The 144,179-nt window shown below is 38.4% G+C and overlaps 2 protein-coding genes across 4 annotated transcripts; both read left to right on the forward strand.

The window, feature by feature from the left end:
* The first annotated feature begins 21,777 nt into the window (after positions 1 to 21,777).
* CAV2 (caveolin 2) lies at positions 21,778 to 29,725 on the forward strand. 2 transcript variants are annotated; one of them, XM_044246420.1, is made up of 3 exons: positions 21,828 to 22,038; positions 22,357 to 22,544; positions 27,504 to 29,725. In XM_044246420.1, the coding sequence occupies exons 1-3, from the start codon at positions 21,889 to 21,891 to the stop codon at positions 27,652 to 27,654; spliced, it is 489 nt and encodes a 162-aa protein (XP_044102355.1). In that variant the 5' UTR covers positions 21,828 to 21,888; the 3' UTR covers positions 27,655 to 29,725. The 2 variants fall into 2 exon arrangements, with proteins under 2 accessions (XP_044102356.1, XP_044102355.1); XM_044246421.1 differs by lacking the exon at positions 22,357 to 22,544 and having other exon boundaries at positions 21,778 to 22,038.
* A 16,457-nt stretch (positions 29,726 to 46,182) lies between these two features.
* On the forward strand, positions 46,183 to 82,087 carry CAV1 (caveolin 1). Of its 2 annotated transcripts, none has more exons than XM_044246422.1 (3): positions 46,183 to 46,383; positions 47,809 to 47,973; positions 79,858 to 82,087. In XM_044246422.1, the coding sequence occupies exons 1-3, from the start codon at positions 46,354 to 46,356 to the stop codon at positions 80,197 to 80,199; spliced, it is 537 nt and encodes a 178-aa protein (XP_044102357.1). In that variant the 5' UTR covers positions 46,183 to 46,353; the 3' UTR covers positions 80,200 to 82,087. The 2 variants fall into 2 exon arrangements, with proteins under 2 accessions (XP_044102357.1, XP_044102358.1); XM_044246423.1 differs by lacking the exon at positions 46,183 to 46,383 and adding an exon at positions 46,898 to 47,095.
* Positions 82,088 to 144,179: the final 62,092 nt, after the last annotated feature.

Raw genomic sequence — 144,179 nt, forward strand, 5'->3', positions numbered from 1 at the left:
CACTATCAGATGGCTTCTGGGTTCTGGTCAGTAACCCTTTCTTCCCACCCTTCAGGGCTGTTTGGCAATGGCACCCACTGTTGGTAAGGTTCCCCTTCCTCACCTCATACCCTTGAAAACAGTCTCTTAAAATTCGTACAGATTACCTATCTCCTTTCTCCATTTTATCAAAGATCCCTTCCTATTAGCCTAATTTCTCATGAGCTTGGACCTCAGAGGGAGCATGGTTAAGTGCCAAACTACGAGAAGTTTAAAGGCAGGAAAAACCCATTCTGCAACATGGAGAAGTTGTATGAGTGATAAATCCAAGTCACACTATAAACAGAAACCTATATATGGATGGACATTGTCAAGAGTAAAAAATTGACCATATTTGGCTTGAAAAGAGAAAATCTTACCTTCAGTTAACACTGTACTTCTCACTGCCAAATCAAACACTGCAATACACTTACCAACTTGTAACCCTCTTATAATATTTAAATGTAACCACTTTTCTGAATTTTTATCTACTATAATTTAGATATAACTAGGTTTTTCTTTTAACCTGACAGTATTTTTAAATTCTTTCAATATATTGATCACAAACCAACCAAACAAACAAAATCCTAATCTTAAAAATCCTAATCCAAATCCTAAAAAATGATAACCACTCTGAGGGGAAAGATCAAAGGCCTTCTGTGAAGGTCTTGAAAAGCAGGCTTGGTTCACATCTCACTGGAATCATTCAGGAGCATCTTCTGGGATGAATTCCAGAAGCAGAATGTGCTCAGAGACTGGACAGCTGCTGTTCATTTGCTTTCCCACCATCCCCCAACACCAGATTTTTCAGATAAAATCAGAATCAAAATTAATCTAATGGATAGCATCAGAGAGGAAAGTCAGTTACAAAAGCAAAGCCTGTGCAATTGGAAAATATCCTTCCTTGGTCCATAGCAATGTTCTTCACTTCATTATTTTTTTCTACAATATCCCCTGAAAAAGTTTGAAAAAAGTATGCACCCTTTTGAACATTTCCAGGCTGATATATAAAATAACCTCCCTACCACTGTTTAACTCCAAAGAATGTAATTTCCAGAATATTATAAATATTAACATTACTGTTTTAAATATAGCCAATGGAATAGAAATATCACATCAATTTGATACCATCATGTTATTTTTTTAATGTATGAGCAAATACATTTTAATGTATTAGCAATTTTAATGTATGAGCAAATACAAACTTCTCTTTAATTGTCAAAAATCTGACTTAGTCCTTTATCTTCTTGAAACAATTATTCCAAGTGACTTCCACTATACTATCTACAGAATAAGATTTTGAGGTAATTTTTTGCTTTTTCGTTTTTTATGCTGTCTATGAACCATGAAGACTTCACCAAACACTGAATCTGCTGGTACCATGATCCTGGATTTCCCAGCCTCTGGAACTGTGAGAAATAAATGTTTGTTTTTAAAAGCCACCCCATTTGATGGTATTTTTTTTATACTTTCCCAAATGAGATACCACTTACCATCACTCACATGACTATATTCAAAAAGATAACTAATAACAAGCAATGATGAGAATGTGGAAAACTGGAACCCTCATAAACTGCTGGTAGAAGTATAAAATGGTGCAATCACTTTAGGATACATTTTGGAAGCTCCTCAAAAGACTAAACATAGAAATACAAAATGACCCAGCAATTCCACCTCTAGGATTCAAGAGAAATGAAAACATGTCTCTATAAAGACCTACAGACAAATGTTCACAGGAGCATTATTCACCAAAACCAAAAAGTAGAAACAACCCAAAAGTCCAACTACTAAAGTTCGAGAAATAACATTATTAAAAGGAAATATTACTCATCCACCAAAGGAATGAAGTACTGATTCATAATGCAATACTGATAACCTTAGAAGTATTGTGCTGACCTGAAAAAATACTTCACGTCACTTGCCATCAGGGAAATACAAATCAAAACCACAATGAGATACCACCTCACACCAGTTAGAATGGCTAAAATTAACAAGACAGGGAACAACAAATGTTGGCAAAGATGTGGAGAAAGGGGAAGCCTCTTACACTGTTGGTGGGAATGCAAGCTGGTGCAGCTACTCTGTAAAGCAGTATGGAGGTTCCTCAAGAAATTAAAAATAGAGCTATAGCTTAGCAATTGCACTACTGGGTATCTACCCAAAGATACAGATGTAGTGAAAGGAAGGGGAACATGCACCACAGTGTTCAGAGCAGCAATGTCCACGAGAGCCAAACTGTGGAAGGAGCCAAGATGTCCATCAACAGATGAATGGATAAAGAAGATGTTGTTCATATACACAATGGAATATTACTCAGTCATCAGAAAGGATGAATACCTACCATTTACATTAACACATATGGAACTGGAGGGTATTATGCTAAGTGAAATAAGTCAATCAGAGAAAAACAATTATCACATGATTTCATTCATGTGTGAAATATAAGTAATAGCCCAAAGGATCATAAGGGAAGGGAGGGAAAACTGAATGGGAAGAAATCAGAGAAGGAGATAAACCATGAGAGGCTCTCAATTTTGGGAAACACACTGAGGGTTGCAGAAGGGAGGTGGGTGGGAGGATGGGTAATTGGGTGATGGGCATTAAAGAGGGCAAGTGATGTGATGAGCACTGAGTGTTATATGAAACTAACGAATCATTGAACACTAGGTCAAAAACTAATGATGTAATATACACTGGTTACTTGAATTTAAATAAAAAATAAAATAAAATTTAATAATTTAAGAAGTATATGAAAAAAGAAATAGTGTACTGACAGAAGCAATCACAAAAGACGAGATATTGCATGCATTCATTTATATGAAATGCTCAGGATAGGCAAATCTACAGAGATAAAAAATAGATCAGTGGTTGCCTGGGGAAGTGGGGTGGGGGGAATGGAGAGATTAAGAGATAATAGCTAATGTGTAGTTTCTTTTGAGGGTGATGAAAATGTTCTAAAATTGATTGTGGAGATGACTGCATGTTCTGTGAATACACCAAAAACCAATGAATTGTGCATTTAAAATTTGTAAATTGTATGGTATGTGAATTATAGCTCAGTAAAGCTCTTGTTTAAAAAAAAAAAAAGAAACCCAAAAATAACCTGAATTTTTTCCCGTATGGTTCCATCTTCCACTTAGACCATTCTTCCAAAGACAGCAAAGTACACACATTTCTCTCTACTCTTTTAGTGCAGTGCTTTCTGATGTACTTCAGAGCTATTAGGGACCAAACCAGCAGCCATGTGGGTGGCCCCTTCCCTTGCCAGTGCTCAGGGTCAGTCCACTGGCTCATCCCCCTTTGGAAAGGCATGAGCCACTCCCATTGACTTGGAACATTGTCCACCTGCTTTCCCTTCTTTCCTTTGTTGTTGAAGAACTAGCAAAGCCCTAACTTTTAAGCTCCAAATGTTTTAGGATTAGTTCTAGTTCCCTCATGCTATTAATCAAAGAAGGCAGTGGAAAATAATTCTCAATAATAGTTGGCCCATGATTAACTTTTAATTTGCCTTCAAAATAATTTATGTGCTTTTTTCACAAACTGAAATTATCTATTTCATTTTGGATATACTATCAGCACTCCCAGAACATAATGCTCTCATTGAATAAGGAGTTTAAGGAAAGCTATCTGAGGCATTTCTAGCATTCAGGGAAAAGCCACTGCAGAATTAAACCTTTGTTTTAGAATAACCAAAAACTATATAATACATATGCAGATTATGAGGTTAGTGATTTTATTCTTTAGCTGATTCCAGAACTATAATTGATACTTGTATCAAAAAAATAATGAGGGGCGCCTGGGTGGCTCAGTGGGTTAAAGCCTCTGCCTTCAGCTCAGGTCATGATCCCAGGGTCCTGGGAGCCCGCATTGGGCTCTCTGCTCAGCAGGAAGCCTGCTTCCTCCCTCTCCTCTCTGCCTGCCTCTCTGCCTACTTGTGATCTCTGGCTGTCAAATAAATAAATAAAATCTTTTAAAAAAATAAATAATGAGCATATTCTACAAACAAACACACCTTAAATGTTTTACTGAAAGGTTTTTTCCAAACCAATGTAATATCTATCTCAAGTCTAAGGCCAAAGTTAATCAATTCTCCACCCATTTCCTTGAAAAAGGCAGGAAGAACGTGGACATGCTAGAAAAAGTCCTGGACCAAAACTGAAGAAACAAGTTTATGTCCTGGACCTAACATTTAATAACAGTGGAAACTCTCAACTCTAGATACTTCGAACCTCAGTTTCTTCGTCTCTAATAATAATTGGTTTGCCTAACTCACAGGACAGTTCTTTTTTTTTTTTAATATTTATTTATTTATTTTTATTTATTAGAGAGATTGAGAGAGAGCACAAGTAGGCAGAGAGGCAGACAAGGAGAGAGGGGGAAGCAGCCTCCCTGCTGAGCAGAGACCCCGATGCGGGGCTTGATCCCAGGACCCTGAGATCATGACCAGAGCCGAAGGCAGAGGCTCAACCCACTGAGCCACCCAGGCGCCCCTCAGTTCTTTTTTTTTTTTTTTTTCAATTTATTTATTTTCAGAAAAACAGTATTCATTATTTTTTCACCACACCCAGTGCTCCTTGCAAGCCGTGCCCTCTATAATACCCACCACCTGGTACCCCAACCTCCCACCCCCCCGCCACTTCAAACCCCTCAGATTGTTTTTCAGAGTCCATAGTCTCTCATGGTTCATCTCCCCTTCCAATTTACCCAAAAGCACATACCCTCCCCAATGTCCATAACCCTACCCCCCTTCTCCCAACCCCCCTGCCCCCAGCAACCCACAGTTTGTTTCGTGAGATTAAGAGTCACTTATGGTTTGTCTCCCTCCCTATCCCATCTTGTTTCATGGATTCTTCTCCTACCCACTTAAGCCCCCATGTTGCATCACCACTCCCTCATATCAGGGAGATCATATGATAGTTGTCTTTCTCCGCTTGACTTATTTCGCTAAGCATGATACGCTCTAGTTCCATCCATGTTGTCGCAAATGGCAAGATTTCGTTTCTTTTGATGGCTGCATAGTATTCCATTGTGTATATATACCACATCTTCTTGATCCATTCATCTGTTGATGGACATCTAGGTTCTTTCCATAGTTTGGCTATTGTGGACATTGCTGCTATAAACATTCGGGTGCACGTGCCCCTTTGGATCACTACGTTTGTATCTTTAGGGTAAATTCCCAGTAGTGCAATTGCTGGGTCATAGGGCAGTTCTATTTTCAACATTTTGAGGAACCTCCATGCTGTTTTCCAGAGGGGTTGCACCAGCTTGCATTCCCACCAACAGTGTAGGAGGGTTCCCCTTTCTCCGCATCCTCGCCAGCATCTGTCATTTCCTGACTTGTTGATTTTAGCCATTCTGACTGGTGTGAGGTGATATCTCATTGTGGTTTTGATTTGTATTTCCCTGATGCCGAGTGATATGGAGCACTTTTTCATGTGTCTGTTGGCCATCTGGATGTCTTCTTTGCAGAAACGTCTGTTCATGTCCTCTGCCCATTTCTTGATTGGATTATTTGTTCTTGGGTGTTGAGTTTGTTAAGTTCTTTATAGATTTTGGACACTAGTCCTTTATCTGATATGTCGTTTGCAAATATCTTCTCCCATTCTGTCAGTTGTCTTTTGGTTTTGTTAACTGTTTCCTTTGCTGTGCAAAAGCTTTTGATTTTGATGAAATCCCAAAAGTTCATTTTTGCCCTTGCTTCCCTTGCCTTTGGCGATGTTCCTAGGAAGATGTTGCTGCGGCTGAGGTCGAAGAGGTTGCTGCCTGTGTTCTCCTCAAGGATTTTGATGGATTCCTTTCTCACATTGAGGTCCTTAATCCATTTTGAATCTATTTTTGTGTGTGGTGTAAGGAAATGGTCCAATTTCACTTTTCTGCACGTGGCTGTCCAATTTTCCCAACACCATTTATTGAAGAGGCTGTCTTTTTTCCATTGGACATTCTTTCCTGCTTTGTCGAAGATTAGTTGACCATAGAGTTGAGGGTCTATTTCTGGGCTCTCTATTCTGTTCCATTGGTCTATGTGTCTGTTTTTGTGCCAGTACCATGCTGTCTTGATGATGACAGCTTTGTAATAAAGCTTGAAGTCCGGAATTGTGATGCCACCAACTTTGGCTTTGTTTTTCAATATCCCTTTGGCTATTCGAGGTCTTTTCTGGTTCCATATAAATTTTAAAATTATTTGTTCCATTTCTTTGAAAAAGATGGATGGTACTTTGATAGGAACCGCATTAAATGTGTAGATTGCTTTAGGTAGCATAGACATTTTCACGATATTTATTCTTCCAATCCAGGAGCATGGAACATTTTTCCATATCTTTGTGTCTTCCTCAATTTCTTTCATGAGTACTTTATAGTTTTCTGAGTATAGATTCTTAGCCTCTTTGGTTAGGTTTATTCCTAGGTATCTTATGGTCTGGGGTGCAATTGTAAATGGGATTGACTCCTTAATTTCTCTTTCTTCTGTCTTGTTGTTGGTGTAGAGAAATGCAACTGATTTCTGTGCATTGATCTTATATCCTGACACTTTACTGAATTCCTGTATAAGTTCTAGCAGTTTTGGAGTGGAGTCTTTTGGGTTTTCCACATAGAGTATCATATCATCTGCGAAGAGTGATAATTTGACTTCTTCTTTGCCGATTTGGATGCCTTTAATTTCCTTTTGTTGTCTGATTGCTGAGGCTAGGACTTCTAGTACTATGTTGAATAGCAGTGGTGATAATGGACATCCCTGCCGTGTTCCTGACCTTAGTGGAAAAGCTTTCAGTTTTTCTCCATTGAGAATGATATTTGCAGTGGGTTTTTCATAGATGGCTTTGATGATATTGAGGTATGTGCCCTCTATCCCTACACTTTGAAGGGTTTTGATCAGGAAGGGATGCTGTACTTTGTCAAATGCTTTTTCAGCATCTATTGAGAGTATCATATGGTTCTTGTTCTTTCTTTTATTGATGTGTTGTATCACATTGACTGATTTGCGGATGTTGAACCAACCTTGCAGCCCTGGGATAAATCCCACTTGGTCGTGGTGAATAATCCTTTTAATGTACTGTTGAATCCTGTTGGCTAGTATTTTGGTGAGAATTTTTGCATCTGTGTTCATCAAGGATATTGGTCTATAGCTCTCTTTTTTGATGGGATCCTTGTCTGGTTTTGGGATCAAGGTGATGCTGGCCTCATAAAATGAGTTTGGGAGTTTTCCTTCCATTTCTATTTTTTGGAACAGTTTTAGGAGAATAGGAATTAGTTCTTCTTTAAATGTTTGGTAGAATTCCCCCGGGAAGCCATCTGGCCCTGGGCTTTTGTTTGTTTGGTGATTTTTAATGACTGTTTCCATCTCCTTACTGGTTATGGGTCTGTTCAGGCTTTCTATTTCTTTCTGGTTCAATTTTGGTAGTTTATATGTTTCTAGGAATGCATCCATTTCTTCCAGATTGTCAAATTTGTTGGCGTAGAGTTGCTCATAGTATGTTCTTATAATAGTTTGTATTTCTTTGGTGTTAGTGGTGATCTCTCCTCTTTCGTTCATGATTTTATTTATTTGGGTCCTTTCTCTTTTCTTTTTGATAAGTCTGGCCAAGGGTTTATCAATTTTATTAATTCTTTCAAAGAACCAGCTCCTAGTTTGGTTGATTTGTTCTATTGTTTTTTTGGTTTCTATTTCATTGATTTCTGCTCTGATCTTTATGATTTCTCTTCTCCTGCTGGGCTTAGGGTTTCTTTCTTGTTCTTTCTCCAGCTCCTGTAGGTGTAGGGTTAGGTTGTGTACCTGAGACCTTTCTTGTTTCTTGAGAAAAGCTTGTACGGCTATATATTTTCCTCTCAGGACTGCCTTTGTTGTGTCCCATAGATTTTGAACCGTTGTATTTTCATTATCATTTGTTTCCATGATTTTTTTCAATTCTTCTTTAATTTCCCGGTTGACCCATTCATTCTTTAGAAGGATGCTGTTTAGTTTCCATGTATTTGTGTTCTTTCCAAACTTCCTCTTGTGGTTGAGTTCTAGCTTCAGAGCATTGTGGTCTGAAAATATGCAGGGAATGATCCCAATCTTTTGATACCGGTTGAGTCCTGATTTAGGACCGAGGATGTGATCTATTCTGGAGAATGTTCCATGTGCACTAGAGAAGAATGTGTATTCTGTTGCTTTGGGATGAAATGTTCTGAATATATCTGTGATGTCCATCTCATCCAGTGTATCGTTTAAGGCCTTTATTTCCCTGTTGATCTTTTGCTTGGATGATCTGTCCATTTCCGTGAGGGGAGTGTTAAAGTCCCCTACTATTATTGTATTATTGTTGAGGTGTTTCTTTGATTTTGTTATTAATTGGTTTATATAGTTTGCTGCGCCCACGTTGGGGGCATAGATATTTAAAATTGTTAGATCTTCTTGTTGGACAGACCCTTTGAGTATGATATAGTGTCCTTCCTCATCTCTTGTTATACTCTTTGGCTTAACATCTAATTGATCTGATATAAGGATTGCCACTCCTGCTTTTTTCTGATGTCCATTAGGATGGTAAATTCTTTTCCACCCCCTCACTTTAAGTCTGGAGGTGTCTTCGGGTTTAAAATGAGTTTCTTGGAGGCAACATATAGATGGGTTTTGTTTTTTTATCCATTCTGATACCCTGTGTCTTTTGATTGGGGCATTTAGCCCATTAACATTCAGGGTAACTATTGAGAGATATGATTTTAGTGCCATTGTATTGCCTGTAAGGTGACTGTTACTGTATATTGTCTCTGTTCCTTTCTGATCTACCACTTGTAAGCTCTCTCTTTGCTTAGAGGACCCCTTTCAGTATTTCCTGTAGAGCTGGTTTGGTGTTTGCAGATTCTTTCAGTTTTTGTTTGTCCTGGAAGCTTTTAATCTCTCCTTCTATTTTCAATGATAGCCTCGCTGGATATAGTATTCTTGGCTGCATGTTTTTCTCGTTTAGTGCTCTGAAAATGTCATGCCAGCTCTTTCTGGCCTGCCAGGTCTCTGTGGATAAGTCAGCTGCCAATCTAATACTTTTACCATTGTATGTTACAGACTTCTTTTCCTGGGCTGCTTTCAGGATTTTCTCTTTGTCACTAAGGCTTGTAAATTTTACTATTAGGTGACGGGGTGTGGGCCTATTCTTTTGATTTTGAGGGGCGTTCTCTGAACCTCCTGAATTTTGATGCTCATTCCCTTTGCCATATTGGGGAAATTCTCCCCAATAATTCTCTCCAGTATACCTTCTGCTCCCCTCTCTCTTTCTTCTTCTTCTGGAATCCCAATTATTCTAATGTTGTTTTGTCTTATGGTGTCACTTATCTCTCGAATTCTCCCCTCGTGGTCCAGTAGCTGTTTGTCCCTCTTTTGCTCAGCTTCTTTATTCTCTGTCATTTGGTCTTCTATATCGCTAATTCTTTCTTCTGCCTCATTTATCCTAGCAGTGAGAGCCTCCATTTTTTATTGAACTTCATTAATAGCTTTTTTGATTTCAACTTGGTTAGATTTTAGTTCTTTTATTTCTCCAGAAAGGGCTTTTATATCTCTGGAGAGGGTTTCTCTAATATCTTCCATGCCTTTTTCAAGCCCGGCTATAACCTTGAGAATTGTCATTTTGAACTCTAGATCTGACATATTACTAATGTCTGTATTGATTAGGTCCCTAGCCTTCGGTACTGCCTCTTGTTCTTTTTTTTGTTGTGAATTTTTCCGCCTTGTCATTTTGTCCAGCTAAGAGTATATGAAGGAGCAAGTAAAATACTAAAAGGGTGGCAACAATCCCAGGAAAATATGCTTTAACCAAATCAGAGGAGATCCCAAATCGTGAGGGGGGATTTCTCCCCCCTCACGATTGGGTGAGGGATCTCCTCTGATTGGGATCTCCTTTGATTGGGATCTCCCAATCTCTTCTGATTGGGATCTCCCAATCTCTTCTGATTGGGATCTCTTCTGATTTGGGGATAAAAAGAGGTTCAAAAAGAAAGAAAGAAAAAAAAGAAAAAAATAATTAAAAAAAAGAGATTGAATTAAAAATTCAATCAAGAATTTTAAAAAGAATTAAGAAAAAAAGATTGAAGAGATTAGGATCTCTTCTGATTTGGGGATAAAAAGCGGTTCAAAAAAGAAAGAAAGAAAAAAAAGAAAAAAAAAGAATTAAAAAAAAAGAAAATGAATAAACAAAAGTATAAAAAAGAAAAAAATATATATATTAGATAATCTAGTTAAAAAACGTTAAAAAAGAAAAGGGTAAAAGTTATAAAAAATTTTAGCAGAAGAAGAGAAAAAAAATGAAAAAGAAAAAATTTAAATTAACTGCAAGACTAAAAAATCACAGGCAGAAAGCCATGAGTTCCGTGGTTTGTTTTCTCCTCCTCTGGAATTCTGCTGCTCTCTCCTTGGTATTGAAACTGCACTCCTTGGTAGGTGAACTTGGTCTTGCCTGGATTTCTTGTTGATCTTCTGGGGGAGGGGCCTGGTGTAGTGATTCTCAAGTGTCTTTGCCCCAGGCGGAATTACACCGCCCTTACCAGGGGCCGAGCGCCCCTCAGTTCTTAGCAGCAAATGTAAAATGTATTTGGAGAAAAATGTAAACCACACACACAATATTAAGAATAATGAGTTGGGTGAGCGAATTAAACTTATTCAGTATGAAGTCACCTCCCCTCCCTTTGGTTACCTTGTTTTCTGCAAGCATTGACCCTCTGAAGAGACTAAAATGTATTAAGTAGCATTTCTGGTATGGCAGAATTTAACACTTCCTGAGGCATTTTGTTTCATGCTTATGTCATTACCATTTTACAATGAAGAACCCAAGAATAAGAGAGGTCAAGTAACAACCAAAGTTATACAACTAATGATTTTTAGGAAAGGAATTAAAAACTTAACCTTAAACTTGTGTTTTTTTCTACTACATGATACTTTCAGGAAAAATTCTCTTTTCCCCAACTTCTTGAATAGCTCTAATCAACTTTAAGGCATCCCAAATTACAAATTACCCCATCCATAGTCCTGGAAATGGAGAAAGATGGTCTGAAGACTGTTGTCAAGCTCAGTGACAATAGGTTTTAATTTCCCTGGAACAGTCTCTGTCTACACTGGTTATCCTAATGTAATTATCAACAGTGCCCTAGTTGTACTCCCAGAAATGTTTTAGTTTGGACCTGAGATGTTAACATTGGCTTTATACCATGAAGGTTAATCAGAATCATCAAGGAAATAGATCAGTACTTCTCAACTGTCATCACTAGATATCAAAATTATAGATCTTTAATGTATTAAAAATAAATATATATATATATTTCAAGTTGTATGCAGTTAAAAGGGACAGAAAAGATAAGAGAAAAAGAGAAGTAATCAGCATATAAAAGAAGAACTGCCATACTGAATATATCATCATATTCAGAAAAAAAAATTCACTCATTCCTAATCAGATATTTTAAAAGACAGCTTGTAGAGCAAGATGTAACCTGTAACACTTGATATATCCATTCCCAGAAAGCAAGCAGAATGAATAAGAATGTATTTTCTACTCTCTGAAGAGCTAGATTGATTTTGTTGACCATTTCGTGTTCCTATGAGTGTGTCTTCCAGTGATACACCTTTTGGGTAAAATAACAGTCTCAAACCAGTACTCGATTTTCCTTTTCACCCCCCTCCTGAATTTAGAAAGCCAACAGGGGTCTGTCACCTTTCACTCTTGACATTGCCAACCTTAATATTTTCTTATATTCCTATTGAATTAACAAATTCGTGGAAAGGATGTAGAGCAATTAGAATTTTCACTTGCTGCTGTTGAACATGTAAATTAGTAAAATCACTTTATAAAATGGAAATAACTACTATAAGTGAACACACATTTACCCTTTAACTCAGGGAATAATCTCTTAGCTAAAACCCAACAGAAATATGCATATATATGCACCAAAAGACTTATTCAGAAATGTTCATAGCAGTATTATTCATAGAACCCCTCAAAGGAAACAACCACATACTCATCAACATTGGAGTAGATAAATGAATTGTGGTTTATTCATACAATGAAACACCACCCAGCAATGAAGAGATGAAATGAAAATGACAGAACTATTCCTCCCTACAAATGGATGTATCTCACAGTCATGTTTAATGAGATGAATTTGACTTTTAAAAAGTATTATGTATTATGCCTTTTATATGAAATTTATAACAAGCAAGTCTAACTAATATATTATGTTAGCATTCAGAATCATAATTACTTTGGGGGAGGAGATGAGGGTGATACAGAGACTGGCATGTGACAGATTTCTGAGGTCTGGTAATCTATTTATTGATCTGAGTAGAAGTTATAGGGTGTGTTTTCCTTGTGATAAGTTGAGCTGATGCTTATAATTTGTTCACTTTGATATGTTTGATACACATATATGACATATGTGTATATATACATATATATACATATATATGTATATATATAATATAACACTTTAACAAAAATATATATATTCTTTGGCTTTGTGTGGAGAAAATAATTTTGGGGAGAAGAACGGAAGCAGAGTCAAACATGGAGCCTACTGAGATGATTCATGTTGAGATGTTAATTTAGACCAAGGAGAGGAAATAAAAATGAAAGAAGGTGAAAGCACTGGGTTTGGAGGTAGAACTAACCAGTTTGATTGGGAAAGAAGCAATGAGGGAAATGGAAGAATTCAAGTTGACTCTTAGGCTTTGAGTTTGACCAACTATGTGATGAGAATGACCAGTGGTAGAAATCAAGAGCTAAGTTTTAGACATAAAAAGTTTAAGATGTCTAAGTTATGAGCAGGACATATAAACTTGAAGTTTAGGAACAGGCTTCCAATCATCAGCATATAGACAATATTGATAGCCATTACACTGAAATGCCTTACAACTAACTCAGTTCTCAACATGCCTTATTCAAAATTCTACCAGTGACTATGAGTAAAGATCTAAACAAAAACACAGACTAACAATAAAGCAATAGATTGAAAAATGTCAAAAACAAGAAAAGAAACTCAAAGCCTGATAAATTTTAATAGGAATAATATAGTCATTCTGTTAAGGTCAAATAATCATCTACTTCATATGAGCAGATGACCTAACCAAAATACAAAGGAATACAAAGGACTTAGAAAGTTTACTATCCAATGGTATTAGTCTGAATCAGCAACAGGATACAGCACTCAAAGAATCAGTCTAGAGATCAATACACAGAAGGCAATATAGCATGCTTTCTTTACCACATACCGCTGAGACCCCAGACCAAGTGTTACGCTTTATGTGTGATTCTGAGATAAGAAACAGGATCAGAAAAAATATACAATGGAAAAAAGACAGACTCTTCAATAAATGGTGCTGGGAAAACTGGACAGCTATATGTAGAAAAATGAAACTCGACCATTCTCTTACACCGTACACAAAGATAAACTCGAAATGGATAAAAGACCTCAACGTGACACAGGAATCCATCAGAATCCTAGAGCAGAACATAGGCAGTAACCTCTTCGATATCAGCCACAGCAACTTCTTTCAAGATATGTCTCCAAAGGCAAAGGAAACAAAAGTGAAAATAAACTTTTGGGACTTCATCAAAATCAAAAGCTTCTGCACAGCAAAGGAAACAGTCAACAAAACAAAGAGGCAACCCACGGAATGGGAGAAGATATTTGCAAATGACAGTACAGACAAAAGGCTGATATCCAGGATCTATAAAGAGCTCCTCAAACTCAACACACACAAAACAGATAATCATATCAAAAAATGGGCAGAAGACATGAACAGACGCTTCTCCAATGAAGACATACAAATGCCTATCAGACACATGAAAAAATGTTCACCATCACTAGCCCTCAGGGAGATTCAAATTAAAACCACATTAAGATACCACCTTACACCAGTTAAAAGGGCCAAAATTAGCAAGACAGGAAACAACATGTGTTGGAGAGGATGTGGAGAAAGGGGAACCCTCTTACACGGTTGGTGGGAATGCAAGTTGGTGCAGCCACCTTGGAGAACAGTGTGGAGATTCCTCAAGAAATTAAAAATAGAGCTTCCCTATGACCCTGCAATTGCACTCCTGGGTATTTACCCCAAAGATACAGATGTCGTGAAAAGTAGGGCCATCTGTACCCCAATGTTTATAGCAGCAATGGCCACGGTCGCCAAACTGTGGAAAGAACCAAGATGCCTTTCAACAGACGAATGGATAAGGAAGATGTGGTCCATATACACTATGGAGTATTATGCCTCCATCAGAAAGGATGAATACCCAACTTTTGTAGCAACATGGACGGGACTGGAAGAGATTATGCTGAGTGAAATAAGTCAAGCAGAGAGGGTCAATTATCATATGGTTTCACTTATTTGTGGAGCATAACAAATACCATGGAGGACATGGGGAGATGGAGAGGAGAAGGGAGTTGAGGGAAATTAGAAGGGGAGGTGAACCATGAGAGACTATGGACTCTGAAAAACACTCTTAGAGTTTTGAAGGGGCAAGGGGTGGGACATTGGGGGAGCCAGGTGGTGGGTATTATGGAGGGCACATATGGCATGGAGCACTGGGTGTGGTGCATAAACAATGAATACTGTTACGCTGAAAAGAAATTAATTAAAAAAAAAGAAAGAAAGAAAGAAAAGAAACAGGATCAGAGAAAAATAATTAAAAGAAACATTTGGGAACAGTGACACGTAAAGAACAATTGCAGGAAGTGAATCTGTTCACTTAGAAAGGGGATTTAATAGCAACAGGGGCTGGTGTTTAAAAACTACTTTCAAACACTTCAAGAGCTGACATTTCTTACTATTGTTTTAACTGTAGAAGGCAGAAAATGATATGGTTGGATGGACAGTTGGAAGGAAGGAGAAAGATAAGTAGAAAAGAAGGAAGAATTTCAGATAAATGATTCTGGAACAAATAATGAAGAATTTTATAGCAACCATATTTAGCACCATTGCTGACAATCTGTAAGATCAATTATGAAGATTCATTGATAGGTGAACATTGGTCTAGAACCTATAAATTTTTTCCAACACTGAGATTAATGAGCAAGACTGTGTGACTGGGGAAAATAACATTTTGGAAAAGAAGAGAGCAAGAAAGCAAGAAAGAGAGGAGGAAAAAAGAAACAGTTCCATCATGGAAACACTTTCTCTGGTAGGAAAAAACAAACCAACAAAAAAACACCAAAGAAACTTAGAAGAAGGTAAGATCCATGGCACAAGTATAGGCCTCTAAAGGACGTTCTAATATCCTTAAACATCTCCCTACACCTAAAAGGAACTTCCCTGCATTTTATTCTGCCCCTAACAGATAGTTGAACTCTGATAGATAATCAGAATCCTATAATTATAAACAATTTAAACTTAGCATTCATTTGTCACCTTTTGTGTCTTGTATTATGCTTTTTATTTTTTTAATTAAAAAGACTTACAATACATACATGGTGAACTTGGATAAGCTTTTCCAAAGTGATAAAATAATAACTCCATTTTTTGGCCCAAACATTTAGCTATTTGTGTTCTACTCCTTCAGAAAATACTTTGCTTTCACAGTAAGAGTCTCCAGAACCAAGTAATTTGAGTAACATGCCCTTTACAGCAACATTCTGGAAATTCTACTATTTCCAAATAAAGTAGTGTGCAGTTTTTCAGGGCCACAGTGTTTTACTATCTAAGTTTATTTTCAGTGACATGTTTATCCAAGAGCTTCCAATGACCACGATAATTTTTAAAAAGGAAAAGGCATACTTGTTAGTAAAATGTGTAATTATGTGAATGTATGTACACTGATAAGTGACAAGCAGAATCTTACATTCGTTCACTATTATTAAAGAGAAAATGTCTCGTTATCAGGTACCAAAAGTGAGATGGTGACATAAATACAGATGTTATTGGAAACAGTGCATATTTCAATGAAAAGTTTTATTGTTTCTCTTGAGATTAGCATGATGAGAATGTTCTGAACGCTCTGAAGGATTCCTATCTTTTTAAGAAAATGCAAACATCCATTAAAATTGCTTTTGAAATCAGACATTTATTCACTTACTAATTGTTTAACTAGAGAAAAATTACCTTATTCAGACACACAAGAATGCCAATGGTCCTATATATGATGTATTTAGTAGAGTAGCTTCTTTAAAAAATAAATAAATAAAGTAACTTCTTTAATATCTACCTTTAAATGCAGTCCTCTCACTGCTCTAAACAAGGAACCTAGAAGTTAAAAAGCAATTGGCAGACAGAAGGTCTGTCTGGGCTTCAGCAGCCCAGAGAGAGTGGAAAAAGATACCTAAATTGCTTAATTTATTTTGTGCCTTTAAGGAGTATAAAAATCTGCCTTATAGTTTTGTGTAACCATAGAACAGAAATAGACATATTATTTTAGTAAACTCTGTAGAAACAAAATTCTTCCCACATATTTGATAGAAAAATATAATCTAAAAATTCTCCTGCCCAACCCCTTGGCAGCCTGCCAGTCTTCCATCTGTACCATGCTGTTGGATTCCCCTTGCTCTTGATTCCCAGATGACTCTCGCACTCATTAAAGGTCACCTTGCAGACACTAAAATGTTACTTTACAAGAATCAGGTAAAAGGTATTCTGTGTTTTGGCTTTATTCTTATATTGGAAATATGCAAAATATGAAACAAAACAAAAATTTCCATCCTTTTTTCTCTTGACTAATGTAGATAAGCTATATTTTTAAATTGGCATTTACTCTAAATGAAAATGAAATAACATTTGGAAAAAGAATTAGAGAAGAAAACAAAGTCTTCAAATTAAGCTATACTTTCTCTGTCTAAAATAAAACCCCAAATCAAGAAAACAACCTCCAGATCTGTTGTTTTAATAATCAGTATTTCAATTCTTACTGTACACTTTGGAAAACATGTAACCATTCATCTTTACAGAAATACGTTCCCATTTGAATATAGAGGAAGCTGTATTTATTAAGAGGTTAACTTGAAAGTTAGTGCTCACCAAAAGCTAATTAGCACCTATTTCATGTTCTAGAAAGATAAAATATCAAAGTCCTATGCACATGTCTTATTTATGTATACAGTATTCCAGAAATGAATGGGATACTTAAAAAATTAAACAGGAACATCCTTTACTTATGGAAAACAGGATAAAATAAATCTGAAATTAATTGTCATACATTGTTTTGAATAAGAACAGAATGACCTATCCTCTCAGCTCTAATCATGGATATAGACTTTTTAAGAGTGCACTTTTCCCTATGTCTAATAGTTAAGTATTTCCAAACAAAAGTTAATTCTGGAAATTCTTGTGTCTGAAGAGAGGTTTTTGGCCAGAGGAGGTACTATTTGAAACAGACAGATTAAGTTGGCACTAATTACAAACAAATGACTATGTCTTAATACTAAACTAAAATTTCCCTGGTTTGCTGGTACAAGGCTAATTTTACTCAGAATGTAGACATAAAGACAAGTGATAGGTAAGAAAAAAAATTTAACAAGATTTCATTAAATGCCATACAACTACCTGGCACCACCCCACAAGTTACTGAATAACTTTAACAACAGGTATTTTTTTAATCTGTTCCTTTAAATTGTTTTGTGGGAGGCTGTCCTATGTATTGAGGAGGGAATAACTGGAGGGTGGGGAATGGAGAGAGGAGAAGATGAAAAGATACACTGATGAAGAAGGTCTGGGGAACAGGGAGCTAGGCCAGAAAGAGTTTATGGGAAGGCCACTATCTACAGAGAGAAAAGGTCGTACGGGACTCTGGAGATCTTTCCAAATTCTCAGGCTCAGTCTTCGCGGTTAGTAAGCAAGGCTGGTTAGAGATGCTTAAGCAATTGTCTGGCTATTCACTAACAGATCCATGGACTTCTCTGTTAAGGTCATATAAAATTTGAAAAGCTATCCAGTTGCTGAAAAGCCTCAAAAATTACTAAATCTTACCAGCTGAGGGAATCAAGAAGTCCCAAATTTCCATTTATCTAGCTATAATTATTAAAACCATTCTGGCCCATATGAGGGAAGGGCAGGAGTTTGCAAGGTTGACAGGGCTTAGCAGTTGCTTCTTGTTGGTCTCTAAATGAGGTGTAGGTATCCCTCAAATACTACCAGCATTGTATTGAAAATCTGTAACTAAACAATGACAAGGGGTTATTCTGAAAACTTAAGAGAGCAAACAAGTATCCTTAAGTTTAATTTCAAAAATCCCTGGAATTTCTGATAATTGGTGTTACAGTTCTGAGATTTATCCTCACCGTGGGTTTGTAAATGGACAGCTGGAGCTTAATTTTTCCTATTCACATGAAGAACTGTTTCAACAATGTCCTATCTAAGGGTTCTCAGCCTGGGAAAGGAGGGGAAAGATGATGTTGGCCCCCAAGGGACATTTGGCAATGTCTGGAAATGTTTTTGGTTGTCATAACTGGGGAGTGCTATTGGCAACTAGTGGACAGAGGGCAGAGATACTGCTAAACATCCAGCAAAGCACAAGACAGCTCCTTACAACAAAGAAGGATCCAACCCGAAATGCCAATACTGTTGAGGTTGAGAAAACCTGGTCTACTCCAAATGTTTTAAATATTATTAACTCATAATACTATATGGTGAGTTTAAGGAGTCTTTATTATTTTCATTAGGAACCAATTTCACCATGGCACTTTGAAAAACAGACCCTGCCCTAAAGTTATACGTAAGCTATACAGAAGGAAAAGATGACGCCTTTGTGATTTGTGAGAGAAAGAAAGAGAAATAAAGAGGGAGGGAGGGAGGGAGGGAGTGAGAGAGGAAAGAAAGGGAAAGGAAAGGAAGTAAAGGAAAGAAAGGGGGGGGGGAATAGCTATTTTTATTCATAAAGATATTCAGATACAATTTTCAATGAACCAGAAAAATTATCTTTCTTAGACAATACACTGAGAAAAGTAAGGAACAAAATAATTATAAACTATCCTACTAATTAATTATCAAGTTACTCATAAAAATTAATCAACTACCAATTCATTATTCCTTAACTATATTAATATGCCATCTGAAAATCAGCTCTCTACTAATCAATTATCAAGTTACTCATAAAAATTAATCAATTACCAATTCATTATTCCTTAAATATATTAATATGCCATCTGAAAATCAGCTCTCTTATCAGAAGCTATAACAGCTAGGAGAGGAGTATAACAGTATGTATTTATTATGAAATTTTTTAGTTCCCTTGGTTATACGGCAATTAAAAAAAAAAAAAAGAAAGAAAGCTATGGAAGGAGTAACCCTGTGATCTGGGAGATACTAGAGTGTGCTCAGCCATTTAGCTCTAACCCACTTCTTGTCTTCTCCCTTTCCTGTTAGATTTCCCTTCCAGTTAGTAGGGACCATTTGCCTTGGTAATCACTCGCTTAAAGTCCTTGAGAACAGTAGCTAACATTTCCTAAGTATCTACTAATAAGATAAGCAAAATCATTTTTATAGCTCCTCTCAAAAAATCTTTGGTATTAAAATGATGAAATGAGCCAGAATTTCATCAACATAAGAACCTCACACAGATCAAACCATGGGGGAGGTGCTCAATAAAAATCTGTTAGCAAATGGGTGAGTGAATCCTTCTTTTTTAAAGCTCTATGGGAAATACAACAAACCTAGATGGATTTCTTTTAGCTTAGGTTTCAGAGTAACATTTTCATAAATACCTATCATTTTACAAATGAATTTATAATCTAAGTTGTCCCATTAAGACAATGTTAATTTCTTCTGCCTTTTGGCCTCCTGGCCCTGCTGCCTGAAAAATGAGTCAATTACTTTTGATAACTATTGCAAATGTCTTACTGGCAATGTAAACGTGATCAGAGGACAAAGAAAGGAAAGAAGCTTAGCCAGATTTTCAGTCACTGCTTTAACTCACTCCAGCACTATGGGAATGACTTTCGTCTTCAGCAATATCTTAAACTCTGGGATTATTTTAAGGAAAATAAACTTTTACAAAATGCTATTTAGCTGTAAACGCATTTCTTTTCTGCTTCCTGGTAATCATTATTATGAATTTTATGAGGTATTAATGTCTTCTATTCCATTCACTATTTCACTTTGAAAAATGGTTTTGGGGCAACAACTCTAGGAGAACCCCAAGACTCTCTAGAAGAGAATCAGTCTGTTTAGGTGAAAGGAGGAGGTAAAGAAGGATAGAAAAAGCAGTAAGCAAAATGTCTAAGTCATCACTTTGGAATGACTAAACATAAATAAAATGGGGAAAGTAAAGTCAGAAAAGAAGAGAATAGGCAAGCAGGACCACCTGCTTGGCGGGAAGGCACACGATGAGAGGCATGAGATTCAACCAGGGGGTTACAACACTGACATCCATTTAATTATTAGAAATACTGAGTTTTGGCTCCAAAATATTTTTCCTATTCAGATCCTGCTCTTTGTATGTAATTTTTATTGTTTCAAAAGTCATCTTTTTTTTTTCTTTTTCAGAAAAAGCAATTCTTCACATCCAGTTCCCACACCAGGATTTGAATGCAGCAAGTTCCAAATACACTGTAGTTCAGCAGTACTTAAGTCTGTTCCTTCTGCATCTCAGGCCCTGAGCAAGCAGTAGGCACTCCCAGTTTCGCTTTTGGCAAATTTTCACTAAGTACTTGCCCTCCCCAAACATGTATCTAAATCCACCAGACTTTTAAACCTTTATAAACATGCAAACCCCTCCCTTCTGAAAGCTTTTGAGTGAGCGCTCTGCAGTCTGGCTCTTCTCCTGCAGAGTGGCTTTAGGGTAGGGGTCTGTTCACATGTTTGCTACAGGTAGTTGCGGCTGTGACTGTATCTTGCAGATAGATACCTGACATCTTGGAGATACCTGACATCTTTCAACAGGGCTTGATTCAAAGGCAAATCGAAATTTTAATTTAGAAAGGAAAAAAAGAGAGAGACCTCCTTTCTGCTCTGAGAGTGCAGACTCCTGGGCAGGGAGCTCACCAAACCGACTCTATTTCCTCACCTTGCCTCCAACAGGCTCCCACATCTGTGGGCGCTGAGACAGCTGAAGCGCTGACGTGCTTCCTGGATCCTCAAGCACTTGTGGGATTGCCTGGCAGTCAGGTATGTCCTAACTGTGTGTTAAGACCACGTTAAGAGTTTTACAGGAATTTAATTCTCAAGCGACAACTCTGTGAAGCAGGAACAATTGCTCCGATTCTTTAAAAAGACTTTTATGTATTTATTTGGGGGGAGACGGGAGAGAGTGAGTGCAGGAACAGGGGTTAGGGGCAGAGAACGTAGCAGGCTCTCTGCTGAGCAGAACCCTGGAATCATGACCAGAGCCACCCAGGCGTTCCCAGTTGCTCCCATTTTACACGGAGGTAGCTGAGGTCCTGAGCACACAAGTCAACGGTACAGCAGGGAGGTTAAGGCTAAACGTTGTGATTCTATACCTGCGCCCCTAAACACCTAGCTGCGTCCCTGCACTAAGTCCATCATCCCTGGGCAGCTCTTAAAAGTCTCAGTTCTGAGCATCAAGCGATAAGACCCAGGGGGCTCTCCGGCTCCTCAGTGGCTCCGGGAAACGGGTCCTCGTCCCCAGGGCACGCTTCGCCCCCCTGTGCAGGGCCGGAACGTGCCTGCTGGGATGATTCCCGATCGGGAGGCAGACGTGGAGCAGGCCGAAACGCGGCGGCGGGACTCTGGGTGGGAGCCACCTCTCCGGCTGCGTCCTGTTCCCGCCCCTCAGCCGGGGCAGCGAGGCGGGGCTCGGGTCGGGTTGGGCCCCCACCGGGAGTGGTAGCCCGCGGCGGGAAACAGCCGCCGCCCGGGCCGCGAAAGTAGAGGCGAGGCGGGGCGGAGCCGGGCGCGACGGGAAGGGGAGGCAGCGCAGGCCGGGTTGCAGCCGCCGCCGCCGCCGCCGCCGCCGCCGCCGCGCACTGAGCGCCGCGATGGGGCTGGAGACCGAGAAAGCAGACGTCCAGCTCTTCATGGACGACGATGCCTACAGCCGCCATAGCGGCGTCGACTACGCGGACCTGGATAAGTTCGCGGACTCGGGCTCCGATCGGGATCCCCACCGGCTCAACTCGCATCTGAAGGTGAAGAAGCCTGGGGCGGGCCGTAACCTGGGCCCCGCCAAGGCTTGGGGGCACGGGTGCCCCCTTTACCCCTGCCCGGACCCCAACCCCCACCCTCAACACTGGGTCAGCCCCGCGGGGTCAGAGACCCGGAATTCACAGGCCTTGGGGCCGCCTGTGTAACTTGGAATTCTTAGCCAAATTCTTGTGTGTCCAACCTCACCCTAAGAGAAGGTAGGCGACCCAGCCAGCTCCTTCCTTCTCGCTTCTTCTATCCGAGCACTCCTGGTTCCCGGGGCTGCGGGTTGGGTGACAGTAAGGTGTTCCTGTGTCTTGCAGGTGGGCTTCGAGGATGTGATTGCAGAGCCGGTGTCTACACACTCCTTTGACAAAGTGTGGATTTGCAGCCATGCCCTCTTTGAAATCAGCAAATACGTGATCTACAAGTTCCTGACATTTTTCCTGGCTATCCCCATGGCCTTCGCTGCAGGAATTCTCTTTGCCATCCTCAGCTGTCTGCACATCTGGTGAGAAGGGCACACGGGGTGGACCGACTTTCTGAAACGTAGAAATGTTCTTTGCCACCTGCCCCCTGCACTCCCCTTCTCCCAAGGCCTGCTTGCAAGAAGAACACGCATCAGCTCGCCACAGTAGCAAGAAATGGGAGCAAGAAATGGGAGGCCTTGAAGGGCAGGTTAGGTTAGGAGTTGAAACAGAAGTAACGTCCCTCTTCCCTTGGGTGTGATTTTCCTTCTGATGTTAATAAGGCCCCGGCTGACTGTGGAGGTGGAGACCTGGAGGCCATGCTTCCTGCCACAGACTGTTCTCTTATAGGACAAGTTAGGACTTGTGCCAGTGGTTCTGGGCTAGGCTCTTAACTTCTATCATCACCATTTATTCAGTCACCACCTGTGCTTGGGCTAAACAGAAGTGATCTCTGAGCAGAATGCCAGTGACAGTATAATTGAACAGGGGTATCAGGCCTGATTAAGAAATGGTATGGAGGGGCTGTCCAATCCTGACAGTAGCAGATGGCAAGAATGTGACCCTGTGTGTGTGCTATTAAGGTGAGGGGCCCCCCAGCAGAAATGAATGAAAAGTCAAGCCGCAGGATAATGAAATGAGAAGGCCTCCAAATTACTTTTTCACCTATGAGACAACATAGGGAGTGGCATCAACTTGAAGTACGTATGAAACCTTCTGGGCATTAATAGGCTGTTTTGAGTAACTTTATTCACACTCAAAGTGCATCATAAAACTTTGGAGAACAGTTTAAGCATTAAAAATTTTTAAAGGAAAATGTTACATTGTTTTAAAAGATATCCACCTTGTCTTGAGAGGGAAAGAACATTCTGATCATCCCCTGTATTGCAACAGTTGTCAAGATTGTGCTTTAGGGCAGTCCTGGCAAAATGTATAATCCTCAATGCCTCCATGTCTTTCTTAGTCACTTCTTATGGTATTGCCACACCCTAACACATGTTGTGTTCATTGTTAGAAGTTACAGAATTATTCTCAATTCCCCTTTACCTTATAAATCAATTCAATTTCTTTTAGTTACTTAGCTAGTTAGCTCAACCCGATAAATTTATTGAGTGCTTAGTTTGTGCTGGGCACTGGGCCAAGGATGAGTAAGATGTAGAATCTGCCTTCAGTTTATTCAGCATATCAGGGTAGCAGGCTAGGTACAGAAGTAGATGGTGAGGAAAACTCTGCTAAATCTATTATGGAAGAGGGAGGCACTAGGAAGCCTTCATAGAGAAAAAGGAATCTAAAAAATCTCATAAAGGATAAATAAAAATTCTGGGTGCCTGTGTGGCTCAGTTGGTTAAGTGACCAACTGTTGATTTCAGCTCAGGCCATGATCTCAGGGTCAAGAGATCAAACCTTGCATCAGCCTTGGCACTCAGCATAGAGTCTGCTTGAGGATTCTTTCTCTACCTCTTCTTTTGTCCTTTCCCCTGCTCATAGGCTGTCTCTCAAAAATAAATAAATAAATCTTAAAAAAAAAAAAAGATAAAAATTCAAATAAGTAAAGGACAACACCAATTTAATTTGGTCACTAAAGATGGAAACAGCTAAAATATATTGAAAGTGTCAATAGACTGTTGGAGGAATGAAAATCTTTGCCTTTATACATAAGCAAATTCACTAAGGCCAGATGTATAGTTTGCTTATAATCTGACATTATTAGCACATGGATTTTTTTAAAAGAGGCACAAGCCAGCATATAAAATTTTGGATTCCTAATTAACCAAAACCAATCATGTAACCTCTTTCAAAAGTGTGAAGAACTGAGTGACCACATAACATGTTGTGAAATGTTGGCTATTAAGCTATTTGGAAATACAGAGTGCTGCATTTATAATCAACAAAGCTGGGCTTCCTAAAGCACTGGCTTAGGAATTAAAGACATAATGGTTTTCATTTACTAAATGGTGGAAAGATACAAGTATAGCTACAATTACCCAATGATGCTTCTCTTAACCTGGGTCGCCTGAAAACAGATGATGTTTTTTGTGTGCAGTGCTTCCAATGGTGAATCATCAAACCATTTCTTTTTCAGACACATAAAATGTATTATTTAACCTCAGCTTGTTTTTCGGATTACATTCATGTGGGTCATTAATGTTTAACAGTCATCCATTCATCATCAGGCAGCTGTGATTGCAAGTAAAGGAGTTACTTCAAACAAAAAAATGCTCAAAAGTTAGTGTGTATCTTGATAAAATAGATTTATCATTAATGGATTACATTCCCTTGACATGATAAGACCAGATCAAGGAGAGGCCCTGTAAAAATAAAAAACCTATTTGAGTAAACCTTTCTTCCCCATTGTTTCACTTCCCCTTCTTTCTTTTTTTTTTCCCTTTTTGCAGGAAGTAGGGGTTGTTATTACCAGGAGTTTGAGAACCAAAGTATGAAACTATGCAGTAATAGATATTCAACCCACATCACATCATTACAATGGATCTGATTTTAGATTCCTTAAACAAACAAACAAACAACAACAAAACATTCAGAACTCAGTCTGGTGTTATTGGATCCTAGGTCAGAAGTACAGGTCGGTGGATTGTTTTGCTACCATGCCACATTCAGACTGAGATAACCACCATTTGGCAACAGCAGATTATTGGCCATAAGGGGATCATATCAAAGAAATGTGTCTGGAGTACCCTTACCTTTTGTGTTTGCTGGGATGCAATTCAAATAGATAGTCCAACTTAACAGAAATACAGTAGTAGCAATTTCACTTCTAGAAGAAATAGCAAATTGCTATATGACAATGCAACCTATATGACACTAGTTAATACAAAGCTAAGTAAAAGTCTCTGTCCCAAGGGCTTTGTGCAACGGAGGGATGTATAATCTTACAAATTATAAGATTTCTTTAAGAAGTGTTTAGATCCGGCGCTGGGGGCTAAGTGGGTTAAGTGCCTGCCTTCAGCTCAGGTCATGATCCAGGAATCCCTGGACCAAGTTCTGCATCAGGCTCCCTGCTCAGCGGGGAGTCTGCTTCCCCACCTTGTGCTCCCATTCTCTCTCCTTTTCTCTCGCCCTTTCTCTCTCTCTCTCTCAAATAAATATATAAAACCTTAAAAAAAAAAAAAAAAAGAAGAAGCATTTGAGTCATGGATCCTCTGACCCACAGTGAGAGAACAACAACTTAAAGAAAATGAGTTTACCAGTTGACCACATCCTATCAACTGAACTTTCACATGTAAGCATCCACACTTAGCTGCACTGGAAAGTCCACATTTGTCCTGTGCTTCATTCCCTTTTAGGATATAGAAATCTAAGAAATTATGAGAAAGAAAATGTCTCAACCTATGGAAGAGTGGAAAGTATATTATATTCTCAGTGAAGTAGATTTGGTTAGGAAGCTTTCTGATTTAAACTTTAGTCTTAGAGTATATCAGTTTGAGATCATTTTCTTTATACTATATATTCTGACTTCAATTGTTCTACTTATAAATGATGATATCATATATACATTTTAATGACAGCATCATATAGACATTTCAAGGGTGCAAAGTAAGTGTTAGCCTTATAGCCAATCTTACGAACTCCGGTTCTACTTTCATTTGTAGTGATATGCCCAAGGCCACATATCAAGTGAGAAACATAATGTGATAAGAAATCAGAAGCTGTCATCATTCGGGTTTCTATTCAGCTATTTAGCTTTGAAACACCTAGTAATTAATTTTCTTTAAAAATTTCTTTTAAGTCTTTAGTACTTGGAACAAAATATGAGATAAATATAAATGTGTACACAGTCCCTATGAATATTCAGTATTTTGAAAATATCTCAATCAATCAGACAGTTACCTGATCTTCCACTTCCCTTAGCTAAGTACAACAGACCGTTATTTAAGTCACATTTTAATAACAAACCAAGAAAATCAACCTTACTTCTTGTGCCCATCCAGATAATAATAAAAATCCCTTTGAGGCTACCAACAATTCCTGAGAATTCAAAGATACTTCTGTGCTCAAATAGCACTACTACAACAGAGAGCATTATACAGAGGATTATACAGAAAATTAATCAGGCTGAGGATATAAAGATTTGCAGTTATCTTACAAAAAGACAAAAGGAAAAAATAATTTCAGGATAGTCTAGGTTGTTTTGTTTTGTCTAGGAGTTCTGACATAATTCAGGGTTCTTTTAACTCTACCACATAGCTCTTTTCAGTGTATGTAATTACCATGAGAGATTAGTAATATTAAGCATGAAAATGCTAAATTCACTTCCCCCCAAACCTTTAATAAAGGTCAAGATTGTCCTCACTTAAACAGCTTCCACTCTAGGGGCATCTGGGTGGCTCAGTTGATTAAGCGTCTGCCTTCAGTTCTGCTTATGATCTCAGGGTCCTGGGATCAAGCCCTGCATGGGGCTCCCTGCTCACTGGGAGTCTGCTTTACCCTCTCCCTCTGCCCCTCCCCCTGCTCATGCTCTGAAATAAAATCTGTAAAAGGGAGGGGGGCTTTTATGCAAGTAGGAAAGACAGAAATATAGCCCTATATTTATGATACCCCTTGGTAAATTTAAGGGTTAAGAAATTTAGTATTATAGCACAAAAAAGGAGTGTCCAACCCAGCCTGGCCCAAGGGGTGGGGAAGTGGAATGAGGCAACAGGAAAAGGCTACCATCAAGTAGAACTCCAGGGAATTATGAAGAATTAAGCAGGTTAATGTTTAGGGGCAGAGATCAGGTAGATCCATTTACCGTTTTATTTTTTTGTTTTACTGTTTCAGATAGCATGCCATCTATAGAGAGAATACTGGTGTTATCTATATGCCTGGTTATTTTTTTAAGCAACATATCTCTGTGCATCTTATCACTATGTGGGTCACTATTTGTTTCAGATGTTCAGATTTAGGTGAATTAGGCCATTATTATATCTTTTCCTGCATGTACAAGAGTCAATGGCCTTACTTGGCTATACCAATAATCCTTACACAAATCTCTTCCTCCATTCTAGGATTATAATGCCTTTTGTAAAGACCTGCCTAATGGTCCTGCCTTCAGTGCAGACAATATGGAAGACTATAACAGATGTTGTCATTGCCCCATTGTGTACAAGTGTAGGACGCAGCTTCTCTTCTATCAGCTTGCAACTGAGTCACGACTAAACACTTGGACCCCAGGTCTGGAGATTTGGATACTGTAATACTTCTTGACTGTCATAATGTAAAAGCACTACTGTTCTGTTCTAAGCGTTCCCACCTGTTCTAATTAAGAAAATTTTTAATATTGGGCAACCACATGTAGAAATGTTTATTGGCAGATCTTTTCAAATAATGCTTTTCTAATTAATAGTCAAGGGTTTAATATATAACTTTAGAGCCAGAATTATACAGTAGGTTGGCGACACTTAATTTTAAAGGCAGACAGTTTTTACTTTAGTACAAAAGTATACATTTTATAATGATGAATTTATAAAGATCAAGAGACATTTCTCAAACACTTTAATTTTTTGCACAACTGCCCGTAAAAATATGGAATTTCTTATTTTTTTTTACTCTGAAAGTAATACTTTTAAAATTACCTTTGCAGATAAAGTCATGGGAATACTTACAGAAAAAATATACAAAGACCCTAGAAATTATAGTAACAAAAGCATGCAGTGGTGATAGGAGCTATGAAATATAATAGGACAAATAAATGTGAAAATAGATTCATGAACATGTGTACCTTTAAATAAGATATTGTTAACCTACAGATCTATTTAATAAGATGTTTCATTTTACTGTATATTTTGTACTTAATGTAAATTTTGCTCTAATCAGATTACTTTTAAGTACTTTTATTGTATTTGTTACCTTTTTGAACTAATATATAGAATGAGTAAATGTCTCTTTCACGGGGAACTTCATTGGTGAGATTGTACTGTCTTGATAATGTAAGCATATATATCTTGTTTGGGAATAGAATGTAAAAGAGCAATATACAAGGCTTTTCTAACTTTTCCAGGCAAAATCCTGAAATGGTTTATGACTGAACTTTACCTGGCTGTGACCTTAAAAAGAATTCAAATCTAATTGGTATTTCATCTGGGAGATGCTTTTCTCTCTTATAGTTAGAAATTAAACTTGCATTCTGCATTCCTGTTAATGTCTCACTTTACCTTCAAGTAATACTGGTGCTAATTAATAACATTTTACATAAAGGCTATTTCTGACACTCAAGTACTATTTCAACTACAGTGATTCATGGAGATACACTTATAGGAAAGTTGTCAATTTGTTGGGCCCATGCTACTTAGCTACATATATATATGTAAGAGACTAACAGATACAGACTTTCATGATGTCATCTGATATGGGATTTGTTATACAGTATAAAATTATTCTTATCACTTTTGAGTTGTAGAGTCCTATTTCAATGTTATGAGTCACTGTTATTTTAAAAATCTCATTATTCCAAAATGATAGGCATATACGAAAGATGTCTATGATGTAAGTGGTTACTAAAATTTACATATCTTAAGTGCGTAAATGCTCAAATTTTAAGAATTATTATCAGAACCTGATTTAACATTCCTTTGAGTATCTATCTTCGTAGATGAAGGATGATTTAACTGGAATATTATTGGGGGCCAAAGTAAACAAATGATTAAATTATGAAACTCCTATCAGTTTGAAGATAACTACAGAAGAGATTTCAAAATTGCCACTAGGACACTGTAGCATTCTTAGAAAAGATTCTCATGATCATTACCTTAAAACATTACCACTCATTTGACTACATAGATTTTATTATGTTACTTAAAAAGATCAATCTCATTACTTTACAGCTATACTATAAACTATACAACTGTCCCGTTGTATTTAAGGTGTTTTTTAAAATATGTGGATATGCTGATTGACAAAAGTATTTGATTAATAAAATATGCATTTAAATAAGTTATAAGTTTAAATAAATCATATCTTTTCAAATAGCTGTTGATAAGTTTTAAAGCCAAAATATATAGCAAACCTTTTAACTTTTAACAAGTGAGACGTATGATTTCCTTATTTCTGAACTGCATTGATTATTCACCAAAATGAATTTTTATTGAGATTTACCATTAACTATTTTATTTCAAAGACTGAAATTTTGTACCAAGTGGATCCAGGTTTCATTTGCAAATATGTTGGTTCTTTTATTTGGGGGTGGGACAAATAGATGATGAGTATCTATAATAAACTTTCTAAAAACCCATAAACTGTGCTCATTGTTTTTATTACATTAGATATGATATTGATCAATAAAGAACCTTTTTAAACCTTGCTAAAAACCCATAAGAGAAAAAAATACATGAGTTACTGCTCATTCAGGGATGTACTTATGAAAAATTATGGGATTGGTAATTTAATTATTTCTTTTCCCAGCACATAAACAGGTTCCCTGTAAATTTTTCTATCATTTGATGAATAGTATACACAATGAATTGCTCAGAAGCCCATCATACTTCATCTTCCTCATGAAATGAAAGTCTCTTACTGATTCTAAATAAACTGATGTTTCTGTTTTCAATTTTTTAAATAAGAAAGTAAAACAATATAAATCAAATGTACTTGGATACTGGTACCACGAAGCCTGACTAGAGTCCAAAATTATTTTTGGAAAGTGAGTATGTGATGAAAAGTTGCTGATTTTGGCACGGATTTTCCCATCAGCTAATCTGGAAAAATGAACAGCCCCTAATAATAAAGCAGGTGTTTGGCTTTCTAAAATGCTTTTTATAGTTTTGAAGAACTTAAAAATCTCCTCTTTTCAAATAGTCATCTACATCCCATTGATTTACTTAGATGTCTTTCCTGGGAAGCTGTTAGAGTGCAGTGAAAAGGGCCCTGCCCTCCTGATTAGGCATCTGGATTCCAGTCTCAGATCTGTCATTACTGTGTCACCTGCAAGGGGTTTAATCTCAGGGTCTCAGTTTTCTTACCCCTTTAATGAAAGAATTGAACTAAAGGATCTCAGGAGCTTGCCATTTAATTGCTTTCTATGACTTCAGTAAGATGAAGACTTGCCTATATATATGCAAGCCAGTCTAGCTGTTCAGACCAAGAATTTTCTAAAAATCACAAACTTTCTATCAATTAGAGGGCCTATGTGCTATAAAGATAATAATGAATGCATTTACTTTTCAATCTTCAGCTGATTGTGAAAATGAGTGATGTGGCTTTGATTCTCCATGACGGGGACTTCAAGGTCTTTAACAATTCTGATTCTTTATTGTTGTTACATTTTCTCTGAAAATAATGTTATTCTATCTTTTTAATTAATTAAAATATATTTTATTTGAAGGTATTTCTACCAAAATCACTGTTGTAAGATTGTTGCCATTTTCATCTTTTGCCTAGCTAGTTGCCACAGCCTCCTAAGGGGCCTCACTTCCAACCTTCAAAGATCTCCAATCCATCTTCCTTTTCAAAAAATAGAGTGATCTTATCAAAACTCTCCTGACATTCTCCTGCATAAAATGATCAATTGTATGTGATTGCCCTTAGACCAAAATCTAAACTCTTGAGCTATGGATACAAGATATTCACTCTCAATCCATTGCTGTCTTCAGCCAGTGTCTATTCTAGCCCTCACTGAAGTGCCATTCTGCTCTTGTGTGCCCCACCCTCTCCTCTGTTCCCATGCCAACATCCCTCTGGGAGGCCTGCCCCACCCCCACTTCTAAAACTCCTCCACATCAAGTACCTCTTCTTGTCTTCAGATAAAATCTTGTGCACACCCCTGTTACCACTTCCCACATGGTAAAACCAACCCTGTTAAACCCCTCTAGACTACTAAATGGTCTTTGAGAACCAAAGACATCATCTTTGTTTCCTAAGATTCTGAAATGGTGCCCAGCAGTCAGTGAGCTCAATCAGTATTTTCTGAATGAATGACAATGTGACTAAATAATTGAAGAAAACTAGGAATGACTGCAGAGCTGAGATGGGAATCACATTTCAACTTCATGATTTTCTTTATTTTCAAGAGATGTTTGAAATGTACTGATTCTAGTAAGATTTCCTTTCTCACCATTTTCTCACTCATGAATCATCAAGTTGGGAAAACAAAAATGTATGTAAAACATATTAGGTGTATTTCATCCTTTGGGATAATGGTTGTCTTTACTCTCAATTCTCTTACCTAAATGAAATGTATTTTCGCATCTCAGGGGTAGGAAATACCAGGACTTAAAAGCTCATCTGGAAACATATTTTCTGGTATGTTTAAAATATTGCTATTTCTTTTACTATCATATTTTCCATTTTGAAATCTATAATACGAAAAGATTGTTTTATGGAGTTTTACATTGTCGAAAACACAATCCCTACTTCGTCTCATTTGAATCCCAGGACAAATTAAATAGCATAGTAGAGAAATCATATAAAATAGTGGCTTAGTTTCTTTAGCTTGCAGCTTTGTCATTTTAGAATGTTTATTTAAGATAACAAGAGCTTAAAGAATGTTAAAAAAAAAAAAAAGCTACACATTAAGAAACCAAAAAAAAAAAAAATGTAGGTAGTGAAAAATTACCACCACTAATGCAATTTATCATAAACCAGGATTTGGTATATTTCTTTCCTTCAAGGTATATCTATGTGTATGGGGAAGGACAAGAGAAAGAATTAAAGGAGGAGGAAGCAGAAGATAAAGATATACTAGATATTCAGGCAATAATTTTTAGGAATAAAAACAATTTAGGTTCCCATAATTTAATCATTCCAGTTTCCTCTCCCTGTTCACCCCCAAAGGGAAAAATGAGCAAAGACCCTTTGTTATATTTTTAAGACATTTTTGTATCTCCTCCTCAGCCTTTTTCTTTGGACTATATCTGAAATACCAACAATGAAACCTTATACTTGGATGTTTGTTTAAGTAAAAGATGCCCTTGGGTGGGGTAACATTTCAATCATGAGCAGTCATCCATTACTTTATGTGAATGAAGGACCTGAGAAGGGGATACTGAAAACTACATAAGGGACCTGAAAGTGAGGACCTTAACCTGAGTTCCAAATGAGAGTACCAAAGAGGAAGTTGGGACAGAAAAAGGGAAAATAGGAGCCTCCTCCAAAGACAATGATCCTCACCCATCACAGCTCTGCTTTTGGACATTCCTGCCCCCAAACCTCTAGTGAAGGGGACAATGGAAAATGAACAGGGATAAAGGAAGTTGAAGTTATCTACAGACTTCTCTTTTTTCCATAAAAAAGTGTTACTTATGTCTTATTGGAGGAAAAGGGTCCTGGAAGGGGGCATGAGGGCTCTGCTACCACCATGTGCCCTAAAGACAATGCTGAAAAGCAAAAGTTGAAGTAAAAATGGAACTATAATTTCTGACTATCTGTCTCTATCCCACCTTGCCTCTCTGTGCTGTTGATTGTTGCCATGTGTCTGTAGCAAAGAAAGAAGACCATGCAGCAGTCAGAGAAATCAGAGGACACCACTTCAACAATTATCCGAAAATAGGACAGAGACACCTATCAGCCTGCACGTGTACGGTTAGGTCACTCAGCTTGGCTGCACGGCTGGAGAAGTGGTTTTTGCCATTATAGGAAAAGGTAGGGGTGGAAAATGATGAGAGAAAGGAAGAGACATGACTCAGAGTGGGAAACAGCACGTAAGCAAGGGCAAATATTTCTCCTAGACATAAATGCATCAGGAAAAGACTGGAGCAAAAGGTCATCTGTGGAGCATTCTTTTCTTTCCCAGCCTCCCAGTAGCTTGTCATCCAGCACCTGCCAGTAACAAAAGGGAAGGGAAGGGCAGTAAGCAGGACCTGCTTCTCTAGCTGAATGGCATACCGGTTCCAACCAGCTGCTGGCTCAGCTAACTGGGACAGTGAAACAAGAAGTCCTTTGGAAAGCTGCAGGGATAAACACACAATTTCCCAGTGAGGCAAGTAGCGAGGATTAACATACTTCTTATACTGAGGGGGAAATTAGTTGGACTCCTTCATGCATAATATCAGCAGGAAAATTCTGATCTCTGGTACAAAACCTAACACTGACATTTGGTGAACATTTATTACCTGTTAGGCATTTATTTAATCTCCATGATAACCCTATGACATGTGTTCTATCATTATCCCCATTTTTCAGAAGAGTAAACTGATGCCCTGCAGTTGAGGGATTTTCCCAAGATCACAATGGGAATCAGGATTTGAACCAAGAGAACCTGACACCAGAGCCTAGGCTCTTAATCACTATAGAGGTGATTTGCTATTTCTAGCATGTGTGCACAGCTATTGTAATGATTTGTTCTCCCTTCCAGACAATTTCATTCGTCATTCAGTCATGCCACATTCCTGCCCTGAGAAGCTGGAGAAGCTACTCCGATCAATGGAGTCAGTTCCAAGTACTCAGTGGTTAGAGCTCCCCTCAAGTTAGTAACTGAGTTCCCTGTACCCTCCTCACTCTGTCCCCTTCTGATCCCTAAGCCCTCCCTGAGCCTCATACCCTACTCTCCCGAGCACACTCTTTCCTTACCTTTATGATCTGTGCTCTAGGCCCTATACTCTAGTTCAGGGCAGAAAAATATTTTTCAAATACCATTATTCCTATCTGTTGTAAATTTTATAAAATTTCACTATCTTTAACATAGACATCCTTAACATATATCAAAAACATGATGATATTTATCTTCAGTACTTGACAGCTTGACATATAAAATATTAATATTTATAGTAATAACTTCTATTGATACTAAGCATGTATTTTTCTAAACAGAGGCCATATTTTGTATCTTTCTCACTTGGTGGGACATTTCTTGTCAGTTTGTACATCTTTTAATATGTTATCCAGTCTGATTAACAATTGTTTAATCTTGGAAATCCCAGGGAAAACCATATCTAGATTTTTCTTTCTCTTATAAGGTAATTTGCTCATGATAACTTTTTCTTTTTTTTAATATTTTATTTATTTATTTGAGAGAGAGAGATAGCAAGAGGGAGAATACAAGTGTGGGGGGGGTGGCAGGTAGGGGAGAAGTAGGCTCCCTGCTGAGCAGGGCACCCAACTGGGACTTGATCCCAGGACCCTGGGATCATGACCTGAGCTGAAAGTAGATGCTTAATGACTGAGCCACCCAGGCGCCCTGCTCATGATAAGTTTTCAAAAGCAGAAAAACTGGATTGAAGTATGCAATCATATTAATGATTAATGGTGTTTGTATATTGTCATACTGCTTTTCAATGGGCTTATACAATTTAAAATTGCAATCACAGTGTGTGACGGCATTTCTATGTTAGTAAAAAGTTATACATATATTTGTAATTTTTACTAAGGTATTAGGTGTTATTGTAGAACAACATTATAGTATTTCATTTTATACATATAAAAATGTAATAAACATTTTTATAGTGATAACCACTATTGTTATCCCCATACTCATTTCTCCTCCCAATTCTTCACCCACATCTAAAATAGTAATGCTATCTGTGCTTTGCAATAGTAATAATAATAATGCTAGACCCTATCATAGGGCTCGGACTTTCTATTTCCCAGTGTTGGCCCAGTGTTGGGCTAGGACTGATCCATCCATTCTCTTCCTTTCTTCTTTCTCCTGCTCCCCTTTTGCAGTCCAATGAACTGAACACTTTAGATGGCTGTGTAGGGTAAAGTATTACAAAGTTTTCTTTTGAGACAAAGAAAAACTAAATACCCACAAAATATAATCTTGATGTCTTCAGAACTCTGTCTTAGATGATCTAACAAAGTTTAATATTCTTTCTGATTAAAACTTTGTAAACTACAATGCACCCAAGTAAAGAAGTTACCAAATGGACATGCCTGCAATGACAAATACTTTTATATACATATTTTCTCACAAAGTGATAGCCACAAACTAATCAATATTAAAATAGGGACCAATATTGAAAATGAGATGTTGCAGCACTGGAATATATAAAATGAAGCATAAGATAAACCAAACCCTCCTCTCCAGTTTAGATATGACCTACTTGAGGCTGTCGCAGGAATAGTCCACATTATTTGGGGTTAAATAATATAAGCAAAATGAAAATCTCCACTGAGTATTTAGCATACTCAATCAATTTCTTTTTTTTTTAAGATTTTATTTATTTATTCGACAGAGAGAGAGAGAGATCACAAGTAGGCAGAGAGAGAGAGGAGGAAGCAGGCTCCCTGCTCAGCAGAGAGCCCCATGTGGGACTCGATCCCAGGACCCTGAGATCATGACCTGAGCTGAAGGCAGCGGCTTAACCCACTGAGCCACCCAGGCGCTGTACTCAATCAATTTCATGGTCTCCTTGTACCAGGGCCATGCAGGGGGTAGAAGGGGGATGAAAGGGGCATAACCAAAGCACTGGAAATAAAACACCAAAATTTCATTTTTTACTGTGTGGAAGAAACAGGTGAGCAATCAACTGAATTATTTATATACATTTTATTTAGATGAGAGGAAGAATCCTATCATAATTAAAAATTTGAAATAGACGAAATAGACCCCTAAAAAAAAAAAAAGAGCCAGTTTTGGTATTATTTATTCTAAAGATGATTGAAGGGCCATGTGAAACATGAAAGATTTTGTACAAAGAAACGATTTTATTAAAACTATTCTTTTTTTCTGAGACGGAGAAGGTCTAAGTGGAATTCTCTTACGTGAAAATTTCATTAGAGTAAATACACACAATAAGATTGTGATCATAAATATATTCAAACAAAAGGAAACGACAAAAAGGAGATTATAGAATATTTTTCCTTGAAGAACTTTGGGAATGATAAGCATTAATCTATCTGGGACAGATTAAATGCAGGCAGGTTCTATGCTGCATATTGAACTAAGGATTCATTTAAAGGTTTTCATGATTTTATAATACTTAGAGTTGAAGAAATATTCAGAATTGTAAAGGAAAATTTCCCCAGCCTTAAAATCTGCAGTGAAGTCTGCCCAGCATGAAACACTACATGGTGCAAGATGGGTTTTGGCTACTTTAAGCAGTCCCTAAAAAAACTGCTCTGTGTTCTTAATAGTTAACAAGCCAGTGGTGTCTCAAATCTTGCTACAGACCAATACTTTTTTGGGTGTGGCTAACGGGATAGTTTAATATAGCTCAGGACCTTTCATACCAAAAAAAAAAAAAAAAAAAAAAAAAAAAAAAAAACCTTGGCAGCTTCCCAGTTTGTAATTCTTGATTTCACATTCCAAGAAGCCTTCAGTTTATAGAAATGAAAAGAACTGCCAGTTCCCTGCAAGCAACTTGGCCAACTTAGCCTGTAGGATTCCCCCTTAAATGATGGTTCCTTCACTTTGTTTACAAATATTTCCTTAATAGTATGTTTGTTACTTCCTCTTGTGGAGTTGGGATTCCCTGTTAAGTCATCCAGGCTTCAGTTCTACTGCTCTTCCTATCATGTAAAGGATCTTTTTGCATGTAATTATATGTGGGGTGGGGGAGGGGGTCTTCATTTATAGTTCTTATATTGGGAAGTAGTATTCGCTGGCATAACTCCTGACTATGAAAATGCTTCAGAAAATGTGCATTCTCAAGTTTCCCCTAGATCACAGCTTCTTAAAGTATAATGTGCATACCAATAACCTAGAGCTCTTGTTAAAGAGCAGATTTGGATTCAGTAAATCAGGCACTGGACCTGAAATTCTGAATTCTAACAAGCTCTCTGGTGATGCTGATGCTGTAGCTCCCTGGACCGCACTTTGAGTAATAAGGCCCTAGTAAAGCTTGAATAGGACATGGAGAGAGATGGCAATGAAGCAGCTGCAGACAGAGAAAAGATGAAACTGACAGATATATTTGTTTGGTCCCATGAAAGGATTCTACCATCTGTCTCATAACCATAATTGGTGATACATGCTTTTAAAACACATTCACATCTCCTCTGATGCAAACTGAATTGATTGAAGGCAAAACCAGGAGTGCAGAATTAAGCCCATCCTCTAGTATCTACAAAAGCTGATGTGGCAATCATCAAATGATTATAAGAAAGCAGAGCTCTCTATAAAGACAAAATCACTTAATAAATTATCAGTATGAACTTACATATATTTTTGAAGAGTGAAGACTAAGCATCATGGCCTTAAAGGGAGTGGTTGTAGAGATAAATTTCTCCAGGTAAAAGCAACTCCTGGTAAATAGTTTATTTACTAGGGAAAGGGCCAAAAGGAAAAGAGAGTTTCCTTTGTTATATAATGGAGCTCTGACTTAAAGCCAGGCTGGTCCGTTACAAAACAAAGAGCTTTTGTAGAGGACTCCTCCCAAATATTTACATTAAGTTAAGAAAAAGGTGGAAGTCTGTATCTCCTCGTAATTTTTGCTGATATTCAGCGGATAATGTTATTTTATTCTTTATCATTTCATTATAGTTAAAATGGAATTTTAAAATTAATTATTTGTTAAGGTGAAAGATGTGATGTTCTAATATGCTGTGTTTTTTTTTCCTAATATCCTGTTAAAACACTCTGCTGGTAAAAAAAAAAAAATCATTCTACTAGCATATTATAAAATGGTAAATATTGCAGATATGTTACATTACATTATATCATACATATGACATTTTGTTGCCCTATTAGGTTTTCTAAGAGTTAGTCATAGTTTGAATAAGACTTACGGAGTTTTCATAGTTCTAAATGTAGTCATAATTTTGTTTTGCTTGGGTAGGAGAAAATGCAGTCATTGTCCACATGTCTATTCTACTTCTCTCAATAAGAAAGATGTGATGTAGTAATCTGGTTCTGAAAATTGCTATGCCCAAGACTTATATTAAATATTTTCAAACTTGGATTAGATAAGACTGTAATTATAACTTCTATTATTGATATAAATTTATCTAGATGATAAAATGAGCCAAACATTTATTTACCTCTCATTTCATGCTTTCTGATTGCACTATCCCTGGGTTATATTATTATGTGGCTCTAAGTTTATTTTAGACTCAGATTTTCTCTATTAAAGAACGCTAGACCAGGGGCTCCTGGATGGGTTAAAGCATCTGACTCTTGATTTCATCTCAGGTCATGATCACAGGGTATGAGATCATGAGATCCAGCTCACCACTGTGCACCCCTCTCAGCTAGGAGTTTGCTTGGGATTCTGTCTCTGTCTTGGGATTCTCTCTCTTTCTGGGCAGGAAAGGAAGGAAGGAAGCAAGGAAGGAAGGAATAAAGGAAGGAAAAGAGAGAGAAAGGAGAGAAGGAAAGAAACCAAATCTACAAATAAATAAATAAAGATGGACCAGTTATTTTGTTAGGGCTATTATAATCTAGTTATTAAAATAATCAAGGTAGGTAGATAACCCAATTTCATAGTAGCTAGTTTGATTTCTTATGTCATCATAATGAGATGATAAATTAAACCTGGAATTTTGCAAGGATCTAAGCACAAATTAAAAAGAACTCAATGTGATTTGTGTTTGCTTCTCGTTGAGCATTTGCTCAATATTTAAGTTTATATAAGATGACAAACCAGACTGTTTTTATAGTTTTTCTTTTAATATAATATGTAAAAGACAGTATCTCAAAGAAAAATTTTATAGGTAAAAAAAAATGTAAAGCCATAAGTTTCGAGCGCCTGCTTTTAGAGACAATATTTTGCTACATTTTCAAAGAAAGCCACAACTTTCATCAGAACAACAATAATAGTAATCCAGAACAATAATCCAGAATAATAATAATGGAGATGACAATGATAAGATAATGGCCTAATGTTTTGAAAGTAAGATAAATTGTCAACTGTTTGGAAAATCACATTCTGCTTTAAAGCAAGAGAGTGCATCTTTTTTTATATGCATTTTTTTAAGGATTTTATTTCTTTTTTTTGTCAGAGAGAGAGAGGGAGAATAAGAGGAGGAATTGCAGGCAGAGGAAGAAGCAGGCACAGGGAGAAGCAGGCTCCTATCTGAGCAAGAATTTCTCCAAGGAAGACTCAATCCCAGGACCCAGGGATCATGACCTGAGCAGAAGGCAAATGCTTAACCACTTAACCACTTAACTGACTGAGCCACCCAGGCATCCCAAGAAAGTGCATCCATCTTATCACCTGTCTAGACCCCTCTTGCTGAAGTCCTCTGTCAAGGATCATATGTGAGAATCTTCATACAGAAGTTGGCATTTAAGATTAAGAGATTTTTTTGTTACCAACTATTTAATGGGAAGATTTTAAATATACTATATAAAGCTTTATGAGAATTAAATAAAAGATAGCAAAAGATTATATCTAACAAACTAGGTTAAAACACAGAAAACTGAAACCAAGAACCAGTCTAACAACTAATGCATTTAATGTATATTTGGGAACTTCACATCTTCCTGTATTCACACTCTGCCCTGGTCTCATCATTGATGAAATTCACTCCGCAACCCTTGACTTTGGCCTAGGTCATGTGACTTGCCTTGGCCCACAGAATGGGGCAGAAGTTAAGTGTGTCATTTCCAGGTCTAGGCTGCCGAGAGCCTATGACATATTTTTTCTCTTCCTTTTTTGTAGCTTCTATTTCTTGTATCATGAAAAGAATCTTCCCCAATAGCTTGCTGGTCCAAGGAAGACAGAGACATGGAACAGAGCCAACACAGACTTGCAGTGAAAAGCAGAGCTGCCCCAGCCATCGTAGCCTACATCAGCCAAGCCCCAGCCCACGTAGTCCATAGAACTGTGTGAACAAATGAGCTACGGAGTTTTGTAGTAGTTTCTTTATGCCAAAATATTATAACAATAACTGATTGATACACCCTAAAATTCAGTTTAAAATGTGCAATGGATAGGGGCACCTGGGTGGCTCAGTGGATTAAGTGGACCTTTGCCTTCGGCTCAGGTCATGATCTCAGGGTCTTGGGATGGAGTCCCACATCACATCGGGCTCTCTGCTCAGCAGGAAGCCTGCTCCCCCCCCCCGCCCCGCCCCGCCTGCCTCTCTGTGTATTTGTGATCTCTGTCAAATAGACAAATAAAATCTTTTTTAAAAAATATGCAATGGATAGATGATGACAAAAGAAGTGTTGGTTCACACCATCTTTCACTTTTAACTAGCTATTGTGATATCACTCAGACATAGCCATAAAGCTTCATCTGCACTGATTTAAGAACATACAACTGTACTTTTACCAAGTTTAGTTAGGACACTGAAAAGAACTGTACTTTTCTACACATGATTTGTATCCAAAATTTTTTCTCAAGAATTAATCTTATTTCAATCATATTAAATAACCAGTCAGATTGCTTTGGTCTTAGTAACAAAATATTTAATAAAAAAATTGTAAAGTAAACTGATATGATAGCTAAAGGCCAGATATATTATTCCACTATCAATATTTTGAGTTATTTAGAAGGATGGAAGCCTTAATGTAAGGCTATCAATGAAATATAAATACTGACAGAAGTTCTCCTATATTTAAAATTTGAATTTAAGGGTTTGTTATCATTCAGAAATACCAGATAGAACTTAAGAAAGATGTTACTGGCAAAACTTGGCAGGATTTGGTTGAAGGGGAAAAAGAAAACTGAATGATGACACTTCTGAAATGTTAACTTCTGTTCTTCTCTAGATGCCCCTGGAGCCCTCCCCTCCCTACCCACCCCCATGCCTAGGGAAGGATCATTACAGGAGAAAAGCAGAGATAAGACTTTTCTTGATTCCAAAAGCCTTGGTGAATGTCCTGGGGGAATTCAAAGCACAGAAAAATTCTTGGGTGATGTATAAGCATGGCTTCCTACACAAGGGAAAAGAAATTGGGGAAATAAGCAAAATGATTTTTGACATATGTGTGTCTTTAGCTGAGGCCCAGATAAATTAAGAGAATCTAATAGCTGAGATATTTGTGCCTCCTGTTTCTGAGTAGGGCTCGTGGAGATGGCAACCCCCTAGAGTATCTCTGTACCATGGCAGGGCATTTCTTCTCTTCTCCAAAGCAGTTTTACCGTGGGTGGATCCGTGCTGCTACGTAAGGCCTGCCCACCCAGATTCAGTAGATATAACTAGAGCCCAAGAAAAAAACAGAAGTAGCAAAAAAGTGCCTCGAGCCTTAAAGGGTATATTAAAGGAACACGAAGGGAAGGAGTAGCAGTGCTCTGAATGGACCAATAACTGAGGATGATGATGTACCTATCAGCAGATCCAAGACGGACAGTCAAGGAAGAGATTCCTCCACAGACCCACCTCGAGATTCCTTGGCAATTCATAAGCCCCTGGAATTTAGGTGCAATCCCGATGACATGGCAGAAACTAGAAATAGACTGACCTGAAGTTTCTGTCACCTGAAAGGGTGGGGTTTGTGAAAGAAATTAAGCTCAGTTACCAAAAGAGAGGAAGTTACACCTCACAAGGCACTTCAGTAATACACGTTTTCCATTTTTAAAAAATCTAAAACAGGGGCACCTGGGTGGTTCAGAGGGTTTAGCCTCTGCCTTCAGCTCAAGTCATGACCTCAGGGTCCTGGGATCAAGCCCTGCATTGGGCTCACTGCTCAGCCGGGAGCCTGCTTCCCTCTGCCCCACTATGCCTGCCTCTCTGCCTACTTGTGATCTCTCTCTGTGTCAAATAAATAAAAATCTTAAAAAAAAAATCTAAAACAAATAAGACAAAATGGTATTATTTGGTCAGGCTTGATAGTGGGAGGTTATTAAACTATTTACTACAACTTGGGGGATTAAACTATTTTACAATAAAAATACTTTAAAATAAATACATTTATTTCAATTCTGAATCTGTAGACTGAAATTTGTCCCTAACCCTAGCATCTGTTATGATTTATCCTTTGTGATTTAAATGCATCACCTCATTAAATGTGTATGGCACCACTATTGGGTAGATGTCAATATGTTTTCCATTTTACAAATAAGCAGAGTGAGGTTAATTTAAAGAAACAATATGAAAAGAATATTTTCTCATCCATTATGATCAGGAAGATTTTTGAATGTAGAAATAGGTGTTTGTTTATTATTTTAAGAAAATAAATAGATGGGGCGCCTGGGTGGCTCAGTTGTTAAGCATCTGCCTTCAGCTCAGGTCATGATCCCAGGGTCCTGGAATCGAGCCCCACATTGGGCTCCCTGCTCAGAGGGGAGCCTGCTTCTCCCTCTCCCACTCCCCTTGCTTGTGTTCCCTCTCTCTCTCTGTCAAATAAATAAAATCTAAAAAAAAAAAAAAGAAAGAAAAAAGAAAATAAACAGAAAAAAAGACATTTAAAATACTCAAGATGGAAAGGCCCACAACAAGGAAGAGTCCAATGTGAGCCTTCAAACCACAAGAGGGATGGAACGGGATCAGATGATGAGGCAGATCTTCATCTAGAAAGCTGTTTCTTTCCATATATAAAATGGAAGTTATAGAACAAGGTAAGGCGGGTGTGGAAAGGCCTGAATGGAATTTAGTGGAAGGTATGTGAGGTGGTGATGCTGAAAAACAGGATAAATATTCAGCTGAACATACAGCTTATAAAAATATTGATATTTATGCATGTAAATAGTCACCCTCTGAAATGTTCCCCCTTCCCCTTCTGAACTTCTCCTAAAGGCCCCTAACGTCCTAGTGAGCCAACAACTAGCCAGCAGGACTCCAAGACATAGCTCCAGAGCTGTGATCCGAGCTGGGAATGACTGCTGGGTAGCTCTGCCTTGCTGGTTATTATTCTTTTTATATCACACCTAGTGATGGCCGCTATTATAATCCAAACTGTAATCACTTTTCTTTTCTTTTCTTTTTTTTTTTTAAAGATTTTATCCATTCATTTGACAGAGAGAGATCATAAGTAGGCAGAGAGGCAGGCAGAGAGAGAGAGGAGGAAGCAGGCTCCCTGCTGAGCAGAGAGCCCGATGCGGGACTCGATCCCAGGACCCTGAGATCATGACCTGAGCTGAAGGCAGCGGCTCAACCCGCTGAGCCACCCAGGCGCCCCCCAAACTGTAATCACTTTTCTGAACTCACTGACAAAATCACATTTGGGCGATCTTGGGCTTCTGAATATTACAAACATTGGAAAGCTGCCTGCTTCTTAAAACCACTGATATCATTGTAAGCAGTCAAACCTTAGACTCCTAATCCTAGAGTGGAAATTAGATGAAGCCAGTTTAGCATAAGAGGATTCTAGGCTGGTGGGGACTGGAGAGGTTGGTGGGGGCAGTTGGTAAGATAAGAGAACACAAAAGGCAACTAACTTCACAATTTTACCATGAGTAGATCCTCGCCAGACTATTTAAGAATCTTATGTCCCAGAAATTGTTAATAGGTCCTCTAGTTATTTATCAACTTTAAAATATTTCGTTACCTGCAAAATTCCTTAAGAACAAATCATTTTTATATATTTAGACATCAATTTCCACATCTCTAATGCAACTATTTAGATGAATGGTATCCCTTTTAGCTCTATATTTTTGTTAACATAAAATGCGTGAGCTGACCTTTAAGGCTGCTTCTTTAAAAAAAAAAAAAAAGGAATGCAAATAAGTTGCCATTTACTCATTTTTTAGTAAATGTTTTGGAGAAATTTATTAACTTGCCTCCAAGCCTAAAGTTATCTGTGGGAGTATCAAAGAAAAAATATATTGCTTTTTATATCATCTGTTCGTTTCAAATCTTATACCCATGCTAACAATGTTCTTCATTTTTATTTCTCATGAAGTTGGAGCCAATAGTTTAATTCAGCTGTTATAACCAGAATACAATCTGTTTCTTTTTGGTTCTAGCTTCTTGTTGAGGCAGGTTAATGAAAACTTTGTGGTTTTTCCTCTCATTAGGAATTCATTTTGGCATTGACAACGGTTCAGTGATCATTATGATTCCCTGTGCTGTGTTGATTTGGCTTCGCCATGGACTTCCCTAGGTTGAGTGCTAGTTAAGCATTCACTCACAGGCCTCCCCAGAAAGTCCATTCCTTGCTGGAATGCAGGACACACACTCTCCCTGTTCCTGTTGACTTTTTTCACAGTCAAGATTACTCATCACAGCTGAAAACTGAATAACAATGGATGGGAAACAGCTTCCACATTTTTCCAGAGACCATAACCACAGCTGCTTTGCAACCAACTTATGAAGGAAGAATTAGATGAAAAGCAACTCTTCAGCAATCCCTTAGAGGTAGACTGGGCACCACACAACACACTGACTCTGACACCACTCTTCCGTAGTATATCATGTTTGTTAAGCCACAATTTGTTCAAAAAATTTAGAAATGGATTTTGGCAGAAATAAAAAATTAAAAACCCAATTTTTAGAAGATCTTTAGTATTCTAGTAATGACTAGCCACCATAATTAATGCCAACACTTGTGACATTTTGCCTGCCATATAATTAAAGCTGATCTTTTTAAAAAATTGTATTGCTCGGGTGCCTGGGTGGCTCAGCGGGTTAAGCCACTGCCTTCGGCTCAGGTCATGATCTCAGGGTCCTGGGATCGAGTCCCGCATCGGGCTCTCTGCTCGGCAGGGAGCCTGCTTCCTCCTCTCTCTCTCTGCCTGCCTCTCTGCCTACTTGTAATCTCTCTCTGTCAAATAAATGAATAAAATCTTTTAAAAAAAATTGTATTGCTCTTTTACTATAAACAATAGCTTGTCCTTTATAGTTCTTTTATATTTTCGTATCTTCTCCCCAACTAGATAATCAACTCCAAGTGTTCCATCCTCTATTCCACCTCTCCTCCCCCTTTTGTGTCCCCACCTCCATGTCAGACTGCCAGTATTTTTTAATGTAATCTATGCCCCTTCATGTATATTCTCATTTTTTTTTTAATTTCAAGTCATAATTTTACTCTTGATTGTATGTGGAACCTTAGGTAAAATGTCCTTTCCGGACAGTGAATTTCTTGACTGATTATATCGCAAATGCAAAATTACTGCTTATTGTTTAATTATCTTGTATTGCTTTATAATAAAAATTCCGAAATTCAGCATCCCCAAATTGAGGAATAGATAAACTATTTTAACTGCAAACAATTTCTTAAACTTCTAATCAATTAGAAAAACCGGGTCTCCTCTAACTCACAGGCGAGTACATTAGAAAAAAACTCGATGACAAACTTGAAGTTCTAATTAAATATTTCTACAACTGTAAATAGTTTACATATTTGTAAATATGACACAACGTGTTGACATGAATTTTCTTTGTTCCAAAAAAGATCAGTAAAATTTAACATTTTCATTTATTTTAAAGCGTTGTGGAGAATTTCAGAATTGGGTGGGAAATGTTAAATTCTACATGTCTGCTTCTTCCAGTTTCCATCCCCATCAACTAGATGTAAAGGAGTGTCACCAAAAGCACACCATACACAGGAACCCACACAAATTCCTTCCCTGTGTTTAAATGTGAAATGCACCTAAAGGTTTTGGGTCATTTTTCCTCCCTTCCTCTGTGAAACTGGAAGATAGCTGTGTCCTGGGCAGCGATGGAACGTGGGCGATGAGAAACGGCTCAGAACAAAGCTGAATTCTTTCTGAAGCTCGGGTGCCCACACGGGGCATCTCTGCTTGAGCGCGGGTCCCTTCACTCCCCACCCCTGTGAGAATGATAACACTTCGAAAACATTCGCTCTCCGCAGGACGCCTCTGAGTGGTTCGTAACTGGGAAAATCTTGCCCCAGGTTTAAAATATTTGCCCAAGCAACTCAGCGCTGGTGAAACGCTTTCTCATTGCTCTTTGCTCCCTGCGGGCGCTCCCCGCCCTCTGCTGCCAGAACCTTGGGGATGTGCCTAGACCCGGCACCGCGCAAGTCCCGGCCAACCGCTGCAGAACAAACCCTTGGAGGACGGCCAGGAGGCTCCCTCCCAGCCACCGCCCCCCGCCAGCGCCTTTTTCTCCCCCTTACAATACAAGATCTTCCTTCCTCAGTTCCCTTAAATAACAGCCCAGGGAAATCTCAGAGCCTTCATCCAGCCACCGGCCAGCATGTCTGGGGGCAAATACGTAGACTCCGAGGTAGGCTTGTGTGGGTACGCGCCGAACCCTGCCGAGCGCAAGGAGTGCCTCCTTCTGCTATCTCCCACTCCAAATATTCCGACTGCTTTCCCTGCCCCAGCCCTCTCTCGACTTCGGAACACTTCTCTCGCGCTGGCATCTCTGCGGAATGGGCCTGGGCAGAGAGGTGAAGAGGAGGCAGGAATGTTTTCTATTTTCCTATTTAGAAAAGGGGCCGGGTGCCCCTAGACTAGAGGGAGGCGGAAAGGAGGGTCGGGTCCTGAAATTAGCACTGAGGACGCATTTCTAGGTGGATCTGGGGTGCTGCTTGCTGCTTTATTTCAGGACTCCCACGGTCCAGCCCGTGCTTGCTGAGAGGCGGCGAGATGGAACGCAGGGTGGGAAGTCATTCACCCGCAATCCTGGGGACAGTCCCCGCGGCTCCCTGCCAGGCTCCTGGACGGGTTGGCTTGGGCGGAGAGCGTCCTGTTTGCACTTTCCAAAGCTCTTGGGCCATCTCAAGAACTCTTCCTGCATCTTGGCGCCTGGTGGGGGTGTTTGGAGAGGGATGGACCTCTCCTCCCCCCAACTACCACCACCCTTTCCAACCACCCCCTCCTGTGCTCGGGCTCCGCCCGGGTGTGGAGACCTCGTTTTCTCAAGCGCGGCCGCGGCTCAGCCACCGGCCGGCAGCCTAAAAGTGACCTGAGGGTGGGTCGAGGGCGCTGTGCAGGTGAGAGATCGTTGTTCTAAGGAGTTTTGGGGGGGGGGGTGACACATGGTTTGCTCCAGAGATGGGAGCTTTCGGCACTGTGACCACCACGGGGGTGGGGAGAGCAATGTAGGGACAAAGAAGGCTGAGAGAGGGTGGGGGACGCGAACAAGTGCGAGGGAGATGTGACCAGAAAGCAATAAAAATGGGGACACTCCGTGGGTCGGGGGCTCAACCTGGATCTGAAAGATAAGCTTGAAGAGCTTATTGAGAGAAGGAATTGGGGCTAGGGGGACAGGAAAAATAAAGCAGGTGAATCATTCGGGGCGAGGAAGGCGTAGCAGCAAGAGTGGTTGGACGGAAGTCAGAGATCGGGTCCCCTCTCCTGCTGGGGTCTCCGCAGGGTACAGTGGGCTGGGTGTGCACCGGGCGGGGGCCTAGGCGGACGCTGCGGGGTTTGCCCTGACCCCTGGCGGCGGGCTGGGGAGACCGGAGCTCCCTGCCTGGTACGGAGGGGTGTGGTGTCCTCTCCTCGATCCTCTTAAAAAGCTTGCGGCGCCAAGGAGTTTACTGTGCGCGGAGCCACCACTGCCGAGGCCGTTAGTTCGATTTTGAAACTCGAGGTTGCCCCGCCACCAGGCTGACTTCTGATCGCTTGTTTTTGTTTTTGTTTTTGAAATTTTCTTCCCATCTCCCCGGTCACCCTCCCCTTCCTGGACGTCTGCCCTGTACAGGGACATCTCTACACTGTTCCCATCCGGGAACAGGGCAACATCTACAAGCCCAACAACAAGGCCATGGCAGAAGAGATGAATGAGAAGCAAGTGTACGACGCGCACACCAAGGAAATCGACCTGGTCAACCGCGACCCCAAGCATCTCAACGACGATGTGGTCAAGGTAAGGGAGGCGGCCAGCGTGTAAAAGCCGCCGCCCCTCCGTGCCCCCTGCCCCAGGGATGCTGTCAGGGTTGGGACATCTCTCTCTGGCAAGCAGTCTGTGTATCCTTTTGTACCTTTGCCACACATACTGTTTTCTCGGCTTGATAATGTGGGAGCTTCCACGGTTGTCAAAAATGTCACATATTCCCTCCCACCTCCTGCTGGTTAGTTCAGGTGGAATTTAGCTAACTTGAGTTTCATATAACTGCACTTTTCTCCTAGCAAATGAACCTCCAGATTTCTGCAACCGATTGACCCGTACTCCTTGGGAGACAGGCAGTTGCCTTGCAGTTCACCCTCTGTGTATTCCCAGGCTTAAAAGCTAGCAAAGGGTGGTGCCCCATTGCACACAAAATTAAAGCAGTAAGGTCATTGTGTAAGGTCTTGTGCTGAGATGAGAAAAGTAATACAGAATGGGCAGGTTCTCCCAGCTCAAATCAAGATAACCCAAAGTTATTTTCTTAAAAATAATAAGGTGGGTAAAATGCTTCAGAGTAAAGACAAAGAGTACATATAACATGTATTTTATATATATATATAAATATAAATATAAATATAAATATAAATATATATATTTATATATATATACAGAGAGAGAGAGAATTTTAACTGGGAAAAAGTGGTACTTGTGCACAACCAAGCTAATTTACACAATCAAAAATAATGCGCACCTCTTGATTTCTCCCATAGACAACTCTAGTTAGGTATATAAAGTTTCTTCTTTAGTGACTGCCTGGGTCAGGCTTCCCTGAGTTAATGGGACACTCAGGTTGGAGTTCTTTTTTATACTTTCAGAATGTGTTTAGTGATTTAAAAATAAATAAATAAATCAATTGAATGAGTTACTGGCCAAACTTAGATTTGAGTCAGTGATCAGTTTTTCATTATCATTATATTATTCAACTTTGACCCTTTTAGCAAATCAAGTTAGAGAAATTTATTGTCTGAACCCATCTGGGTTGGGAAATCATGGGCCTGAGCCATTCTTGGCAGAGGGTTTACTTTGAGGGGTAGGGAGGGCCAAGGAAAATCCTGGCATGGAAGTGTGAAGACCCAGCTCTGTACAACTCCAGAACAGCCAATGGGGCAGATGAGCAATTTCCAGCTACCTAGTCTTCTGTCTGTGGATGGGAGGAGCTATAGTTCAGAGACTGTTCACATTTATGAATAATATATTTCAAAAAGGGAAACAATTTAACCTGTAACTGGAAGGAAAATGTAACTGTCAGAATTGACTCTCTTGGCTTGCTGGTGGAGGAAAAAGGAAAATTGGACCATTAGTGGGTTTTTCTACTAGCTAGATTATGGAATATTTAAAAGCTTCAGCAATAACAGAAGTAGCTTATAAACTGGAAATTAGGGTTACTAGAAACTACTTACTAAAAGTGTTACCTTAAAGTGGGGGGAGGACATTTTTGCTTTTTTCCCTTCTCATGTAGCTATAGACAAGAAGAAGAGATGCCAGGAAAAGAGCCAGATTTCAGAAAGGGCTGGCTTTATTGGAGCCTCCCTGTTGTTCCACTGCAGTGTGAGTGGGGTTCCTGGAGCAAGCAAGCCTCCCAGGATGAGTCAGAGAAGCCAGCAGTGTGGATGTGGGTCTCCACACATAGCATGACTAAGCTGAGAAAGAAAGGCTCCACTGGGAAAAGAGACTTCAACTCAGATGGAAAAAAGGCATAATAGGCTTAAAGGAAATAACAGTTAACAGAATAGCATTTCAAAAAGCAAGTGTGGGGATCCTCATATTAAAAAAAAAAAAAAATTAAAAGGAAGAGTTAGAGCAAGCTCCTCCTGGCCTAAAGAAAACAAACCCCTCCCATTTGCTCCTATGAGCAAAATAAGAGGGAAAAGCCCACCTTGAGAAGAATTTGGTAGACCCACCTGCTCAGATGCCCAGTTGAGAGAGGATTTTAGAGAATGTCACACAGAGGGACACTCAGGCTACAAGTACAAATTCTGCCCAAAGGGTGTCATCTTCCAGTAGCCCAGGAAAAGTGGCCTATACCCTGTGGAGACTCCTATTTTAGAAGTGCTTTTCTTTAAGTCCACGAACAAACATAATGCAGAAACAGGGATGATCCTCTCCATGTTACAAGGCAGTAAATCATAAATTTCTCTAAATTTTACTTTTGACCACATAGACTTTTTTTTCGATTTTTTGGGTTTTGTTTTGTTTTTATAATTTTTTTTATTTTTTTAATAAACATATAATGTATTATTAGCCCCAGGGGTACAGGTCTGTGAATTGCCAGGTTTACACACTTCACAGCACTCACCATAGCACATACCCTCCCCAATGTCCATAACCCCACCACCCTTGCCCTCTCCCCTTCCCACCCCGGCACCCCTCAGTTTGTTTTGTGAGATTAAGAGTCTCTTATGGCTTGTCTCCCTCCCTATCGCATCTTGTTTCATTTATTCTTTTCCTACCCCCCAAACCCCCCATGTTGCATCTCCATTTCCTCATATCAGGGAGATAATATGATAGTTGTCTTTCTTCGATTGACTCATTTCGCTAAGCATAATACCTTCTAGTTCCATCCACGTCGTCACAAATGGCAAGGTTTCATTTCTTTTGATGGCTGCATAGTATTCCATTATATACCTATACCATATCTTCTTTATCCATTGATCTGTTGATGGACAACTAGGTTCTTTCCATAGTTCGACTATTGTGGACATTGCTGCTATAAACATTCCGGTGCATGTGCCCCTTCAGATCACTACATTTGTATCTTTGGGGTAAATACCCAGTAGTGCAACTGCTGGGTCGTAGAGTAGTTCTATTTTCAACTTTTTGAGGAACCTCCATGCTATTTTCCAGAGTGGTTGCACCAGCTTTCATTCCCACCAACAGTGTAGGAGGGTTCCCCTTTCTGCGCATCCTCACCAGCATCTGTCATTTCCTAACTTGTTAATTTTAGCCATTCTGACCCATGTGAGGTGGTATCTCATTGTGGTTTTGATTTGTATTTCCCTGATGCCGACCACATAGACTTCTTAAAATAACAAAAACGCACAAAGTTTTACTGTTAATACATGGTACCTTAAAACTTCATGTGATAATGAAGAAACAGTGGTCAAGTTACCCAATCAGATATGGAAAGTTCTGTTTAAAGGCAAGTAGCTCTGTAAAAGCTGCCTCTGCCAACTCTATAGTCACCAGCCACTTGTGGCTCTTTCCATTTAAATTTCAAGTAATTAACATCAAGTATAATTTAAAATTCAGTTCCTCAGTCAATACTAGCCACATTCTTAACTCTCAATACATGAGGTTACTGGCTCCCAAATTGGACAGCACAGGTATAGATTTCCATCATCATGGAAATTGCTTCTGGACAGTGCCAGACTAGTTCCCTCTGTTTTAAAAAGGCTCTTATACCAAGTTTAGAAAAATAGGTTTGGATGGAGAAGAAATGAAACCCTGATGTACAGTGTGAGGAAAAGCATGGTGTATCTGCACAGTAACCTTTCAGTTTCATAAAACAGCTCCTTAGGGAGGGAAAGACGAATCAGGAAATTAGTCTATACAATTTAGTTCCAATAAAATTGGTTTCTTAATCTTATTAAAGGTTTGCTGTACTATATTACATCCGTGTGGTCATTTATCCCAAAACAGTAGGCTATGAATGCTTTTTAAAATTTCCTCTGATTAAAGTGATCACAACTTCAGACCTTCATCCTTCCTCTGAGATTTCTATGTCTTCTTTTTATGTTCACGTTTTCATTTGTATGTTCACTATGCCCCTATTTGGAATTTCTATATAAATAAAATAGCTTCAAATTTATGAATCTGATAATTATCACCAATTAATTTATTAAACTCAACATATGTTAGACTCCACACTGTGCCACATACTACAAAGGATAATTCCTAAAATAAGTCCTAGCAATCACAAAGATTAGAGTTAGAGAGACAAGATGCATATAGATAAAAAGTTTTTAAAAATACACACACCATATCACAATAGTAAGTCACTGCCAAATGGTAACTAATGGGTTCTTTTTTGCTTTGACTACCAGGAAACATATAGTTAGATTTTAAGTTTCATTAATACAGGTTACTCCTCTCTCCCACTTTTTGTTTTTTATTTTCACTTTCTTTTTTAACTGATATGCTGTTTTATGTGGTCTCTACTGTAAACCTTCTCATCATCATTTTGGAAATAGATCAGATATATACTATAAATAAATCAAAAGTAAGCAGCATTGAGTATTGAATAATACAAAGGTTTTTAAAAAGTGAATGACATTAATTACATTGATCTTGGTAATCAGTAGATGTATATCAGATCATCACATTGTACACTTTGAATACATACAATTATATTTGTCAACTATTCTTCAATAAAGTTTTTTAAAAAGTGAATGGTATTGGGACGCCTGGGTGGCGCAGTTGGTTGGACGACTGCCTTCGGCTCAGGGCGTGATCCTGGAGTCCTGGGATCGAGTCCCACATCAGGCTCCCAGCTCCATGGGGAGTCTGCTTCGCTCTCTGACCTTCTCCTCGCTCATGCTCTCTCTCACTGTCTCTCTCTCTCAAATAAATAAATAAAATCTTTAAAAAATAAATAAATAAAAAGTGAATGGTATTGATATTTAAGTATCAGGGAGACCCTGTGGATGGGGTCAATGTCAGGTATGTCAGGGTAAAGGAAAGAAGATGGATTACAGATAATTTAAAAGAGTAGGGCCTGAGGAGTACAATCTGAGTTGGATCATGAAGGACAAACAGAATGCAAATAGCTGAGAAAAACATAGGAGGGTGTTCTAAACAAGTCAGACATGGAAATGGGAATGTCTCATAGAGGGCATGATGGAAGGTTTAGTAGCCCATTTTGAGTGGGACTAGAGAATCATGTGGCAGAGTGGTAGATCATAAAAATGAACAGACTGATCATGGCCCGATGGCAGAGTACTTTACTTCACCCAGCTCTCATGGTAAATTTGGACTTTATCATCTCAGGAAGACTTGATGTTTGAGTATGGCATGATGACGGTGGGCTTTCTCGAAGATGACTGGTTAAGCTATTGGATGTAATGAAAGATAGTCAGTGTGGTTGAACAGAGAACAGTTAAGATGTAACTGCATCATCGTCTAGACATGAAATGAGAACAGTATGCAGTGGCACTGGGGATAAAATCAGATAGGCATAAGATGACAGATTCTGAGAACTGGAAGAGAACATAATGGTTACCGGCCCAATTTCCAATTCCTTAAGAGAAGCACAAACACTAAAGATGTTTAAAATTTTATCCACGTTTTCAAATGGTTACTGTCCAAAACAGATATTTTAAAATAAGGGAAGAATAGACAAGATTATGTGATTCTTATAGACTGTTGCTATGAGGCGATAAATGACTTGAAGATGATTCTGAGATTAGTCCTGAGAAAAATCAGAACATCTGAGAGAAGGCTTTCGTTGGAAAATAAAAATATACATTTATAACTTTCTATCCAAAAACTTGAATGTAATAATTCTTAAATATGCTCAGACACAAATTTTCTTTAGCAGTCAAAAAAAGTCATAACATGGTAATCAGATTGGTTTTGATTTCAGAATAATGTCCCCATGCCTCCCTAATCCTTTTCAGCTGGAAAGCATTCTAGAGTGATTATTGATTAATCTCAATATAATGGTAATTTCAAATTCTATATTCATTTGATATATTATCAAAGCATAAGATTTAAAAGATCAGATTGTCTCAGAGCACTCAGCACCCTGTTAATATTATCTTCTGTTAGAATTGGTACTGGTTTTGTTTGTTTATTTGTTTAGGAGATAGCTCCACACGATGGTGATTGATATTCTGCCACATATGAGATCATGCACGCAATTCAGAATCTCCAGCTTGTAAAGGAGTGTTATGGTCATTTTTGTTGGGAAATTATTCTCACATCACTGAGCGATACTAAATGGGGGATATTATTCATTCTTAAGCAGCTGAAAACACTTTCAAGTTCAGCCAACAATGATATATATTTTAAATGACTATTAAAAGAAAGTCTTTTTCTCTTCTCCATATCCCATTATCAAAAAATAACTTGTTTTTAGCCAAATAAAATTTCATAATTATTTAAGACCAGATAGACCAAATATCTTTGAATTATGGAAAAGCTCAAGATGTGGCTTATTCTTCCAATTAATAGCAGTGCTGGCTACATTTTAAAAGGGCTTAAAGTAAGAACAGCTGCAATAGTAAGCAGCATCTGGAAAGTCCAGTAATTTGAAGAACCACCTGCTTTATGTGTCCTGTCCACTCAAGTCCATAAAATAATAGACATTTTCATATTTTGAATGAAACTGCTTTTTAGTTTGCCCTACTTTTCAACATAAGATTTCTATGACGAAATGCCCACAAAGAATTAGTCCCTACAAGAATGGGGCTGTGTGCACTGACCTATGGGGTGCTGGGCCCTTTCATGATCCTTCTGACTTGGTTTGTGTGGGGAAAGGGCAAGGCTGCTGTTTTCATACAAAGACGGTTTATGCCAAGAAACACACACCGTTTCTTCTTCCATACTGTGGACCTTGTATATTATCTCCTTTATAGTACCCTAAGGCCATGGAGAAAAAGATTTGCCTACTATACTTCTTTTAAAAGAAATTCCTAAAAAAAAAAAAAAAAAAACCCTCAGCCCCTAGACAAATGCCTGACATATATCCTGATAGAGTGGAAAGAGTATTGTGTCAAGATAAGAAAAAATATTTTTGTAACTTTCTTCTCTAAAAGTTGAATGTAATCTTTCTTCTCTAAAAGTTGAATGTAATCATTCTTAAATACACACGCAAAATTCTTCTTCTTTAACAGTCAGGGGAAAACATGTACATAGTAATCAGATCAGTTTTGGTTTCAACATAATGGCCTATTGCTTTCATGATCTCTTTCAACTAGAAAGCATCTAGTCCCGTTAGTGTGGGACCGAGGAAGGAGTAAAGAATGTCAGAGCCAACCGATTTCTTTCCCTCAGTAGTCCCTAAGAATTAGGTTTATAAATAGGATTGAACTTGTTTGGCTAATAAAAGCTAATAAACACCAACCCTAAAAGTATTGGGGGCAAGCTATTTTGTTTCTATGCTTCAATTTCTCTAACTATAAAGAATGAGAGTCATTCTCATATAATAGCATTCCCTCCAAAAGCCATCCTTCTTTCTATAAGTAATTATTATGCACTATGCCAGTGGCTACCATATGGAATTAGATATGAACACTACTCACATAGAGTTTATAGCTATTTCCTTGCCTCTGTTTATATAGTTTCCTTTGTAAACTTTGCTGGAATTCCTTTACCACATTCCACTGTCTGTTAAAATTTTATAAACTTCAGGGCTTAGTTCAAAAAATGACTCATCTATAATGTCTTAAATTCTGAGCCAGTAAACAAGGCATAAGAAAAATAAGGAATATATATATTTTTAAACAATTTGCCTCTGTTCTTATATAATTAAATTATGGAAAATATTTATGTTCTTTCATATTTCCTCTTCTTGTATTGGCTCTCAACTTCTAATATTCATATTAAAAATTTGAAATTTTTAGCTCTTTAAAAACCCTATAGCCTCTTTACAAACCTAAGAGTGTTTTCAAATATAGCTAGGCATCAGAATCACCAGAGGAATTTTTGAAAACACAGGTGCTTGAACTTACTATAGATCTATTAAATTAGAATATCTAGGGCTAGAGTCTAAGGATCTGTATTTTTCAAAGTTCCCTATATAATTACATTGTGAAGTCAGGTTTAGAAAGGTGGTTTAAAGACATACACTCTGGATGAGTCTATCCTAAGACAATAGGGAACTATTCAGAAACACTACATAATTCTAGATGTTCTCCCTGCCAGAAGAATATTTGAAGGTCAGGCCAGTTTAAACCCTGCCAGAGAGTTTTGAAACACCACGAAGGGCTCCCAGATCAACTTTGCTCAGTGGTTCTCCATCTCTTGAGGCCACTTAGGCTTATGGACAACCATAAGCTTAGCATTGTAGGGTCACCTAGGAGTGGGGTAGCCATATGCTCTAGGTTGTTGCATACAGACAATTTAGTACTGATCAACCCTGAGTAACTATTAATAGTGCCCCTTCCATATTTAGAAGTGTCCTAGCTTGGAAGAAAAATTATAAGGTCACAGATGGATTAGTAATGGCCTATAGCCGATTCCTATAACCTGGAATACATTCGAAACCCCAACACACACTAATTTTTAGCAAAATGGGCAAAATTTTCTTTTTTTTTTTTAAAGATTTTATTTATTTATCAGAGAGAGAGAGAGAGGGAGAGCGAGCACAGGCAGACAGAATGGCAGGCAGAGGCAGAGGGAGAAGCAGGCTCCCCGCTGAGCAAGAAGCCCGATGCTGGACTCGATCCCAGGACGCCAGGATCATGACCTGAGCCGAAGGCAGCTGCTTAACCAACTGAGCCACCCAGGCATCCCTGGGCAAAATTTTCTTATGCCAGTCATGGCATGCCTTTCTTTCCTCTCTGCTCTCCTGCATGACCCCACTCCTGCCCATCATCACAGCCATCGAGCTGCACTATAACTTGAAGGAGGAGCTCTAATGCCAATCTACTCCACCCTCAAACCTTAGTTTCTTTCCCTGCAACATAGGGTTAATGAAACTGACATACTTCCATCACATTTTTTGTCAGCTCCTCCATCAAAGATTAAAATGTTTAAAATAGTTTTAACCATTTTTTCAGTTAGTCCAGGAAACATAAAATGGCATGCTTTCACATGAACCATTGTTTAGGGCAGGGGAAGTGTTTTTAATTTTGTCTTAAAGGAAATCTGCATGATCCATGTACTTTGCAACTACCAGGGGAACTAATTGGTAGAACAGATTTACACCTGCAAGGAATACCTATTTCCTGCCTTTCATGGGAACTATGTTGATGTTTCAGATATAAAATACATCTTGTTTCCTTTATTGAACCTTGAGAAGATGTCCTCTCATTGGTCATGATTTTATGGCAGGGGAAATACATATTCCTAAGGGCACAACCAAGCTTCCCCTTTAGTCATTATCAGCTGTTTAGTTAATTAAGAGCCAGGCATTTTTAATTTGGGGGAGGCTTAAATAAATTGTGATGCTGTGTGTATGTGCTTAATATTCTATCTTATAGCAATTTAAAAGTGAAGTTTTTAAAAATTGTATTCAATTTTCAATTCCTGAACCCAATAAAGACATTACAGTACCAACGGGCATTGATAGAATCTTATGTAAAAAGATAAATTGTGTCTAGAGATTGCACTGCATCATCTCCTGTTTGTTGCAGGTATCAAACACAATTACATTTTTTCATTTATAATGAGTGACTAGAAAAGATGCTGATATCTGGACACAAGTTGTGAGAATGTAGAAGACTGGGAGAAAAAAGAAACAGAGATAAAGAGAACCACATGGCCCCTTCTCCCTGTCCTGCCACCCACTCTGTGCTGGACTGAGCTTTGCACACATCAACTCCAGGATCCCCACATCCATTTCTTTGTGGGGGTCCCCACAATGCTTCCATGTCTGATGACACAGTGTGGCCAGAGCAAGCAGTTCCCAGATCAGCAGGGCCTCCCATGCCCAGCCAAGGTGTTTGTCCCTTTATAGGCCACAGCATTGCACAGAGGCATTATTAGGCCAGGAAGTCAACTCATGAGATACGGCCTTCACTAATAGAAAGGATCAACTTCAAGCAATGGGGCCAACCAAAAAGTGCTGGAGGTGCAGGCGAGAGTAAATAGGCGATGGGAGGCTTCCTCCAACATTCCTACAGGCTAGCTCCGTGGCACAATTCCTCCTCCAATGACTATGGAAGACTATTATTATCACCATCACCTTCAGTTTGCAGATAAGGAAACTCAGGCTTAGCCATTCACTCAGAATGACAAAGGTAAGAAGTAGTCAGAGTTTCAACCTAGACAGTGAGAGACTAGAATCAGGTTGTCACCCAGGACACTCCAGTGCCTTTCTCTCTCTCTCCAGCAATAGATCATAATCCAAGCAGATGGCAGTATCTGCATAGTGCAGAAAGAGATGGCTGTGTTCTTAGAGTGGGTGGGCAGCATTTGGCAAGGGGGATTCCAGAAGTCCTCTGAATTGGGAATATAGGCTTGTAGCTCTAAGGTCAGTCTCTAGATCCTGGCAGGTATGCTGGGGAACGAGGGGCAAGGACCAATGTGAAGACTAATGTAAAACCTCAGACCTCAAGAAATCTGGATGCTGGGTGAGTTCCCAACAAGCGATGGCGGATCAAGTCTCAAAGAACAGATTTGGGGTACAAAGTGGGGGTGTAGTGTCAGTGATTAGAAGTACAGCACATGCCCAGAACCAGACACGCAGCAATGCCGACTTGTGCTGAAATCTCCTGAGTCTTTAAAGCACCTTGACTGCTAAGGGAAGAGCCTGTATGTGGGGAGGAGCAAGTGTGAGAGAATAAAGCAGGTCCTGACAGGCACTCTGAATTTAACAGCTTCATTTAAAGTTCTCGATTTGCCTGTTTGAATTCCAGATACTTATGCTGTTACAGTAATACATTGTGAAAACAGAAACAATTGAGAAAAACCTGAATTGTATGCTAGTGGGAGAAATGCCTCTTTAATCCTGAAAGTAGTTTCTCTGAGACTTCCTCCCTGGTAATTATGTATTTGTTCTCAAAAACAAATGCCAGAAGTAAGGAACAGTCTTCATAGGGCATTTTACAAGGCACCATTAATCTCTCAGAAGAACAACTGAAATGTTCCATCAATCATGGCTCACTTGTTGGCCTTGTCTATACGATTAGCAGTAATAATAGATAGCTGGAAATGGGTATACCAAAATCTGTCAAGGCAGTGGAATTGCATTCTCTGGATTTCACCCCCAATTATTTTGGTTACGTCAACAGATCTCTTCCTCACTCGACCCTGAGCATCATGCTTTTTAGCAGGGAGAGCAACTGTTTGTCTAAAATACTTAATAACCACCAATTCACCAATTTATTTTGAGTAAACCCCTCCACTACTCTAGTTATAATTATAGAATGATTCTCATTCTCAGATATTATGCTCCCTGAGGAAGGTCATTCAACAAATACTTAGGAAGCACCTGCTCCACACCAAGCACAGAGCATGTCATGAGTCCTACTGCATGAGTGTCCACCTGACACACTACAGCCATCTGCCAGGGCTCACCTGAAACACAGGGGCTTCTGTTAGCCTTTGCTGACCACCCTCTTGGAACTGGTCATCTCTTCACTTCGCTTCCACCACATCTTATTTTTATTCTATTTTTGGCATATATCGAAGCCCTCTGAGTATTCTGCTTCTCTATCTCCATCCCTCTCTCCCCAACTTTCCTTCCTATTGCATGCCTGCCTTCAGGGTAGTACAATGGCACCCTGGTGGCCCCAGGACTATGGCTTCCCTGTACCCATCTCGGGGCTCCACACTGAGTCTGTCATCAGCAAGTGGATATCAAATTGAATCTGCTGAAAAAAATCTGAAATTCTTCTTTAAGTAACTGAATGTCTCCTGTGAGTAAAAAGACAATAGGATTACATTTCTGAATGTCTTTCTTTGCCCCTTTCCCCAATGGCAGCCACATTTTAAACCTTCTAAGAAAAAACATATCCAAATAATGAATAAAGAAATCCAGAAACTTTCACTCTATTTACCAAAGTAAAGAAAAAATATGTTCTGTGTATATATTTATTATTAAGAGTTTTATTTTTATCTGTTTGAGGAAGACACAGATGCATCTCTCCTGAGCCTTCAGTAAACAGGCCATGGCACCTGGATGACCTTCTGGGGCCTGGAGGGTAAGGCTAAACTCCTAAGTATCTGTCAGGCAGGACAAGCAAATTCCCAGAATGCCAAGAGATGCTATTGCAAGTGGTTGGCATTGCCCACTGGGACAGAAATTTGAAGACTGACAAGTGGATCTCAGGCCACATGAGAAATTCCTTACAAAGAGAGGGGTGGAAGGACTCCCTGTCAGACCATATGCCAACGGACAATGGCAAACATCAAAGAAATGACTAAGTCAGCAGACAACCCTGAAGAAAAATCCAAACTTTCCATACCTGAGGGAGACAACAGCTATAAGAAACCCAAGCCTCTTTTTCCTTCTCTTTGGCTTTCTTATTTCTAGATTTCTTAAGTACACAGAGCTCAGAGATTTTACTAGCTGGGAAGGGGTGACCATTAATATCCACCATTCCAACAGCATAGAAATTTCTTTGTACCTCGGAAGTGGTCTTTCATAAATCTCAGAACCCTTCTCAGAAGGAAAAAAAAAAAATAGACAAAACACACAGATGTCTCTAGAAAGGATCGGACATCATTTATTTCATTCTTGATGTCTGTACCAAGTGAAACAAATGCTAGCTCCTTTTCCAAATGTGCTCCTTTCTCTCACCTCTTGTGAGAGAAGGTGGATTTACTGTAACATGTAAAAAGTAAGACTTTTCAATTTGACTCCAAATAGTTTCCCTATCAACAAGCTAAATATAGAAAATTAGGATCATTATTCAGTTCAGAATACATAGGACTAGGAAGTAACCATCAAAAAAGGGTGATGATGTGTGATGAGAATTTTAGGTGTGACTGGTATCTAACATACAGCCAGGACCACAGCCCTAGCACATTCAGTATTTTATCAATGACTGGAATGAATAGGTTAAGAGGACTTACAACTTAAAAATGACACCAATCACAATGACCTTGTTAACATCTGTGATAAAAATAACATCAAAGTGATTTTGACAAATACCAATCACCCACAAAAATAAGATTAAGACCTATATACAAAGTGAGATAATGCAAAATGACTAGAAATAATGAACATAGATATTGAGTAGGAAAAAGTGGGTAAATTTATGAAAAATAAGAAAAATACTAGGAAAAGATTATCATTTTTGTGGGAGCTTGTGATATGGAAAACCAAGATGGTTGGTGAGTATAATGGATCAGCTCATAATACCACAGTCCCCACGGGACAAAGATCTCCAGGGTGATAATCACTATTGTAAATGTGCCCTTAAATGAATTTCCCACGCTCCATTCCCCTTGGGCAATAGGGGATAGAAACTAAGGCTACCAGTTGTTCATAAACATTAAACATCTCAATAATTTAATGATAGTTTAAAGGAAATATAATGGGGGTGGATGGCTCAGTCTGGTTAAGTGTCCGCCTTTGGCTCAGGTCATGACCCAAGGGTCCTGGGATTGAGTCCCACATCAGGTTCCCCACTCAGCAGGGAGTCTCCTTCTCCTTCTACTGTCCCCTGCAGCTTGTGAACTCTTTCTCTCTCTCTCTCAAGTTCTCTCTCTTTCTCTCTCTCAATAAATAAATAAAATCTTTTTAAAAATAAAGGAAATATAAAGGATGGAAACAAAAAGATAATGTAATCAGAAGAAATGTCACCTATAAGATTCTCCGCCTCACTTGCTGTTTGTCAGACTTATTAAGAATGGATTCCTCTTTTGATCTTTTGAGGGAAGTAGTGATGCTACAAAGATCCTAAGGAGGAACAAAAGGAAAGAGATAAGGGATGAAGAGATACCCTCAAGTTTGGCTGAGGAGGGACTGCTTTGTCTGGCAAATCTGTTAGAAGAGCTGAAGGAACATGGAATGACAGTCGTCTTTAGGTGTGCCAGGATATTAAGAGACTTACAAGAAAAATACTGCTTGGACACAATCACCATTCAGGACAAGGGAAAAGGGGGAAGGGCTGTACCCTTCGTTTAAAAAAAAAAAAAAAATATATATATATATATATATATATATATATATATATATATATTAGGTTACCTGGGAGAAAGAATTCTTTCTTTCTTGAGTGGTTAATCCGAGGAATGGTTAAGAGTGGTTAATCCGAGGAATGTATCACAGTTGTTTTAAAATGATTGTGTGTTAAATTCCTTGTCTATGTAACTTCTCAAATCCCTCTACCTCTACAATTACAATTAGGTGTATAATAACACTGACATACAATCAATCTCATAATTAAGCGCTAGCATACGTACAAACACTTTCCTCTATTCCAGGATACCTGGTGTATTTGGAGGCAAAGAGGGGTCAGTATGGCATTGTTTTAAACAGTGGTTGAGAATGCAAGTGGTAAACATCTAAAAATAGAACACCGCAAAATGCATGCATTGTCTGTACCAAAAGGTCAGTATGAAACATTATCTTTATGGCAAGCCTGCCCATCCACTCCCTCCTACACATTGTATATTCATACAATTTCTCAGCTTGTATAAAACCCTATTGTGATTTAAACTCATGAGAGAGAATGGCTTCTGCAAAGGGTGTCTGTTTTGTGACTTTTGACCAGAAGTTCTTTACCCAAGCTGTAGATTATCTGGGGAACATTTTGAAATACTGTTGTGTCTATCCCACCCCTAAAAATTCTAATTGAACTGATCATGATGGGACCCAGGCCTATGTACTGTGCTTTGTTTTGTTTTGTTTCATTTCTGAAAGCTCCCCAGGTGATGCTAATGTAAGAGCTGGAATTGAATCTAATTTAGACGCTCAGTTAGAATTTCTTAATAATAAAAACATGTAGTGTGATAAAACTTTCAGGACCATAAGGGCCACAGTGGGGAAATTATTACTTCTTTAGGTCCTCATTTGGGGAGTCTTGGCATTTAATTGGAATATGATATTTTCTCTCAAATTCCTATTATAAACAAATACTTTCTGGAATTCTACTATAGCAACTGCAAAAGACAGACTCTGTATGTGGGATAAAACTCACGTGATTTATGTAATCCAGCCCTATTGTTTCCCCTTTCTTTTGCTTGTTCTTTCTATTATCCCCAAGAGGAAGATCATCTGGTTGGAGTGTCATCCCTATCCCCCCTTTTTCTACATGGGTTCATGGCTCAGACATACTAAGAATGGAGATAATGACATGCACTAGTTTTTCTCCTAATGGTGCAGAGGCCACAGGAAGCTTCAGTGGACCTAGGGACAGGCAGGTCTCCTTCATTTGTCCAGTGCCTGGCACAGAGAAGAGACCTGAAGTCAATAAGAAGTGCTTTACTGATGCCAATCACTCTTCGGAGCAGATGGGGAAACTGAACCTCAAAAGAAATCTGAATTCTAGGCCTCTTTTGGACATTCAGCTCAAGTGGTAACTTGGGTCTCAGAAAAGTCACTTGGACCAATGGACAGCAGCTTCTTCACCTATAGCAATCAAGAAGTGACTAGATGGTCCCTAAATCGCTTCCATTTCTAAAATTCTGTGATCTGTTTAACCATTATTCATTAAAGAGTAGAATCCTGTAAAGATACACGAAGTCCATTCAGAGAGAATGGTGGAAGATCTCTCATCTATACTAGGTTTACTACCTTCTTCCTAGATTTTACCAATGGTCAATCTCATTCTTAATATTCAGGCTGTGGGATTTAGCTGAGTCTGAAATACTGAGCTATCAACGGATAGCATGCAAATGCAAATATACCACAAATAAATATGAAAGAGATCAAGAGCTGGAGTTCATTTCCCCTTCTCAACTGTGCTCAGAACTGTGTGGTACCTTTTATTGCCCTTGCCTCAAAAATGGGATTTTTGTGTTCCAAGATAGACCAGAAAATCATTTCTAAAGTAGGTTACAAACATTCAGGAATCTTTTTTGTAACCAGTAAATTCCTCTTCGTTCACATAACAGAGTGCATCATTACTTACAACTTTAGTTAGAGCAATGGTCTTAAAAAGGTCTAGCTAAATAAAAAATGCTCAGACTGTCCAAGTGCTGACAGTTGTCAAATTGCCGAGTTCATGTAGCTACATTTCTGAAGATCTTTTAACAGCCTATCTCTGAGGAATTTGATCAGATGACTAAGAACTACAGAGCAGAAGCACTATTACTTTGAGTCAGATTCTCCCATTAGCCAACTATAGTTTATTTCTTTCTGATCCATAAAAAATTTCAAATTTAGGGCCCTGTGTGATTTTAATCCCATCACTTAGCACCCAAGCTGTATGATTCCGAAGATAAACATGAAGTTGTCTGAATTCCTGACCACTTGAACATTCTTCAGGAATTCATCAGCTCCCTAAGCAAAGCTATGTCTGCATCTGTAGGCTTGAACCCAAATTTCACGAGAAGCAAAAGCTAAATTGATTTTATTTCACTGTCATTAGTCACCTTTGATCACTCTTTTATCAAAGCTACTGTGACTGGGTTAGAATAAATTAATGCAATTACTAACCCTTGGACAGGATAAGGCATTCAGAACTTCTTTCCTAAAGGAGATTATATCAGATTATTGCTCTTGTAAATAGAAGAAAGAGAGAAATATAACATAGCAAATACCAGCATTCACTAATTCATTAATTAATGGGGTAAATATTAACTTAGTACTTATTATATTCCAGGGATCTTATAGTCTAGTAACAGAAATAACCTCTCCCCACTCTCTCTCTCTCTCTCACACACAAACACACACACACACACACACAAACCATTAAATAAATGTCAGATATGCTGGATGATAAAAACATCTGGGTGAGAAAAGGCATGGGGACCAGAAAGAAGTCTCCAAAGAAAGAACATTTAGGTTAACACATGACCAATAACTTAGAGTTAGTCAGGTGAAAAGTGATGGAAGGAGTTTTCCAAGCAAAACCAACAGCAGGTGGAAAGGCTGTGAAGCAGGGACGGGCTTGGACCATTGTCCTCAAAGAAAGTATTCAAAATTCCAGTGTACACTCAATGATTACTGATTTGGGAAAGGGCAAGAAAATTAGTTCCTCTTCCTCAACAGTTAAGGTAGTGTACCACAGAAGGATAGCACCTCTCCTTCTTAATGATTCCTGAGGAGCTCGAGTAGCCAGACGCCATCTCCATTTCATTTGCACTGCTCCCTTTTCGGTGACCCATAACCAGCTCATCAACCCTATTCTGGCTCTGTTTCCTTGTTTAACTTTTTCCATCCTCAAAAGGTAGGTGCTTCATAAATATTGAACAAATGGATGAACTCACAAGGCCACAGTACTATAAACCAAAAGGTTCCTGCAATAAATACACAAGCATTCTAGCTTATAAATATTTCCAAAATTCGAGCCCTATCTCATCACATCAATTCTGATTTTCTAGAGCAGTGGTTTTCAACCAGGAATAATTCCCCACCCACCCACTGCTAGGGGACATTTGGCAATGTTTGCAGTTATTTTCAGTTGTCACAGCTTAGGGAGTACTACTCTGGCATCTAATGGGTAGAGGACAGGGATACTGATAATCACTCGACAGTGCACAGGACAGCATGTCTACATTCACCCCAACAACAAAGGATTATCCAGTCCAAAACGCCGACAGTGCTCAGAAAAACCCCATAGTAGAGGTCAGGGGTTGTGTCTTGGGAGCCACATATGGGCTATGATTATCCTTGCTTAGACCTGACAAGAACTCTAGTTTAGATCCTTTTCTTCACTTGCCTAGTAATGTTCAAACCTGCAGAGATTTATTTCATCCATTTTCTATTTGTTTAATAAACAGACTCCAAGCACTGGAGGGAAAAATATTCCAGCAGTGAGGTAAGATGAAAGCTATTAGTAACCCTAGTTTGACTTGACTGAATGGTAGGAAAAAACCTCTGCCATCAGGAAGTGAATTAAAGAAACTGAAAAGAAGTTGAGACTGTTTAAAAAGCTCTGGTTCAAACAAATGTCTATGCAAACCAATGGGTAGTTTGAAAATGGTGAAGACATTTCCGTTTCTTATGTCTTTGTTAGAATGGAAAGAGCTTTTGTTTTCTTTAGTGTAGTAATCATTTATATTTGTCCCATGACACACCCAGAAGTTTAAAAAAATAACAAATTCCCAAGTGTAAACACAGAATTTAGTGAGCAAGTGAGGCTTGCTCACTAAAGTGAGTGAATCCTTATAATTGCCTGTTTGGATAGAATAGGATTTCCATGCATTAACCAATGCAAGATTGTTCTATTAGGAAAGAGAACTTCCAACACTTCCAAGGGCTGAAGTTACTTCTCCTAAAGGATGGCACACACACACATACCGCCCCCAAGGTATTACTCTTCCTGTTCAGTCCTGTTTCAATTTCAAGGCTATCACTAGCCCTTGCATGGCCTATTTTTACGCTGTTCACTGTTGCATGTCATTCATTTGGTGACACTCAACATCAACAACTGCCACTAAATCGATACCAGAAGCCTGGAGATTTAAATAAGGAATCAAAAGATATGCAACCTGCTTTGTACTGAGCTATCTGCAGCTAGGCACCTTTTGTGATCATAAAAATGTGAGGCCACGTGGACTGAAGAGATGGTTCTGGGTTCCTGAAGAAGCCTCAAAACCAGCTGGTTGCAGGTACACTGAAGGTGGCTTTAGATTTCTACTTGGGATCTCAGGTAAAAAAAAAAAGGGTGGACAGCCTACTCAAGGAAATATGAAAATGCTCTGGAACCCGGAAATCATCTCATCATGAAGGATAGTTTTTAGCAATTTTTCAAAAGGATGTATAATCATTTCCTGGAGCTACCTTAGCATGTATCACAAACTGGGTGGCTTAAAACAATAGAACTTTATAGTCTCATAGTTCTGGAGGCTAGATGCCCAAAATTAAGATGTCACCAGGGCCATGCTCCCTCTGAAACCTGTATGGGACTCCTCTTTGTCTCTTAGTTTATGGTGGTTTGCTAGTAATCTTTGGCATTCCTTGGCTTGCAGCTGCATCACCCCAATCATGAGGCCTTCTCCCTGTGTGTCTCCTCATTACCATCTTCTTATAAGGATGCTAACCATATTGGATGAAGGGCTCACCCCATTCCAGTATGATCTCATCCTAGTTACATCCATAAGACCCTGTCTCCAAATACGGTCACATTCTGAAGTACTAGGGATTAAAATTTCAACATATCTTTTTGAAGGGACACAATTCAATGCACAACAGGATGTAAACTAGGAGTATATATCTTTGTTATCAAAAAAGGGAAATTTAACTTAAATTTTCAAACTGTAGTACAAACCCTAGGGTAATTCATACTCTCTCCTAAGAACAAAAGATGGAGAAACCTGTTGGTTACTTTCAAATGAATGAAAAAGAAAAAGAAGGCAAAAAGGAATTAATCTAAAGCAAAGAGAGTCCCATTACTTCATGTTGGTGTCACTTTCTGACAAATCCATGAGCTCAGTCAGCTGGGACATTTTTATCCCAAGGGCCTATTTGGTTGCCGTGTGCCTCATGTTTATAATAAACTCTAGAAGGTTGATGCATTTGATAGAGATGACCTACTCCTTCTTGTTTGCATAATGGCAGAATGCAAAATAAGCACTCACCTGCCTGAAATGATTTCAGTAATGCCAAGAGGTTCTCCTTTTCCAATATATCTCCTCCATTCTCCCAACACTATTACTGAAATCCCTGACATTCCCTCTTCTCCTGGTTGGAGTGGCTGGGCCAGAAGCTCCTGGTGTAGCACTCACCATTGCCCAGGAACTGCCCCAAACATTTTGCATAATTTAAATGTTTTAGTACGTGGAACAATCCTGTGAAGTAAGTACTATTTTACCAGCAATTTACAGATGAGAGACTAAGACTGAGCGGCTTAGTAGCTTATGTGAGATAGCATAGCAGAGTTGAGAGTCAAACCAAGCCCTAGTGCTACCAACCAGAGGACAGTGCTGCCTCTCAAAAGTAGGGGGCAACACAGTAACTAAACTACTATTATGTCCACTCAGAAATGAATGTCAGATTTTTCAGAGCCTCTCACCTAGCATAGAATGAAGCCCAAGGCAGCCTTTGTTTCTCAAAGTCTTCTCCCCAGACTACTTGCATCAAAATGGGTGGGGACGGGGTACAGATATCTGAACCCTACCCTTGAACCACCGATTCAGAATCCAAAGGCCCAAGAATCTGCATTTTAACGAGCATCCCCAGAAACTTCTTGAGTGGACTAATGTTGGATAACCACTGGCCCTACAGAAATGGAGTAAGATATAATGTTCTGGTAAATCCAGGAAAACCAGAGAGAGATGACAAGGTAATGGGGACCTGGTAACCAATGGTCAGCCAAATGACCCAGGGATCCTGGCTAGAGAGGAGCTTGGTTGCTGGGGAATGAGAGTAATGCTGAGCATGGAGGATTGACAGCAGGACAGCCACATCCTCTGACTTGGATCACTTGCTCTGTCCTGGTGAACGTCATTACTTGCTGAGTCAGGAAGGCATGTTCTATCAGTCTGGACGGGAAGCATGGGTGCAGGCAAGAAAGAGCAACCAGAGCGTGTGGATTCAGAAATTCCCATGTGACTCCGTCTGAATGAGCAGGGTTGCATAAACAGAATGAGAATTTTGGTGTGAGGTTAAAGAGATGTAATAGAGGGTGAAGTGAATGATGATCTGAGAGACACAAGTCCTGTATTTGGTCCAGTCATGGATTACAACCTCCCTGAGGTTCAGTCTCCTAGTCTGTAAAATAGGGAAGACAACTCCTGCCTTGCCACTCCTCATACACATACAGGATGTGATGTCAACCCAGTGAGGCATATAGTGTTCCAAAACACTATCGTTATTACAAGGTCTCTGTGAAAGTCTGCTGCCTCAGAATATACAGTTGACCCTGCACCCTTGTGCAGTCAAAAATCCATGTTTAACTTTTGTCTCCCCCAAAACTTAACTACTAAGAGCCTACTGTTGACCAGGAGCTTTACCGATAACACAAGTAGTCGATTAACACATATGTTGATTGTTATATGTATTATGTACTATATTCTTAAAATAAAGTAAGCTAGAGAAAAGACAATGCTATTAAGAAAACCATACGGAAGAGAAAACATATTTACAGTACCGTACTGTATTTATCAGAAAAATCTGTGTATAACTGGGCCCACACAATTCAAACCCATGCTGCTGAAGGTCACCTCTATCTACCACCCTACTACTCTGCCTTTTTCTCCACCTCTTCTTATGCTCCCTCCAGGAAAGTAAACGCAGTCAGCTATATTCATTCTGAACTACAAATTACTCGTAAGCCTCCTTTCCTGCACTGGGAAAACACACACACACACACACACACACACACACACACACACACACACACACACACCAGGAAAACGTAGGGGGAAAAAAACAAGTTTATTCCCTCACCCTGTCCATTCCCCACTGGAGTGTTCTGCTGATCCCCTGCTTCCTTTCTGAGAGTTCATCTCACCCTCCTTTTAGGTCAGGTTTACACAATTGTATTCAGATCACTGAGGGCAAAACCCAACCAAGCAAAAGAGTCCTTTAATCAATATTTTCTAAATCAGCTCTCCTTAAAGGTGAAGACTTCTGAGCTTGAATTGCCCCTTTCTGTGGTGCCCAAGTCACTTAAACAATAACCAACCCTCCACTTCATTTTGATCAGAATGGTCATGGCATTGTAGGGCTTTGGTAAATAAGAACATCATTTTGAATGGGATACAAAAAAAAACAGATAAATAAAAATGCACTTGTGATAGCAGGTAGAGAATTCATAGGAGATAATATGATGGTTAGTGAAATGTTATATATATGCCTATATCCTTCTGATGTACATTTATAGCTCCTTTAAAAAAGTATACTTACTGAAGAAATATTTATTTCTAATTAATGTGTGCATAGTACTATTAGGTATCATGGAAGATACCAAGATGGGTGCCACAGACCCAGACCTCCCTTAAGTCCTAGTCTGATCCAGTCATTTATAGTAAAGTGACCTCTTCTTAGTGGGAAAATGAAAGACAATTTTCCATTCTTATTATGAAGATAACCTAGAACGTTACAAGTTTATAAAGAGAAGTAGATGCATGAAGTTGGGCACTCTAAATGTGAAGTATCATTATTCTGAGGCTTCTGTAATGTTTGGAAGACAGAAAGAGGAAGGTCAGTCTAAAGGAAGAGACTCAAGGGTCCCAGCTAGAGGCCCAGGTCAGAGATGACAGATTTCCTCTGAATTCCTCCCCTTGTACCCCAACCCTCTCCTCTCACTCAGAGAGGTAGATAAATACCCCAATTTTATCCTCTTCCAGCTTGAAACCCGCATTAGTAATACAGACATCTATCTCCCCTCCTCCCCCAGGAAGCAAACCTGTGTTCTTATGCAAGGTGAAGTTGCCTAGTACCTCCCACCCCAAGGCAGCCCAAATCACCTCAGTGTTCCCGCTCCAGGTTTACATTTTTCTTAGGGCTACATAAGGATCCTCTGGGAATCCAAGTAATTGCAGGCATTCGCACAATCCAGGCCTCCTCTTTTTAGTTGGTGCTGCAAGAACACTGCAGTCTTTTCCCTCAGTGGTGCTAATTTGGCCCAGTAAACACATGGGTATTGGCCCTTGCCCCTGAGAAAGCACACTGACATTAGGGAAAAGTTCTTGTGCTCTGGTAACATTTAATTGTGCTAGTTCTCAACCCTCTCTACGCCCACACATTCATGCACATTTATTCTGTTGACTTCAAAAGCTACTCAACATGTTGGAAATATGTGTGAGAACAGTGAAGGGAGCTTGCAATTAGTCTAAACCTTCTTTCAGGATGACTGGGTTTAGTACATATGTGAACATTTTAGAAGTACATATTTGATATTTTTAAATATACTTTTGTTTATACTGGGTTTAGAATTGAAAATAAATCAGGATTTCTATTGCCAGTTAGTGTGTTTTCATAATAAATAAGTCATTCATCCTTGTCCAATAATACATATTTAATAGGTTTAAATTAGGAAAAGCTTTTCAGAGGGAATTTCCATTCATTATCCACCAACATCCAGATGCCATCCAGCATATGAGGAGCTTCCAGAGAGAAGCAGGAAGCAAACCAGGGCCTCAAGGCATGGAGGGAAAAGAGTAGCATGGACAAAAAGGAGTTCTTACTAGATCCAAAGGTGCAGGCATAACTCTGATTTAGTCTTTTGCATGAGAAAAGAGGAGAAATCTTGTTAAAAATACAGATTCAGGGCACCTGGGTGGCTCAGTGGGTTAAAGCCTCTGCCTTCAGCTCAGGTCATGATCCCAGGGTCCTGGGATCAAGCCCCGCATCAGGCTCTCTGCTCAGCAGGGAGCCTGCCTCCTCTTCTCTCTCTGCCTGCCTCTCTGTCTACTTGTGATCTCTGTCTGTCAAATAAATAAATAAAATATTTTTAAAAAGTAAAAATAAAAATACAGATTCCCCAGATCCTGTCCCAGAGAATCTGATCTGAGAATAAAATGGGGCTGAGTTTTGCATTTTAACAAGCACCCTCCCCAGCTGATTCCTTTGCCACATGGTCCATTCTGAGAACCCCTAGGAACTGGGACCCCTGTGCTAGTTCACTCATAAGTATTAAGTGTAAGAGTCCATAATTGGTGATGGGCCTTCTATATGGAGCTGGCTCTTAGTCTTTGGTAATATTATAAATCCAAGCCACTTTAAGGTAAATGAATGATTGCACCATAAGTAGCCTAAAACTTTTCTAACATTCTGTTTGACGTGAATTGAAGAAAGTTGAAAATGCTCTTTACTTTTCATATATTTCTGAATTTTGCCCCAAGACTGAAGTCTAGGATATTTATTTGTTGTTGTTGTTGTTTATATAAATTCAATGAATTAACATCTAATGTATTCTTAGTTTTCAAGGTAGAGGTCAGTGATTCATCAGTCTTATATAATACTCAGTGCTCATTACATCACATTCCCTCCTTAATGTCCATCACCCAGTCACCCCATCCCATCACCTACCTCCCCTCCAGCAACCTTCAGTTTGTTTCCTATGATTAAGAGTCTCTTATAGTTTGTCTCCCTCCCTGATTTCATCTTATTTTATTTTTCCCTCCCTTTTCCTATGATCTTGTTTCATTTCTCAAATTCCACATGTGAGATCATAATTGTCTTTCTCTGATTGATTTGTTTCACTTAGCATAACACCCTCTAGTTCCATCCATGTCATTGCAAATGGCAATATTTCATCCTTTTGATGGATGAGTAATATTCCTTTATATACACAACACACCACTTCTTTATCCATTCATCTGTTGATGGACATCTGGGCTCTTTCCTTAGTTTGACTATTGTGGACATTGCTGCTATAAAGTTGGAGTGCACATGCCCCTTCAGATCACTATATTTGTATCTTTGGAGTAAATACCCAGTAGTACAATTGCTGGGTCATAGGGTTGCTCTATTTTCAACTTTTGGAGGAAACTCCATATTGTTTTCCAGAGTGGCTGCATCAGCTTGCATTCCCACCAATTGTATAAGAGGGTTCCACTTTCTCGACATTTTTACCAACATCTGTCATCTGACTGGTGTGAGATAGTATCTCATGGTGATTTTGATTTGTATTTCCCTGATGCTGAGTGATGTTGAGCATTTTTTCATGTGTCTGTTGGCCGTTTGTACGTCTTCTCTGGAGAAATGTCAGTTCATGTCTTCTGACCATTTCTTGATTGGATTATTTGTTCTTTGGGTGTTGAGTTTGATAAGTTCTTTATAGATTTTGGATACTAGCCCTTTATCTGATAAGACATCTGCAAATGTCTTCTCCCATTCTTTTGGTTGTCTTTTGGTTTTGTCAACTGTTTCCTTTGCTGTGAGAAATGAAGTCCCAATAGTTCATTTTTGTTTTTGTTTCCCTTGTCTTTGGAGACATGTCCAACAAGAAGTTGTTGTGGCTGAGGTCACAAAGTTTGCTGGCTGTGTTCTCCTCTAGGATTTTGATGGATTCCTGTCTCACACTGAGGTTTTCATCCATTTTGAGTCTATTTTTGTGTATGATGTAAGGAAATGGTCCAGTTTCATTTTTCTGCATGTGGATGTCCAATTTTCCCAACACCATTTGTTGAAGAAACTATCTTTTTTTCCATTGGATATTCTTTCCTGCTTTGTCAAAGATTACTTGACCATAGATTTGAGGGTCCTATTATGGGTTCTCTATTCTATTCTACTGATCTATGTGTCTGTTTTTGTGCAGTCCTGAGGATTATAGTTTTGTAATAGAGATTGATCAGGATATTTATATACATTCACTGTATATAATTTTCTATAAGCATGAGAATTGAATTATCTAACAGAGAAGAGAAATGAAATAGAACACAAGAAAAAAATACCTTGAAAAATACCTTGAAAAAATACCTTTTTTCAATACCTTGAAAAAAAAAAGAAAATAAGAAATGATAATCAAAATAAAGGTGGTTTGTTTGGGGATTGTTTTAATTATTCCTGGTGGCATTAACAAATCACCCCAAAATTCAGTGTCCTGTAACAACAAACGTTTATTATCTTGTGGTATGTCAGAATTCCAAGTGTGGCTTAGTTTAGTAATTCTGGCTCAGGGCCTCTCAAGGCTGCAACCAAGGTATCAGAGCTAGAATCACTTCAAGACTCAACCGGGAAAGGACCTACTTCTAAGCACACTCACATGGCTGGTAGCAGAATTCAGTTCCTCGCAAGCTGTTGGACTATGGGCCTCAATTTCTCAATGATTGTTGGCCAGTGCCCCCCGTAGCAGGGTAAGCAAACGTGAGAGTAAGAAAGGAAGCAAGGCAGATGCCACACTCTTTTGTAACTTAATTTTGGAAGTGACATCCCATCACTCTTGCCATGTTTTATTATTTAGAACCACATCTCTAACTCCAGCCCACAGTGAAAGGGAATATATTACATGGGGCAAGAATACCAGGAAATAGGGGAGAAGGAATCACTGGGAGCCATCTTAGATGTTACTTATCACAAATATGTTTGTCTCTTTCATAGTTAATTTATCATCCTAGTTATGCTTTACTAAAATTAAATGTTAATGTAAAGCAAACATTTTGTGATACAGGTTAGGAGCATATTCTGGGAATAGAGTCTACTAGTGCTAAACAGATACATTGAGGTTAGAAATTGAACTCAGATCTCTAAATGTGGAGATATACAACTACTATGTCAACCAACAGAAAAGACTACTAGTTACTATATCACTTAGGAATGTTTTCTGCTATAGGTAACTGAAAATTTGAATAGCTGTGGCTTAAAAATAAGTGTATATATGTGTTACCCAAGAAGCCCAGAGATGGCCAGCTACTGGCATTGTTTTTATAGTTTGACAATGGCAAAAGCAATATCTTTTATATTCTTGGCCTTTAAAACATGCATGTCACCTCCTTGTCACATGATGACTTCCCTACATCAAGGCAATATATAATTTAAGCAGGATAAAAGGGAAAAGGGCTACATCAAGCACCTCTGTCTCTTTTCATAAGGAAGATAAAGTTTTCCTGGAAGTCCCACCCAGCCGACTTCCATTTAGGGAGAACTGAGCCACATGTCTTCCTTAAACAAATCTCTTGCCAAGGAGACTAACACTATCCTAGCAAGTCTAAACCAACCTAACTTATCTGTGAGATCAAAGGATTATTTCCATTACCTGAATAAATCAGGATTCTGTGGACGTTGGGCAGACAACACATAAGGTTTCAGTAAACACCTTGTATATTGTTAGTTATGTGTTCTATATATCTAATACTTTCACAATTTCTACTAAGAGTCTAAAAAGATATTTCCACATATAAACAGAATATTCAAGCTTCATATTCTTTGAGATTCTAAATGTACTTTAAATTTTCTACTTCAGAAATAAAACGTCCAGATTTTAGGAAAAAAAAATGACCCTGAAAACAAACAAACAACAACAAAAAAAAAAACAAACAAAAAAATGACACTGTATTTTATTAATACTGTGCACATATAAAAAATGTTTTAAATATGGTTATGGCATACTTTTAACAAGATGAAACCTTAGATTTATTACCTTAGTAAAGTATTATCAAAACACAGGACAGATTGCTTTTCTTGATGTCTGTGGCTAGATTTTTGTTGATTTATGTTTCTGAAATTATAGCATCATAAGTCAATGCTGCATAAAGGAATTTAATGTCATTTATAAAAATCTAGTAATATAAACTGTTGATTCCTTATAAAGCATCTATTAAGACATAGAAATATCACTGAAACATGTTCATGCCTTTGATCTTGAGGTCTGCATAAGGATTCTTGCCAGAAGGGCAACTTGTTCCATGGATTACAGAACAGAAAATCAATTCTTGCAGATGCAGGTCAACCTCCCCTGAGGCATCTTATTTTAAGAAAATAAATGACACCTGCATCTCTTGGTTTTTGTGTTTGTTTTAAATCAAATCTCTAATTCCTCTTCTGCTCCAAATCTAAGTGAGCAGATAAAGTTCCTGTCTAGGTAAGACATACTCATTAAGGAGTAAGAGGAATAAGTTCCTGAAGAAATGGGACTCCAGAGTGATAGTTTTAATGAGGGATAAATCAGCCAATGATGGATGTGAACAATGAACACACTGGGGATTGTCAGAGAGAGGCACCATCACTTACTCAGCAATAGCCCTATGGGACCTCTTGAGAGCAAGATGATGTTCAAGTTCCAGTGTAAACCTCTCTGTCTTTTGCAGCAGCTACAGCAGCTAGACTGACAGGGGATGTGTAGCAGACAGGAGCAAAAGAGCCCAGTAGAGTTCCTAAGCCTGTATTCTAATCCTGTGTCTGCCATACCTGGGAAGGTACCCTTAGATCCAGTCATCTGACAACCTTGGCCAATAATTTCTAAGGATTTCTTTAGCTTTAAACATCTAAGAAAATGCTGAATCAACTGTGCTTTAGGTGATGGAGAATTCTGACCTAATGCTATATGGAATGACTGATTATCTAGCAGAACTCTGTTGAGTTCAGTGCATTACCGATACATATCAAAATATGAAATGAAGATTTTTTTTAGAATATCCCTTCCTGTTTTCTTCACCCCAGGTAGATATTCAGAAATGTTCACGTTCATACTATAAAAAGGACATTTCTTCTAACTTCAAGTAGAAATAACCTTCAAGTCAATGCCTTTGAAGGTAATGAGAGACTTACAGGAGACCTGAAGATATGATTGGGGTAAATGGAGAAGGGATATGGTAAGAAAGATAGAAGTTCCTAAAGATACAGTGTTGAGCACAGAGCTAGACCTAGGCCTGGGAATCAAGAAGTTAGAGTTCTAATTTCAGCTTTTCCACTGGTTCATTTGGGACCTTGAGAATGTCTGGCCCATTTTAAACCTTCTGTGCCTCAGTTTCCTTATCTGCCAGTTAGAGTGAGAGTTCTTGGCTGAGTGCCCAGGGTTGTGAGAACACACTGTGCAGAGCCAAGAAAATACAATCAGTACCAAAAATCCAAAACATCCTAATTACTAGATGTCCTAACTTAAAATGGAAACCCTATCAACAGTAATTCCTTTAATAATCAAAATGGGAATGTTTTAGGAAACATATCTATGTGGGTCAAAATTAAGCAAGTATGACTATTATAGGGGCTTATAACCCCAGGTATACAAAAAAAAAATGAGCTCACACTTCAGGTTGAACAAGTTTCAGCTTTGCCACTTAACATTTGTATAACCTTGAGCAATTTTTTAACTTCAAACACCACCCTCATCTATAAAATAGAAATAATGTCATGCATCTCAGAGAATTGTGGTGAAAATTGTTACAGATGGAAATTAGTTCTTTTGAGCCATTGGTGCTTTGTGGTTGATAGTTTCTATTAAAATTCTCAATTAAAAAGCTTAGTCATCCACAGCAAGGAATTTTTAATGCTACTATTTATTGAGCATTTACTATATTGCAATGCTCTATACCCATGTTAAGCACTTTATATAAATTATGTCCTATACTCTTCATAAAAACCTACTACTATTAGTGTTACAGAAATGGAAGTAGAAAGTAAGCTTTATTTCTGGTTCCAATGTGTTTCCTTTACATGCCTTACTTTCTTTTGCTCAGCTGCATCTAATGGGCTATACTTTTAGTAATCTCTAGCCATCTTAAATTTTCAGGACTAAAACAGCAACCAACTAACTGAATATATTTATGTAACATGTTATTTTCATCATGTTTTGTCCACCCCTAGAGACCTGCTCTAAATTTACTTGAAGGCAGTTAAGAATTTCCAATATGTTCGTTGAAAAAATGCATTTATAGTTATGCTTAAAAAAATAAAGTTGTTATCAAGAAATCTCACCCACATTCATATGTCCACAGATCTTCATTAAGGACCAAATTGTATGTATGATATACATAACCTCATTGCAACATTGTCCTTAGAGACCATGTTTTGAGAATTCTTACTGTTACAAGAAAAGTAAAATTCAGCAAATTCTTTTTTGTTAATATGGTTTTTAATTCTGAAATAGTAAAATTGTCTTGGAGAAAATTTGAAAAATATTTTTCTAAAGTGATGTGGTATTGAAGAAAGAGTCAGTATCTTTCAGACCAGATTCAAAACTCAAATCCACCTCTTATCTATCTGGACAATTTATTAACATTGCTGAATCTTGAATTTTTCCTGTAAAGTGGGAACAATCTATGAAGAGGTGATGTGAGTTAAATGAGAACAGTGTCTGATCATAATAGCAAGTCAACAAATGTTAGTAACTATCCCTCCCTAGGAAATGCATCTCAAGGCAGGCATAATTCATGTTCTGCTTTGTAAAGAGGTAGGAATACCCTAACTCCAATAATGTGCTCCCTGCCCTCCTTTGATAGTAGACTACCTTTATTTTTTAATAAAAGTGAGGTACCCTCTCCCATTGCGCACTCTGAATGTTCCCATTAAAGGGCATTCATGGACCATGACTGCTCTTCTTTTGTCTGCTCCAGTGTATTACTTTTGGCTTCACCAAATATTTTTACAAAATAAGGTCATCTTTAAAAAAAAAAACAAACACTATTGGGTATCTTGAAATTGGATGAAGAAAAACCACAGGCTTTTATTCTTAATAGCTTTGGGAAAATACAGTGTCAGTACAAAACCCCATAGTGGACAATTAAGTAAAGTGCACAGAAATACCATTAAAGGATTGATCTGACTTGCCACATATTTCATGCAACCTTTTAAAACACACAAGTAAATATTTTTCTCTGAGTCTAGATCTAAATAGGCAAAGAAAAGAGTTGGAATGACAATAAATCTGTTTAAAAAATGAAGTTAATTATGTAAATAAAGCATATGTAAATAAAATTACAATCATCATGCAAATGAAACATAATAACAGAAATACCATTTTTTACATATTACCTTATTAAGGCATTGGACAATAGATCAAGAAACAGAATGTTCTAGAAAATAAACTTTTAATTATTAGTAAGCATCATGTACTTTTTCCAAAAGAGGTTTTATTGTGTTGAATCAAAGGTGGCATTCTGGCACTGAGAAGCTCCACAGGCACCCAAGACCTCATCCCCTAATCCTGAGCTTGCCTGGATTCCTGATGATGTTGGCAGTCATCAACTTGTCTGGATTTGAAACTACATTATATCCCTTCATATAGCTGCCTTTGCCAAGCAGATGAGCTGGCTCTGTCCTACTGTTCTATTGGTAATTTTTTTAATCCTGTGCTTCTGTTGAGATTGTATAAATCCTTCTAGAGAGATAAAAGCTCCTGCGAATTCATTGTTTAGGGAGCAGGTACTGCGGAAGAGAATGCTCTAGGGAAATGTGTCAAGTTTGCATTCTGGTCCCATCATTGCTGTTTACTTCCTGTTAGCAAGTCATCTTCACCTCTCTGAACTTCTGTATCTTCTTTTGTAAAGGGATAACAACCCACCTTCTCAGATTGGTTTGAAACCCCAGATCATATAGAGACAATGCATGGAGAAGCACTTGGTTACTGTTAACTGCTTTGTACTGCAAATTCATTTATTTGATTACTTCCTTATGGCCACCCAAAGGGACTACTACAGGATTCACTGGTGTGGACCACTGATACTTGTATCTGTCTTTATTCAAAACTTTATTCTGTTCATTTAATTCAAAAATGAAGCTCTCCTTTAACATGTTTTTTACTGCCTTCCTTTCTAACTTTCTTCTTGCTGTTAATGTCACCTCAGCTTTCCTTAGCTAGCAAATCAGAATCTCAAAGCTCATCTTTGAGCTCATCTCTCTCTAATCTTGAAGTAACCAAATCCTGTGGGGTCTTCCTTTAACATCCCTGAAATTCATTCTTTCATTTTCTTTTTCCTGGCCACAATTCCAGTTTGGGCCCGGCACCAAACCTGGGATATAACAACAGTCTCTTTGCCTTGAGTTTCTTTTCTCCAGCCTATACACTGCTGTCAAATTCATCTTGATAAATGACCACATTGAGTGTGGCTGCATTCCCCCACTCTACTATCTTCAATAGACCTTCCACTGTATGCAAAATAAAATTGAGACTGGCTTCAATCAGTCTTACTAGCTGTGCCCACACAAGTCTCGCTGCCTGTGAGACTCACTGAATCACCCTTCCTTGTTCCTGGGATCTTGCTCACACCATTTTCAAAGTACCCTCTTTCTTCTTCTCCAAATCATACCCCATTTTCCAAGCCCTGCCCAAGTTCCACCACCCCATGAAGACTTCTTGAGTCCTCACAACTCACAGTGATCTAATTTGCTGAAGAAAGTCTACCAATGGAGTGTTCGAAGAGTCAGCAATCAACTATACACTAACTATCCCTCAACACTGTTTATGTAGTTGTGTTGGAATACAGTTAGCTTAGGTCATGTCATTTACATTTCACAGAGCACCTCGTCTATTTATCCATGTTGCCAGGTTTTACTTAAATGCAGGAAGTTTAAAGAAACATGTGGAGAACAAGTTAGAAATTCTCCTGGATTCCACCCCCAGAGATGCTATAAGGAAGGTCCAGGTGACAGCCAAATACCTGTTTCCAGCAAGTTCAGAGTGATGTTGATGCTGCTGAGTACTTTCAAGCATCTCACACAGACCCGTACATTAAAGCTAATATGTATTTATGGATACTCAGTAGTGTTTTTTCCTCTTTTCTTCTATTGTAAGCTCACATTCTGTCTCTTCTTCCCTTTAGATTGATTTTGAAGATGTGATAGCAGAACCAGAAGGAACACACAGTTTTGATGGCATCTGGAAGGCCAGCTTCACCACCTTCACTGTGACAAAATACTGGTTTTACCGCTTGCTGTCTGCCCTCTTTGGCATCCCAATGGCACTCATCTGGGGCATTTACTTTGCCATTCTTTCTTTCCTGCACATCTGGGCAGTTGTACCGTGCATTAAGAGTTTCCTGATTGAGATTCAGTGCGTCAGCCGTGTGTATTCCATCTACGTCCACACCTTCTGTGACCCGTTCTTTGAGGCTGTTGGCAAAATATTCAGCAGTATTCGCATCAACATGCAGAAAGAAATATAAATGACATTTTAAGGATAGAAGTATACCTGATTCTTTTTTTTTTCCTTTTAATTTTCTTGGTGCCAATTTCAAGTTTTAAGTTGCTGGTACAGCAACAGTATATGAATGAATTTTCTTGGTTCAGAACAAAGAAATCACTCAGTTTTCATAACCATTATTTGTGTCTTCTGAGCTATTTCATCTATTTTTTTTTTTTTGGTGGTCTTGATTTTTTAAACCCATTTAAAATTTTTTTCCTTACATTCTTATTTGCATGTGGACCATTGTTTTATTGGCTGAGATGTGGACCTATTATTGAAAGGTAACTTGAGAGAAATATGAAGAACTGAGGAGGAAAAAAAAAAAAAGAACAAACAACCTCAAGTGCCTATTCTAAAATGTTGATCATTTTATGGTAAGGGAAGAATTCCTGGCTAAGGCCATTAAGTGTACAGGTATGTGGGCAGGTTTTAAACAAACTCTTCCCCCACCATCTGAAGCATTAATAGACCATTGCCATTCACTTTAATGATCCAACTGGATCTAGTGATCTTTATCAGGTTAGAAAATATAATCTGCACTCACGTGTTCCAACTAATGCCTTACACTTCTTGAAATTTTAACCTGTGATTCTTTCTGTGCCTGAATATTTGTTATATAGATAATGAAACCTAAGTGCCTTCCTGTTCTTCACATTTTCCTTTTCAAATAGGGTCCAACTCATCAACTTTCATTAGGTCCAGCAGCCTTCCTGAAGACCAAAATTAGAAAGCCCATTCTCCATGCTTCTTTCTAGCTCTCAGAAACAGAGTTGGATGAAGTTCACATCTGCACTTGATCATGCAGCATCTTTATCTATATCAAGTATGGTGTACATCAACCCCATGAAACAAATTAAGGTGGACAAATGGGACTGAGCCCTCTCTGGGCTGGCAGGAGTGGAAGCCAACTTTCCCTGCCTCTCATCAGCTGAATGAGGTCAGCATGTCTATTCAGCTTCGTTTATTTTCAAGAATAATCACGCTTTCCTGACTCCAAACTAATCCATCACTGGGGTGGTTTAGTGGCTGAACATTGTGTTCCCTTTTCAGCTGATCAGTGGGCCTCTGGGGAAGGGCTCATAAAATGGAGGCCATTGTGAGACTGTCAGAGTTGTTGCAAATGTGACCCCCTTCAAAGTAAAGCACTTGTAACTGTCTGTTATGCTGTGACACACAGCCCCTCCCCCTGCCAGGAGCTTTGGACCTAATCCAAGCATCACTTTGCTCAGAAAGAAGATGGGGAGGAGGCAGTAATAAAATATTGAGGTAATTTTGCTGGAATAAATTCAAATTCTTCTGAACTCAAACTGAGGAATTTCACCTGTAAACCTGAGTCATACAGAAAGCTGCCTGGTACATCTAAAAGCTTTTTATTCCTTCTGCTTATATTAAGAGTCTGACCTTGGGGACATTACTTTTAACCTTCAGTTATATGCTTTTATTTTTGTTTTCATACACCTATTGGAACTCTGCTTGATTTTATTTTTCATCTCTTCTAGATTTCCTGACACTTTAATTATCAACCTGTTACCTACGTTTAAGTTTTGCATTTAAAACAGACACTGGCATGGACATAGTTTTACTTTTAAACTGTGTACATAACTGAAAATATAGTATATTTGCATACTTCTTAAGTGTAAAGATATTTTTATCTTTATATGAGGAAAATCACTTGGGAAATTGCTGTGTGATTCAATCTGTAAACTGTGTATCCCAAGACATGTCTGTTCTATTCCCTCATGCAAATCAATTGCTGGTCCAAAAGATTGCTGAAATTTTATATGCTTACTGATATATTTTACACTTTTTTATCTTGCATGTCCTGTAAAGGTTACAACCCTGCACAATAAAAATGTTTAACAGTTCAACAGTCAGCTTCATTATTTTAACCCAGAACTGGTGTGTATGTCAGTGTCTGTGTTTGTGTGTGGTAAGCACGTACATAGTGTGTGCATGTATTTGTAGTATGGTTGTGGGAGATAATGGTCTTACACTTGTCAGTTATTGCGAAGTGGGATTAGGTGTGATCTTTGTTCTAAGGCCATCACCATGCATGTTACCTCAGATAAAAGTTATAATTAATAAGAATTTCTTTAACAGTATACCCAATGCTTTATTTAAGTTTTTACTTAAATTCCAGTAAGTTAATATACAATGTAATTTTAGTTTCAGGTGTATGACACAGTGATTTACACCTGCATATAACACCCAGTGTTAATCACAAGTGCACTCCTTAATCTCCATCATCTATGTAATCTATTTCCCAACCACCCTATGTGTCATCTAATTTGAGCCCCCAACAACTTTGTGTGATGGATATTAATATTCTCATTTGGTAAGGGACACATCCAGGGGCTAATGCTTTGAAATTTGCTATGTCTTAACTGGGATTTTTTTTTTTAAGAGGTGTATTTCAGTCACAGTTTATTTTTGGCCTTGGCTAAGCTTACATTCAGAACTTCTGTATTAGGGTTCTAGAGAGAAGCAGAACCAATAAGAAATATATTGATTCTTCATATCTGAAAATATACTGGTATATATAAAGAATAATATTAAAAGCTATATAAAGACATATACGTATAGATAAGGAGATTTATTTTAAGAAATTGGTTCACATGATTTATGGGGACTAACAAGTCTTGAGATATGCAGGGTGAGTTGACAAGCTGAAGACCCAAGAGAGTGTCAGTGGTGTAATTCCTGTCTTAAAGCTGTTGGCAAGCTCAAGACCCAGGAAAAGCTGATGTTTTAGTTCACGTCCAAAGGCAGTGAAGAAACTAATGTCTCAGTTTGAAGGCAGTCAAACAGGAGGAATTCTGTCTTATGCAGAGAAGGATCAGCCTCTTAGTTTATTCAGTCCCTTCAAATGATTGGATAAGGCCCACCTATACAGGGGAGTGCAGTCTGCTTTACTTGTCTACCAATTTAAGTGAGATTCATAAAAAAAAAAAAACACCCACACAAAACTTCCCAGAATAATGTTTGATGAAATATCTGGGCATCTTATGGCCCAGTCAAATGAACACATAAAATTAACTATCACAGCTTCCAAACAAAAATTTTCAAAGGAGATCCTCTTCTAATCTCTCTGAAATTCCTTTCATGAAGTTTACAGTCTCTCTCTTAGTGGAGCTCTCAAGAAAGCACTGAGGCTATGTATTTAGCAACCCAGTCTGGCATTTGTATTTGCCCAATAAATCTATTTCTAGCATATGAACTAGAAACATGTCTTTAACCATGGTAGTATGTGAAATACTGGCCAAAGTTATGCATGCGATTCAAGCAAAATTCATGATGTTACTTTAAAGAGGGACTATCTTTCTTTTGGCTTTATTATTTGAATTTCTAAATGAATGCATATTAACAAAATCAAGACTTTCCTTATATACATTTTGGTTCAGCCACACACATGAAACAGTTCCATTTCTGGACATACAAATAACTACATGGGTTCAGACAACTTTTATTCCATATTGGGAATAAGCAGCTTCATACTTCACACCTTCAGTAAGTGTTAGTTAAATAATAGTACACTCTAACCTAATAGGGTAGAGCTCTGTCTGAATAGTTGACACATACCTTCTCTAATGTAAGCACTGATATTTATATGTTCCAGTTATAAATGAAAATCCATATTTGTATAACCGGGCAGAAAGTGGAGAGGTAGAGAAAAATACCTGTACCATAACACAAAAAATAAAATCATAGAGTAAAACATCATGGCTGTGAATACATAAAAATGTTAAACTCCTATATATCAAAAACAGTAGAAATAAATTTAAAACAATGATCAAGAGTGTCAAAAGAAAGTATGTGTATCTATATATGTTCATATATATGTAAATTGCAAAGCATTATAGTACACTGAAAGTATAGAGAAATCTCATGTCAAGAAAAAGATGAATATAGTAGAAAATAGGCAAAGATATGAAAAGATAATTCACAAAAAGAAATGCACAACATATCAAAACACTTATACTCATTAGTAATGATATAATAAAAATCAAAGCAATGAGATACTATTTTTGCCTGAGTTTGCAGTGATAAAAATAATAATAATATCCAAGTTGATGAGGGTACAGAGAAGCCAGCACACTCATCCATTGCTTTGGCAAATGTAGTTGATACAAGCTTTTTGGAGAACAATTAAATGTATATATGATTGATCCAACAATTTCACTTATGTAATAAAAATAACAGGGTTGGGGGAGAGGGCAGAAAGCTTGGGTGGCTCAGTCAGTAAGCATCTGCCTTCAGCTCAGGTCATGATCTCTGGATCCTGAGATCAAATGCTGCCCAGTGGTGGGCTCCCTGCTCAGCATGGAGTCTGCTTCTCCCTCTTCCTCTGTTCCCTCTTCCCCTCCCCGTTTGTGTGCTCTCTCTCTTTCTCGCTCATTTTCTTAAATAAATAAAAAATTTTAAAAAATAACGGGGATATACCAAGGGTCAATCACCATAAATATTCATTATTTGATTGTCGATAGTAGAGAATATTGGAAACAACATAAATAATCAGAAATAGGGAAGTGGTTAAGTAAATTATGGTATACATATTTAATAAGCTACTATTAGTTTTTAAATATTCTTATGTAATCAAATATTTAATGACATGGAAATATATTCATGATATAATATTAATTTAAAATGTAAAGTTAAAAATTATATGTAAGATATACTACTTTTTTCTCACTTTAAAAAATGGAGAGGAGGAGTCAAATAATTGTGTCATTTCTGAGTGCTTTATAGGCATTATGTCATTTATACAAGATTTCAAAATGTATTGATGCCCTCATTTTGCAAAAGATTTCATTTAATGAGTCACCAATTCACATAACTAATAAGCATCTCGTTTAATCCAGGTGTCTCTGCCAACCAAAGCCCTGCTCCTTCTACTCCTCTATCTGCACTGTATGGTTTCTGAGCTCTAACCCTTCCTCCTCTTCATAAAGTTTCCTGTTCCTACCGGCTTGCAGAATCACTTCATACATGCTTAAATACATAATAGGCAAATAATATGAGCAGAGTCAGAGTAAACTTTAGCAATAGTTAAGTAATAGTAGTTAAACCTCATAATAATCTCTACATGTCAAACATTGCTCTACACACTTTAAATGTATTAGTTCATTTAATCCCCCCAATAATCCTATGTGGTATGTACTATCATTACTATCTCAGTTTTACAGACTAGGAAATTTAAGCACAAAGGAGCCAAGTAACTTGCTCGAGGTCACAAAACCAGCAAGTGACAGGGTCTGGCTCCAGAGTCTGGAACCTGAACCATGGCACCAAACCATAGAATTAATGATAATGCAAAAATCCAGAAAAGCAAGTTGTGTCTCTACCAAGAGCAAATAATAGTCAACAATATGAATGGCAATCAAAATATTGCTACAACATTATACATCTAAAGTATAAAATTAAAATTACTCTCACAGATTTACCAAATCTTTGATTACAAAACTTAAATACAAGTTTTTACAATATAAAAAATGTTTTGCAATAGTGTATATTTGATGACCTTATAGTTTAGTGACTTTCAAGACTATAAAATCACTAGTGACAAGTTAATGTACAGACTCCAGGATAGAGATTTCAAAGATGGAAAGAAACATAAGCTTTTTGAAATGAACTATAATATTTATGTGTATTCAGAAAATTCAATAACATACTGGAATCTGATAGGATATAAATAACTGACAGACCATTTTACCATTAAGAATTAAAGCACTTTTATTTTTATGTCTCTAGGAATCCTTTCATTTACTTGACTTATATGCATTCTCAGATCTGTCAGTTGCTTGAGCAATAATGAGTTTCTCTAGGTGTTATTCATCACCCAACTTACTAGAACTATCAATACAAATTCTCTCTTCTTCTCACAATGGACAACAAATCTACTTATATTTTCTCCCATTTTCTTTTCTTTTCCTTCTGCTAAAATGGAGAAAAGACAAAAAGCCATTCCCGGGCACCTGGGTGGCTCAGTGGGTTGGGCCGCTGCCTTCGGCTCAGGTCATGATTTCAGGGTCCTGGGATCGAGTCCCGCATCGGGCTCTCTGCTCAGCGGGGATCCTGCTTCCTCCTCTCTCTCTCTGCCTGCCTCTCTGCCTACTTGTGATCTCTCTCTATCAAATAAGTAAATAAATAAAATCTTTAAAAAAAAAAAAAAGCCATTCCCTCCACATGTGTCCTGAATTTCATTCCTTACTATTTTCCCAAGACCTTTGCTCCTTGATTATCAGCTCCATTCCTTTACCATCAATTTCCCCCAGTCTGTATTCTGGATTGTTTCCATCAGCCTACAAACATGACCTACATCTTTCTCACTAAAACAAAACTCTATCCCTTGAAATCAGATCCTCCTCCAATCATCAACAATTTTCTCTTTTACAGTCAAATTTATCAAAAGAATATTTATAGACATCAAACATTATCAAATTATCCTAACTGTAACTCTATTTTTAAACCAAATAGGTTTTTAAAATAATTTGTTACTTCAGGTATCCCAATGTAAGCATAGGCATAACTATAGGCCAATGTCACCATTGGTGTTATGTGGCTCTCTTTATTTGATTTTACTTATTTTGTTGTTTAGTCATCATTAATTAGCATCTGTGAATTCATCTCCTATCAAAGCACAAGGACATGGGAGGTCTGGGTGTCTCAGTCGGTTAAACATCTGACTTCTAGTCAGGTCATGATCTCAGGGTCCTGGGATTGAGCCCCAGGGCAGGCTCCCACTCAGTTAGGAGTCTGCTTCTCCCTCTGTGTCTCTCCCAGCTCCCCATGTTTGTGCTCTCCCTGCTTATGCTCCCCCTGCTTGTGCTCTCTCTGCATCTCTTCATAGGTTTATTGGTTGTGTAGCTTTCCACCGCTGTGAAATGTCCTTCCATGTCATGTAGCAATTTTTTCTAAGGATGGTTTCTCTTGCATCATCAGTTCATAGAATTTTATCAGTTCCATCTTGACTATGAATCTTCCTTTTGAACTCTTACCTCATCTCCACTGTCACTACCTCACACTGAATGATCATCATTAAATCCTGGTCTACCCTAGCTAGTCTTTTTGTTTCCACTCTTGTTCTCCATCTAAATCATTTGGCCATTTTGCTATATGGCAACTCAGACATACGCATACATATGCATGCATACACAGTTAAAACACTCCAGTAACTTCTCACTGTATTCAGTATAAAATCTAGTCTCTTTATCAAGACCTACAAAGTCTTACATGACCAGCCCCGACCTATCTTTCTCATACCTATCTTTCTCCCCGACCTATCTATCTCATACCATCACCTCCTCAATATCTTTGCTCCAGACACACTGATCATTCAGTTCCAAAAACATGTTAAGTTCTATCAGGACACAGGATTTTGCAAAGCTCTTTCCTCTGATCAATGATCTTACACTCTCCTCTCTGCTGCCTCCTTCTTATCCTTTGGGTCTCAGACTCAATGGCTCCTAAGAAAGAGGTCTTCCATGTCTTCCCTACCTGAAGCAAGTTCTCCCTATTAATCTCCATCTTAACCTCTTGCCTTTTCCCTTACTGCCCACATCACATTGAATAATCATTTTATTTTTTTGTTTACAATTTTTTGTTCTTTATCCCCCTTAGGATGTGAACTCCATGAAGGAGAGATTTCACCATAATAAATTAATACTCAATTATTTGTTAAATGCATAAATGGATGGATGAACAGACCTCCTGGAGACTATAGAAGGCATGAGGTACCAAGTTTCTGCTTTACCATTAATAGCATCATGAAGGGGATATCTGGGTGGCTCAGTCAGTTAAGTGTCTGCCTTCAGTTGAGGTCATGATCCCAGGGGTCTGGGATTGAGTCCTGCATCAGGGCCCTGCTAAGCAGAGAGTCTGCTTCTCCCTCTGTCCTTCCCCCTGCTCGTGCACTCGCTCTCCCTCTCTCGCAAACATAAATAAATAAAATCTTTTTTTAAAATAGTGTCATGAATGGGGCACCTGGGTGGCTCAGTGGATTAAAGCCTCTGCTTTCGGCTTAGGTCATGATCCCAGCATCCTGGGATCGAGCCCCACATTGGACTCTATGCTTAGCAGGGAGCCTGCTTCCCCCCCTCTCTCTGCCTGCCTCTCTGCCTACTTGTGATCTCCCTCAAATAAATAAATAAATTATTTTTTAAAAAATAGTGTCATGAAGAAAGTCACTGAACACATTCTGATATAAATTACAACATTACCAACAACATACACATCATTTGTTCTTCTCTTCCACTTTATTTCTCCATGATTTTTTCTTTCCATCAAAACTTTCCCTACTGTACCCATTTATACATTTTGATATGTCAAAATATGAGTTTCACCAAGGAAAATTTTAGCAAAAAACTATCATGGATATTTGAAATATGTATTTTTCTTAATTGAATAATAGCAAACACATGTTGACAGTTACTAAGGAAAAAGTTGACTTTCCAGCAGCTGTTGACTTCATCAACTTCACTATGTGATGAGTCACACAAAATTCCACAGAGCTAGAAAGCTACAAGTGAGGAAGAGGGAGTGTGTGTGTGTGTGTGTGTGTGTGTGTGTGATGAGAGAGGAATAGGGAGACTGAGACATGGGGAAGCAAGTAAAATTAAGTTGTATGAGTGATTTGATGCTACAGGATGTTGAATTGTTTACTGTACACCTAACTAGTACTTCAACAGAACAACTGAAAAACATATGAAAACTAGCATAAAGTATGAGGTGCTTGCAACTGGTAGAAGGCAATCAAAAAAATAAAAATAAAAAAGACGACATCTGCCCACCTGAGCCACTTATGAATGGGCAAGCACATTTTGGAGCGAAATCTACTCTTCTTCATTTTTTTTTAAAGATATTATTTATTTATTTGACAGAGAGACCTCACAAGTAGGCAGAAAAGCAGGCAGAAAGAGAGAGAGAGGGAAGCAGGCTCCCCACTGAGCAGAGAGCCCGATGCGGGACTTGACCCCAGGACCCCGAGATCATGACCTGAGCCTAAGGTAGCAGCTTAACCCACTGAGCCACCCAGGCGCCCCCCTCTTCTTCATTTTTATTAATATCTTGCCAACTATTAATGAGATAGTAACTATTCCAGCCATTAGTCAAAGTCCTTTTTGAGAGTATATTTCTTTAATCCTTCATCGCATTGCATAACCACCTCAAAAAGGTGAGATTTAGTTACCTGCCAACTCTGAATAGAAAGTTCTGTCAACTCTATAACACAAGTGAGCACTGTGAAATGTACAGCACAATGCTCACATTGATGGATGTAATTTGGCTTGATATTGACTTTACATTTTCACAGTGGTTTCTTCTTTGCTTCATTGTTTCTTATATTGACCTCAAAATAAAAATAGCTTCCATATATTGAACATATAAAATATGCCAAGCAATGTACTAAACATTTCACAAATGGTACCTCTACAATAGCCATATGGCTTATGTGCTACAATCTAGGTCAAAAGGATACAATTGCTCTGTCTTTGAGATCAGAATATAGAAGCTCATTGGAGTTAAATAACTTACTCAAGGTTACTCAGCAAGTTTAACACCCATGATATTATTTCCAAAGCTCTTCTTTATGTATAAATCCACTCCATCCTTGGGAGAAATTCGAAAAGTAGAATACCATTTGGCAGTATTACAATAGCATTATGTGTTATTAAGGGGAAAGAAAAAAAAACACTAAATGGTTAGAAGTCATGAAGATAATGTGTTTCCTAACCCACGATTCTATTCACATAATAGTTCACATTGTTCCTTCAATAGGCATTTATGGAACCAACTATTTGGTGAAACAGGGAATAGAAAGATAAGACAAAGAATGGTGAGATGAAGGCCTTTGTCTTCAGGGAATCTCATTAAAAGCAATAATGAAGGAAACTCCAAAATGGAATTAATATTTTGCCATTTTTATGCTAAGAAAATAGCTTTTTGTAAAAATTAAAATTATTGACAATAAACTTAATGGTTTAATATGATGGCTTTGAAACTGTGCTCTATAGAATCTAGAAGTGTTTGACTGGGTTCTCTAAGATGACAGAGGTTAGTGGTAGAGATGAGAAGAATAACATCCACCACTGTCTTCAGACAGGCAAACTCCTCTGTGATTTCTTTTCATATCAGTTTTTAGCATATTTTGTTTGATAAAATAATCCATCACTAAGAAAATTTGAAAACCATTGAATGACTTGTTGATGAAATAATACATTTTTATACAAACTTAGATCTTAAAAGAAATGATGCTTGCTTTTGTGATTATCACTAAATATGTTCTAATAATATTTTTTGAAGATGCAGGCTCAACTGAGGGGTGGACCAGTCAGAAAATGTCTGTCAAAACCATGAGTACAAACCAATTAAATATATGATTGCCTTGCAAACTCTCACACTCTGGTTCTAACAGAAATGAGTAATGATTTGAGTAGGATGACTAGGAAAAAAACTAATAGTGTCATCTATATTCCAGAGGAGAAAATAAATTTAACAGTGAGGTTTTTGGCATTAGAACACATATCTAGGATGATGTCAAATATTGTCCAGGCAATTTACAAATAAAATATTAGTCTTCAGTATCTACACTGGACTAGAACAATTTCTTTAGATTTCCTTATTTCAACCTTAAACAATAATGAATGCAAATAATAAGCCACGCCTGCAACAGAAAAAAACTGAATTTAGAAGCAGGAACCTATAATCAAATCCTCAATCAATCTTAGAACCAGCTGTGAGTATGGATAAGTCTTATAACTGACTCAACTCTCAAGGTAGAAGCTTTGTTGTTTCCTACTTCATTAGACTATCATGCAAATAAAAATGTGAAAATGCCTAAAACAGACCCAGATCTCATGGAAATTAGAAAGTTTCAGGCAACCCCTCATTCTATTACCTTATTTCATTCTTTCTAGTGCCTCAGGGTCATCTACCTGCTTTTCTTAATGCATTTAAGCCATTCTTTTGCCTGTCTTCATACAACCATATCTCTTCTTGTGCTCATCAATATGGACTGAGTCAAAATGCCCAAAGTCTACCTGACCATTTACTTAAAGGATCAATCATCATCTGACTTCCATTTCTGTATCTCTGTAGACTCAAGAGGGGCATCTGATTTGCTCAGACTAGATAATACAATGGCTCCTCCTATATTTGATGTCCACTCTGGCCCAGTCAGGGGTAGCTTGGTTTCAAAGGCTGTCCATTCAAGGAATTGTGGAAGGAAAGAGAAGCTAATCAGCAATAGGGATGTGAATGGCAAACTGGCAAACATGTCCATTATAATGTCAATCTCCATAAAACTCTAATCTTCCAAACTCTTTCACATCTCTGTCTTCCTGTATTCCCATGATATAAGAAAAGAAGTGTACTCATAACCCCATTTTATATATACAAAGAATGAAACACCAAAGATAAATGACTTACCTAGGGTCACTTGGTTAGTGACTGGTGGAGCAAGATATAAATCCAGATTTTCTGAAAGTTCAGGCTGCCAGATCTCTCTTTAGCAATTAAGATTACAAGGATTTCAAAACAAACAGCAAGTACAACAAAAGCTGTATCAGTATCAACTGTAGAGGTAGAAATACAGGCATAGATAAAAAGAAGTACCTACCCAAAGTCACTAAAATAAGGGAATAAATCAGATTGAAATATACTTCTATCTTCACAGCAATGTGCTTACCCTCTCTTCACAACTTTCTCTCTATAAAGTAACATTAATGCCTGTGAAAAAAGAACTTGAGGGTTAAATCCTTGGCGCCAGTCCTGGATGGCAATGAAGAACTTCCCTTCACCCCCTTCCAGAATTCAGCCAATGAATAGATGCCTCTTTCATATGAGTCTTGGAAAATACAGTTAATATTTAGCCACTACCCACAAATTAAATGAGGAGTTATCTTACTGTAAATGACACAACTATTTCATTATTTATGGAATTTAAATAAGACATAAAGGGGGAAGAGACATAAAACAGCTGCTGCTGAAAGTTTCAATAAAAGATCACTGCTGACCACTTAGAACTGTGAGACTATTATTAAATACAAATATCTATTGCACCTGACCCATGGTGATGGGGAGGGAACAGGAGAAGGCAAAAAGTATCACTGGCATGAGGTCTAACTTCCTGCATTACGAATAATGTTGCCAGCAAATTTGGGAGTTGTCATGGTTCCCACTGTATGGTCCAGGCTCATTTGTAGAATAGAGCAAAGAGAGCTCAGTGTTTTGGAATGTCAATGCAAAATTATAATAATTGCTTATTACATAATACAGTTGTTAAAGTATTTTCTGTGTTATTCATCTACATGGATAAGAAAGACAGAAGAAATAAACATAATTGTGTTTTCCTCTCATAACTTTCCCAGGCAGAGAGAGCTGCTCTGGTCCTCAAGGACTTGAGACATTTTACTCATATCTTCACTGAACTGTAAAATACTATGGGGCAGAGACCAATTTTTAGCCACCACTGTGTCCACAGAGTTTAGCATTGTGACTATCACAATAAATATCTGCTCAACTGAACTGACAACTCAGTTTTGGAATTTGCTGTGATATATTCTAAGTTCTGCTATAGGCATATAATTATAAGTTCTTAAAATAGAGGGGCCAAGTCTGATCCCTTTACATCTTTGTAACCATGAAGCAGTGTTGTCCAACAGAACTTTCTGTGATTATAGAAATGTTCTATTTCTATTATAATGAGTGGAAAGCTCTTAAAGAAATATTATTCCTTTAAGAAACTGTATCTGCACTGTCCAGTAACAGCCACCAGCTGTATGTGGCTATTTTGAAATGTGGCTATTGTGACCAGGATCAGAAATTTTTAATTACATTTAATTTCAATTTGAACCACAGGTGGTGGTTTAAATAGTAGTTACAATTTAAATATTTCTGAATGAAACATACCTAAATGAACTCTCCATAAACCTACATTCTTCCAAAAGCTCTCATCTTCAGAATTCCAGGAGCATTTACTACCTCTTGGCTCAGCTGGGTTAAGTATGTGGTGTTAAGAAAGAGAGAATTTAGTCATTCACTGGATTTTGTGAGGAAAGCCTTTTGTGGCTAATTCCAAAGATATGCTTCATTGTCACTGATGCACTCAATACTCCCCAAAGTAATCTACAGACTTAATGCAATCCTTACCGAAATAGCAACAGCCCTTTTCACAGAACTAGAACAAATAATCCTAAAATTTGATTAGAACTACAGAAAAACTCAAATAACCAAATCAATCTTGAAAAAGAACAAAACTGGTGGTATCACGATCCCTGATTTCAAGAAATACTACAAAGCTATAGTAATCAAAACTGTATGGTACTGACACAAAAACAAATGCATAAATCAATAGAGTAGAACAGAGAGCCCAGAAATAAACCCACAATTATATGGTCAATTAATCTTTGACAAAGGAGGCAAGAATATGCAATGGGAAAAAGAGATTCTCTTCAACAAATGATATTGGGAAAACTAGACAGCTACATGCAAAAGAAAGAAAGGAAGGAAGGAAGGAAGGAAGGAAAGAAGGAAGGAAGGAAGGAACTGGAACATAGGCAGTAATTTCTCTGACATCAGTCTTACCAACAATTTTTCTAGATATGTCTCCTGAGGCAACGGAAATAAAACCAAAAATAACTATTGGTATTACATCAAAATAACAAGCTTCTGAACAGCAAAGGAGACAACAAAACAAAAAGGCAACCTACTGAATTGGAGAAGATATTTACAAATGATATATTTGATAAAGGGTTAATAACCAAAATATATTGAAGAACTTACACAACTCAAAATAATCAATTTAAAATTGGGTAAAAGACATGAATAAACATTTCTTCAAAGAACACATAAAGATGGCCAATAGCCACACGAAGAGATGCTTGACATCACTCATCATCCGGGAAATGCAAATCAAAACCACAAAGAGATATCATTTCACACTTGTTAGAATGGAGAAAATAAAAAACACAAGAAACAACAAGTGTTGACAAGGATGTAGAGAAAAAGGAAATCTCATACACTGTTGGTAGGAATGCAAATTGGTGCAGTCACTGTGGAAAACAGTATGGAGGTCCCTCAAAAAATAAAAACAGAATTACCATATGATCCAATAATTCCACTACTGGCTATTTACCCAAAAAATATGAAAACACTAATTCAAAAAGATATATGCACCTCTATGTTTATTGTGTTATCTACAATAGCCAAAATATGGAAGCAACCTGTGTCCATTTTTAGATGAATGGATAAAGAAGATAATACACATATACAATGGAATGTTGCTCAGCCATGAATAAGTCATCTATAAGCCATATTTTTACTCCTAGTTTTATAGCTTAGGGCAGAGTGCTTAAGTAGAAAAGCAATCTACCTCTGTTCTAGTCCTACTCAACTATCTACCAGACTGACTTTGGAGCTCAAGTACCATGGAAACTACTCGACTTTTCTTAGGTACAAAAAAGGGGAATTCCTATCTGTTGTGTCGCCTTCCCAGAATGTGGTTAACAGCAAATGAGATCACATGCATGAAAATATATAATGCTAAGCAAATATAGATTATTATTAAAATATGTTATTCATCTTGAATTAAGTGGTATTTTTTTATTTTTTTAAGATTTTTTTTTTAATTTGTTTATTTGACAGGCAAAGATCACAAGTAGGCAGAGAGGCAGGTGGAGAGAGAGGGAGAAGCAGGCTCCCGGCCAAGCAGAGAGCCCAATGTGGGGCTCGATCCCAGGACTCCGGGATCATGACCTGAGCTGAAGGCAGAGGCTTTAACCCACTGAGCCACCCAGGCAACCCCCGAATTAAGTGGTATTTTAAATAATGATTGTCATAGCTATGATGCTTGTGTTATTAACAAATAATTAAATATACATTTCCTTGCATAGTAAAGATATACATATATGCCCCCCAAAAAAATAAAAAATTACATTCTTCCACTTTTATTTCTACTTTTTCTCTGCTGTTTCATATCTTATAAGGTTATATCTTGCTTCCTGGGTTGATTTAAGTGACGATTCTGTACTTATTCCTCTCATCCATTTTTCAACATTATTGGATGTGGCTCTCAGCACAGTAGGGTTACACTGTAGGATCTAAGTTTGTAGGAAAAACCCTATACTGACATATTATTTCCCAGCCACACTTCCAAGAAGGAGATTTCACACACTGTGTTTTTAAAGGTCCCCTGAAGAATGGCTATATGGGATCCTCTCAGAAATAAAAGGAATAGAAGGAGCTACACCAGAAAGTGATCTAGGGAGTGTCCTTCAAGACTGGGGAGACAGCACAGAAGTGTGTAGGCTCCACAAGCACTGGAAGCCTCTACCCTGACCCTATGCACTGGCCTAAAATGTAACAACCTCAAAGGGCATGGCTGCCTCAGGTTCCTAAGGAGGCTGGATCCTCAGTACTGGGCTCCTAGCCTTGGCAATGATCCCAGTGCCCCAGGAGAGTCCCCATGCTTGAGGAACAGTAGTTCTCTAAACACTACCACATCATCTTTGGGGACCAAATACAAGAGCCCCTTTGGGCATTCACATGATACCAAGAAACATCCCATCATGGCAGAGCTTGGCCTTTCCACCAGTCAGGTCAAATGGGGGACTGGAGCATATTAAATTTATTTACAGGAAGGGAAGAAATTAATATTACTCACATCCTGTGTTTTGAAGAAAAATCATACTGCTACCCACTTTATGACTATGCCTCAAAGAAGCAGGGCTGCCTTCCATTCCACATTTTTTATAGAGGACATAGCGACATGGCTTTTGGATTCATCCTTTGTCACAGCCCCATATCCACAGAACTATGAAGACTGAGCTGGAGACAAATCCAATGACACTTACCAGGCTGTGTTCAAAAACCAGTGTTTTTCTCCAACCCTCAAACAAGCTTCTTAGATCAAATGAATGTATCTAGGGAACTGACGTAAGCTAATTTGGTTGCTCATGAGTTTTAGATTATTCTGGAAGATATCAGTTACTTCCAGTGACTATAAACGAGTGAGAATTATAATTCTTCCCACCCCACAACATTATTACAAAGGGTTTTACTAAAAGTACATTTCAAACCAAAAGAGCCACGTGTTCAAATACTCACAACAAGCAGACCCCAAAACTACTAGATAACCTGAGACAATAAGTACAATGAAGTCCTAAGCAACACCAGATATAAAAGGGTCACTCAAACATGTATCAGTGCTCTGGTGAAGAATTCACCTGAAGTTGTAGTCAGAGGTCAGGCCATAAGATCCTCTGTTGAGATGTTAAGCAAAGCCTGGGTAAAGCCCTGGTCCCAGAAGACCCCTGTGAAGGGGGTAGACAGCCAAGCTCTTTCTAGAGTCTTACTCCCTATTGTTCATACAAGGACAGTGGTGCCTATACAATATTTCTAGCTAATCCACATAATTCGATTACCACTCATTTGACCAATGAAAAAATAGTGTAGCATCCCTTATGGTGGTTAGCAAACTTTCTTGTGCTCATTGGAGATGAAGTTAAAATAGTATTGCTGGTTATATTCTTTCAAGCGCTAGCTGAGCATTCACAAAGTATGAATTTCTTAGCCCAGTATTTCAAAAGTTAACTACCCATCGCTAAGGTAAAAATGTGCACACAGACATGTGCACACACATCCTTCTGTTTGTGCTACAGAATTATAATTTACAGAGAATATAACAATACTGTTCTCCCTTCAGAATTCTTCCCCTGAATGGTTGAGGGGTTTGAACTCTTCCTTCTCCCACTCATAGGGCTTAACCTTCGAGTTCAGTGTTTCCCCTCACTGTCTTTATTCTGAGTCCCCATCCAAATAAGCCTCTGGTAAGTCCATGAAGCTATCTGGAGATAACCACACATGTATAAGATCATAGTGAGCACACAGCTTGCATGTGTCCAGCTGCTGGTTCTTCCATCCAGTCAACGCACTAGAGTCATTCTTTTTTTTTTTTTAAGATTTTATTTATTTATTTGATAGAATGAGAGCGAGAATGACAAGTACAGAAGAAGGTCAGAGGGAGAAGAAGACTCCTCATGGAGCTGGGAGCCCGATGTGGGACTCGATCCTGGGATTCCGGGAGTAAGGCAGTTGCTTAACCAACTAAGCCACCCAGATGCCCCGCTAGAGCCATTCTTAAAAATAAGTGCAAACCCAGTAGTGTTGTTCCAAACCTTCAGGAGCCTCCCAATTTCCTCCCAATATTCAACTGATACTTTCTCCAAACATCTATTTGTTCCATTTGAAACAGAGTATCTTCTCACTCAACTGGGGATTATCTGAAAAAATTTCCACCTCTTGCCAAATAGCCTGGTATCTACAATTTAATTTTTTTCTTTCTTCTAGGGATAGAGGATGTTAATAAACTGTGGGTTCTAATAGCAAAGTTGGCCACATAGTTAACTTAAAGGACAATGAATAATAGCCCGTAAATCCCCTTCTTGAACTTTCTTCCTTTAAGAATACTGTTTTGTGGGACGCCTGGGTGGCTCAGTTGGTTGGACGACTGCCTTCGGCTCAGGGCGTGATCCTGGAGTCCCGGGATCGAGTCCCACATCAGGCTCCCAGCTCCACGGGGAGTCTGCTTCGCTCTCTGACCTTCTCCTCGCTCATGCTCTCTCTCACTGTCTCTCTCTCTCAAATAAATAAATAAAAAATCTTTAAAAAAAAAAAAAGAATACTGTTTTGTCAGTCTCTGTTTTAAAATATATGTCTCCTTCAGCTAGTGTTTCTCAAACTGTGAGTGCTGACCTATTACAGAATTATAAAGTTGTTTTAGTGGGTAATAGCTTTCCTTTTTTAATGAAAATAGAATAAAATCTGATAGGATAGGATGGGATGGATGATGATAGGATAGGATAGAAATATTAAAGTAGATCACAGCAAAAGTAATAGGATGAATTTAGTAAGACTTGGTTTACTTTTATGAACGTGTGTGCAGTGAGTTGCAATATAGAGCACATTTCTTACTGAGGATAATAACAAAAAATTTTAGGCCACTACTGTAACTTATGTGGAGATAAATCTTCTTTGGATCTCAAAAAAGTAAAAGAAAATTCTAATGGGAATCACCTTGTGTCAATCAAGATTACCTAGGGTGGGGGGGAGATACCTAAGGGGAAAGTTTGAGATTAAATTCCAACATGACCTCAAAGTATCTGCCTGGGAAAACATTATTTGAAGTATAGGAATTACCCCTGCATGCAGCCCGGTCTATTTTCTGGAAACTAGAGTCTTTGCATTCTCCCCAAAGCAGACCCTGAGACAAAGATTCACATGCAAATCATTTATTTAAGAAGAACAGGAAATACTAAGTGATACAGGGAAGCAAAGACAGCTGTAAGAGTCAGCTACTGTGGTTAGCTTACACACACATAAAACCAGAGGAACAATGCACATCCAAGGGGCAAGAGAGAAGGCATTTATATCCAGTTCCCAAGTTGACTGAAGCCTGCTGCCAGGGCTCAGGGTGGAAGTGACAGGTGTCAATTCCCTGGTACTTCCAGCCTACCCTATGCCTGGGTAGAGTGAGACAAAGAGGTTTCCCTTACCTGCTCTCTAAAAAAGCCCTTGGACCCTGAGACGCAGATACTGAAAGGCCCAAGCATTGTGGGTAGAGTGGCGCTAACATCTGCTCAGGTGGCCTGATCCTACAGAGACTCACCTGAAAGGCTATGGTAACATGTCATTCTTTTCTACTACACCAACTTGGGGGCATTGCTAGTCCTGAGCTGACCACCATGGCGTAACTGAGGGTGGAAGGCTGTATAAGTAATGTCAAGTCTTGTTTTGGCTCTAGTGTTTGGTAGTAAATGAGGTGTAAGTAAAACCTTTTTGATTGTCCTTTCTACTACTTTTGTGTAGAGAACAAAGCTTGCAGAAACCTAAAAGGAAAGCCCTAGTTCTAGCAGATTTTAAACCACTTATGCTAGCTAGCTTCCTTGGCTCTCAACCATCAGCCACATACTCTAGCTTTGCCTGCTGCAGATCCATCCCTCCAAAAATTAGTATGCAGTCCGAAATTCTGGGCATGAACTCCTCCATGGTTTCTGAAGTAGCCCACTCTTCTGGCTTCATTGTCTCCAGCCACCCGAATGGAGGGTGGTAGGCTACTATAGTACTCAGACTCTTAGCCCATCGCTCCCACTTTTGCCTTAACACTGATGTCCTACTTGTAACAATTCTTCCTGGGCTTCTGGCATACTGAGTGGGAGGGGGATTTGCTAAAATTCTATAGTCACCCAGCTCAGTCACTGAGCTGGAATGGACAGATCCACGGCATCTCCATATCCTGTGCTGGGAAATGCCCCCAGATAAGAGGGGTGTTACTCATAGGTGCAGAGTAGGTCCCGAGGGCTACCAAAGGGACTGGTAATTTCATACTTTCTCATCAATTATGCAACTGCAGATTCACATGGGGGTTCTCGGCTCTGTCAAATAGCCTGGCTAGGAAAATGAATGAAATAACCAAGATGAGTTTAGAGCCGTAGTGAAATAGACCTTGGAGCCTCAACCACAATTTCCACTAAATTCAAAGAGAGAAATGGTGTGTGGAACTACATTCCTCAACCGCAACCAACTGAAGAAATACAAGACCTTTATCCTGCTCACCTCCAGAGTTCATTCCTCTGAGTCTGGAAGAACTCTAAGGAACCCCCCCTCCACCAGATGGTATGGTCTAGAGTTGTATTTTCCATAGCATGCCCAATACATTTGTATCAGGCCCTGAGCACCCTCCCAAAGCCTGGGCTACAACTTCTCCTATTTTGTTGCATTGGCTAAGGAATCATGACTGAGTTTCCATCTTGGGTTTCCTTGAGATCATTCTGATTTCTCCCAGGACTGAAGACTGTCTGGGCCCAGATCATGTGGCTATGGTCTTCCACCATGAAACCCTGTTTGCTTCTTCTAAGCCTTGTCTTCCCATCCCTGAGGGGACTAAACGAAATTCTCCATGTCCCTGCCACTGGCCTCTTCAAAGTAAGCAGACTCTCTTAGATATAGGTATAACTTATCATCTGACTTCAAGACCCTGGCATCACTACCAGCCATGCTGGGAAGTAGGCTTTGGCCTCTGTGACAGAGACTAGTTAGTTGTGCACAAAATTGTTTTGCCTTTTTTCCTGGGCACACAGCTAAACTACATTTCCCAGAACTTCTTGCAAGGCCATGTGACTCAGATCTGGCACTGGATTTGGGGCAGAAATTATGTGCTCTCTTTCTAGGCCTGAGCCATAAAAACCTCCCACGTGTCCTTCCATCTGTAGGCCGGATGTCAAGATCAAGGACATCTATGAAAACCATGTGTTGAAATGGCAGAACATCTCTTCTTTTGGGTCCTCCAAAGACTACATAGAGAAAAATGCCACTCCCCACCCCACCCCTCTTTCCAGCACTAATGGGTTCTTACATGAGTAAAAGCTGAGCTACTGAGATTTCAAGGTTTATCTGGTATAGCAGCTGCACTCAGATTAACCGATACAGTCACCCATGACAAAGGTTAGGCTCACAGCCAAGTTGGTTACCCCAGCTGTCTGCAGCCTGCTCCCTTTACCCTCAGAGTTGTAGAGGTCCCAGCCTTCTTTATCTCTTAAGGAGGCAGTGTTACACATACAGGTTGTGTGGATGGGTAGAGACACTGTCAAGGAGATGTTTCTCAAGGGAAAACTTTGCTTTTCCATGTTTTGTAATCAGAATTTTCCACAGTCACTCAGTGAGTCAGAGGAAAAACAAGGATTCATGTTCTCCTTCTGCTGGGGTATCTCTCCTCCTACAGAATGGGATTTAGGTTCTGTGCTTAGGAACGTGGGGAATCAATCACAAGAAGGTCATGAAATCAGGTTCCTACCTTCTCACATAGAACATTAAGAAGATTTAAGCCAGCCAGCCTCAGACAACTAAGGAAGCTTAAAATCAGCTGGACAATTCCTTTTTGGTTTAAATATAGTAATGTTCACTCCCTCTCCCAAGTGACTCTGTCCTGTTATTATTTTCTTGTCGTTAAAAATGCACATGCCTTTGTTCAATGTGTAAACTATACTGTTTGATTCATAGGTACAAAGAAGCAAATTGAAATCCACACTTAGCTAAGTGTTGCCACTCAAATGCATAGCAAATTAGCTTAAGAACTAGGAAGAAAACATGCTCTAACAGGGTAATTTGAGGGTCCTGACCCTATGCCTGGTCACCATAACCAGCTTGCTTCCTCCAGGAAAGAGTTCATGCAGCTGAAGTTTCGTGTATCCTCAGGGAATTTAGGAACATTTCATCAGCCCTACCCTGAGGAGAAAGATTCCTCAGAGTGGTGCAAAAGACACAGGGTAGAGAAAGGGGGAGGAGGCTTATGACATGTAGCAGACCTCCATCTAAAGCCAAATGGCTTGGCCTGAGAGCGCCTTGCTGAGCCTATATTTAGTTCGTTCAGTGACATCTTTGCACCTCATCGCCATCTCTCACGCTAGCAAAGGCCTGTGAGACCGAACGTTTTTCTCATTGTAGCAGGGTTCTGACTCATGAGTTTAAAAAAATATATGAGAACAATAAGACCCAAGGGGACAAGAGAGTTCCAAAAAATAATAATAAAAAAATAAATAGTTGAGCATTCTTGTAGGCTGAATAAAAAATGATGGTCCTGTAAAACTTTTCCAAGTAGCCTCCAAAAAGTTTTTTTGTTTTTTGGGTTTTTTTGTTGTTGTTGTTGTTGTTAGAGCACAAATCCAAATTGCACCAAGTACTAGTTTATAATTTCCAATGAGTTCTGAAAAACACAAGCGTCTTTTTATAATGGGTGTTTGCAAAATGAAAAACTGTTAGCACCAAATACAGACCAGCATTGCAACCTGACTCCAATCTGCAGAAGTACCATATTTAAGCCAAGAGGGGTCCTGTTTTGGTTTGGTGGTGACCCCTAGAAGAGGTTAGAGACAAAGTGAAAATTTTTAACCAATTCTCCTCTAAATCTGTGAATAACTTACTGCAAAATTTTTCTGGACCAGATAGTATTTTTAACTTTGCAGGACATATGGTCTTTGACACAACTAGTCAATCTTGTCATTCCCACACTTTGGCTGTGTTTCAACAAAACTCCATTTCATTGGACAAAAAGGGGAGCCAGGCTGAATTTGTCTTATGGCCATAGTTTGCTGATCCCTGACTTAGTGGTCAAAGCCAGTGTTAATGAGGCCAGGCTCTCAACCACGACCAGGGCTTCACCCTGTCCAACGGCCAGAAATGTCCCCCTGACCCCCACCCCAGAAGGCATTTCAAAAACCTTTCTGGGCCAAGGAAGACCAAGCAAGGGAGGGTGACTCTATCTCTATGTTTCTATCAGCTCCACAGGATTATCAACTCAAACTCTAACTTTGTAGGCAACAGAAAGTTATGAGAAAATGGAAAATGACTGCATACTCTTTTAGATATGAACCTGAAGGAAAAATGAAGTTTCTGGAAATTCCTGCATCCACCAAAAACAACTGGACACTTAACAAACTTATCTGCAGTTGGGCTTTTGTACAAGCTAGCTTTTGTGATTATAGATTAACCATGTTCTAGGACCATTATACAAGAGTTGATGTCCAGGAACCACTAACACCCAGAAAGTTATGAGTAGTGTTTTTGAGGCTAGGGGCCTGGTAGACCCAATTGATTTATGTCTAAGCACCAATATTAATGGATATCCACCCAAACTGTGAACATTTCTGATTTCATAGTACCTAGAAAAATAACAAAAGAGGGGGGAGGAAAAATGACAAAAAGAATTAAATTAAATTAATTAAATTAAAAATTAAAATAAAAGAATTAAAAAGAATTAAAGAATTGGGCTTATAAATAACTTATTTAGACATGTGTAAGTCATATACTTGCCCCAAAGAAATGGTAAACTCTTACCATACCAAGTGAAATCTCAAAATCTATCTCCTGGTTCTATATCTTTTCCAAGGCAAAAGATGGCCTTGGATGAGAAATGAGGAGGATCCATTTTTTTGTTTGTTTGTTTTGTTTTTAAGTGAGGATAACTTTTATAAGACATGAATTCTGGAAGAAACTAGGACCTCATTTTGATCCAGTCAGTTGTGAAGGGCATGTACCAAGCTGGGCACACCCAGCCTCTAGTGTAAAAAGGACATGACATCAGGGTAAGATGTCAAGAGAATACACAGGACTATGGCACTTGTCTTCACCACCCATGTCTAAGACTGTCTGATTTACCTATCGGCAGGAGCCAACAGAAGGAAGCAACAGCATGTGGCTATGTCTATGGTACCTGCCTGAGAAGTCTTCTCATTACTCCTTCCTAGCTCTCAGTCCAGCTGCCCCAGCTCTGCCCATCTTCTGAAACTTCACCTTCATTAAAGATAGAACTGAGTAGCTATTAGAATACTGGGTTTTAGTGCAGTGGTTCTAAATCCTGGATGTACATCAAAAAGAGAAGTTTGTAAAAACCCCAGTGCTGAGGCCATGCCTCAGACCAACTAAATGAGATTTCTAGGTGTAAAACCAGGTATCAGTTTGTTTTAAAGCTCCCTAGCAACTGGTTTAAAATCGATGGCCTAAGTTCAAAATCTGGCAAAACCAATTACACATTATTCTAAGTCTCAGTTTCCTCATCTGTAAAATGGTAGTAATCAGAGTGTGTGATATAAGGTTATAAGGATTAAATGAATTGATCTGTGTCAAAATCTTAGCACCATTCTGAAACATTAGCTCGTAGCATTTAATTTCCTCTTCTTGGCTTACAAGTTTTGCATTTCAATGCCTTCCAAATATTTAGCTTTTCCTCATCCTCTGTGTCCTCTCGTATCAGGTCATTTTAGGTATGACTCTTAACCCCAGGTTGTATAGTTGGCCTCCAGTTGGCCCATACCTTCACTAAGTGCTACTGGACAAGCACTGGAAGGTCCAACACTGAAGAACATATCAACAGAGGACACTTAGATGTAGAGTGACCACCTGTTCTAGTTTGCTTAGGGCAAAGGAATTTTCCAAGATCAAGGAATTTCAGTGCAAAACCAGGATAGTCTTGGGCAACTCGGCACAGTTGGTCACCCAAGAAATCAATGCAGACAGGAGTCATCTTTAAGGAATTCAGTTAGCAGGAAATCAGAGTCTCAACACTAGGTTCCACTCCTGGACAAGGATGAGGTTTCAGAAGAGATGGAACTATAACAGAGCAAAGCAGGACCCCAATCCTAGAGACATCAACAGGCCAGTACAGGGATGCAAGGACCCAGTTCACAAAACTGGAATTCAAGAAGGCAATAGTATGAGGCCAAGGCCCAACTAGACCATAAGTGGCATGTGTGTTGAGCTAAAAATGCTCAAATTCCTAAGATTTGAACAAATACATGGAGATTTCAGGTCCAAGGAAAAGACAGATATAGATGCTGGCTGAAGCACTCTGCCCTGAACCATCCCACTCTTGACCTCTTCATTTCATTTTGTTTTTTCTTTTTACCTTATTTTTAATTCTGGTAAAATACACATCATATAAAATTTAGCTTCTTCAGTGTTAAGTGTATTCATATTGTTGTACAACCAATCTCTAGAACCTTTTGATCTCATAAAACTGAAATTCTATACCCACTAAACAACAGCTCCTCATATCCACCTCCATCAGCCCTGGCAACCACCATTCTACTTGCTGTTTCTTTGAGTTTGACTACTTGAGATAAGTCATGTAAGTGGAATAATACCGCGTGTTTTTGCAACTGGCTTATTTTACTTACACAATGTCCTCAAGTTTCATCCATGTTGCAGCATGTGTCGGAATTTCCTTCCTTTTTAAGGCTGAATAATGGTCTATTGTTTGTATGTAACACATGTTGCTTATCTGTTCATGCATCAGTGGACATTTGGATCATTTCTACTTTTTGGCTATTATGAATAATGTTGCTATGAACGTAAGTGTACAAATATCTCTTTAAAACCTGCTTTTGATTCTTTTGGATAAATACCCACAAATAGGGGTGCCTGGGTGGCTCAGTGGGTTAAAGCCTTTGCCTTCGGATTGGGTCCTGATCCCAGGGTTCTGGGATCGAGCCCCAGATCAGGCTCTCTGCTCAGTGGGAAGTCTGCTTCTCTCTCTCTCTCTCTCTCTCTCTCTCTCTCTCTCTTTCTCTGCCTGCTTCTCTGCCAACTTGTGATCTCTGTCTGTCAAATAAATAAATAAAATCTTAAAAAAAAAAAATACCCAGAAGTAGAATTGTCTTGAGGTCTTCTTAAGCTCTCGTCCTGACCTTCATATAACCTTATAGTGGACACAGAGAGATTCTCTGGCTTTTTGCAGGGTGGCAAGAACTTGCTACCCTTCCCCCAGAAAAGCTTTCCCCTGCCACCACTACCAGGGTTGTAGTTACTGCATCTTTAGTGCCTTCACTCTCTTAGGCTTAGAATATTTACTTTCATTCATTTACTGAAGTAACACTTACATGAGGTTAAGATGTAAAGAATGAGAAGACAATGGCCTGGTGAAAAGCAAATTCTGAAATTTGCTTCAGAATCAAGCAAATGGCATATGTGAAGACTTATACTTAGTTCATTTCCTCTCGCCTTGCTTGATTTTCTTACTATGTGCTCTTTCTTCAACATTCGGCCCATGTCCCTTGGCTTCCAACAGTCAATGACTCCACCTGGCATATTCCTGATGCTCTCACCAAGAAAGTTCTCTCCTTGACCTTCTTCTGACCTTGACAGTCTCAACACCAGCAGCAGCCACCTCCCTACCTCCAGCAGCCTCACACTTGGCTTATTCCTGACAAATTCACAATGACTGTTCTGAATGCACTGACTCCTGGAAACAATTATTTTTCCTCTTTGCTCTCCAGTGGAGTGGGATAAGTTCTTTATCCTGCCCAAGTCTTTGGAGGTAGGCAAGGGCAAACTCACCGTGGAAACTCCTGTCCCTCAAGAGAAAACGTTCCATTATCATTTTCTATCTCTTTTTTATCCCCCCAAACTTTCCCCTTTGAAAAATCAGACTGGCAGTCTGTACAAAAACCACTTTGTAGTATTTAACATTAATAAAATTTTCTACAATTACCCATAAATTGTGTCTTTCAACAGATAGAGGAAACTTTGTAGAAGAACAAGGAATCATCTTGTATGTTGCCAGACACATTTATAGAGCAGCACATTGGCCAAGACTCACATCCCCCAGTCTGTTCCTCTTTAAAAAATTAAGAAAACTTACTGAAAATTAGCTTATAGACTTCATTATTCCAGTGCTTATAGATATTAATAAATGAATAATTTGTTTTATTATGCCAAATTTTTTCAAGCAAAATGAAAAAGCAGATATGTTTTATTTATAAACTTTAAAGCTAAAAATAAAGATACAGCATGAAATTGACTTTCAACCTCATGTGTCCTGAAATTGACTTTCAACCTTATGTGTGAAACTTCAGCTTCCAAAATGCAGGTTTTAAAAAAACCCTGGTCTTAGAGTTTCAGACGATATCTGTGAATCCTAGTGCATAGACTGCCATCTACTGGATATTTATAATATAAAATTAATTAAGCTGCTCTAGAACTGAGGGTATTTAATAACTGAAGCAGAATCTGAAGAAGAAAAGTACATTACAACTGTTAATTCTTATAACCAAGGTAAGTATCTCGATGGCTGCATGGAATAAGTAAGTAGAACATGTGGTCCCAGCAATATTCTGTGTTGAAATATTACTAAGGAATTTTCATTTCTATCTACATTGTAATGTTTGTTTGCCACTCTGGTGAACACAGAATCACTGCATTCATGATAATAAAATGATTTTCAAATTGTGCTTCCTTGAAATGGCTACAGAACAGAAGTAACTCATACTATGCTTCATATGGTAGAGTAAAAGTAGGTATGCGGAAATTCCTTTCTTTCTAAGATTATTGCCGAATAGGACATTCTGTCTAATTTATTTTATTCTGTCTAATCACACATTCTGAAAACACACATTACAAGTGCATATACAGGGACGCCTGGGTGGCTCAGTTGCTTGGACGACTGCCTTCAGCTCAGGTCATGATCCCGGAGTCCCGAGACTGAGTCCGGCATTGGGCTCCCAGCTCCACGGGGAGTCGGCTTCTCTCTGACCTTCTCCTCACTCATGCTCTCTCTCACTGTCTCTCTCTCAAATAAATAAATAAAATCTTTAAAAAAAAAAAAACAAGTGCATATATAATTATGTACATTTAAAGTAGACCAATTTTTAAGGAATTGAACTAGATCACATTCACAATGGTGACCTTCTCATAAAGTTCAATCTTCATTTCAGAAAGCAGTTCGGTTTTGTAGGGCCTTGTGGTCATTATTGAAAACATCAATTATTTTCTTATAATATCGTAAAAAATACACTTAGTTGAACTTTGATCTGTTGCTACTTTGGATAGATAAATGCTATCCTTTGATTGTATGGCCAAAATAAATAAATAAATAAATACATGGGTTTAGCATTTTATTTATTTGACAGAGAGAGGTCACAAGTAGGCAGAGAGGCAGGCAGAGAGAGAGGAGGAAGCAGGCTCCCTGCTGAGCAGAGAGCTCGATGCGGGGCTTGATCCCAGCACCCTGAGATCCTGACCTGAGCCGAAGGCAGCGGCTTAACCCACTGAGCCACCCAGGCACCCAGGTTTAGCATTTTAAAAAGTACAAAGTAACTAGTTTGGATATTTGACATACATGTTGGAATTATAAGGATATTTTTTCATAGTAAATTTATTATAAAGCAAATATTTGGGCCAGGAAAAGCTTAGGTGTGGAAGAGACAAAAATCATAATAGATATCAGAATCAATCCTTATGAGTCATATGTCATTTTTCTATTAATCTTAGTCCAGACCTCCCACACATATGCACCTTGTCAGCAAGGCTCTTTCAACAACATATAATAAATTGCTCCCAGTCACTATAAATCTGAAAAGATGTATGTGTATTTGTGTGTGTGAATGTGTATGTGTGTGAGGTAAAAATATGTATGTATAATTTATGTCTATGTGTATGTGTGTGTGTATGCTGTTGTTGGAGGAGTTGTTTATCTGGCAGTAGGGATTAAATTAAAGTGTTTTCTATGATGCCAATAACAGAAATCAAGGCTGATTACAGTTGAATCTTGCATGACACAGGCATTTAGGGATACCAACTCGCTCCACAGTTGAGAATCCACATATAACTTAATTCCCCCCAAAACTTAACTACTAATAGTCTGCTGTTAACAGGAAACCTTACCAACAACATAGTCAATTCACAAAGATTTTGCATATGTAATATATACTGTATTCTTAGAATAAAGTAAGTTAGAAAACAGAAAATGTTATTAAGAAAATGATAAGGAAAAGAAAATACACTTACAGTACTGTACGTTATTTATCAAAAACAATTGGCCTATAGGTGGACATACACAGTTCAAATCCATGTTGCTCAACGGTCAACTGTATAGCTAATGAAATGGATAGAAGAGTGGATTCAATTATAACTGAAAGAGCACAAAAGAAAGTATACCTAATGATAAATAATCTGCAATGAGTAAAAATGGGATGAAGTTTCTATTCAAAATCTTTGAGTGTTTGCAGGATAGATTTTTTAAAAAGGTAAAATTTAAGTTAAATAAAATTTTTTAAAGTTGTCTAAGTATTTATCTATTTCTAGAGATATAATAAGTAGAATATAATAAATAGAACAATAGAAAATAGTATATTTTGACATTGCTAGCTTTTTTTTCCCAGTGTTCCAAGACTCGTTGTTGCTAGCTTTTTTTTAAAACCTGAATTCTCAAATCCAGCTTAAAAAATGGTTATAGGGGTTTGGCTTTGAAACTTACCCTTACTAAGCATTACAAAGTGGTTCTCCATGTTCTTGCATGTTTTAATCCTTTATGAACCAGAAAAAAAATCTTTGTTTTACCTAAATTTAATTAAACCAGAGTACATAACTGAAACCAAGAGAGAAAACACAATTATGGAATAAATCCTAAAGCACTTGTATGGTAAAGTGTCATGAATGTGGAATAGTAAGAATAATATAGGGCCAATCAGCACAGAAAGCACACGAGTATATTGGTGAATACAACCCTAAATTCATCAAGAAATTCCCGTGTTTCCATACACCACAGATCTGTATTGTTCATGATGATAGCCACTGACCACATGTGGCTATTTAAATTTGAATCAATATTACATCAAATAAAATTAAAATTTAATTCTTTAGAGGTGCCTGGGTGACTCAGTCGGTTAAGCCTCTGCCTTCAGCTCAGGTCATGATCCTGGGGTCCTGGAGTCCTGCAGTGGGCTCCCTGCTCAGTGGGAACCCTGGTTTCCCCTCTCCCCCTGGCCTATTATGCTCTTGCTCGCTCGCTCTCTCTCAAATAAATAAATAAAATAATTAATTAATTAATTAAGTTCCTTAGTCTTACTGGCTACATTTCAAGTGCCACAATACTGGACTATGCAGATATAGAACATTTCCATCATCCAGAAGCTCTCCTACACAGTGGTACTATAAATCATTAAAATCCTACTTTGGTTCTTTGTTATAAAATTTTTTTAGCAAAAGAATAACTATACTGCTCCAATTAACAACTGTTTTATTTGCTAGTTTACTGTGTGACCATATTCCAAGTTTCAAAAAAAGAGTTGGTGTATATATCCATGCTTTAAAAAGATATCTCATAAGATGCTAGAGTTAGGAAGAAACTAGAGATAAACAAGATACTCTATGACTCTCATTTTACCAATGAGGGCACTCCGACGGACTCTGAGAGGAAAATTACTTGCACAAGGTCACAGGAGCTAGTCAGCTCAAATACTAGACCCCAGCTTCATGACTTCAAGTCCTATTTTATAATCTGAATACCAAAGAGTAAACTCTATCTACCTTGCATCGGTGTGGTAACCCGAATAAATCCTACAAGGTATGTAAAAAAACTAACTATACTTGTGAAATATTTAGCAGTACTCAAAATTAACACTAGGTGTCAGATCATCAGATTTGAAAAAGTTAAGCCTGATGAACAGAATTTTTATGTATATGATCAAAACTTACCTATCTTCCCAAATTCATTACAAAATTCTATAGGATGGTAAAATAGCTTTGCTTGATTTGGTTATCCCTGAAGAATGGAGCAATATAGTCAGTCACTCCCTGCTTCTGATCTTTGTTCTAAGAAGAGAATGATAATACTTACATTTCATAAGTCTAAAATGCTTTCTGTTAATTATTCAGGTACATTTTAATTGTTCTTCTCTGTGTTTGAGAAGAAATCAGAATATTCAATGCTTAACAATAAAGAGACTTAAAGTGGCACTGTACTTCATCATTATGATATGTACTTAATACCTGAAAGGTAACATAGCTACAATGCAAATGTAAAAGTCTTTCCTTCAGATAAGTTAAGAAAACAACACAAATGTAAGGCAAGAAACAGAGTTAATCCCTTTGACAGAAGAAAATATAGCAGGTTGAAGACTAGGGACCTACAGGAAGGATCTCGGCAGAGGAAGGGGAGAGTTCATGGTAAAGCAGATTAGAAGATGGGTTCTAACATGAGGGGCATGTGGCAGAAGAGGCTCTGAGTCCAAAGCCAGCTCAGGGAGTGAAGGGCAGAGTAAAGAGGGAAGTTTGACAAGAGAAGGGAACAGGAAGGAGTGTGGGTAGAGATAACGGCTATAATCTAGCTAGCCATGACTCTGCCCGTCCCTCGGAAGATGAGAATTTGTTATAAGGGAAACGAGGGACAATGTGGGGTATTAGAATTAGAAGTGAGAGAATTAGAAGACCTTGAAAGGAAAGTGAACCCACTATAATTCTGGGGAAAATGGGAAGGGTGAGATTAAAGAAATCAGAGTTCAGAGCACAAGAGAAATTCAAATGAAAATATTCAACCCAAAATTTGTGCTTATGACCTCACTTTGGCATGTGAAAAGAAAAGGATTCCACAACCAGTGATAAAGGCAGTTTGGTTTGGTAAATTTTGTGACAGATCCTATTCTCTGATTTATGGACTCCCTAGAAACATCAGGGTTGCTTCAAGCATGTCCCACAAGATACCTGGACTTCTGTTCCAGGTCCCTGACAACCTACATGATCCTCCTAAGGCCATTTTCAGGTACTACAGGGAATAGGCCAGACAGCCCAAAAGAATAAGTGGACAAAACTTGCCCTTGACGAGTTATCCTTTTAAAGCCTGTTCACATTTTTTAGGAGCCCATCCAATGATCTATTGATCATATAAACTTGCCTTTCCATAGCTTCTACCCTCCACAGATTACAACATTCCACCAAATCTTATTCTCAGGGTATTATATCTAACAACTAGAACAAAAAGTTAACATGAAAGGTTTGGGGTGCTTTACAACATGTAAAACTTATGAATACACATAGGGCTGGGCATATATCCCAAAAGAAAACTCACAATTCCATTAAGAACATTTACAAAGTGAGGAAACTCACTATTTCCTATGTTCATTTCTTCTTGTGTTTATAGGAATCACATTTCCAATGTTCTCAAACTGATCCCTTTGGCACGAATTTCAAAAACAATCACGTAAAACTGAGGGAAACCCTGCTGTTTTATGTCTGTATTTTAGATTGAGGAAAAGCAAAATAATGGTTCAAAGAATACAGTCATAGCATGGGCAGAAAAGACTATTTTCCAGAGCTTTTTAAAGTTATAGGGTGCCACAGAGGTGCCTTAGAATTTTTTATGGGAGAAAGACATGCTCAGTCAAGGGAGAAGCTAGGTAGATGTGGTTTAAAGCTTCAATCCCTTAGCTTCATTCTTCTTTTATCTATGTTATATACTGGAGAGTTCATATTTTTTAAAAAAATTAATGGTTCTACTGGTAAATGTTTAACAACCAGCTCTCCAGAGCATGCAAAAAGCCCTGACTTGCAGTGTTTGCCAGTTGCCATAATGTAAGTACTCCCACTATGGCCAGTTTCAAACTGCCAACATGAAGTCTCTGAATACAAAAGCTGGGAAGAAATGATACAGTCAACTCTCACAAGCTGGTGTGAGCTGATTCCGGCACACTTCTGCACAGCTCATTAGCAGCTAGACCAAAACTGGATCATCAAAATACAGTCCCACCACTCATTTCAAACTACTAACAATCTTGGGCTAAATTACCCAGATTAGTATTTAAATCTCACATACAAAAAACCTGAGTTTAGACCCTTCTTTATCATGATGATTCAAATGCTTTATAACAAATGAATGTTCCAATTAGACATGGAAATCACGTACTCAGGATTTCCAGCTTCACTAGGAACTTAGAGGTTATTAGTCCAACCACGCTTCTTATGCCTAAATACCTACTGTAATTGATCTTTCAACTTATAAGTAAATGTCCCAATGACAGAATTTACTACCTTTCAGATCACCTGTTACATCTTTAGTTATGAAATACCCTTTCTTAGAGTAAACTATCTATCACCTTGACACTATATCTATTTTTCATCATCAACCACATGAAACCAAGCAGAACAAATCAAACTAAATTCACATTAACAGCCTCTTGGCTGGGACATTAACATTTCCATGAGTTTTCTCTTTCCAGTCCAAACACTCCTAGCTTCCTTGAGTATTCTCCTGACATGATTTCAAAGCCCTATCACCATCCTAGTCCCTCTCTTCTGAGCCTGCTTCAACTTGCTTGTCTCTCTGCTTCTCCAAGCTTGCAATGAGTGTCCTAGGCATCATGTGACTAGTTCAGAGTAAATCAGGAACAACCTCCTCTGCTTACTTACTTCCTAATGGCCGCTACAGTGTCAACTTTGTGACAAAAAAGACTTTCTCATACATGCCATTGTTAAAACATGCCTAACTGAAATAATCCCCTTAAAATCAAAGGGGAATCTTGAACCCAAACACAGATTTTTGTATTTATCATCATCTCCTTTAATCTTGTGAAATTATTCCTCTCCTTCAGTACCTTTTTGAGCCTTAATTCTCCCATCCAATATATCCCTATTTGCTTTCTTGAGATCCAGACAAAAGACCAAGTCATGTGGCACCCACTGCCTAAAAAACTATTCTTCCAGGTGATATCAATCTATTTATCAACATCATTTGTGTGTCATTATTCCAATTCCCCTTTGGAAAGTTAAAAATGACGATTCAATTTAGTCCTCACTGTGAGCTCCTAAACGTCCTTCAGGTGATCATTATTACTAGCACATGAGTGATCCAGAATAACCCACAAAAGGGTCTGACCTCAAAGCATGGGCCTTTGTCTTCCTGTATTCCTAGTGGGACCCTCTTCTTGCATTCCTAGTGTCAGAAAAAGAAAGGACTGTGAAGAGTAGACAGGTTTCCTGCGGTCTGGTTTTTGTTTAAGGTTGTGTGTATGTGAGTGGGTGTGGGTGTGGGTGTGTTTTTAAACTGTTCTTTCTGGTACTTGAGCTCTGTAATTATAAGAGAATTCTAGATAATAGCCCCCAAATAATGAAATCCTCTGTTCACAAGGCAAGGCAGTATCTGTCACAACCGTGTCATTCTAACATATTTCCTGCACCACAACCTTTCACTGGAATACTTAAAAGACTCTTCTTTGGGATCAACACCAAAATAAAAGACAGAGTAACTGTTAGGGAAGTCAGCAATTTGTACTATCTCAGGGGAGTCACATCTGGACAGGAGCTAGAAAATGGCAGCAGCTGAATTCCCAGTAGTATCGATACACACTATCTAACAAATCTGGTCCTGTGATAAGGTAGCTATGAAAGGTCTACAACGGCCTATTTTCAGAGAGAAAATTCAAAAGATTGAGTGGATTTTCTACTATTATGAGGCACTGATTCTAGACTGGAGTTGTTTTCACTCCATTCCAGGACACCCATGGAAACACTTGCATGCTGGATTTAGAGGCAGTAAACTCTAAGGTTGGCTTCAAGTGCTTTGATTATAGTGAGGTCTTCAGCTCCTGGTCACCCAATATACTGTGACATACGCTGAGAACCTGGGGGCTCCTTGTGGGGCTCCTAATTGTTTTAGTGTCCCCAAAGGTAATAATACTTTGCCATCTAAGTGAGGGGAAATAACAAAAATAAATCAGAAAACCCGCAAGCTTAACCTTGTGGCCTATCTAACTCCTTCAAGGTGGTAGTTGGATGATGAACATGAAGGCCCAAATGGACACATTCCAAAGTTTACAGGAGGTGACCTTGCTCCTGGATAAGGAAAGGAAGTGAGTATGGCCCCTCGGGTGTTCAGTCAGGGAGATTTAGGGAAATTCAGTCTAGCAAACTCGGGTGGTCCCAAAGAAATTCTTGTCAAGGCCAGTGCCAATCAGGAAAGGTAGAGAGGAATGCATTTGAAATTCCCCTGGAAGTTGGAGCTATAAAATAGCCATGAGTTTTTGTTGAGTATGTAGTAAAGAGGAGATAAGAGAAAGATTTGGAAATGAGATGGAAATAACATTTTATTCAGTATTCATAGTTTTATTTATTTTAATTTTATTAAACTTCTGAAATAATTATTTTTGAACCATTTTACTAATGACAAAACTAAGTCTCAGGTTAAGAGACTAGCCCACGGTCACAGCTAGCAAATAAAGGAGTCAAAATTCAAAAGTCAAGTTGTTTGATGCTCAAATCTGTTTTCCCTTCATAAGAAAGAAGAAAAAAATAGAGAAGGATATGAATGAGAAGAAAACATGTTGAATTTCTAACAGACACCAAGTTCTAAGCTAGGCACTTTATATATTTATTTTTGTTTGTCTATCTATCCTATTTATTTATATATATATGTATTTATTTTTATTTTATGTAGTCTTCAAAACACTAGGTACAGTTGCTATTTTTGTTCTACTTTACATCTATAACTGTGATTTCTTGTGTGACTTTGAGGGTCCCACAACCCCTTTTATCCCCACCTATCACTTTTCACCTACTCTAGACTTTTCCTTGATATATTCAAGGTTTTGGGCCAGTATATAAAATACTCAAAGGCCCAGACCTATTAATGTCTCTCGAGCTTCACTCAAAAGAGTGGAGTTAAGGATGAGGAATCTCATAACTGGCATCTGTAGCATTTGCCCTGAAGTACACCAATGCTCACCTCAAAAACGGGAGGCCACAGTATAAATGAGCAGCCTGAAGAGCTTCTCCTCTACCACTAGAGGACATCATTCCTGTTTCGTCCGGGGTTGATTTCCGCCACCACTGTGCTCCACATCCCTGAGCTCTGCCAAGGAAAAGAAGGTATCTGCCCTCCTCTCTCCTACTGCAAAAGTTCAGACACGGAGACTCCAAGCCAAAGTAGCCCAGGCTAACCTTGCAGCCCTTTCAAGTGGTTCACACAGAAATCCCACCAAAGCAAAAGCAAGTTCTCCTTCACTTCTCCCAAACAGTGACTGTGACTAGGTCGGTGGTTCTCCCTTTCTACACTCATCATTATTTAATTTCAGGAGTTCTATCACCTATCCCTGTCCTTGGGCCTTGATCAAGGCAATCCCAGTCCACTCTGGTAGGTTTGCTGACTGAATCACAGAAAGACTGGAATTAAAGGGTCAGTGAATAGTCTTGGCCCCTTCCCTCCCAGAAGTCTTCTGGGCTCCTTATGCAAAATTACAAAATTACTAACTTTATTCCCAAATAGTTAACTATTCATCTCACAGGGGAAGAAAAAAGGTTTGCAGGTTTGCTTCCCACCTTCCAGATTCTCCATAAACAGATAAAGAAATTAAAGCTCAGAAACATAGCAAAGAAAGATGAGAAAGGAGAAAACACACCTAAGTTCTTTAAGCTAGTTAGTGAGACAGCAAAGATTCAAACCCATGTCTAACTCCATGATGCTATGTGCCTCAACATACACACACACACACACACACACAAAAAAAAAAAAAAAACAAAAAAAAAAAACCTCACTGTGATTCAAAATGTGGAATATTCATTATTGGGGTACTCACCCCAGGAACCTAGTCAACATGCTGTGAGAAACCAGTGCCTCACCAGAGAAGCCACTGGTAGGTGCTATAGTCCATAATCACAGCGGAGCCCAAACTCTCTGTCATCCCAACCCAGGTACCCGCATGGACCCTCCAGAGGATTCCGAGTCTTCCAAACTGAGGTCTCAGACATGAAAGAACAAAGATTCCAACCTCCTTGTGCCCTGGCTGAATTCCTGACCACAGAATCAGGAGCAGAACATGAAGGCTGTTGTTTCACCACCTGAGACTTGGTGTGACTTGTTATGCAGGAACAGATAATTCTGGAAATTCCTCAAGAAGGCTAAGAGATCAAATACTCCATAAGCAAAGTTTTTGGCCATCCTAGACAAACAGCCTCAAATGCCAAAAAACACACTCTGTCACATAAGTTATTTAAATGCATGTCTCTCACATAATAATCTTGAGCTGGGGGACTCAATATACACATTACTAGGTTATTGTTAACTGAGTATTGTTCATGTTGGGCCGGGAAAACCTTTACTGGCAACAGTGGAACATTTGGATATGGAATTCACTGCCATGGAAAATATAAAAAACATTCTTTAGTAAAAAACACTGGTCATCTGGAAAAATATTTATCAGTATTTTACTGATGCTTTTCATTTTCTTATGAGACAAAAGCAGTTTCTCTTAAGTCTAGGCTATGTTCCGAACTTTTAAAAAATAGTCCCCTGGTCCCTATTATGTAGATAACAGTGCACAAGAAATGAGAAGTTGTCTAAACTGTGGAAAAGATTAGATAAACCTATGAAGTATAAGACAAAGACTCATAAATATGAGGTTTTCATATTTCTTTAACATGCACAGTGTGTCATATACCATATATGTGTTATGTGTGTGTGTGTGTGTGTGTGTGTATTTGTGGCCATGAAACAACAAAATAAACAATATAAACTTCTAGTAAATCTGTTGGTTGTGTGGAACTAAAACATAAGGATAAAATTTTTGATTGATTTTCAGCATTTTTCTATCATAGTAGCAAGCAGTTAAAGTCAAGAAGAACATATAACCTTATGCATGTATTTACAGAATTGTAACCATATAGTTAACAATACAGGAATTAGGGATGCCAACTCTCTGTACAGCCAAAAATCTGTGTATATAATTTGATTCCCCATAAACTTACTAATAACTTATTGTTGACTGGAAACCTTATCAGTAACATTAATAGTTGATCCACACATATTTTGTATATATATGTATTATATACTATATTTGTATAATTTAGAAAAAGGAAAATGTTATTAAGAGAATCATAAGGAAAATTCATTTAGAGTAATGTACTATATTTATATAAAAAAGGTATAAATGTACTGGCATAGCTCAAACCCAGGCTGTTTAAAGATCAACTATTCATTTGTTTATAAACTATCTTAGTTCAATACCATAAAAAGGGTAGCTTATAACCACAGAAATTATTTCTCACACCTCTGGAGGCTGGGAAGTCGAAGACCAAGGCTCCAACAGATTTGGTAACTGCTGAAGCCCACTTCCCAGTTTATAGATGGCCATCTTTTCATTGTGTCCTCTCACGATGTAAGAAGCAAGGGAGTCTGGGGGGTCACTTTTATAAGAGCACTAATCCTATTCCTGAGGTTCACACTAATGATCTATTTAGATTCTCCACAGGCCCCAACTCCAAATAGCTTCACATTGGGGTTTAGGTTTCATCATATGAATTTTGGGGATATACATTTAGTCTACAGCATAAACTGTCTATTGCCCATAGTCAAACATTTATTCATACATTTATTTATTGAAAAAATATCTATTAAACACCAACTATGTGTCAGACATGGTTCTAGGTACTGGAAATAACAATGGTGGAAAAAAGAAACAAGACCCCTCCCCTCTTAAACTTACATTCTGTGGGGGAAAGAGTTAAATGATAAACAAGTAAATAAATAAGAAGATCTATGGTCTCTGAGGATTCAAGAAAAAAACAGTTTGAAACAATGATCTTTTGAAATATGGGCTTACACAGCAAAGAAGTGAAGTAGAAGTTTGTTCTTCAACTGTCCAAAATAGTATACCTCCTTTTCCTTGAATAGCTTGGTCTCCCTTTAAGTAAAATCTCTTGATAAAGGTAATATCACACTCCCATAATGCAAACGAAGGAGTAAGAACCTCCCTTTCCTCACCCTGCTATAGTGGTAGACGGGCATATGACTGAGATGTGACCAAACAGAACTTTGATTTTTTTTTAAAGATTTTTTTTTTTCACAAGTAGGCAGAGAAGCAGGCAGAGAGAGAGGAGGAAGCAGGCTCCCCGCCGAGTGGAGAGCCCAATGCGGGGCTCGATCCCAGATCCCTGGGATCATGACCCCAGCCGAAGACAGAGGCTTTAACCCACTGAGCCACCCCGGGCGCCCCAGGACTTTGATTCTTAATCGCCAGATTCTTCACACCTCTCAGTGGTAGCAGGCTAATCTGGCCTACCTAAAAAGAGGATCTTGCATGCATAATTTAATTTATAGGTCAACTTATCTAGGCTATGGTAACCAAATATTGGTTCAAACATTATTTTAGATATTTCTGTGAAGGTATTTTAAGATGACATTAATATTTAAATTAATAGACGGAGTAAAGCAGATTACCCTCTATAATATGGGATGTGCCTCATGCAATCAGTGGAAGACCTTAAGAAAAAAGACTGACCTCCCCCTAAGAGGGAATTCTGCCAGCAAACTGCCTTTAGACTCAAGCTGCAGCATCAGCTCCTCCTAGAGCAATCACACAGATTAGCATCATAAAAGCACAAATTACATTTTACAAAATCCACCCATTTCGACTTATACATCAGTCCAACAAACTTCCTTCTGCTCCTAATGGACAGAGGAGACTGCAAGGATGCATGCTAGCAGACACAGGAAAGCTGTAGTCTTTGAAACCTGTGGTATCTTCTATATCTTTTGCCTAATATCTTTTGCCTTTTCTTCCCTGTAACTTGTCCCAGTCTCTTCCTGCCTCCAGTAAATCACATACCTACTGAGGACATTTTTGGCATCCTCACATTAATTCTGGTTTGATTTATGTGTTATAATTAAAGCTTTCCTTATCTCCCTAGCTAGGTCCTTCAGAGCAGAAATCATGCTTCACACTCTCTCCTACCATCCACAGTGGCCCATTAAAGCCCTGTGGTCTCTTGATGTGCTGGAAGTGCCTCAGTGAAAGACCAACTTTCAGTCTGAGAATTTTGTTACCTGTAGTAGCAGTAGTGACTAATTTGATTTATAGACCATCCTTCTTCCAATGAATAGTAAACGTTTGAGCATATTATTTTACGCATGCAAGATACTTTTTTTTTTTTTAGATTTTATTTATTTATTTGAGAGAGAGAGTGCAGAGTGGGGAGAGGGGCAGAGGAAAAGGGAGAAGCAGACTCCCTACTGAGCCCCACTCAGGGCTTAGTCAAGGACCCTCAGGATCTAGGATCATGACCTGAGCTGAAGGCTGACGCAGAAGAGACTGAGCTGCCCAGGTGCCCCACAAGACAAACTTCTGACAATTATTTATAAATAGAAGTCCAACAAAGACAAAACATTACAGTGGTTTTTCCATAGAGTCAGTTGAAGGTAACCTGAGAAAAAGGCTACAACTGTCTTTATTTTCAGTAAGTTGTGTTTTTATTTTGCCTGTCTGTGTGGTTGACCTATAGTCTTTTTTCTCTAATTGAAAAAAAACATTTGTTGATATTTGAGGTGAAACTGGAATGTTGACTGGAATATCCCGCATATCCCAGACTGACAGAGAAAGAGGATAAAGAAAGGGTAAAAAGCCCGGATGTGGGAGGGGCATTCAAAGCTGCTCATATCTATATAGGTCAGGAGCCAGAATCAAGGCAACCAGAAGGAGACTGGGTACATCACTCCAGCTCCTGTATTGTTGCGCATTAAAGAAATCGGGCAAAGGACTGTGGCAACGAGTAAAGGTTTATGGGCTGAACACAGCTAAGATGTGACAGCACATTAATAAGGAAGACCTCTTTTTCAGTTCCTCTTAAGCAGAATGTTTCCTTTAAAGCATTTCTCATCAGACAAAAATGTTTCTAAGGCAGTTCCCATTTTTCAGTACTTCTCATGAGCTTGAAGGTAAGTTTAAAAATCACAAGATCAGAGGTTGCAGATATGAGCATCTCTCTTAACTTGAATTTTTATATTTTGAAGTTTAGAAGTTAGTAAGGGGAAGCAGCAAAAAAATAAGAAACAAAGCTTACAGATTTCAAATTATTAAATATAAATTGCTATTTGCTATCAGCTATCTGCTATAGATAGCTATCTGCTATCACAATTCAAATTATAACTAATAAATTACACTTTACATTACACAGAATTACACAGAAAGATCATGTTGGTGAAAACTGCTAGTACAGAGCCTAAGTAATAATGGCATGATGGTCTTATGTAGACACAAGAAAGGAAAATTCAGCCCCTATTGTTTTAAACTCTCTTCTTTGAATTTACTACAGAGGCCATTAACTGCCAAGCTCAGATGCAAAAGGCAATGAGACAATAAAGGTAAAATTTAAAGCAGCTGAAAGGGAACTTGGCTTCCAGTGTAACTTTCCCATTAAATTACTATCATCACAGACTCATTTCCACCACAGTCCAAGTTACTGGCTTTTACGACAAGCCATCTAATAGGCAATGCAGGAAAATTCTTGTTCCGCTACAGAGCTCCAAACATGGTGACTACGCTACTTCAATGCCTCATACACACCACGAGCAGCCATAAAACCCCATTACGAACAGCACTCTGCAGGTGGTGCCTCGTAAACGCTACACAGCATTAAGTTTCTGTAGCCATTTGAATATGGCCAAAATGAGGCCCTCAAATGAAATCCAGCTCTTAAAAGAGCCACTTCCAATTCTTACCTAGGAAGTAGAGTTTATACCTGGGCTCCAGGTACAGAAAGGCCACGGGGGCCTGGCATAAATCACTTAACTTCTGAGCTTCAGTGTTCTCATGTGTGAAGTGAGGACAATAATAATGATAGTAATAACAAAAAAGATAATAATAGCCAACAACTAGGCAGCCTTCACTACTTACCAGGAACTATTCTCAGCAATTAGGACAATCCTGTGAGACAGGTACAGGTATCAGCTGCCCTTCTTTCTGTGGCCTTAGGTGTCAGGCCAGCTTAACCTCACCTCTTATAGATTATGGAGCTGATCTCAAGTGGTGCCAGCTAAGGGAAGAGGCCTTAAAACCTAAGACAGAAAACAGCACCAGGACACTACAAGCAGGATGTATATATGTGGCATTAAACAAACAAACAAACAAACAAAAAACACCACACCATATAATTTTGAGTTTGCCCCTGGTTTCTGGCAAAGCTCCCAAAACCCTTGGAATTTCCTGAGTGATAGGAGTGTCTTTTGTTATTCATAGCCAGCCCCTTTCTACCATAGGAGTTGGTAATGGGGTGACTCATGGTGAGGCCCTTAGAGGAAGTCCAAGCACATGATTAGAGGGTTGGAACTTGGCCTCACCATTCAATCTCAGGGGAAGGGACTGGGGGCTGGGGATTGAGTGTAACTGCCATGGCCAATGATTTAATCAATCACGTTTACACAATGAAACTTCATTTAAAAAAACTCTTGAACATGAGATTTGGGGTGCTTCCTGAGTGGTGAACACATCAAGGTGTTGCGAGGGTGGCACACCCAAAGAGGGTGTGGAAGCTCTACCCAGATACCTGGCCCTGGGCATTGCTTCCATTCAACAGTTTCTGCACTGTAGCTTTGAAAACAGAACTATAAGTATAGCATTTTCCTGAGTTCCGTGAGTAGTTCTAGCCAACTTAAACCTGAGGGGCAATTATGAGAACCACTGACGATGCAGTTGACCAGGCAGAAATGTGGGTAGTCTGGTGACCCCATTTGTAGCTGGTATTTGAACTAAGGGCAATCTTGTGGGACTGAGCCCTTAAGTTTCGGGGTTCACTAACTTCACATAGTTGATGTAAAAACTGAATTGAATTCCAGAACACCCAGCTGGCATTAGGGAATTGAAGATTTGGTTGTTTTGGTGGGGGGAGAATATTCCCAATGGCTAATTAATTGGCTAAATCAAGCTCAGGGGCAGAGATGGGTATTTCTAAAATGGAGTGGTATAATTTACTCTGTAAATTGCAAAGTAACCTGTATTTCTAGAAATTAGAAAAAAGAAACAGAAAATTCTTACTTATTACATAATATTAAAATTTCCCCAATCTCTAAGGTCATCTGACCCTACTCTGAATGGGAAGATATATTTATAATAAAAGCCATATCTGAAATTTTCCATGAGGAATCTGTATCTTTTGAAAAGTTTACTTAAAGACTCTTTCCTCAGGAGAAAACAGATACATATATATCAGGGAGAGGTGGGTTATAAAAGATTTCATATAATCATAAAAATTTATTATAATATTTCTTTTTAAAATGCCCACTGAAATACTTAGCATTCTAAATATCTAGTGAAAGATAAGGGATACCTGGCCTTAAGTCACTACTTCTGTAATCTAAATCACTTTGGCAAAAGGAGGAAATAGATGAAGGATTGGAGAAAAGAAGACAGAGACAAGAAAGGTGGGAGAGAGGCAGGGAAGGAGGGGGAGGAGAATGTCTGCCTTCCCCCACATTAATCTGCAGTCATTCTTTTTGTCAGGTATTAATGTGATCTAATGAAACATCAGCCTCTATTTTGATCTGTTGCTGCTGCAGAACCCTCAATTTATTAGGTACTTGCTTGCATTTCAAAACACAACAATGCTTTGAAGGATGGTTGGCCTCCTCTGATCAAAGCAAATTTCATTAGCTGAAATAGCTTGACTTCTAGCCGGCCTATAATACAGAATTGGAAAAAAATTTTAATGTCTCTATAAAAATACCTGCCAAAGGCCTTTCAATAATGTTTATTTTTCTTCAAAAGACAAAAGGAAGATTGTGTAGCTAAATAATTTCTTATCCAATTGAAAAGCCTAGTGCCCAGAAACCATTCAAAAATTTTTCATATAAATTAAAATTAAAAACTTTGAAATGCTACCACATGAACTGTAAAATCTTACTTAACAGAACTGAAAGTGATTTAGAAAAGCTAGCAGACTACATAGCTAATTCTTTTAAAGCTCCTGACTGATAGGATGTAAGTGTACCCAATTCTTGGTGATTTAGAAATTGATAATCCAAATCATAGGTTTTCTATGAACCCTGTTTTTCCAGAATATTCTTTCCCTGGCTGCATTTTGGGCATTTAATTGCTTTCCGTCTCAGCCACTGCATTTGGTAAGGAGTGAAAGAGAAGGTCTAGCCCAAATTTCCAACCCAGTCTTTATCTGATAACTTGGTTACTTGACCGGAAAATTTCAAACCATGGATTAACATGGGTTTCTTCTGCTACTGTTTGTTAAGAAAAAAAAAAATGTTAAAGTTATTTGTAATAATTTTACAGTGGAAAATCTTAGATATTTTCCTATTAAGACAAAATGAATGAAAGTGCCTATCAAACAGCCAATCAAGTTAAGTTAAAAAGAAACACATTCATCAATACAAATGCTATTCCACCTTAAATATTCTAGTACTTGCATTTTTCTGTAATTTTGTCTAAGTTTTATATTTTATTTTACCTATGTAAATACAACATCCACCGTAAGACTTTTTAGGGTTTTTCTCATTTTTAATAACTTTGGCTACATGCACTATAAATCATCAATAATTGGGAAAGTCAGATGACATTCGCATTCAAGCCACTTAGTATAATTGTATAAAGAGCGAATTTGGGAATTTATCACTGGTAAATTCATTTAAGATTTCCCACTGCTCTCAATAATTATATTTAACTCAAATTTTAGACCATTAAGAACTCTGAGACTGAAGAAAAAATTCTGTCCATGGACTTCAGCAACAGCTCCTGCCTGAGAATTTCCAGACTGCTCTTCCTGAGGGTCTGCCTTACTGATGTGGGGCTTAGTCAGCTAGGCCCCACAATTGCATAGGTCAATTCCTTGTGTATCTCCTACTGGTTCTGTTTCTCTAGTAGAACTCTGACTGAAACACTCTTCAACACTCTTGCCAACCTCCCCAGAAAAGTCTCCTTTTTCGGAGACTCCTCTCCAAAAAGTCTTGCCTTATATCCCATCCACCCACCTCTCCTGGCACCATAAAGGTAGACATATCATAGAGAGAGAAAGAAATCCATTACTAACAAGAAACTATAAACCACAAGGCATTTTAAACTTTTCTACCTGTCTTCCTCCTACCCAACATTTCATTAAAAAAATTTTAAACTATAGAAAATTTGAAAACTTTTATAGTAAACACTGTACAACCTAGATTCTGCCATTAACTTTTTATTACACTTACTTATATGTTATCTACCCATCCACGTATCTCTTTACTCATCCATCAAATAAGTTGCAGACAATAATATCCTTCTTCCTAAGTGCTTCAACATGCATATCATTAATTCGAATTTAATATTTGTTCAAAACTCTTTTTTAAGGAAAATTTCATACAATGAAATGCCCAAATATTAAGTGTACCATTGCGTAAGTTTTTGTTTTGTTGTTGTTATTACTGTTGCTTCTTAAGACTTCATTTTTTAGAGCAGTTTAAGGTCACAGAAAAATGGAGAGAAAGGTAAGGGATTTCCCATACACCCCCTGCCCTCACACATGCATAGCCTCCCCCATTGTCAACATCCCTCACCAGAATGGTATATTTGTTACAAATTGATGAATTTACATTAATACATCATAATCACCCAAATTCAACAGTTTACATTATGGTTCACTCTTGGTGTTGTGCATTCTTTGGGTCCAGACAAATGTTTAATGACAAGCATCCATCATTACAGTATCATACATGGTATTATCACTGCCCTAAAATCTTCTCTGCTCTGTCCCTTGATCTCTCTCCCCTCCCCAACCCACAGAAACCACTGATCTTTTTACTCTCGCTACAGGTTTGTCTTCCATTCAATGAGTTTTGACAAATGCATACATGTGACGCAGAATTTATCAACAGCACATTTACATTAACCAGAGTTCTCCTATGTTTCTTCCCAATCTTTGTCTCATCCCACCAGAAGCAACCACTAGTAAGATTTATTTTCCTCCAAAAATTAGTTTTGCTTCTTCAAGAAATTCCTAAATAGGGAATCATAGAGTATATACTCTTTTGTATATGGCGTGTTTTCTCAGCATGTTTTTGAGATTCATTCATGTTGTTGAGCATATCACTTGTCCTGTTTTGCTATTAAGAAGCAACTACTTGTATGAAAAAACCATAAACTGTTTATACATTCTCCTACTGATAGATATCTGGGTTGTGTTCAGCTATTATAAGTAAAGCTGCTGTGGACATTCTAGATCAAAAATCAATCAATTGATCAATCAATCAATAAAAAGAAATCCAAGCAACAGTGATCAGACAACAAAGAGAAATAAAAGGTATCCTAATTGGCAATGAAGAAGTCAAACTCTCTCTCTTCGCAGATGACAGGATTCTTTATATGGAAAACCCAAAAGACTCCACCCCCAAACTACTAGAACTCATACAGCAATTCAGCAACGTGGCAGGATACAAAGTCAATGTACAGAAATCAGTGGCTTTTTTATATACTAACAATGAAAATACAGAAAGGGGAAATTAGAGAATCGATTCCATTTACTATAGCACCAAGAACCATAAGATACCTGGGAATAAACCTAACCAAAGAGGTAAAGGATCTGTACTCGAGGAACTACACAACACTCATGAAAGATACTGAAGAAGACACAAAAAGATGGAAGACTATTCCATGCACTTGGATCGGAAGAATAAACATTGTTAAAATGTCTACACTGCCTAGAGCAATCTATACTTTTAATGCCATTCCAATCAAAATTCCGCTGGTATTTTTCAAAGAGCTGGAGCAAATAATCCTAAAATTTGTATGGAATCAGAAGAGACCCCGAATTGCTAAGGAAATGTTGAAAACAAAAATAAAACTGGCGGCATCACGTTACCTGATTTCAAGCTTTACTACAAAGCTGTGATCACCAAGACAGCATGGCACTGGCATAAAAACAGACACATAGACCAGTGGAACAGAGTAAAGAGCCCACATATGGACCCTCAACTCTATGGTCAAATAATCTTCGACAAAGAGGAAAAAATTTACAGTGGGAAAAAGACAGTCTCTTCAATAAATGGCGCTGGGAAAACTGGAAAGCTATATGTAGAAGAATGAAATTCGACCATTCTCTTACACCGTACACAAAGATAAACTCGAAATGGATGAAAGACCTCAACGTGAGACAGGAATCCATCAGAATCCTAGAGGAGAACATAGGCAGTAACCTCTTCAATATCAGCCACAGCAACTTCTTTCAAGATATGTCTCCAAAGGCAAAGGAAACAAAAGCAAAAATGAACTTTTAGGACTTCATCAAGATCAAAAGCTTCTGCACAGCAAAGGAAACTGTCAACAAAACAAAGAGGCAACCCACGGAATGAAAGAAGATATTTGCAAATGACAGTACAGACAAAAGGCTGATATCCAGGATCTATAAAGAACTCCTCAAACTCAACACACACAAAACAGATAATCATATCAAAAAATGGGCAGAAGATATGAACAGACACTTCTCCAATGAAGACATACAAATGGCTATCAGACACATGAAAATATGTTCATCATCACTAGCCATCAGGGAGATTCAAATTAAAACCACATTGAGATACCACCTTACACCAGTTAGAATGGCCAAAATTAGCAAGACAGGAAACAACATGTGTTGGAGAGGATGTGGAGAAAGGGGAACCCTCTTACATGATTGGTGGGAATGCAAGTTGGTGCAGCCACCTTGGAGAACAGTGTGGAGATTCCTCAAGAAATTAAAAATAGTGCTTCCTCTGAAAAACAATCTGAGGGGTTTGAAGTGGCGGGGGGATGGGAGGTTGGGGTACCAGGTGGTGGGTATTATAGAGGGCACAGCTTGCATGGAGCATGGGTGTGGTGAAAAAATAATGAATAATGTTTTTCTGAAAATAAATAAATTGGAAAAAAAAATAGTGCTTCCCTATGACCCTGCAATTGTACTATTGGGTATTTACCCCAAAGATACAGATTAGCAAACAGTAGGGCCATCTGTACCCCAATGTTTATAGCAGCAATGGCCACGGTTGCCAAACTGGTCGCCAAGATGCCCTTCAATGGACGAATGGATAAGGAAGATGTGATCCATATACACTATGGAGTATTTTATTATGCCTCCATCAGAAAGGATGAATACCCAACTTTTGTAGCAAAATGGACAAGACGGGAAAAGATTATGCTGAGTGAAATAAGTAAAGCAGAGAGAGTCAATTATCATATGGTTTCACTTATTTGTGGAGCATAACAAATACCATGGAGGACATGGGGAGATGGAGAGGAGAAGGGAGTTGAGGGAAACTGGAAGGAGAGGTGAACCATGACAGACTATGGACTCTGAAAAACAACCTGAGGGTTTTGAAGGGGCAGGGGGTGGGAGTTTGGGGGAACCAGGTGGTGGGTATTGGGAGGGCACGTATTGCATGGAGCACTGGTATGGTGCAAAAACAATGAATACTGTTACACTGAAATTTTAAAAAATAATAATAATCACACACACACACACACACACACACACACACAAGAAATCCAAAACTATATTGCAAGTTGCATTCCTCATATGATTATTTATTATACATTTACTATATGCAAAGCACTACTTTAAACACTGATGTCAAGAAGCTTAAAACCCAGTGGTAGAACAAAACATGAACATAAATTATTACTCTAAAAAGTAAAGGTGTCACAAGAATAATGTGAAATTGAGTGTATCTGGAGAGGTTTCAGGAGAAAGTCTACAAAAGTGTGTTTGGACTATACTTCAGAGAAATTTTCATGGGAAGATTGTTCTATTGACTTCAGCAAATAGTGAAAGGGAAGTTGCTGAAGGGTTTTGAGTAGGAACGTGATGATCAGAACTATGTTTTCACTAGATCCTTCCAGAGTTTGTGACAGATTGAAGAGAGGATAGCCTGGAATTAAGATTCTAATTAAAAGGCCACTAAACCCAAAGGAGGTCATGGAGAAACTGCCTAAAGGTTGGGTCAGTGAAAATGTAAGGAGGGAATAGGTTTGTTACAAATGGACCTACAGAACTTGGCTTCCAACTACTATTTTATGCACCCTTTGGTTACTTTGTAATTCAACACAGATACATATGCATAAATAACTGAAACAGAAGTTTCACAAAAATATGCCCTTACTATGTGTAATGCACACTATTATTTTCTATTATTTATTCTCTTTCTTTTTTTACTTAAAAGCAGAGAATAAACCACTAAACTGATTCCGTAATCTGTTGGGTCGTGAACTATGGTTGAAAAAACACTACATTAAATGATAGTAATGAAGGTAACTCAGATTCAAATGCAGCCAATTGGGAGAAGGGTGGTTTTGTGCACTTGAAAATACCTTATTGAGAAGTCTCAACTTGTTGGAGAATAAACATAAGACAAATTAATTTTTTCCAGTAATGGCCTTCAGCTATGCTCCATTGCTCACCTTATCCCCACCTGGCTTCACAACTTTTCTATGTATTTTTCTAATGGATTTTAGGACTATAACATTGGCTAAAGCATAGTGTTTTGCTCATTACATACTATCATCATTCATGGCCCCCTTTTTACTTATGTATTAAGTACTTATTAATGATATAATCAATACCCACAAATCACTCAGCCAACTGGAGAATTAGAACAATGACAAAAACTTATATCTACTTATGTTCACTATCTTATTCTATCTCTTGCCTATTCTTATCTAATATGACCATTATACTAAATTGTGTTTATCATTTTTTAGAAGTTTTTTAAAGATTTTATTTATACATTTGAGAGAGAGAGAGAGAGACAGCATGAGCAGGGGGAGAGGCAGAGGGAGAGGGAGAACAAGACTACCCACCAAGCAGGGAGTCTGATGTGGAACTCAGCCCCAGGACCCCAGGATTATGATATGAGTTGAAGGCAGACACTTAACTGACTGAGCTACCCAGGTACCCCTCATTTCCCTGATTTTTGAAAAATAATTTTCTATAAATACGGGTTAGAACAAAGTGGTAAAGCTTTATAATATTGGAGGGCTGCCTGGGGTTTTTTTTTTTTTTTCACTCAACATTATACTATTAGAATTCATCCCCATTTTTGAATAGAGCTATAATTTATTTTAACTGTTGTATAATATTCCATCATGTAAACAACTGTCATTTATCTTTTTTTAATGCTTTTTTGTTTTTGCCATGAACATTTTAGTTGTCCAAAGATTTTTGTCTGTTTCTGTTACTATGAACAGTGGTGCTATATTTTTTTTTCTTTTTTAAGTAGGCTTCACCCAATGTGGGGCTTGTACTCACAACTCTGAGATCAAGACCTGAGCTGAGATCAAGAGTCAGACCCTTAAACTAAGTCACCCACGCGCCCCACTAGCAATATTTTTGTATCTGTGTCCTGGTGCACATATTCATGAGTTTATCTTAGAGACATACCTGGAAGTAGAATTAGTGGGTCATGGGGTATTTATATCTTTAACATCGTAAGATAATTCCCAGGTTAATTTGACAACTTATCTCCCTCTAGTTGAGATATTGGAGATATTATTGCTTCATATTCTAACACTTGGTATCATCTCTACCTCTCTATACTTTTTATTCTACTTCTCTAAATTAAGTCCTGGTAATTTAGAAACCTCAACATCGTATGGATTTACAGCTCTTCTTTGAACACTCTTTTCCCATCATGCCATGTTAGACCTGCAGCTCAGGGTGGAGGTTGAGGCATGGACTCTTTCACATACATCCCTCACTGCTCAAACCACCCCCCGCCCCCCCCCGCAGCATTACCCATCCTTCTCTGCTCTTAGTATAGGAAGAAAGGACAAAGATGGAAGAAGTATCTTCACTTGATAACTCCAGACCAAATTTTACAATTTCCTGTTGCTGCTAGGGGAAGGATGGAGAAAGAGGTTAGAGAGAGATGGAAGCGGTAAAATACTGAGTAGTCAGAGAGGCCTAGCTAGGTACACAGCAGACTCTGAAAAAACCATTCATCAAGCACTGAGGGAAAATGCCTGATTTCTACAACAGTATAGTCTCTGCATTTAGAATGCAGACTATTTAGAATCTTCTATTTCTAACTTTGGGCCTTAGTCACAGTTTTGAGCTAAGTCCCACTCAGCATCTAAAACAACCTATTACAAAGAAGTAGCAGTGGGTTGAAGGGAGATAAAATTCACCGTCAGAACACTGAGTATAAATTGCTAATGAGGCATCCAAGTAGAGATTCCTAGTAAGCAGTTGGTAACAGGGTTCTGGACCTCAAGAGGATGCTGTGGGCTAGAGATGAGAATTTGGAAATTAGCCACATTGCTGAAGTCATTAAAAGATAGATATTATAATATATTTTTACTAATTTTAAAAAAACCTAAAGGTCACCTGATATAAATAATTTACCCAAGATCCTATAGCTGGCCAGCTACATATATATAGCTATATATCTTATAGTCTCCCAACTAGCAGAGACCATATCTGTCTCTGAAATTTCATGACTGCAAAAATCTAAGCTCCTTTGACCACACAATAACATTGCATGAGGGACTAAACAAAGAAAGAAGGGAAGGAGGCACCTATGACAATCATTATTTCCTTTGGGAATCATAGAGATAAGATAGCAAATGAGAGTTTTATAAATTGAATCAATGATCCTTGATACAATCTGCTTTTAATAACTCAGAGGATAAAGGGATTCTCATATCTATTAAGATATGACTGTACTCTAAAGAAAGACCATTCATAAAGAATATGTGAAGAGAACATAAAGTGGGACATGGTATGATGAAAATTAGCTAATGAAGCAAAGATGAAAGAGGAGCACAGAACACTGCTCATCCCAACTCCAAGTACTACCCACAGGGAGAAAGAACACTGATCCATGAACTCATCCTTTCCAAATCCAGATCAAGAACATCCCCATTGTGAAGATCAATTACATAATCTGCTCCTCATTTTCCTTCCCCACATTCACCGTGCAACCCTGATGATGGTAACTTGGCTTCCTTACACTTTTCCTTAAAAAAAGAATGCAGTGGGGCGCCTGGGTGGCTCAGTGGGTTAAGCCGCTGCCTTCGGCTCAGGTCATGATCTCGGGGTCCTGGGATCGAGTCCCGCGTGGGGCTCTCTGCTCAGCAGGGGGCCTGCTTCCTCCTCTCTCTCTCTGCCTGCCTCTCTGCCTACTTGTGATCTCTCTCTGTCAAATAAAGAAATAAAAATCTTAAAAAAAAAAAAAAAAAGAATGCAGTGACCAGAAGACAGGAGCACCCAGCCCCTCAGCCCTTCCCTATCTCACTGTAGCCTAATTTAATAGAGTTTTTAAGCATCAACTTCTGGTAACATTTTCTATGAGATAAGGTTTGCTAAGTCAATTTTGAAAGCTGGCTCTCAGCAATGGTCTCTCCACCATGGTAAAGATTTGGTAAGGCTCCATGTCTATCCAGTGCCTTCCATCCCACTGCCCAACTCTGCTCTAGGCTTCTGCAACAAGAAAGTTAGCGCTGTAGATAGCCAAAATACTTTAATAAAGGAAGAGTAAGTACAAAGCCAAGAATGGTATGGCCACAGGACAGAGAATATCATAGTTTAATGAGCAGAGGGTAAATGTTCACTGTGCCAAATAGTACCAAGGTAGTAGGACCCACACAAGAGAAAAGACTTGAACCATTTTCTATATTAAGTATACTGCAATGACTAAAAGTCATATCAAAGAGAAAAAGCTAGGGGCTAACAATTGAAGAACTGCTTCTGCATGAAGATGTTAAATTTAGGGGAAAATATTATTTATAAGTTTTGAAAAAAAGAGTAAGTGCTTTGACTTTTTTAAAGTATAGGTTATTAATCCATTCAATTATAAACAGCCTGGGCTTGTACATTTGAGAATATCAGCATAAAACCTGTTCTACAAAAGGAAGAAAGACTGAGATGGTCTCCTGAAAGTTTGCTGTATAGAAACCCTTCATGTTAAGTCATGATATTCTTGATAAAATTGCACACATTGATCATAAATGTGAATGGATGGGGTAAAATAATTTTTATTTTCAAATTACTGATTTCAGAATCACAAATTACTTTCCCCTAAATAGCTGTTAAAAAGAAAGAAAAGCCTGCCCTTCTTCTTTACAGCTTCAAATCTTTCAAAATAATAGTATCTCAAATGCAACTAAAAACATAAGCCAGAATACCCTTGATAAATAATAATGCATCTGATGGGACAGATGCCATTATTCTTTCTGTGTCCAGTAATTGAATTCAAGCTCAAATTATTTGTAAGGTTTGGATGAGAATTTAACTTTAAACCCTGGTTTCCCTTCCCTCTATATTTGTGATTCTCTCAGATTATCTTTATTTGGGGTGATAAGAATATGAAAAAGGAATACCTAGAAGTCCCAATTAAATAAGAAAATCATAGAGGCACCTATGAAGCTCAATCAGTTCAGAGTCTGCCTTTGGTTCAGGTCATGGTCTCAGGGATCCTGGGGTTGAGCCCCACATCACATCAGGCTCCGTGCTCAGTAGGGAGTCTGCTTCTCCATTTCCCTCTGCCCTTCCCCTCACACCAGTGTATAAGTGAACGTTCTCTCTCTCTCTCAAATAAAAGCTTTTTTAAAAAAAGAAAAAAAAATTTTGGTTTGTTTGTTCATTTGTTTTAAAGATTTTATTTATTTATCTGACAGAGAGAGAGATCACAAGTAGGCAGAGAAACAGGCAGAGAGAGAGGGGGAACCACGCTCCCCACCTAGCAGAGAGCCTGATGCAGGGCTTGACCCCAGGACCCTGAGACCATGACCTGAGCCAAAGGCAGAGGCTTAACCTACTGAGCCACCCAGGTGCCCCTAAAAATAAAAAATTGTGTAAGGCCATATTTCATTTGCCTAAACATGTGGTTTAGACCTATCACATTGCCCAGGCTTTGTGGCAAAGCTGTGAATCCTTGGCTGCCAGTTAGTAACAAATGAACAGGGAAAGGCTATGGTCCTCCCCTCAGCTGAGGTTGCAGGTGTACAAACCACTAACTAAGGGCAAGCAGGGAGCAGAATAGCAGGAGAGTGTCCTAGGTGAGCCCTGTTTTCCCTCTGTGCCCAGACAGGACTGTTAGGAGTGTCCTCTAGGATCTTCATAGACTAAGAATAAATATATATATTAAGATATTGAAGGGAGTGTCAAAGAATTTAGCTTATTCATAATTGGAAAGAACTCAATTCTGAACCTAACAAATGCATGGACAGTTCATTTAAGGAGGATCCATGCGTATATAAAAAAGAAATCTCTGTGATGTCATATTCTCTGGTGTCTGAGACCTACACAACAAGACAAGTCAAAATGTTGGCAACCTCAGTAGTGTTTCCTTAATTTGATGTAAATGTTGTACTCTCAGTATTGATGTCTGTACTTTATCTTGACTTTTTTTTATTGGCATGGCCTTCCTGAGGACCTAGTTGTCTAGGTGATGAATACTGCATACCATAATAAAATAAAGTACAGTAATTAATGCATTTGCTTTGTAAGTTTAACCTTTCCCCTGATGGGGGAATGGGAGTAGGGATAGCTTCCTTGTCAATAGTCAGGAGGTTTGGTGTTAATTCACCTGTGTCTTTGTTCATCCTTGATGGGCTGCAATTTATCCACATTATGAAAATACTTTAAGTAAGCTTGATTTGAAAAAAAGAAAAGAATGTTACCTAATTTCTTGCCAATCATTATATCATGTGTATAAACTATTATTTCTTTACAATTCTTTTCATAACTTACTGAATTCGCATTCCAAGAATTTCCTGGAAGTATATATGCAGTTAGGTTTCACTTTTAGCACAAGTTTTGGTCTTGCCCCAACCTGAGCCCTAACATACCAGTTCTCAATTATCAGCAATTCCATCAAGTTCACATAAAGGGTTCTCTCAGTTATAGCTCAGTGATTCAGTGACAAGCAGCGGCCTGAGTGAGGGGGAAATGCACAGCAGTGCATTGGCTAATCCTTTTATACTTTTAGGGAAAATAATAAAACTGAAGAGAAACAAAAATCATCTATAAAAGAAGGAAAGTGAGAACAGGATATAAACAGCTCATTAGGCTAGCATGGTAGGTTTCACATTTGAGGAAAAAGGATTTCAAGAGCTAGGGATAAATGAAAAGGAATTGTTTTGAATGTTTGAATGTTCATGTTATTATTCATTTAGAAGAACATCCACACACACACCATACAAAGACACACATATACACTCACACATTCACACCTATGTACACACCTGAAAACTTAGTACATGGGTGTGCCGTGCCCAAGAAAGGAAAGGGTAGTAGCAGCAGGAGCAGGTTTGTTGGCAGAGCTGCACAACAAAGGATAAGTATACACAGCATGCAGTATGTGTGCTTGGCTCAAGTCTGTGCAATTAGTACTGCTATTTACAGCAAATTCCTTGTACCAGCACTTTAAAAGTAAATGACAACTAGATTGAAACTATTTAATCAGAATGTAAAATTGAACCACCGTAGGTTCCAAAGCTGATTAACTAGCTCACATTTTTTTTTTCCTCCTGCTAATTGCTAAGTACATTTGCTGGTTCCTGGCATTGATTTGCTGGATTCTAATTCAGGGTATGAGTTTAAAATATTAATCCACAAACTTTTCATTTTCTTTATTGGTCAATACAACTCATGACAAATAGTACTCCATAAATTCTTCATCTTAATGCTTCCATTTTGATTTTTTCCCCTGATTCTTCCATTTCATATATTTGTCTCCATCCCTTCCCCGACAGACTGCATTTTTATTCTTTCTTCCGCTAAATTTCCTTAGACAAGAGCAACATCAGTCAGAAAAATGAGACTACAAGTAACAGAGATTAATAGATACCACTTAGAGCCCAGGGGCTCAACACAATGGGTGTTTTAAGCTAAAGAATGGAAGCAGATTAGAAACCTAGAGAGACTCAGTCAAAGGTAAGTATGGGCAAATTCCTTCCTTTCTATGAATGTTTCCAAATACCTTATTTAGGAAACATGGGGTCTTACATTAATCAATATATTTTCCTTTGGAGTTTATGACTAATCTAATTTTACAAAGATGCCAAATTTCTGTTTGTTGGGGAGAATGATATCGGTGCTCCAAAGAAGGTGGGTTATCCCAGCAAATATATAATGCCTGATTCTGCAGTCTGTTCTTTCTAGACAGGGAATAAATAAATTCTGTGCCACTGTGAAGGGACTCACAGTGATGATTCTTCCAGCAGATAATGGTGTGAAAAACCTCTGTATTCCACAGTTCTTTTGGGGAAGACTTACTGTTCCTCAAAGGATCTACCCTTTTAATCACGATTTATACTACATCGAAAAAATTAAATTCACCTTTGCCAAAAAGGCAAAATCACTATAAGAAGTTGTACTTCTTTATTTCTAAAACAAATATTTCTCATACAAAGAACGTGAACCAATTAAATTAAAAATTTCTTCAAGAAAGTAATCAACCTTTAAATCGTCTAATTGATGCAAATATGAAAGCAGAGATTTTTAATGTTACCATTTTATTTACAAAATTTCTCCAAGTATTCTCATCACTTACAATTCAGAGGTGTTTGGAGGAATAAGAAGTGAAGGGAACCATATCTTTTTAAACCACCTATATGCAAGATGCTTTACATATATCATTTCACTAAACAGTCAGAAGAAGCCTATAAGGTCCGTAAGTAAAAAACTGAGACTCTGAGAGACCAAGTATGTTGTCCCAGATCGCTATGATAGTAAGTTGTATATTCAAGATTTAGACCCAGGATATCTGCCCTAACAGCCATCATAATCTTTTTACACATTGTATCATTCCCTACACTTCTCTTTCTTCTTTTTCTCTTTTTTCCCAAAAATGAATTTCTTCTATCACAATGATTAGGGATGTATATTGAAGAACATATCACTTAAATTGGTAAAGATGTTCTTATGTATAAATCAAATTAATTTTTAAGTGAACAAGGGTGGGATTTTTTTGCTATAAATTCTTTGCCAAAAATTTAATAATTAATTAAGTTATTAATAAAGTGTAGGTTAAATTATTAAATCCTCTTATATTTAAGGTGCATGTCCTAATTGGAACTTCAGTATAACAAATTTAAGCATGGCACTTAATAATTATGAGCCATTCTTCATATGTAACATAAATGACACCAGTGACCAGCCATAAGTCGGTAATATTACTCAAGGTGTTTTTCCAGCAGTGGTGATGGATTTGCACTGATTCATTCTCTCTCCTTTCTTTTGCTGGTTCCCTTGGGACCACGTGTATATATTTGCATTTGCTATAAAGTCTGTTTAAGATTGAGAGCATGAAAATAGTGCAAAGTGAACTGGCCCACAAAGGGATTAAACCTATGACCTTGGCCTCATTAGTATCATACTCAAGTCAACTGAGTTAACCAGCTGTGTTTTCTTAAGTCCAAGCACATATTTATTTGGTAAATACAGAAGTTTGAACTTCTTCAAGTCCCTTGGGGACCACTAAGTGGACTGCAACATTCATTCATTGAACAGATACTAACTGAATACTTACACTGAACAAATCTCGTTCTTAGCAATCTGAGAGCCATAGAGCAGAGCAAGATGTGGCTCATGGTCACCAGGAATTACAAGTTAGTTAATTAAGAGGAGAAGACATATGCACAAGTAGAGTCTTATGTATTATTTAAGAGTCTGGACTTGGAGACAAAGAAACTTGACTTTGAAACCTATGTTAAACACCCAGTAGGTTATAGTATGTTAAGACTAGAAAGATGTGTGGGGCACCTGGGTGGCTCAGTGAGTTAAGCCTCTGTCTTCAGCTCAGGTCATGATCCCAGAGTCCTGGGATCGAGCCCCGCGTCGGGCTCTCTGCTCAGTGGGGAGCCTGCTTCCTCCTTTCCCTCTCTCTGCCTGCCTCTCCACCTCCTTGTGATCTGTCAAAAAAAAAAAAAAAAAAAGACTAGAAAGATGTGAATCAAAATTTTCTAATCTCTTAAAATTATTCAATTTGTCTAGAACTAAAGCTCCTCTCAACCCAAACTACCCATATTTTTCTTCTCCATTTCCACTATTGGTATCACTATTCCCCAAACCAATCTTATAAGCTCTAGTATCCTTTCTACTTCCCTTCAGTTAGATTCCAACATCTCAACACTACTTCTTGTCACTGCTTTCACAAACTCCTTTAGTTCTCTGTAGAGCCATCTCCTCACTCCTTTCTAAGTAAAGCTCCTGGGCTGGACTAGTCCCTTGCCAACCTCGGTAGCCCTCTGATTTGATATATTTCTTTCTAGTTTATCATTCATTCAAACAGTCTTCCATGCATCTGTCCTTAGCAATCCTACTAAGCAAAGTGCTAGTCAAGTCCTGACTTACTTTCATTGGCTTTCCATTGCCTACTGAGTACTCATGAAATGCTCAACAGCTTTATAAAAATTCCTTTCTGTTACTCCATTTCTTGTAGTATCCTCAATATTTGCCATTAAACCTATCACACAAAGGTCAAACTTCACGGTCTTCCCATCTGTCTCACATCTTTCCCCTTTAGGGGCTTTGCTTAGTCTAGTCTCTGCCTCCTGAAACACAGCCTATCCTGAGGGGGAAAAAAAAAAAAAGGCCCAATTTAAGTGCATCTTCCTTCAAATTAAGCCTGCTCTGATGTTCTCAGAATGAGACAATCTCTCCTTCCCTTGTGTTCTAGTTACACCTCATTTGTTGTTTCATACAACATTCTCTGCCGTGCATCTTCTACTGGGATTATTTATATGTGCCTCTCCTCCATTTCTAAAGTAAATCCCTGAAAACAGTCACAGCACCTTATACATCTCCCCATCTTACAACATTCTAGCACAATGACTTCTTCAACCTGCACAGTCCAATTCCCTATTATCCACTTCTAACGCTTATACTATATATGATAAAGAACAGTACAAGATCTCCTAGCTCCTAAATCCTATTGACACATTTCAGTTCTTATTTTTAGTTGGCCTCTCTGCAGCATTAGGCATTATTCATCCCTCCTCTCTTTCTTTAAATCTCTCTTCGTTGGCTTCCATAACACCCCCATCCACAATTTTACCTCTGTCCGCTTTCTGGGACACTACAAAAGAATGGAGCATAGGTCTGCAAGGACCCTGAAGACCTTCACCCTTTCCAGCTTAAAGAACCTCTTGTTTTTCCTCTTCCTTCTCTTAACAAAGTGAGGTTTCTCCCAATAAGATCTATTTCCTCTGGCAACTCTGCTTTTAGACACCAAAACCCAAAACTCTTCCAGGCCAAGAAACACAAAATCCTGGCCACCTTCTAGAAATGGAAAAAGAGAAAGGAATACATGAAGGATAAAAAAGAAATTAATATCTCACATAGGGTCAGAATTTTTTAATCTAGAAAAAAATCTTTAGTCCTTCATGTTTCTGGCCAAGACTTCTTAAATACATGTTGTATCCTCTCAAACTCCTTTTATTTTTTCCACAAATCTTCTAAAATTTCCAATAAAAAGTTTAGGTTTCAGAGACACAATTTCTCAGACTTTTTGTACTTTTTTTCTTGCTACAATTCTAAGGCAATGAGCATAGGGCTAGCAGTCTGAATATGGGAAGTTGAGGTAGGCAAACAATAGAGATAAAGGGGGCAATACAAAGAGAAAATAAAACATCAGCTAATCCCTCAATACATTATCTCACCAGAAATTCAATAAACTATCCTTCCGCAAATGCAAATTCAACTTGTCCCTCCCTAATTACCATCATTATTTCTCAATTATTTCTAGAACAAAAATTCAGTCTCCCTGCATCTGGGCATGCTTCTCCTCAATGTGGCTCATGAAGACTTTTCTAGGCTCATGTCCTTTACAGGTTTTGCTCCATGCATGCTCTAAGTACTGGCAGTTTTCCTGGGACTTATCCTCCATCTGGCCTCATACTTTTTATTAACTAGTCCATCTTAGAAACATCTAGATAGTCTTTCAAAACTCAGCTCAGGTGACAACTCCACCAAGAAACTTGTAGGCCTGCCCCCCCACTACATCAGTCACTCCTTCACAGTGCTTCTCATACCCTGTGCATTCCACAGTCATAGCACCTGCATTGTGTTTTATTATGATCTGGATTTTACATTTCTGTTTGTTTTCTTCTCTGTTACCCTCTCTAAATGATGAGTTATTTCGGGGACAGGCAGGGTACCTCTCATCTCCATATCCCAGAGCTAAGAGCAAAGATTGTTCTTGAATGTTTCCATATTTGTTATATCCTTTTATTAATTCCTTTCAGTGGCTACAAATAAATCTGAAGACAGGAGTGCCCTGAAAGATGCATTGTTCTGTGAGATGTCAGAACTGAGTTGTCAGGTATTCTTTCATTTTTCTAAGAACAACTAACTTCATCATTAATTTCAGCTATAAAAAAGGGCCGCTTAACTACTTCATCTTTCAAATACTACTGACAGCATCTGCTGTGATACAGTCTTTGGAAACTTCTAAATATGGAAAAACATGGAAACCTCTCATTCTCCACATTTTCGGAAGTCAGGTGTGTATTTTAGAATATGATACATTAAATAGGGGTATGCAAGTCTTTCTGATGATCAGCAATAAAACTGTTGATGATTTGCATTTTTAGGCTTCTAGAATTTGGATTACTGAGTTTTCAGAAGGGGTGAATATTTTTCCCTTAAAAATGAAATGTTAATATTTTTGTGTTATTTGTGTATTTTGGCAATCTCAAGAAATGCCATCTGGATTAACAAAATGAGGTATATTCTTAAGGGCTGGAAAATAGCTCACAATTTATAAAATGTTAGTGCAGAAAATATAAGTTTTTTTTAAAAAAAAACAACAACAAAAGCAATTAAGTTAACTCAGCATGTAGCAAAAATATGGTAGGGGCTCAGTATAATTCATTCGATACTTGGCTGTCCAAAAGTGAGGTTATCCAAGTGCATTTCATTGTGCATATAAACCAACTTTCTTTTGTGATTATTAGGTAAAATTATTTCACAATTTTGCAAAGCAGCAATTCTGGTTGGTTCAAATGGTTCTGCTACTTTCTGGCTGTGTAACCTTGACAAATTATCTAACTACTCTGTTACTTAGTTTTCTCATTGAAAACTGGATACAATAATAGATAATTGTGGTGACAATTTAATAAATAACATCAATCAAAAAATATTTGTTTGTCTTTTATGGATCAAGGGCCATGCCAGGCTCTTGAGATACAGCAGGGAACAACACAGCCAAAAATCTCTATCCTCATAGAGCTTATATTTTAATTAAAATGCTTAAGGGGTTTGCACATGAATCATGGGAAAAGAGTTATCATCATCATCATTATTATTATATTATTATTAATACTGTGACCAGTAGGAAAGTATGTGCTGACTAGTAAGTAAATGCTGACAGTCCTTTTTCTTTTAATATTTTATTTATTTATTTGTCAGAGAGAGAGAGTGAGCACACAAGCAGGGGGAGTGGCAGGCAGAGGGAGAAGCAGGCTACCTGCTGAGCAAGGCCTGATATAGAACTTGATCCCAGGACCCTGCAATTATGACCTGAGCCAAAATCAGCCTGCTTAACTGAGCCACCCAGACACCCTAAATGGTAAGAGTCCTTATACAATTGTCCAGGATCTCAAGTTATTTCTCTGTAGCCTGCCACACCCAAGGCTTCTGGATAGAAGGTTGCAGACCACTGCCCAGCTAGGTCAGGTCCTGCTCATGGGAGGAGGAGGAATGATTGCGAGGGGGAGGGTTTAATTCATCTCCAAATGCTTAATGTTAGCAAGACTAATGGAGTATCATGGGATATATTTTTTCCCCTTTGCAAAAGCCTAGGGAAGATAGGATGGAAACATGAAACAAAACCAACTCGAGGCACAGAGAATAAACCAATCCTGAGAGTCTACGGTAGCCAATAGCACTAGTGGGAACATTCTAAAGAGGTTGAAACACATGGCATGTGAATCTGAAAGGCAGTACATGTGTGTAGGGAGAATTATGGAAGTTTTGGGAATAAACAGATGTGCCCTGATGCTCCATTTCCTTCAGAGTTTTGTACCAACTTGAACATCACATAAGGTATTTTTCACAGAGAATGACTAATACAGGTAGCCTGCAATTCTCTTACAACTATCTTAGCTTTATCCTGGTTTTTCCAGTATTTTGTCTTTCCCTACGCACAGTTTTTAACTTCCTCTTCCTCCTTCTCAACCCTTGCTTTATTGACTCTCCCCTATACTCTTAATTATTTACTACATCATAATTTGGGAGAAACTTATTAAAATGATTTTGTAAGATTTTTCTAAACCTACTTGAAGACAGGCAAAAGTAAAGAAAGCATAAGCAATGGAAGTCTTTTCAGATTGAACTTTACTACATCGGCAAGATTTAGACATGATTTGGTGAGCTTGCATCTATACCCTGAATACTATCCTGGAGGACTCTCAGTGCTTCCAAGCTCCTTGTCACATGAGGCCAGATGGACAAGACCACCAACTAGTCTCTGTGCCTACACAATCCAGCCAGACCTTGGTTGACCTCTAAAAAGGTGGGGGGTCTCCCAAATGAGAACAGAAGCCCCTCAGAAATGCAGTTCAATTGCCTTCCCAGTGACTTAGATGGAACTGAGTCTCATATTTCTGCAAACCTTAGTCACTTCCAAGATATACGACCCCCTTGCTACTTGTTTGCCCAAGGATACTTATCCTCCAAATATTCTTTATTTTCTCTCCATTGACTTAACTTTCCACTTTTCTTCTCCCTCCCTCACCTTCAACACGCGCCCTTGGAACTCCTTTGATTGCTTAACAAACTTCACCAGCCTCCTCACTAGATGTTCCTTCTACCTCCTTGCCAGCAGGAGAGAATGATGTTTTCTCTACACCCTTTCACCCTGAGATAGGAGGTGGAGTCATTGTCTTCAGGAAACTTCCTGCTCCTTTGAGGCTTGTGCCATTTTGCTATCTCTCCTGTTTCTATCATCTACCAGCCTCTAGTCATTCCTTCTTTCTACCAAAGTCTTAGGCACCCTGTCTTCATCCACACTACAAATCTTAATTCTGGGAGAGACCAAGCCCATAAAAATTACCTAATTAGTGCTTCAACCACCCAACATATGAACAGCGTCATAAACCAAGTAAATCTATCCTTTTAAATTACAGATGTGGTTTTTTAATAACCTACACCTCCTCAATCACTTGAGCTATCACTTGTGATAACATTTATCACCTTGTTGGCTTTCTCCCCAGTTAGACTATGAGTTCCATGAGGGCAAGGATTTTGTCTGACTAATTTACTACAATGGTCTCAACCTCTACCACAGTGCTTGACACAGAGTAAATTTCAAATAAATACTTGTTACATGAAAAAACAATGCCCTGTGTTTGCCTCGATGGACAAAATAGCTCCCAAAGGCAATACAACTTGAGAAATTCATGAAATCGATGGAAGTTGAGCTACTTTGCATTCAGCAATGTGGCAGAAGTGGATGCCAAGCCACCCATGTATTAGCTGTCTTTGCAACAAACAGTTAATAACTACTGACCGAAAAGAGCAAGAGGACCATTTGCTTGACTAATGAAAAATTTATCTCAAAGGGAGTTTCCAGTAAAGCTTTCCTGATGGTGTTTATGGCATTTTTTTTTTATCTACATGTAAACTGTTCTGATTGGTAAAGAAATCACTTTCTTTTGGACTAAGATAAGACTGATCCTGTTGGAAACGACCTTCCTGGAGACTGCCCTGGCTACGTGCTAGGTATTCCCTGGACTCAAACCAACCACACTCCACTTGTAACATAAGTAGGAAAGGCAACTATTTACTAAAACAAATGAACTTAGAAAGTATTCTTTCAGTTTGATTAGCCCAACTATAAAAAATTGTTTTGATACCACAAAAGAAAAAAATAATAATAACGAAGTCAGCACTGATATTCTTTGAAACTAATTAGCTATTTAAACTTATAGATTTATTAGTAGAATAGTTTTATTAATTACAATATTTTTAATGGTGATTTAATTTAATTATAACTTTTAAAACTATAATCACAGTCCAGAGCGTTAATGAAAGATCATGCAAACCTGTTACAGCAGTAAACTGAAATCCAGGGTTCCTGGGATTTCGGTGCTGACTTCACAGTTGTAGGAAAATATTTGGGAAAATATCTCTCATGCAGAAAAAACATGAGTCTTTTTCTGGGCCTTCCTATGCAGTCTTCAGGAATACCACAGAGAGCCTCTAAAATAGCACAAATATACTTCAGCTACCCACTGGGACCAAGAAAAAGATATTCTATTTAACAATCTTTTTGAAAATAACCTGTTTTTATTATAGACTAGATCTAGACACAACTATTTCTACAAAGGATTTATAAAAGAGTGCTCAGAACAATTCTCTTAAATGCTTAGAGTGATATTAGTGCATTCCCCCATTAGTGCATTCCCCCATTCTTGAGAAATACAGGATTTTACCAACTAAGTCTTATAACCAGACTTCTGAATTTCAGTGTAAAAATAATCTCAATGAATTTTCATAAAAATGCATAGGGTTTTTAAGCCAAATTAAATCAAATTATGATAACAGCTACCACTTACTGAACATTTATTAGGTGTCAGGCTCTGCACTGAGCTCTTTTGCATGCATAATCGTTCCCTAATCAAGAAAACTTGAGAAGTTCATGAAAAATGACAGGCATCTAAAAGAGAAAATTTGATTATGGAATATAAGCACAGAGTACTGGCTCTGAGAACAGTGACTGATGGGAAGTATTATTAAGGTAATAGCCTTTAAAGATATTATAAAAATATAAATATAGGAGTTTAATCAATTCTTCCCTTAAGATCAAAACTGCAGTTTCTGTATGTTGAGAGCACAGAACTCTTGAGGAGCACCTGGGAAACATCAGGGCAGGTTACCCAACTTCATTTCCAGACTCCCTCTGACAGATTTCTCTGCATCTTTGGTAGA

Source organism: Neovison vison, chromosome 4, assembly GCF_020171115.1.
Source record: "Neovison vison isolate M4711 chromosome 4, ASM_NN_V1, whole genome shotgun sequence".
Classification (NCBI taxonomy): Eukaryota; Metazoa; Chordata; class Mammalia; order Carnivora; family Mustelidae; genus Neogale; species Neogale vison.

Coding starts and splice junctions, on each gene's coding strand:
- CAV2 (XM_044246420.1), top strand. CDS start 21,889: ATGGGGCTGGAGACCGAGAAAGCAGACGTCCAGCTCTTCATGGACGAC. Junction 22,039..22,356: donor GGCTCAACTCGCATCTGAAG/GTGAAGAAGCCT, acceptor TGTGTCTTGCAG/GTGGGCTTCGAGGATGTGAT. Junction 22,545..27,503: donor CTCAGCTGTCTGCACATCTG/GTGAGAAGGGCA, acceptor CCTCCATTCTAG/GATTATAATGCCTTTTGTAA.
- CAV1 (XM_044246422.1), top strand. CDS start 46,354: ATGTCTGGGGGCAAATACGTAGACTCCGAG. Junction 46,384..47,808: donor GCAAATACGTAGACTCCGAG/GTAGGCTTGTGT, acceptor TGCCCTGTACAG/GGACATCTCTACACTGTTCC. Junction 47,974..79,857: donor TCAACGACGATGTGGTCAAG/GTAAGGGAGGCG, acceptor TCTTCCCTTTAG/ATTGATTTTGAAGATGTGAT.